A 110,466-nucleotide genomic window follows, 5' to 3' on the forward strand; every position below is an offset into this window, starting at 1 on the left:
AACTTTTCCTATTCCATTTTTTATGTCAACATTTTGCTTACACTTTTGTTTTGTTTATTAAGCTACAAACTATCTCAACATCAAGAGCTTGCTAGATTTGACTTGCCATATAGTTGTAGACATGATTAAATGCAAAACTCTATAGGAGATTCGCAAAACATTCAACATAATGTAACTTTATTTTTTGTTTTTACCAACTTTGGACATGTGTCTACTTAAACTTGCTTTGTAAAGTGTATGATGGTTATTGACTACTTGTGTTTAGAACTATACTTTCAACTATGATGTTTATGCAAGGGAGATTCACAAACAATATTTATGTACTATTTATTTAGTACTTTATATTAGCTACTATTAATTATAATGGTATTAATATAGATTAAACATGTTATGTTTATGATGGTATTATTATAAATTATGTTTAGCTATTACTTTCACACAAGGGAGGCATTATTAATGTCGTGTGCATCAGCAGATATAAGTGAAATATCATGTTTCACGTTTTAGATAATTATAATTTATTTATTTTTTATTGAATATGAAATACTGAAAATGAATATTTTTGTTAGGTTCAAACCGTAGATCAAATTGCACAAAATCGTAGTTTTCCAATTTAGTTTGGTTTATAATTTAAAATGGTTTGGTTTTGTTTGAAAATTTTTTAAACATTTTTTCAAATTTGGTATGAAAAATATTTTAAATTATATCAAATTGAACCATACACACTTCTATTGGTGAGAAAAAGTTTAGATTAAACTATAATTCAACATTAATATAAAAGGTTTAGGATTAATCAAAGTAGAGTAAAAATATAAATGAAAATGAAATCGAAGTTGAATATAGTATAGAATTTTGTAGGGAAAACAACACTTTTATATTGAAGTCAAAACAAAATCATTTTGGATTTTTAGAAAATATCATCACTTTGGATCTAACTTATAAGTCATATCGAGTTGCACTACTCTCACCTCGTTAAATAAAGGAGTCAAACTCTTTTAACAAGTTTAAATCAAGTTTGATCTATTCAAGCACAATCAAAGTAGATTCAAATTGAGTTAGGAAGCAAACTCAAATAGTTTAACTTGAATCAAACCCTATTGAGAAATACATGTAAGTCACTAAATCTGTTCATATTATAGAGTCAAATGGAAAATTAGTGTTTCTAGGTTTTACATTGAAAAATGAATGTGTGGCAATAATTTATTTTATAAGGAAATCAGGTTCAAACGGAGCTAAGCCATGTCTCCATTGTGGGTTCAACAGCAGGACTGTGTAGAGATTCCTAAAGGGCATTTGAGGTCTCGTCGCTTTCTATGATCTCACTAAGAAATCAACCTTAGCATCATTGGCTGAATTACTGGTATGTTTTGTGCGCTCTCTCTCTCTCTCTCTTATATAATCAATCCTTTGCAATTGACAAAATAAATAAAAAAAGAAAAAAAATCTATTGATAACATTGGTGACATTTGACACACACGTCCTCACTCATTTGACGTAATGACTAATGGAACGGAACCGATAAATCTTGGCTTGAATCTCGTCTCCACTGCTCAAGGTATGAATGATCTATGTGGCAAGAAACGGTCCCCTCACACTTGGAGGAAATTATCTAAATTATCGTACGACTAGACATTTTTGAAAAAAATGAAACATCGAATTATTTTTGTTCCACCGTCAACAATCATCACGTAAAGCAATATATATTTATATATTCTTATCAAAATTATTATCACAAGCTTTTAGGTTGCCTCATAAAACAGTTAAACCTGATCTAAATATAGATTTTAAATGGTTAAAAGGACTATTTTTGACCCACGTTTCATCAGGAAATATAAATGTATATTTATAAAATTTAAAAATTTGGAAAATTTATATTTAATGTAATATTTTTTAAAAATAAAAATAAAATTATTATTTTACTATTAAATCTTAAAACTCTAATAATTTATATCATTTTCTTTTTAAATTTAGAAAAATTAATAATTTTTTTCAAAGTTAAATTAAAAAAAAATAACTTTTCTTAAAGTTTCAAAATCCTTCTTCCATTTTTTGGTGACTTGCTCTAGTTGAGTCATCTCCCTTCTCCATCATCAATAATAGACTATAACACCTTACCAATGCAATTCACAAATTACAAAAATAGCTAGGACGATGAATGTTTTGTTGTCCAAACGAAGCCTTTGTCATTAGTGGATTGCATTGATAAGGTATTGTCCAAGCAAATATCGAAAAATGAAAAGATGGGTTTAAAACCCTAGGAGAGAAAAGTAATTTTTTCAAAATTTAATCTAAGAAAAAATTGTTAGTTTTCTAAAGTAAAAAAAAAAAATTATATAAATTATTAGAATTTTAAAATTTAGTAATTAAATAATTATTTTATCTTTACCCCTAATATAAAATTTCATCTTAGGTAGCTTTGAGTTTCTTAAACTTTGTAAGTACATATTTATTTTAACAATAAAATTTAAGTAAAAAATAATCCTTTGGCGATTTAAATTTTATAATAAGTGTTGTAAGGTAAATAAACAATAATAAATTACTTTAAATGCGAAATAATGGGTTAAAAAGCAGCTGCAGTAGGGAAGTGAAACTATTTAATATGCATGGATGAGACTGCTGCAAGCAAAGTGGAACTCGGGGTGTTTTGGGATTTTAGAGTTTTAGAGTTTGTGGTTTACGACTGCACCAGTCGCATCAAGCCGTGTCTTCCGAGAATGTATAACATTTTTCCAAAATACAGGGCAGGTTACATGTTCAAATGACTAAACTATCCCTTCACAGCCAGTTGCACCTGCCGCTTCATTAATACCCCGTCTGAATCAACAGCCCCTTTGGTTCTGTCCAAGATTTTGCCTTCACGAGAAGAAGAGAGATTATCTTTGGGCCTTTTCTCTTACAAATCAACATCAGCTAAATTCTCTGTCTCTAATAAATGAAGACGATGACCAAAGATGTATATATCATTTCTTTATTTCACGAACACGTATTTTAGTTGGCCAATACATAGCTAATCTTCATAACTCTTGATCTTAGATATGGTCCACTAAATTTTGAATTCATTTACTAATTAAATCCGTCTCATTCAAAGCTAGCCTAATTATGTTGAACAAGTAACACTAAACCGGCATTTAATTATTATCTAACTGAACTAAGCTGTTCAGATCTGATTAATTTCCTTTCACATCATAAGACAAAGTGTTAAAGTTAAGGAGAAGAAATTTAAAAATTAATAAAATTAATAGAGTATTAGAATTTTTATAATGAAGATATAGATTTGAGATTTTATCACGTTTATAAAATTTTAATTTATTTGATAAAATAGTTATAAATTTGACTACTATATCTTGAATTTATTAATTTAATAAATATAGATAAATATCTTTTTATTAAAAAAAAATTTGAAGTGATTATTTCTTTTATAACATTCAAAGTTTCGTAATAAATTATTGGCTCAACATTTCCTGAATTATGAAATTGTAGAGAGTAAAAGGGCCAAAAAGTAAATTAAATAAATTAAAATTTTAATTTTAATATATTAATATAAAAAATTTAAATTTATATTCTTTTATATATAAAATTTTATTTTATCGTATACACTAATTTTAGATGGTACTAAACCACGAGTTTGATCTTTCCACAAACAATAGTCACAATTTTCAATAAAGAGATTCTTGAATCGTGAATCATAGTCAGTATATAGTCTGATGGCTATTCTACAAGGAATAGGTGCATGTGTGATTTAATGTCACGTTAGATATTGAATTTCAAATTATAATATACATGCAGTACCCAATTGAAGTTTGAAGTACAACCTCTTTCTATCTTCTCACCAAGAAGGAGATAAAAATTAAGAGAAAGGGTAAAAATTCAAACTAAAGAGTGAATTCAGTAATGTACTGTATCTAATTTGCGATAGACTTGTTAGACTTACCATCCCTGTTAAATGTTAATTGGAATGGCTAGGCTTTCTAGTCCCAACAAGAGGAAAAAACAAACAACAGGCTACTTCAAACCTAAAAAAAAAAAAAGGACTGGATTATGAGAAACAGTATTTTGATTGAAAGAAATTACAGCGGTAGAGGTAGCTACTGAAGTGAAGTATCAATGGAAGATGAGCAGTGATTGTCGTACTGTGCTGAAAACATTGTACCTCGATTGTAAAAATTATACTTTAGTAATTATTTTTTAGTAAGGTGAAAGTTAAAAGCATGGTTCTTTCACTATTCAGGTTTTCGAATTTACAGCTGGCTAGCTATAACACCTAGATATTCAATGCCCAAAGCGCCATAATCTCTACAATCATCTTCTTGTAAAGTCTGAGATAGGTTTGCTTCATATATACATGTATATCAATTAATTTAGGCTTGAATTTTACCTGTATTTAGAATTTTTACAGTGTCCCCAGAAGAAAGCAAAAAGCTGTTTACCCTCTTGGTCTATGGAGAAGACATTTCATGCATACTTCATTGCAGAAGGCTTCGATCCCCAACCAACAGTGTCTTCTCCATTTACAAGGACAGCCCTATTTATTATAGTTAGTTTGCATCTTCAGTTTAATGAAATTACTACGGTTTACTCTTAGTTTCCCCTTACTTTTTTGCCAAGCTGCATATGGTTTTGTTTGTTAACTGCAATGGCATTGAACAAGGGGCTTTATTATGATTTTTTTTCCTATTTTTGTAAAATTTAGCTTCATAATTATCTTCATTGTGATTAATCAACAAATCGAGTCAGTTGGATGCAGTTGAAGGAATCCAAAGAGAAAGAAGACCAACTGACCAAGGATATCAAAATGTTTGTCGTCTTAAATTTGTTGATCCTTCTTGCTAGGGTTTTGTATAAAATGAAACGAAATTCAATACGTCTTGATGTTAGATTATGCCATCTTTGCTTAATAATTGTGCAACAAATTTGTTGTTATAATTCTGATATGGGTTGAAGGGCAATTTATTTTACACACGTATATAAACATGAATCTCCTATAACCACTTGTGAATACAGAGTTTATTTTATTTGAAAGGAAGTATGAAGCTTACTTTTCAACTTTGTTCTCACAAGCTTAAGATGAATATGGTTTTACAATCTGAGAAAGCAATTTTAGCTTTAAAATTTTTTAAACCAACGACCAGGAGAAGAGTGAGGGCTCTAGCTTTATTAGAAGTTGAAGTGTAGAAAGTAAATCCTTCGGGAGTAACATCATATCCATGATAACATTCTTAAAAATTGTGGTTCATAATTGAAGAATTGCTGCTCACTTAAAGTTTTCAGAACAATGGAATGGGTATTTCATATGAGAAAACTTCAAAATGAGGTCAATCCAAGCTAGAAATGGTTGTTTCGGGTTTTGTAACACATCAAAACGAGTTGTAATGACAAAATTTTCATGGGGTGTACCATAAGGTATGTAGCCATTTTTCAGCGGTTTAGGTCGTGCCATACATGTTTGTAGCATCTGATTTGCAAGAAGCAGAACGGGGAAGTGGAATGAGTTTGTTCCACATAGAACAACCAAGTCTCAAGAACCAGAATAGGCATTCCACCAAGGGGAATGACCATCTCATTGGATGGGCAAAAGAATTTTAGTTGGGGCATTATTGTAATTTGAGTTACCCAGGTCATCAACTATATGAGCGTAACCTTGATATGTATAATGTGCAGTTTTTCACAAATTTTCTTTGTGTTAATAATAAGAATGGCGGCTTCGTGGACGTATAGACATATTGTTGAATCACGTAAATGTTGTCAGTCTTGAATATATTTCTTTTCTTTCTTTGAATTTCTCATTAGTTAATATGCAACTTCAATTTCAATATCTTGTAATATTTACAACAATTAGTATCAAAATATGCAAAATGAATGGATTGATTGCGCACACAAAGTTCAACAAGTTTGAAGATAAGGGAAATTTCAATTTATGACAATGGAGAGTTTTAAACTTGTTAACACAAAAAAAAAAAAAAACACAAGACATTAAGAAGAATGAAGTAAACTAACATAAAAGATGAAAAATGCTAGAACATGAAAGTTATCACTTTTAGTATGATCCAAATGTGTCTGATAGATTTGATAATCTATAATGTAGTCAATGAAAAATAGTAAAAGGTTTTTGGTTAAAATTTGAGAATTTGTTCATGTTTAAGAACATTACCAACTAACTATTTATAAAGGGCAATCCATTCTTGTTTAAAATCAAAGGGGACATAAGAAAATAAATAACGTAGTTCAACCAAAGAGTCAATGATTTGTTGCATGTTGATGTTAAATTAGAGGACTAAGAGAAGACAATTATGCTTATCTCGTTTTTACTATACAATAATCTTCTCTCGAATTACTACCATGTTGAGAGAATTACTATTTTCTCTTGACCATTGATGATGATAAGGGAAATTTAACACTGATAATACCATAAATACCCTTCTATGTTAAACAAAAACAGGGAAATAACCCAATGTGGTAAACCCTCATATGAATAATACGCAATTTTTTACTAATTTTCTTTATATTACTAATAAGAATGATGACTCCATAAACATGGACATATTTTTTAACAATGTAAATTTCATATGTTGTATAAATTACCTTTAAGATACATTTGGTTTAGATAATTTTTTATTACTAAAAATAGAATATTATCACATAGGTTAGAAAATTACTAGGGTTATTATTATATTTGACAAAAATTTGTAAGTATAAATAATAATTGTGTTTGATTGAATGTAATAAAATAATATTAAAATATTATTTTACTTAAATATTTTTTAATGTACTAAAATAATCTTCATATTATTTAATTTAAAAAATTAATAAGTATAAAATTATAATAAAATTAAGAATAGATTAGTAATCTTTTTAATACTTATAAAGAATATAATATATTATTTATTATATCATTTTTGATGGTAAAATAATATTAAAATATTTTATTATTAATAAATAAAATAAAATAATATTAATAATAAAAAGATAAATTATATTACCTTATTAAAAAAATTGTTATTTTAAATTTTTTAATCGAAAATCCATGAGCATAAATGAATAATAAAATACCATTAATGTATAAAAATTGATGAATTAATATTGTTTTATAAGTCATTTTGTGAAAACGACTCATGTTATTAACGTTGTATAAAACAAACCCAAATCTCTTATCGTAGACTAACATGTTTAATATGTGAATTGATGATAAATTAAAAAAAAAAAATACCAAGTGGTAAACAGTGGTGAAGATTTGGAGTAACGTGGGCAGGTGATGGAAGGGATGTCTGTGTACTGTGGATAAGCTGCAGAGCAGTAGTTGAGGGTTATCTGCCACGCGATTTAAGGAAGGCAAGTAAAGGGAGAATTTAGCTTCGTCTGCTGTCTGCTATCATCAAATTAATATGATATTGATATGTGCGACTCCCAATATTTTGTTTCTTTTTTTATCTCTTTCTTCTGTCTGCCTGATTCTGATCAATTCTCGAGCCTTGTGTATGTTCCCATGGTTGACTACCTTACAAACAAATTTACAGTCTCCTCCACCCCCCTCATCATTATTTTCTTCTGCCGTTTAACAGTAAAATAGACATGCATGTGGTTAATGCAACATTCTGGGGCCAATTTTCATGACCAGAGTATAATTAGGGGAAATTACTACGCTTTCCAGTACCCACAAATCCCCAAGTTAACTGAATACCAAACGCTAATGCCCATTGAGTCCCTGCTACCATGCTAATTTATTATTTATTACTTTCCCTTCACGGCAAAAAGCATGCCTACCTATTTATATTGACTATCAAAATACACTTGTTTATGCCACATGAGTAGTTTGAGAAGCAGTAAAAAAGTGAAATTTTAAATATAAGTGAGAAAATTTATGATATTTTAAGATAAAATTTTTAGCTTGTATAATAATTATAGATATAATTATTAAATCTGAACTTGAGATTTCATTTTCATAATATTATTAGTTAATCCCAAAAGATTTACTTATTAGAAAAAATTATTTGTTTATATAGTAATAGTATAATTATAATATATAAATGTGATCATAATCGCCTAGGTTGAAAGTAAAGAAAGAGGGAGGTTGAAGTGAGTGTGAAGCAATTAGTGGTGGGATTTATTGTGATGATATTCATATGATATGATAGGCAAATAAAAAATATGCACAAAAGATTTGGTTGCTTCTTTCCATCCAAACCCCAATATCTTAAATTTTTTTTTAGTATAGATATTATTCATTGCCTGTTCTTCAATTCCTCTATTCTGGGTTATTTGGAATTGGATTCTCTGCATCTATTGATTTACACATCCATGATCTGGGAACTCGATTCTCGATCTCCATATCACATGCACTGCTCTTTAGGTCCCACCATTATTGGGGTTTTTTCATCTTTTATATAAATTTCTGTGGGTCCTTCTTTCGATTAGGGTTTGTACCCATTCTCAATTTAACTAGCTACATCTTTCTCACTACATCACAATTCCATTATTTGATCATTTCCTGTACATTATATTTATAAATTCAGCTGACAGTCTTTATAATTTATCACAAAAAAAAAAAATTAATGGGTTTTTTTAATGTGTAAAATAAGAGTTGTGTATTTTTAAGAAGAGAAAATCAATTGCATGTTTTAATCTCTGTCCATAGATCATTGTGTAATTTGATATGGAAATACCCACCAACATTGGCCATGTTCATCACATTATACAAATGTTGGAACCAGCTTAATTTATATAGAATATCATTTGAAGATATAAATTATTCTAACAACAGATAATAGGACAACTATAAGAGACACTTGTGATGTTCTTCTGAGGAAAAAAAAAAAAAAACACTTTTCAATGTACAACTAATTTTCCTTCTAATTCCTCTGCATGGTTTTGTTTGTTCTTATTGATGAACCCTTAATGCTATTATTGTCATCCCAAACCAAAGCATGGACGATTTTACTTAAAAAAACTTTGAGAAAGATTAATCATTCCCATCAAATAAAAGATGCCATTAAATAAGAATAACGGGGTTAGCTAATCTTGGGTTAATTTTATTTCTAAGGATTTTGGAATTGGATATACTTTTTGAACATCTTCCTGTACATGATAATCATATCCCATCTTGTCGTTTACTTCAAGCTAGATCTCCACTCCACCAAATAACTCACTTCAAGCTACTTGATGAATATCCCAAGAAACACCATTTCGTTGACAAATAAATTGTAGCAATTAAGTCACCATAATTTATGACATTTTGAACATATTTGTTGTTCCCTGTTGCTCTTAAATTAACAAACATGTCAAGTTAGCTTTTGATGAATCCCCACTCTACTCTAATCTCAAGCTCAAAGCTGCATTATACTTGTAATCTAGGACAACTTTTTTTTCGCTTTTCTTCCTGCCTAATTTACTTAATGCAGCTCTATTGGGTCTATATGGAAGATACACAATACATATGGAAATTTGTGAGTTTCCAAATACAAAAATTACCTGGTTTATAACCCTACATCTTCTCCTTAACCATTCATTGTTTAGAAGTAGCAGATTATTATCTCTGCATGTCAATTTTATACAAATGTGCCCGTGACATTTGGGTACTATTTTAGAATGATGCTTGTTGGGTCATTTTCTTCTAGGAAATACGTGCAATTGTCAATTCAATAGTTAATATTTTGCATTACTTTTTCTTCTTCTTCTTCTTCAATCTTTCGGTTGATTGAAACACAAGGCGGTGATTGTATTAAATAATGACGACTTAACATGCTAACCACCTAACCGCTAATCAAGTTCTGGCCAAACAAAACCGGCGCAATTTGAAGACAAGTGACAGGTATGGCCTGTATTATTATAAAATTCAAACTGTCAACCAAATGCTGTTTTATGCCATCTTAACTCAGAGAGGCTGTCTATTTCATTTCATCAACTCTACAAATTAAACCTAAATAATGGAATAGGTTCATTGACTTGCCTAATTTTAATTACAAGAGCCATAATGGAGAAATATCAATATTAATGTTGACAAGTACGTACGAACTTGGAGTTAAATGGAGATGAAAAGGATCTGTATTGTAATGAGTCCCACTTTTCTATTAAATGCATTTCACTTAAGCAACTCAAAAGCAAAATGGCAAAAAAAAAGTAGTAGTTAAGTATTCAGTAAGTCGGTACAAGATCTGGATTTTGTCAGGTGCACAAATTCAACTAACTCATTGCCAATTTACTCCATACTAGTAATTATCTGGGGCTATTAAGTCCCAGCCGTATTACTAATTGAATTGGTTAAAATTCCTTATACATATATATTTTTTATACATACATATTTTTATATATAATTTAGATACTTAAATGATATATTATCATGTAATTAGATAATTTTAAATAAAAAATAAAATAATATTCGATCATATAATAATACATCATCTATGTATTTAAATTATATATAAAAAATATATTACATATATATATATATAATAATATTGCTCATTCTAGTATAGTATATGAGCTTCCTTAACTCTATGTTTGAATGTTTCATTCTCGTAAAAATGGAATAATTGAAGTAAAATAAATCGTAAAGCAGAGTTTTGTATGAATGCATGAGGAAAGTAAGGCACCGCCCAAAATAGTAATATGGCAACATTAGGCTTCCTTTACATTATTTTATGAATAAATTCATATAAAGCCCCTATCAAAACCCACTATGTTGGCGCAAATGGCGTTCATTCCATTATTTTATATGCACTCACTGATCACTCATGTTAACTCACATTATCCAACTTCATTTTTATCCATTATGTCAATAGTTTTGTGCCAGGAGAGAGGGAGATGATTTATTATAACCATATTACCCAGAAGTCAATTTCCACTATGGAACATATCCCACTAGAGTGGCAGAGACCCGGATATAATAAAAACAAAGCTGTCTGTCACTAAGTGGCCATGAGATGCTTGCTTGGTTATCTTGGTGTCGATACCAGAGGAATGGAGAAGAATGGGCCCAGTTGAGGTGCAAATGGCTTCTGACAAATATGCATATATCATAGACTTAGACTGGCCATTTTGTTACAAGGACGGGCCACCTCTCTGTAAAGCCCAACCAAGCGTGGGAAAGGTACACTCTATCCATCCTCATGTTTCATCCAATTATCTTTTGGGTTTAGAGGACAGCATGCATTTTCCACTTTTGTTTTGTCCGCTGTTCTATTTGCATTTATTAAACTAAAACATTTTGGTATTAATATCAAAAAACATGAGAAGTTTAATCTCACTCTTGTTCTTGTAATATCTTTTTCACAATATCTACACGGAATCTTTTCCTTCCTATTTGAGTATACAAAAATAAATTCGTCTCAATCTTTAAACATCTTTTTCGTTTAGAACATAATAATTTATCCAAACTTGTAGTATTGAACACTCTTTAATAAAAATCAAATGAATAAACTCATTTAATCACGGATTGATTTTAAAATGAATGAAATAAATAAAACAATTGAGAAAACATTGAAAAAAATAAAAACAAATTAATTGAAAAGTTGAAAATTGAATGAGTTGAAAACTTCAGAATTAACATCAAAGATTGAGAAATTTTAAAAAATAGTGAGTAGATTGTAATGTGATATTGTGAATTTAGGTTGGGCATTGGGGTAGCATATATAGTAAATGAGAAATTAAAAAAAATTAACAAAGCAACGAGTGGTAGCCATTGGGTTGGCTACTAGTTGTTGGCTGGGCAGGGGCCTGTTAGGCAGGGGCTACCTAACCTTTTTGTTTTTTCGGTTAAATTTATGTCCACAAGCCAGTCGTGCCAGATCAACTAGCTAGCCTGGTTTTAAGGCTCAGTCCCAGTCCGTTCAGTCCACAAGCCTAGCATTAGCCGTGATTTCACGGTCGTGTCTCTCGCAGACCGTGTCATTTCAGGGGCCTGGCCAAGCCGTGGGCCAGCCCAGCCCCCCTCCATCTCTATCTCAAAATAAGCAAGATTTGACATAGTGTATGCCGTTCAGCGGCTTTTTTGGATTTCTTATAATGCTACCTTCACACCTTGCTTATATGTTGCGATATTCTAACCGAGAGATACCATTTTAGTATAGAACTACTGTTTTTACTGCAGAACAGAAGGAACACGGGGCTTCCCTTTCACAGAGTTCAAGTGCTGAGTAATGAAGATTATTCTCATCACAACTGTAAGGCATCCAACCAGCGTGCTGAAGAAGAGGGCACCTGGCTGCCTGGTCTGTACAAACCCGTACACCCTTAGAGGTCATGAGAGTAAGATCAGTCAGTCCATTTGAGAAGTCCTCACAAACAAGTGCATGGGTTGGTGCTGCAGGAAGATCAACGGATTGTTAATGTACTTCCTCCAGCCGATAACACTATGGCCTCTTGTTCTCCTGCTCCAAGGATCATCTGTTGGTTGTCACGCATACGCAATGAGAATGCCTTCAAAGTGGGAATCGCAATGCCAGCTTCCATCATCCCTGATGGTGAAGGTAGATTCAACCATGTCGCATCTGTCAGGAGCTTCCACTGCCTAACAGCATCATGTCCATGTGAAGCCAGGGACTGTGCTGTTACCTGAAATAAATGACATATTGAGTAATCTAACTTTAATAAAAAGAAAGTGGCAAACATACGCCTGCAGGAAATTTATATTCCAAATTAAAAAAAAAAAAAAAAAACAAATCAGTTATGCAGGGAAAAGCGCCCCAATATGTGCCTTTAGATGAGATGCATAAACATAATGAAGAAATTCCTTCTCTTCCAAATATATACTATTAATCCTTTATCTATACACCAATCACATGTGTACCTCTCCTTGGTTTATTAAGAAGATAACATCGCCATAACTCCCTGTACAATGCCCATGGTCATCACTCCTTGGAATGAGAATGAGTGTTGCCACCTCTAAAGATGCTGGAACTGGATTTTCGACCAAAACCTCTGGAGAACTCTCCATGCTGGAATAAGTTAAAATGGGAATGATGACAGATAGAAGCATTGAAGAGCTGCTCACAAACAGGTACACCAGAGGTTGCAACAGCCCAACAAGGCCGAAGCACTTCCATAGACCCACTAACAACAGTCTGTTCTGCACCATATCCTCCAACAGCCTAAGGAAAGGAAAATATTTCTATTTGTACAAATTCTAATAAATAATGCCAAAAATTTCAACCTTTTGCCTTTTCCGTTTCCTTTTCTCTTTGAGGTCCAAACAATTGTTTCAAGCTTAGAGTTAACAGTAGAAATCTGCAATTAGGTGACATATGAAAATATCAAAGACAGTAAGACATTTCAATGTTTCTGGAGATTATTATAGTCACACCAATTAACAGCATATGTTATCATTACTCCAATCAATATCAACCCTGTAAATACTTGATTAACCTAAACCAAAGAAAAGAAACATGACGTATAGTGGCATTTTATAATAAAAGGTGCTATACATCCAAAAAAAAATCAAGTATTTGATAAACAAAATGAAAATCAAATATCAATAGATGACATCTTTCAAGAGACGTTAAGTCCCAGCTTCCACTAATAATCAGTTCACTTTCCTGTCGTATCACAAAAAACTGGAACGGAGTTTAGCAAGAACCTGAAGATACAAAGGTAAAAGAACATGTACCTGAACATGATCTAGGACTGCATCTCCATTGAAATCAGCATGAAGACCGCCTTCTTGAAGGTGAAGCTAATAAAATTTAAAATCAAACTTGTTAAATGAGGCATAACAATAACCAAACTGCAGATACAAATATCTAATGTGCACTCTTGAGACTAAGAGGCACTCTGTTATGTACTGGGTTAGCTAATCTAAAAACTAAAGGGCTCCAATAGTGATATCTGCAGCATGTAAAACTAGCACATGATAAGTTCAACCTCAGATCAATATTTACCTTGCAGAGAGTCTGACCAGATGCCAAATGAATGACTTCTATCCCTCCCTTCTGATGAACCACAATAACATTAGGAAGCCTCCAAAGCTGAGTGTAGTTTGTTATGGTTGGGATATAGTTTATTGCCTACAAAAATAAAGTAAAATGGGTTAAAATGAAGCATTTAACAGGACCTTCGCTGAAGAATAATTTTGTCATTGATGAATAAACCTACAAACGCTTTCACCAATTCAACATAAATTCAAGCAACCAAATCTAAACTGAAGGCAAAAGATTGAGAGATAATGCTATCATACTCACTAAATCTTTCATATGTAATGTTAAAGAATTCTCAATTGGGATACACTAATGAAATTTTTAAAATCTGATGTTAATAGTATTTTCACAGCCTCAAGAGGTATGTTTTAACGCTATTAAATATGGTTGGCAAAACCTACATTCTTATGTTTTGCTGAGCCAGCATATTTAGCGGCTTTTCCAATTATGTTTGAATTTTCCTTTTTGTTGAGTACTTTCCAGGGCGATGGTTTTCTTTGGGTTTGTGAAACAGGTAGCTTGTAGTCCTTCCAGATACTTTTTGCAATGTTTTCCTTTTGTGCCACCTGATGTGTGCCACCTGCACAAAGTATCTTCTCTACTATCCTGATAAAAATGCGCATCATCATCCTTACAATTTAAGGAAAAACAAATACAGAAAGAATTGTTTTAATTAACAAGAAAATAGCTACCCAATGATGGGGCATGACGCCAAGGATTGATTCTCTGAATTCCCTGAATTCCAACTTCAGCTTAAATGTCTCAGGGAGCTTATCTTTAGGAAATATTTAGTAATCTTAAAGAAGTAGCAATTCCAAGAAATATATATATATATATATATATATATATATATATATATATATATATATATATATATATATATATATATATATGTATATATATATATGTATGTATGTATGTATGTATGTATGTATGTAGTTATAGATACATAGATAGATATAGATATAGATATATTACACAGCATGCAAATGCCAAAAAACAATCTCTACATCACTGCAATGTCAGTAATCTTTCAATTAGAAACTAGATACAATTTAAATTCTAAGCAGCATCAGGGTATGTGTGCCTAAAATTTCATGAAAGCTTATAGTGGTGATTGACACTGTGTAAAGATAATATGAAAAATGAAGCTAGATTAGAAAACAGCAGAAAATCACCAACCGTTTTTCTCATTTTCTATTAGGAGAAAACCACCTTCTTATGCTTCATCCAACTCGTAGCCACCAAAAATCATTGACGAAAATATCACAAATTTTTAATAATAAGAAAATGCAGAATAAATCAGCATATATTATCACAATACAGAAAAATAATAACTGTAAACAACTTGAACTCATACTTGTACAGGATGATGGCTATTCAGTGCTTGCTCATCGAGCTTATAGTTATGTTTTGGAATCAACTGTGATGCATCTGAAGACTGAGCTTCAATATTCTACACATACAAAATCATGATAAAATTAGTTACAGTTTATTAAAAACATATTAGCATATTAGAAAACATATGAGAACAGTCAACTAATTGTTTCTAATCCACCGAAGCGCACCATTTTGACTAGCAAATGCATAAAATGCAAAATGGCGTAAATTCACATTTGCAGAGTTCTCAGAAGCCTACATATGTGCAGTCTGAGATGCTGTACAGACATTCCAATTTAAGAAAAGAACCAAAATAGTAACAAAACTCATCATAGTTAAACCAATCGATACTAATCAGTCTATCAATATTTTGAGGCATACATCGCAGATACCCATCTGCATCAGACAGGCAACCATTAAAGATTCATTGTTGAAAAAGGAAAGAAGAAAAAAAAGTGTCATGTGATGTAAATAATAAGGTCAAATCAAAAGCCAACAACTTGGGAATTTTCGAAACCAAGATACAAGTTATAGCATCTCTAAGCATGCCAAGATGATTGTTTGAGTCAAAAAAATAAACCAACCCCATGACTGGTTCTCATAAAAAATAAACATACATATTATACCAAAACATCTCTATACCTCCTCAGCACTGCTTATATGCTGCTCAGCATTTTTCTCTGCAATCCCAAAGCCTGCGAATCTAACAACAATTATTTCAAGTATGTCAAAGAAATCATAAAAAGAATCTATGGTTCATGAATCACTGGAGAACTTTTGTGCAACTTAATTTCTTGTGTGAAGAACATAATTAAACTAAATCAATGACTGGTTTCCATCAGCCAAGATATAGGATCTCAAAAAAATTGGAGTGAAGAAACAAGAATCCATAATCAGATTAGCACAGTATGCATTTCATACATAATACAGGAACTTAAATACGACAATGATGAAGCGATAATTAGAGTCTGAACTATCAATCATGCCGTTAAGGAACTAAAGGTTTCCAACATTAATAGTCCAAAAGCGGAATTTTCAGAAGATGCAGCACAAACAGAACTTTAAAATCCCAAACTTCTCTATGACTGCTCGAACTCAAGTTTTCTCTCTAAAAGTTTTAATGTTCTACGAGTTTTATTAACTCCTTATGTGTACTTTATTTCAATATCATCACCCCATGGTTTGCTTTCATAATTTCAACTTGTCCGTTATATTCAAGGTTGTGGATTTATTGAATTCAAGCTGGAATTTTTATTATCTCAGGTAACAAATGAATTTATAAATTCAATATAAACAACAAGCTATGAAATTGTCACACTCACAATGAAACAACCAAAGAAAAAGAAATCATAAATGCAGCTGCATTTCCATCCTTCCTCCAACAATTACCAACCCTGTATCCCCATGCCTCAGAGTGTGATTGGAAATTGAAACAGCAATCTCCCTATAATGAGCATTAGGTGGAAATCCTGCATTAAGGTGTCGTTTTATCAGAAGTTGGGTTGAGTTGATGACCGTCTTCATCGTCGCTACTGCCGACTTCAACTACAATTTCCGGTTTTTCCATTTTCGGCGGCATTTTGAAGACGTTGTATGAGAACGAGAGGGGTTTCTGTATACAGACATAGGAAAATAAATTATATAAAAAAAATTAATAATATTTTGGATATATTTGTACATTTTCCCAAACTCAAATGAGTAAAGAGTTTGTTAATTTGAACTTGTGATATCAGTCATGAAAGCATCATGACAGATGAGTTTGGGTGAAGAAATTAGGTACTTGATCAACTAAAGATACATAAGCAATATGATGGTGTCGTTGACCAAATAATGGTGAATAAAGTGATAATCAATCTTAACGTGTTTAGTGTTTTGATAAAAAATATCATGTGAATAATTTGAATAATACTTTGATTATCAAAATAGATAGTTGTAATTTTGGATTGAGGGACTTTTATATTTTGTAACAACTATTGAAGTCAGATAAGCTCAAAAACAATGTCTTCAAGTGTTTAATGCTCTGCTTTTATGCTTGAATGAAAAATGATTGTTTACTTTTCATTTTGCCAAAAGATGAGAAAATCTCATATAAATAAGCAATAATTAGTGGTGAAACATTTATCTATAGGATCTTACATCTAATTAGCCTCAAAATATGCATTTAATATAAGTGAGTGTACAAAAAAATGAAGACCAATGAATAAGATGATTTTGATATATCAAAAATGCGAAACATTGTCGCAAAGTGAGTAATACGGAGAGTTGTCATAAATTAACTAACAATATGAACAATATATATTATATTTGATCGAGTGGTAGTTAGGTAGATACAACTTTCAATTAGTTGTTTATTAAAAGTAAAATCATCTAAAATAACTCCTTTTGTAAAAAAAGAACTTGACATTGGTTTCAGATAGAGTGTTGCCAGTTTTATTATCTAATAAAAAACCATAAGATTAAAGATCAATAGTATATTTTGTTTATGATAAATAATAAACACATCATCATAACATATTTCTAACCCACTGAAATAATTCAAGTGACCAAAATCTTTCATTTCAAATTGTGAGTTGAAAAACTATTTTAACTGTATAGTACCCTACATATAATCTCTAGTAATGATCATATCATCGACATATAACAATGACATATTACATCCCTCTTAGTTTTTCAGATGAAGAAAACATGATTATAAGAGCTAGAAGGGAACCCAAATTAGCAATGGTAAAAACTAAATTTGATAAACTAAGTTCTTGGAGCCTCTTCAAATACATATAAGACTTTGCGAAGATGAAAAACTTTGCTAGGTGGATGATTATTGTAATACCCTCAGGTATGTTTCAGGGGCAATTATATCTTTTGACCCTGTTTGGAGATATTTCCAATTGTATGTGTGTGTTTTTAGATATATATATAAGAAGAAAAAAAAAACAAAAACAAAAAACAAATATAATAATAATATATTGAAAAGCATGGAGGAGAAAAGTCAATAAAGGAAAAAGATTTTGCTTTCCTTTTATTTTCCAGAAGTCTTTCGTCTCTTCCAGCTTTTTCCATCCTTCTCTCATCTCTTCCAAAAGAAGGCAGTGTTCTTCATTTCTTTGCTGTATTTTAAGAACAGTGAGTGATTTTGAGGGGATTTTGGAAGATAAATAAGGAAAGAAAAAGAAAAGGAAGCACTTGGAAGCTTTGGTAACCAAATATCTCCTTCTTTTCTCTTTTATCTATGTTTATATGCATGTTATGTGAATATGTTAGTGTGTTTTGGTATTGATTTAAAATGGTCTTGGTGATAAAGGAAGCAAAACAAAGAGAAGGAAGTCAATTTGCAAAGATTTGGCTTGAAACAAGGTAAGGGGAATCATTATTGATATGTTACATGTTTTAAGCTTTTGATTCCTCGGATCTATGTTATAAATGGTGATTTTGAAGTTGAGGAATGTTGTTTTGCCATCTGGGATGTCTATGTGTGTGATTTGGTTTAAGGCAGAAAGTTGCATGATATTTACAGTTTTTACCACTGAGTTCGTCCCATGTTTTGGCTGCCTTATCTATTGAATTATGAGTGCTATTATAGCTCGTTGGAAAGATCTTTGAATCCTCTTTTCAGCGATATATAGCTTGTATGAATTAGAAACCGTTTGGGATGTTAAATTGTATGAAAAGGAGGTTGCCCTGCTAAATGACTGTTCTGTGAACAGTGTTTCTTAATTCTGGGCAAGAAAGAAAGAAAGAAAGAAAGAGAGAGAGAAAAGGAAGAAGAAAGGAAAGAAAGGAAAGGAAAGGAAAGGAAAGGAAAGGAAAGAAAAGAAAAGAAGAAAAGAAAAAGAAAGAAAAGCAAGAAAAAGAATTTGGGGCTCAAGATTTAGGGGTCGTCCCAAGAGTAATGTCTGGTGAGTTATGAATAAATTTAAATGGAAGCAAAATTAGTAAGATATAATACCTGTATGCATGCTATAAACTATGAGGGGGCACTTTACACTACACCGCCCACAGTAGGGCATGTCCGCAGTAGGACACGTCCGTAGTAGGACATAGACCCCTAGTAGGGTCCGCTCGCAGTAGAGCATGCTCGCAGTAGAGCTCAATTCAGATTCAGAAATAGTGTAGTGAAAGAAAAAGAGCTTGAGCTTAGAAAAGTGCCAAATCCCTATAGTTAGCTTCCAGAAAGTATTAAATAGACACCAGATGGGACAAAGTATGACCCAAATAGTAAAGAGTGAATTAAATTATCCCCTCAATCTCTTGTAGAGGTTAAGATGTGAGGTTGAGTCCCAAAAGTGAGATAGAACAGGAAAAAAAAAAAGGATAGTTTACTTGATTCTTTTCCCTTACTGAGTGTTCTTATCACTCACTCCCTTTTCTTTCCTAATTGCAGGTACAGGTGATCGAGGTAGCTGCGAGGCAGGGTCAGGTCAGCGTAGGTAGATCCGATTGGAGCAGGTTATCTCTGGTTTATATTACATGCATACAGTGGCATGTTTTTATCGACTTTTGACTTTTTGAGATTATGATACAGTTACATATGATTACTCCCTGTTTTCAGATACTTTCAGATGAGTCTTCATATGAGTATATACATCTTTTGTTCGCTTCCAGATTTTTAGTTTTCTTGGAATACTTCCTAAACACTTTTAATGATGCGTTTATTGTAAAGTATTTTTAAAAAGAAAAAAAAAATAGACGCTACGAATATTAATTCGTAACATTTCTCCTTCGGTGGGTAGTACTACTAGGGAGGGATGTTACAATTATACTCAGTTGGAGGTTTCATATAGACCTCCTCAGAAAGCTCCTTATCCAAAAAGGCATTTCAATATTCATTTGGAAAAGTTGCCACCTTTTAACTGTTGCAACAGTTATAAGATTGCGAACACAAGTGAAACAAGCCACTAAAGCAAATGTCTCCTTATAATCAATAGCATAATCTTGAGTAAAGTCTTTTCCCACCAAATGAGTTCTATAGCATTCTATTACTAAGCCATTAGTATAGGTTTTAATTTTGTAAACTTATTCATATCCCACAATAGATTTATCAAGCAATAACTTAAGTCCCAAGTATAAGTCTTTGTTAGGACATGTAATTTTTCTTGCATTGCTTACTGCTAAAGAGGGTTCACATTAGCTTTTGCGTAAGAGGAAGGTTTATACAAAAAAATAATAACAGAATAACAATGATAATTACGTAGATAAGATAGTGGTTGACTTACTTTAATGGGTCCTATAGTGGAGGCTTAGAACTTGCAGATGAGTTAAATGCTTCAAGACCAATGGTAGTGTGATCATTTGTATGTCTGGCATTAAAGAGGTTAGAGAAATGTGCATGCACGCTTGATAGATTGAGCTAATACTTGTTTTATAGTATCAAAGTTCAACTGACTAAGAAACTTGTCGATGGAAAAGTGACTAAAAGATAAACCCTTAATGATAGCAACAAATTTGTTGTAAGTAGAACCATCACCAAACTTAGACTTGGTTTGATTGTATTGTCCAGTGCATTGCTTGGATTGCAACTTGAAACATTTAAAAATGGTATATTTTAGTTTGTGATAGTACCGACATGTCAAAAAACAAGAGTAGTTTGAACAATATCAATAAATATAATAAATTAATGAGATTTTAGAGTGACAAGTTAAGTCACTTCAACACTTCAACACATAACTCTATAATAATCGACCAAGATTAGGAAATGTATCTCTATGTAGTAGAGAAAATCAAATTGATTTAAACTCATTATTTAACATTATAGTAAATTGATAAACTCAAAATTCGTCTCATTTGTTTGCATAAAGTGTGACAACATGAGGATAATGTCATCTAGGTTTATACTACGATGATTGATCCCATAAAGTAGACATATTTGAGAGATTCATTAATACATTGATCAAGTTTTTGATGCATGTGATTAAAATTATCATAAAGCTAAAACCGATGAGTGGCATTGATAGTGGAGTAGCACTTAGCAAATAAATCACATATTTTTTTAGAAGTCTTGAGATGTGTAAATTGAAGTTTGATGAATGGAACACAAATATTACAAAACTAACTAATAATTTAATAATTTTTGTTATTTTATTTTTCAAGCATTGTAGTATAATTAGATGTCTTTACGTTACCTTATAGAATAGTACCAATGAGGGTGTGAGATTTCTATCTTTTTCATTAAGTAAACAAGTCCAAAAAATGTCAAGTCCAACACAATCCAACAATCCAATATTCAACAATAAATCCAATAGCAAGCCAAGATCATCCAATACAACCTAATAATTCAATAGCAAACCCAAAATAATCCAACATGACCTAATAGCATACCCGAAATAACTCAACAGTTCAACCAAATAAAAAATAACCAATATCCGATAGCATGCCCAAATTAATTCAATAGTTCAATCAAATAAATAATATCCATAATTACAACCAACATTTCAAGAAACCATATTCGCTAAATAAAAACACGAAGGTTTCAGCCAAACATTTTGAAGGCAAAACCAAATAGAACCGAAACAACTCACTGTATATTCAAAGAGTCGGACGGGTCGAATATAATCGTTAATAGTCAAAAAGAGATAAATTGTGAAAGAGAGCTCCAAAACTTGCCTATCAAAAATATAATTCATCTGCTAGAAAATGATATTCGTTTGAAAGAGAATTGAAAGTAGTCTATTGTTGGAATGAGATCACTTGCGAGAAGGAAACCAATAATGCACCCGTCAGTCAAAACTAAAGCATAAAATTAATGTTTACTTCAAGAGACACTCAATATACATAAACTGATATTTATATTAACGATCAAATAATATTAGATTTAATAATAATTTAATTTTATTGTGATTATATATTAATGTTCATTGATGTTTAAAAAAACAACAAACCATGTAAAAAGACTTATTTGGATTGACATGAAATCACTGTGGAATTTCATTATTTTTAAGTGAATTTTTATTATCTTATTTTCGTAATATTAGGATGAGGATACAATGGGTATTATCTTATTTTCGTGACTAAATGTATATAATCAATTACGCTAAATATTTTTATTACCATTTATCAACACTAGAATATATTTGATGGCATATTAGTAGTTAAACCCACTTCAAGGGGCGTTAAAGTTATAGTAATAACCATTTTGCATATTTAGTGGAGAGGGGGGCTCACAAAAAAGCGGACGTAAACCGAAAAGAAGCCTTTGATTCAGTTGGGAGATAAAGAGGATCTGTTTGGCCGGAGTTCATATCGAAGAAAATGGCAGCAGAAGAAGGTCAGGTCATCGGTTGCCACACTGTTGAAGCATGGAACGACCAGCTCAAGAAGAGCAACGAAACTAAGCAGTTGGTATTCATCCGTTTCTTTTAAATACTGTTTGGTTCATAATATTTTCTTTTTTTTTTTAATTTCTTAGTTTTTGTTGCGATGATAATAAGCAGTAGATCTGATTAAATTTAGATTTTTCTTGAACGTGATTAGTTAGTGTGGATGAGAATCATATGTTGCTGCTTGCTAGTGTTGATCTGTTGCTGGTTTATGTTCCGATGAGCGCTTGATATAATGGATATTTTACATGATTTTGTGAAGTCTTTGTGTGATTTCAATTTGTTTCCAGGAAAATGCATGCTTGCCTACCAGAGAAATAATTATGTTCTTTTGGGAGAATTTATTTATTTTTCATAAAATAATTTCTGAACTCTTGATGATTATGTTGTCATATAAATGATTTCGTGCAGATCAAAATTAAATTCATAGAGCAATATTAATTTTCAGATATTTAGGCGAATTGTGAAATAATCTTTGATAAGGGAACAAATATCTCTTAGGATAGGATTTTTTTGAGGGAGCCAAGACCTCAAAAATCAATGATGACCCAAATTTTAATTGTGATAATCCCATTTACATTCCCTAAAAAGACAAATAATATCCCTAGAAATTATGATGAAACCACCCACAAAATAAAATGTCCTATAATTTAGTGTAGTGGCTACATGATAGAAAAAACTATTTTTAATCACTTTGACTTATTCAGTAAAATGATAAATGAAACTTAGAATCATAAATTATTTATTTAAATAAAATTAAGATTGTAAGTCCTAACAATGACAATGTTTAAAAATGAATCATGAATTATATTATCGGTTTGGCATAGATGGGATGGAATGTGCTTTCTCTAAGATGATGTGGTTGGTTTTGATATAGGTGGTTGTTGATTTCACTGCCTCGTGGTGTGGACCATGTCGTTTCATTACACCTTTCCTGGTGGAGCTGGCTAAGAAACTGCCTCAAGTTTTGTTTCTGAAGGTTGATGTTGATGAACTCAAGGTGACATACAAATCAAATTAGTTGGGTGCAAAATCGAAGAAACTCAGTGATTTGATAACTAATCTGTTTTTTTTTTTTTTTTCCAGTCAGTTGCCACTGATTGGGCTGTTGAGGCAATGCCGACGTTTATGATCTTGAAAGAAGGAAAGATTTTGGACAAAGTGGTTGGAGCAAAGAAGGAGGAGCTGCAGCAAACCATTAACAAGCACTTGGGCTCTGCTTCTGCCTAATTATGAGACTGCATTCTTCGTTTAGCTTTAGAGGATATAAACCTCAGTATATGCTATTGGTGTGGACATATTTAAATATTTATACATTGAAGCAGACTTGGTTATGTTTTTGGTGAATTCTAACTTGATAATATTCCCTTCTATAAAGTTCCTCTCATGGTCATTTCCAATATTTCCTCATTGTTTCATATAATAGTAATTGTGATTTAAGATGCTAGGATCGATGCAGCTTTTGTTAGGTCTACTCATACAAATGAAGAGATACCGCTCACATATAGTTGCTTCTGTCATGAATATCTTCTATCCATGCTTTTTATGAATAATCCTCAATAGTGGATGAGAAAGTAGCTGGCTGAAGGATTTTAAATTAGTTTGAAATATTGAGTGCATCATGTATTCAATGTGATTGCAAGTTGTTTTCTGTTCTTGATAACATCCAATTATCTAGAGAGGAATTAGAGGAAAATGAGGGATTAGGGGCCTACTTTGTTACTATTTCTTTGCAAAAGCAACATTACATATATACACTTTTCAATGCATAACTGAATAGATAGTCGATATATCATGTAATTGACTATTATTTTATTTTTAATTTAAAATCACCAAATCATATGATGATACATCAGATATATATTTAATTATATACTCAAAAATGTGTATAAATAATTTTATTATTTCAAAATAAAATATTCAACCATCTAAAGTGGGCAATAGGTGGAAGACATTGGAATACAAATCAATGCACTTGACAAAACGCCTTGAGGTCTCATTAGGAACTACATATTTAACAGAGAAAACATGTACATACTAGGATCAGCTCCCAACAAAAACCTAAAATAGGGGTTTCATCTCTCCCCTTTGATAATAACAGAATAAAAGTCACACCACTGTAATTCATGACTTTCCAATGCCCATATCCAGTAAAAAAGCCAGGGATTGGGTTTATATTAACCTTTGGAAACCCCAATGAATGAGACTGGGCATTGCAAACTCAGCCTATCTAACTAATAACCAACAAACTTGACTCATTTACCTAAGTCCATTTACCTTACTTAAATATACACCTAATTCCTTATCATCAAACTTTCATGGCCACAACTCCCAATTCAAAAGGCTATGGCACCCTACTTAACTAAGATAACTCCTCCCTTGTACTCTACCTTTTATTCTTTCTTCCTTGCTTCACTTAATTAAAGTGTATAGTTAATGCAGTAAATGCAACATAAAATTAACCTTTGGTTGAAATTGAAGGAGAACAAACAACTTCAACAGATAATCGCTTCAAGACATTAAGGCATTGGTCTTGGCCAAAGTTACTGGTGGATATGGAGACTATGCATCTCTGTTGTCCCATACATGTCTGTAAAATTTGAGAGTCAAAATGGTTAAGAAACTATGCACTTTATAATATTGTTTCATGTGCACACAGGAGAGTGACAGTATTTACCATCTGTAAGATGTCATACGATGTAAAAGCATGGTAAGGTCCTTGCTGGTAAGTCCACAAATTCCCAAAGGAGTTCCAGAGCTTGAAAATTTAATTGATGAAATGGTGTGGCCTGGACTACACTACATGTGAGCTTTCGGTCTGTGGAACTCTTCTGGTTTTCCATAGCTTTCAACGTGCCAGTTATTGATAGTTGGATGATACTCAAAAACCTTAGCACAAACACTGGTTACTGATCTCTTCACAAGAGAAATTCTTGAAGGATCCCCTTCAAGTTCTTCAAAAAGGACAAACAAATTTTGGGTTGGCTTCAACCAAGACTATGACACATGGTACTTGGACATCAAAATTTGTTAAGGACTAGAATTCAATGAAAATTTTTTTCTTTGAGGTTATGAAGAATTGTATTGTTGTACCATATAAAACAAAATTTTGTTTGGTAATTCTATCTTAAAGGTACATACCATCTTTGGATTGATTGACCATAACCAAGCTGACAATTTGGAGGTTTGTATGTCCTAGCATAATTGCAGCCAGTGCAGCTTTTGTTAGCATATGCAGTCCAATATCTACCAATACTCTACCTATTTATTCATATTTGACCCTTTCCCATATCCTCCATATCCAACGCCAAAGGCTCATCTCTTTCAGATGCGTTGAAATATACTTATGAAGTTTTGAGAGAACAAGTTCAAATCTCTTAACACAACGACCAACTACAACATAAGCTAAAACCTTTTATGTATATAACTTATGCCATGTTAAGGGTTGAGGCCTTTGTGCAGCCAATGATCCCTGCATCCACTTAATAGAGGATATGGCATTTGGGGAAACAAGATTCATTGCTTCTCCTTTCAGACCAACCTATTCGAAAGAGCCATTTTAAGAAAAAAATGTACATAATAATAAACATGAGAAATACTAAGGTAAGAATTAGCAACCCGATAGGTCTACTTCTACCAAGATAAGTCCCATTTTCCCTATCAAGTCCATGCGACACAATTGGACCAAGGATTCCTATCTTCCAAGTCTCAAAATGTCCACCCATATTCTTCATAACAAAAAAACAATACTTTTAGTTTTAATGGATCAAATGAAATAAGAGAAAAAACTGTCTTTTATCTTTCTCATTTCTTTTTTTTTTTCAAATCTTTCTACTCAAACTGATCATGTTTCTCATAAAAGTTCATTTGAGTTGTCCATTTTTCCATCATTTATATCTCAAGATATAGACAATAAAAATAACATATGAGAGGAAGAATTGACAAGCAATCTAACAGCAACACTTAGCAGCGCAATTCTGTTTGTTCCAACATACAGATTCACCTTTCCAGTGTATATGAATCTCCTATACTGTCTTATTCCAAAGGTAAAACCTATGAACAATACATGTAAAAATTGTTTTTTTTAAACAAACAAAAAGACAGTCCATAGGATAAAATTTCGACATAAACAGAATACCTGACAAATGACCATTAATAAAAACATTCACGGCATCACCTGTTGATTGAACAATCAGAGTGGGGAGTTCCCCTCCATGGAGGAAGGACTTTGAAGAACCGATATCAACACTGTAGTCACATTGGAAAGAAAAATTAAACATGTAAACTATCAGCCAATGTTATTTTATTTATATCTAACAGATTTGTCAAGACATTTCAGTGCAAGTTAAGTCTTTTATTACAAATCAAAGAGCATTCATGCATTTGGAATGACTTATTTCCCCAGTACTCAAATGTTATGATATACTATATTGCAGCTTACTGGAAGGTATAGATGACAATGGCAAGAAATAGGGCATCAATGAACTCCTTGTCAATGGAAAAACAAAAGAAAAGCAAACTAATAATTATGATGAATGAAATGAATTTAATTCACAAAACATATGTAATGATGAAGAATTGAAAACAATGGAAAATGCATTAGAGGCATATAAACCCTTGTGATAAATAATCACTTAGGATCAATCTCACCTAGTAATGTACCATAAATAACCACTAGCATCCTTAGTGACATTTATTTGCTCCAATAGACCTTGAGTGGTGAACGTTAAGCTATCATCTATTGAAGAAATATCCTCATTATAACTTTTCCATGAAAACATCCCAACATTAGTTAGCAACATTTCCATTTGTGATGTCTGAACTCCAACCTGCAACAAAGGATCAACTAATTTCCAAATGTAATTCATAAAATACATGAACATAAAAACTTTCATGAAAAGAAAGAAAGGTGTTATGTCTCACATTTTGACCTTGCGTACTGTGTTCCCACTGAATAAGTTATAAAATTGCACTAGGTCTTACAAATTCATACCTTTGCAGTATTAAATACCATACTTCTACAGTTTAGGAGGATACTGATGGACCAAGGGGGCAAGTTATAGCCCATGTTATTGAACATCACCCTTATACCAGACTTTGTATCATAGTTTGAGAGAAAAGCAGCATAATCTTAAAATTCTGAAGAAAATACATAAGCCTAAAGAATATTGATAAAGTTCAGTAAACTATTGGACTACAACTTTCAAAAGTAGAATGGTTCAAGGTACAAGGGAAAACCTGTTGAAAGCTCTCTAATGAAGTAACTATTGGATCAACAAAAACTAAAGCTTGCTCACACATTTTAATAGACCTGTGAAGCTCTTTCAGATGACCATACTTTGGTTACTTGATCAGACCTATCAATAGTTTAGTAATAGTGTAATGAAATATAACCAACTTTCCTATAAACTTGACAAACTGTTTTAGGTTTTGAAAAACCTCTACCTCTACCTTGGATCGATAAATAGATTAGACCTAAACAGTTTTGGTTATCGTCAAAGCCATCATGTTTTACATTTTTTTTCTCTATCTATTTAATGGCATGTCATAGCTATCAACACTACCATAGTAAGCACTCCAACCTGAGTTGCCATGTTTACTAGACTACCCTGAACATCTATCAAGAACGTTGAATTTTTAACAAATCTATGCTTATACTTTTGCAATGCATACTTAGCTTTTACCAAAGTTATGCTTTCATTAGGATAATCTAATTTTGTTGCTATAGACACCACTATAGGATCATATTCAAGTCCTACACCATCAATTATATAACTAATTAGTTCATCTTCCATTAGTATTTGACCATTAGAGATTAGAGCATCACCTACCATTTCCATCCCTTTTAAATACTCACTAATTGACGTCATTCCTTTCTTAAGAGTTTGTAAAGTAGTTTTTAATTGCCCTTCCCTGATTTTAGACTCAATTATGAAATGATTTTGCAAGGTTATCCAAACTTTAGTGGAAATCTCACATTTATATATATTACTAAACATGGACTCTAATATTGATGATAATAACCAATTCATTAGAAACTTATGTATTCTTTTCAAGTGTATATAATGCTGGTTAGTTTTGCAACTATTTTTAATTAGTAGAAAAAAAATTAGTTGAAATTTGTATTTTTTTTGTAGTGAACCCTCCAAACTATGTTATATTGTTTATGCATATATGGATATAATGTTACATTCTAGTGATACATGCATAACAAAGAAAAACACCAAATAAAATAAAAGAAAAGCAACATTAGTATATAATACTTATCAGTAAATGACTATTTGTCATCAATGGCTCAAACCCTAGATCAAAGAGTAAGGGAGACAAATAGTATGTGAGGAAGGAAAAAATGTAATTCCCACAAGTAAGCTCAAAGGCATTTTGGTCTTTTTTGTCTAAACTTGATTGTTAATTAATAAACAATTGTCAGTGGGGTGCACGCCCCATGTATGTTAGGATACATAACTATGCATCGTCAAGAGAATTAAAATTTGAGGATAAGATAAGGCTTGTGGCAAAATTGAAAATTGCCTTAGTTGGACAACACCATACATGCTTGTGTATAGTAAGTATATGTCAGTGTATCGTGTTTGGTAGGTAAAATAAAAAAAACGTGTAACTTAATGTTTGGATTATTTTCGCCTATAGCTATAGGAAACATAAGAAAGGAGAGAAAGTAAGACTTTTTGGATACCAGAGGGAGGTCGTTGATCGTCAAAAAGCCATAGCCATGTGACGAACAGTTTGATCTTCGGAGGACAAGTAAGTATGGTGTCCTCTTATAGCATAAAGTTTAATGGATTATGCTTGGATGATATGTTCTCTAGAATTTATGCCTTGTTATGAACCTTTTTGTAACTTTAGTGATTGTATCAAATAGTTTTGTTATTTAAAAATGTTGAGATATGAAAAATTATGTGATTATGTTGTAATATAGCCAATACAGGGACCAATGTTAGTACGTAATGATCATGATATGTGAATTTTGAGTATGTTTTGTTGTTGTTTAATGTATATATTTTGATATTAGAGCATTTAAAGACTGTGGTATATGAGTTAGGTGATTGGATTGCCAAAGATTGGTTGGAAAGCATAGAAATCAGTAGGGTGTGAGTTCTAGATCGTGATACATGGTTGTGTAGGGTAACCCATATACCATATATCTTTTGCATGAAAAAGGAAACTAAGCTAGCAATGTTTTCATCCTAAGGAGAAGCACACATGATCGTGTGATATGGGACACACGTCTGTATTGAGAAATTAACACACCTATCTAGAAGTATTATTAAGAACACAGGGGTGCATGAAGTGTAACACACTTTTTTGTGTGTATGTGTAACTAGAGGGACACGAGGCTAGAAGATAGAGACACACCCGTGTATACACTAAGAAAATGAAAAAACTATTTTACCTCCGAGCTATGTGCAAGGAGGGAAAGAGAAAATGAAGGAATAGAAAAGCTTTAACAAGGCAAGATAAGATAGTTAGTTATTGAAAAAGTGTTCAACTATGTGTAAGATGACACAAACCCCGGTTGAGTCGAATCTGGATCAAAAATCAGCAAAGGTAAGTAAAGTGGTGTACATTAAGATAACCACCAATTATGTGCATAAGTGGCAAGATACAAGAAAACGATGCATCATACACTTAGTGACAAGACACATTAGCCACATAGTTTAGTTCAGTTCAGGTGTGCCTAATAAGGGATAGTGACACTTTAGTTAGTTCCTCACGTGGTCAATGAGATACATCATATACGTACCCATGGTAGGAGTCATCTGAGGATGGTTTTTATAGTAGCAATCCTATAGCTATGCATGTGGTAAAGAAGATATTACGTCCAGTTTTCCCGTGTGACCAAGGTACCATAATTATCCTAATAGTCTGGTCGATATATGCATAAGACATAATAGTTAGTAGACACGTAAAGTGTCAATTACTTTCACTAGGGCATTAGATATGTTGAGATTAGCTTAAGTCTTAGTAGCCTTTGTGAATGGTTTATGTTTAGAGCATAAGGGTACCAAGTTATGACCATATTGAGAGTCACAAGTGGAGAGCCAAGTTTAGTCCTATGATTTGTGTATAGTGCCAAGAGGTTACTTACTTACTGAGTGACTTTTCATTCACATATTCATTTTATGTGGTTTTGCAGGTAAAAGTGAGTAGCAAGGGAGCCAATGATCCAGCCAATGCAGTTGCATAAAGGTAAGAGACAAAACAATCATCTTTCAAGTTATTTGATATTTATGTGATGTTATTCCTATTAATCTGCATGGATATTTTATGCACTATATTTATAAGGATTGTGTTTCCAGACACTTTGGTTATGGTTTAATAAATTGAGGTATTTAAGTTATTTTTGGTAACATCCTTTTGCATGCAATTAAGTTTAAGCTTTAATTGTCATATTATATTTCTGTTGTATGAGTTTAGAAAATAAGTTGTACATATCTCTTTGGCATATATTCAATGTAAGGGTATGTATCTAGACAAGGTATCATAAGAAATATTTTGAATAATAAAACTATATATAAACACTTTTAAGTACACAAATAAGTGTATATATTATCATATAATTGAATAATTTTGAATTAAAAATAAAATAACATTAAATTATATATTAACATATCATCTATATATTCAATTGTATGTACATATTATATTGCTTTACTTGGAATCCTTGCTATTACATTTTCCATTTGTTTCTCCAGAACGCAGCATTTTATTAAAAATGTGAAGTAACGGCTGTAATTTCCTCCAATCTCCGTTAGCTTACATTCTCACGTTGGAAAGCCGGGGTCTGGGCCTTGTGGCCTTGTCTAGTTGACGTCTCCAGGTACGGGAGCTATCTCTCAGCATTTGAGCATCCATGAAGCCCAATACTTTGAAAGAAGCTCGTCTCAAATCCATCAACATTGCTGTGCACTGAGATCGCGGCCATTGACACTTACAGGAATTCTCAGTTGCAGTAGCACGAAGCTGAGAGATATAAGAAATGGGATTTGGAGTTCTAAGAAGCATCATTGGATCCCTATCAAGGACCCTAACATCACGCACCGCCGCCACTTCCTCTACGTTGCCGTTATTCTCCTCCTCTTTGTTCTTGAAACCCGACTTACGATGTGTTTCGAGTGGCCAATTTCCATGGTTCCTAACTTTCACAGCTTAACCGACAAGCGATATCCAAAGCGAAGATCCATTGACAAGCCTCGTCGCAAAACAGCCAGTTTGTGTCCCCCAGGTCTTGACCTATTTCGGTTAACGGATGTTTTAATGTATAGTATCTCAGAGTATTTAATTCAAATTATGTTTTCGTTAAATAATTTGCAGGACCGTATGCTTGGGTACTGTATCCTCCAGGCCAGCCGATCAGTCCCAACAATCCTAATGAAGGGAGTGTCAAGAGACGAAATGAGAAAAAGCGCATGTGGCAGCGACGTGGTTTCATTTTGGTCAGTTTAGTTTTCAAAATCATTTCTAGTTCTTTTTTTTTTTTTTCAATTTCTTTATTGATCAATAGCAAATCCAGTGAATGATATATGTTGATTACATAGTAAAAGTTGTTAATGAATAATTGGAAGCCATATGGATTCGGAATACAAACAGAGTTAGCTCTGTAATATAATTGGCGAAATGCTTGAATCCAGACAGGTAGGCGGGCATCAGTAGGAGAAAAGCTATTAATAAATTAAAGTTGGACTGGTGGTTGCTTGATAAAATTTTGTAGTGACTCGTGAAGTTTCAATTGTGTTTATCATTGCTTGACTGACATTTATAACTTAATCAATTCTAACTTGGCTTTTTTTTTTCTCATATGTTTTTGGTTGTTTTGATTCTTATATATGGCCCTTATTAGGTATTGTTGAAATAGTTTTAAATTTCTGGATAACTCCTGTTGCATACACCAATATGGAGTTTATGTATCTGTCATTTTATGTAGTTAGTGATATCTTCTCTCAATAATTGGAAAATTAGGCAATTGGGTATTAATATCTTTAAAGCCTATTATGTATTTACTGCCTATCCTAATTTCTGTCACAGGGTCACATCTCAAGTCCTTTCTGAGTTTGAATGTTGTATCATCACTTTACAATTTTGCTTATTGGTAGAGTCCTTAGAACCACTTTTGTCTTTGAACTTGCTAGCCATGAGTTTTCATTTGTGGATTTGTCAGTGCTGAATTATTAGTGTATTTCTCTAAATTGTTTGTGTTGTTTGAGACGGTCCTGATATCAATGTTTGTTATGTTCCTCTGCAATAATTTCCATCTGTATCAAATCTGGATGATCTCAAGAGAAGAGAGATTGTTGGGATTGCTTGAATCTCTGGAGATCACTATCACTGCTATTATACTACTAAAAATGGCTCTTGCAGAGTTATCTTGAACTCTTGCATAAACTTCTACTTGTTTGGCCTCTTGCTTTATGCTTTCTCTAAATGTTTCATGACTTATAGCATAAGTTCGATGGAATTCTACAAGGCCTATACCCATGCCTTTCGAATTGACTGTGAAGAAAGCTTTGTTCTCAGCCTTTGTTTACCTTTTTGATATCCTTTTTTTGTATAGTTTGAAATTAAGAAATTATTACCTACCAAAAAAAACAGAAATTAAGAAATTATTGATGCTATACCTTCAATTCGCTTGCTATATGGTTGGATTAGGATGTCTAACAAATTGCTCTTTTATTTTTCCAAAGTCTTGTTTTCTTTAAAAATAATTTCAACTGTTTTTCAGCATATACAGCCAGAGGCAAAGAAGCGGAAAGCACAGTTACAAGAGGCTAACTGGAAAAAGAGTATCAAGAGGGTAGAGCATAAGATGGTTTCTGTGGCAAGGGAAAGAGCATGGGCTGAAAGACTGGCTGAGCTGCAGCGTCTTGAGGAAGAGAAGAAAAAATGCTCAATTTCAACTTGAGATGTGACCCCATGTCTTACTTCTTCCTTTTTATTACTTATTAGGCATAATTGAACCTGTTTCTTTAAGATCTCATAGGTAGTTCCGATCTGTTAATTGGGCAGCTATGTTCTTATCTTTAAGATGTTTGGCTCTGATCATACGATAGGCTGTATTTCTTTACACAATGTTCAATTCTAAGCTGAAACCTTGTATTTTGGCAGGCAGGTTTAGAAAAATATCAAGACATTGATGAGTACCTGACTTTTGGTGTGTACAGGTCCTGCTTTCGGCTTCTACAGTTGCTAGTTTCACACTCCAGCTACTCCCAATCAGGCCTGCCAAGATGGTAGAATGATTTGTATATATTGTATGCAATGTACAGGTTGATGATAATGCACAAATGTAATAATATTCACCTTATTGATTAAGGAATGATTACAGCCCTCTGTCTGTACTCTTATTCTAAGTATTGCTTACTAATACAATAGATAATTGATAACGCGATACCAAAGGATAATGGCCAAACTTAGCCTATCTCTTCCCTAGGCCTATGCCCCCGAGACCCCCTAGAAGATATGCTTTTCTCGATGCTTTTCCTCTCTGCCTGCTGCCTTGTTATAAAGTTGCATTTCCTTGATCATAGCCTTCTTGTTTGGTGATTGAATTTCCTTGATCACAGCCTCCTTAGCTGGTGATTGAATCATGCTAGGCTGGATATACAGCTGAGGATGAATTGTTTGTCTTATCTCTAATGTTGATGAGGTTGCATCCTTATCCTGCTGACTCATGGATGCTAGCCGTAGGTTTCCTTTCTTGCTCCTTCTGTGATAAATTTTGATAGGGGATCTATCAGACATTCTCCATGTTTGTTGAGCGAGTTCTCCAAAACCTCCTTTGCTACCTGGCCCCCTCTATTCAAGATTACCTAATGTTTCAAACAACTTCTCTTGTAGATATCTTAGAACATGTGTAAGGTGTTTTCTGCAAAAGTAGCTTAAGCTTAATCAAGAAGTTTTGTATCGGAATGCTTGGCCCCCAAAAAATGGAAACGGAGCTTCTTAAAATTCATTTTGTTGCCAAATGTAATCTGTCATGAATAAATTGTGGTGTGAAGGCAAATATGGTGCGGTATGTACAAAATCAGGAAGTTCAGTAATTTAGGTTGATGTTTGAACTAAGAAATATTGCTGATATTGTGAAGTTCCTGAAGCCGATTATTTCCACTGATTCCAGGCGTTAACATCCAAAAGAACTGTCGAGGAAATCACGGTTCTGGGTTTTTAAGCTTCAAGCTTGCCTGAGTTGACTATGCCTATGAAGTATTGGAGTTTTGGTTCATTCATTGCAAGACTCTGGTTTAAAACAATAAAACTGTGTGCACAAATTTTGAGTTCACAACAGTACGTTATCATTATGCTAGTCGACATGGTAGTGTAATGACAATTGAGTACACAGAAAATGAGTTGGAACACGTGGCTTCTCAGTAAGTACCATCATTTTCTGTTAATGTATTTAGCAATTAGCTAGTCGACATGGTAGAGAAGGAAACTGAAACTGCCAAAATGATTTTGGACACACTACTGTAATCACCTCCACCAACTCAATATTATTGAAGAGGGTATGGTGTTGCGTGTGTCGTTGTGTATGATCAAATTATCATGTCCCTTGCTATCATTCATACCCATCATTAAGTGTTACTATCATCAGGCAAAACATTTTAATGGATGACTACCACAGTTAAATTCAGAGATCCCACTTGCATGTATTCCATCTCAAAGGACTGCAAAAATTAGAAGGGCCCAAAGACCCCTCCTGCTGTGTAAAAGAGATGGTGACAGCAGAACTAACAAGATATAAACAGTCCCGGCCATATATAAAAAGAGTCTTACAGATATAGCTTTTACATGAATGAGCATCTTTTTGAACCTTTTTGGTGCAAAACGCAAATACCGCCAAATGGATCTGTCTGGTGAGATTTAGATACATTATGCACGTTTTCTAGGTGGGCCAATCTAATATGGTGGTTGCAGCCATCAATGATGAATTCAAAGCTTACGTCCTTATGGGGGTTACAGTGATTGGCAGATTCTTCTTCATTTTGACGGTTGGAAAGTAAATAATATCATCCTTTTCAGCAATCCATCTGCAAATATACCACCCACCAGAATTGTCAATTTAATTGCCTAACTTACACTGTTTACAACAGACTCGACTTTGGCTTCAGGTAATATTTCTTTTGAAAGTTAGATTATTACCCATAAGTAGTGACAAGACGATGAAGAAAGATGGAGATTTCAAGGCGAGATAATTCTAAACCAGGACAAAGCCTCTGACCCCCACCAAATGGTGTAAAATTATTGTTGTTAACAGCAGCAGCTCCTGTTTTCTGTCAACAAAGTAAGAAAACATGTTATGGAATCTTTCTATATATAGCTCAACAGGATATATGCTCACTTTAATTATTGGCAATTGGTTTTGTCCAAAATAATTTTGAATGTTCATGTGACTGATCATCTTAAAAGACTGACAAATATTATAGCTAACTAACCTCCCATCTCCATGGATCAAAGTGATATGGGTTCTCATAGTTTTCTTCATCCATGTGAACAGATATAAATGATGCTAACACACACCATCCTTCTGGTATCAAATGACCTGCACATGCATGGAACTATATGAATAACTCACAGCAACTAAAATTGTTAATGAACAAAGTTACCTTTGATTTCCACATCTTTGAGAGCTTTCCTCCAAACTCCATTAATGATATTTGCCATTCTAAGAGTTTCACTGATCACCTACAGTGTGGTTAATGCATATTAATTAAGTTTGAGAAAAATGTTTGTCAGGTTTCAATCTTGTCTTTCGCCATTCTGCACTCACATTTTGAGTAAATGGCAAGGACATGTAGTCAGTCCAACTAAATTCTTCACATGACTCGGTCCTCTGCCTCTTCAGTTCCATGTTCTCCTCCTTCACAATGAGAAATAAAATCAGCATATATGTATATACCAAAAGCTTTCAAAAGAAAATCTACAAGAAAATTGTCAAATATTAATGCAATAAGGCAAGCTATAACTCAAGTAAAGGAAGACCTGAAGACTCTCAACATGAAACATTTGTTACGTGAATATGGCAAGCTGATAAAAATTAGACAATCACCCACTTTTCCTCTCATGTCAAGAAACGTTCCAAATGCTACAGGGATCGATGGTCAAGGTTTTACTAAGCTTATTGTGTGACTGAAACTGAGACTGAGACAAAATTACTCTTTAGTTCAAAGTTGAATCGAGCTTAAATTAGAAAGAAAATTTGATTTTGAAGTAAAATCAAACTAGAGTTAAAAGAAGTTTGACTCATTCGGTTATATAATTTTGATTTATAATTTAAATTCACGACTTATTAATAAAATGATGTTGTTTTATCTATTATTAAATAAATATTTTCATTCATAAAACTTGAATTACGAATTCAAATCACAAATTTGAATAATGGATTCAAATTATGAACTTGAGTTATATCGAACTAAACTCAAATTACTCTTAATTTTGACTCAAAACAAACTTGTATTGAACAAATTTTCATTTTAGCCAAATTTGAATCCTTTAAATTTGGTTTGATTCGAATCTATCATGTCGGTAATATAGGTGTTAATTTACAAAATTGGGCAGCTGTTGTTCCAACCTTTGCATGGTAATTGAATCATGTAGAAGCAAGTCGTCTTCTACTTTTATGCATGAGGGATACCGTCCTGGTTAAGTCACACGTCACCTTCCACTCACCACCAAATATTGCCATCACAATTTTGTGGGAAAATTCGTTTTTAGATGCAAAAGAATCAAACAAAAGTCACCCAAATTAACGCTCCTGATTGAAACTCTAACCATCTACCTGGTTTGGTCAATTATCAGCGATTGTCAATTAAGAAAATTAGAAAAAAAAAAAAAAAAACGCTGACTAAATGCATGACTTGACAGCCATTGGTCTCAACTGGCCTAGACAAAAAGTTAAAAGGTGGCCCTCACATAACAGCCGTTCAATCTTAATCGTACGGCTGTAAATTTCTATGACATTGTTCACACAATGTGGGTCCTCACACGAACTCTCCATCATCCATTCGTGCGTTTCATGAAAATGACTTGTCAACGCAAGTCAATCACCTGGGTGAACATCTTAGGACCAAGGAAATGAAAATAATCCTAACCGTTGGATCAAAAAAGTTGTCTCAGTCTAAACCCCATGTAAATTACGTTAACGTACCGTAAGTTGCTTGAGAGCGACAGGGCTGTCACTGAGGAATTTGACAGCTAGCGTCATTGCAGTGGGCACAGTTTCTTCCCCTGGGATCATCATCTCTATGATATTACCACTGATGACATCTGACGGTAAATATTGCTTCTCGTTTAACAGCACGTCCACTACATCTTTTGCTACACCTTTTTCATCTGATTTCTCCATAGCCAGTTTTCTCTCTTCTACGATCCTCTTCACTATCTTTATCAACTTCTTCTTCGCCTGCACGTACAGCACAGATAAACCGTCATTATATAACATCCCTAATTATGATTTTAAATTTTCATTAACTACCTTTAAAGATTTATATAGTCTTGTTCCAGGAAGTTTGATTGGCAAACAAATTAAGCCCTTGATGAATTCTTCGAATTCTCTCTTGAGAAAGCATAAATCTTCACCAGGAACATTGCTCATCAATATTTTCACCAGAACTTCAAACGTTATCTGAGACACCCACAAGCAAAAGTTCCGTTAATGTTGAATATGAGGTTATATATATTCTACAAAAAATGTTATCACCTTTTTGATTTCATCTTGAACGTAGATAATGTTCATGTCTTTCCAAGTAGCCAATGTCAGCTTGACAGAGTTTTCAATGTCTTTTGTGATTCTGGCTTTGAGTTGTGGTGATCTCAGAAATCCACCGATCTGTGCATGCATTTTCTTTTGAAGATTACCATTCATTTGAAGAATGGAGAATTCTCCAAGTAAATCTCTTATTGATTTGGGATAAGCAGACACAAAGATGTTGCCATGGTTTTGCAAAACTACTTTGTTAACTTCAGCATCTGTTGAAACTATTATGGGTGTACCCAATATGTGTGTTTTAAACACCTTCCCATACCTGTAAAGAGAAAAAGGAATGAAAATGTTCATTGGAATTAAGACTGAATATAATTTGGACAATAAGCTGTGGTTACTGCCTGCACAAGCAACAAGCAACAGGGAGTTTTGTTCAATTCGGCGCGGGGGGGGGGGGGGGGGGGGGGGTGGTGGGGCGGTGTTGTGATGGCGCGGCTGGGGGGCTACTATTCGCTAATAGATTTGTCATTAATGCCATCATGTGTGCTGAAGATTGGAAGGCAATAAGAGTAGATTTCTGTCATAAAGGAGGCATGCCCAATTGAAGTAATTCATAGCACAATCTTCCTTGATAATGCTGAACCTTCATCACTTTCGTTTACTTCTTGTTGGTGCACATCAAAGTAAGCATAAAAGAAAATCTGCTCTTCCATTATATGTTCTTTTTTACTCCTTTTTCTCCTTTGATGAACAGGGAAAGATGATTCTAAGTTTCATCAATATGTTAGATGATTTCCATGCGAGAGAAATATAATTTTACCCAAAGAAAGATAAGAAAATCAATGCAACCGGTAAATAATATGTTTCCAAATAATAACGACATGCACCATCACTCATCATCATCATCATTCGTCATATTAGAATAATTAATAAGAAAGAGATTTCAACCATGAGGGGCAGAGGACAGGGAGAAGTTGGGTGATTGCAAGAGAAGATCACACACATATATATAGAAGGCAGTAAATCTTACAAAGATTTGCGCTTATCCATGAAGCTGACAGGTTGAGAAGTGTAACCACAAGCAATGAAGTCAAGAGTTTCTCCTATGAAAGGCCAACCCAAGTTCCCTTTCGGAACTCCACTCTTCTTTTTTATTTTGTTCTGCTTCTTACACCACAGCAGCCATGCAACAGTTATAATACTTATCAAAACCCAACATTCCTTAGCGAATACCATTTTCACCAAAACCTTTTCTCCACTTTCTTCGCCAACGACCAGCTGATCAAAACCTGATACTAAGCCTGCAACATCTTTTAAAGCTTAATCAATATCTCCGGGGAAAACTTCTGAGCCTGAGAGTCCATGCAGGTTTACTATACTACCATGTGTGGGAGGGCGCACAGAGAGAAATAAAATGGTTAGAGGTTTGAATGGAAAAAACTTGTGTTTCTCCTTGAGAGGGAATTGAATGAGAGGGGTACAGATACTAAACACTACTGATATATAGAGAGGGAGATTCGGAAGATATAGGACTTTGGCAAGATCAACCATACCATTTAGATAGGTTTACATACCATACAAAAATATGGATAGATGGTATGGACCAGCTGCCAGCGTGCAAATTTAAGAATAAAAATAGAATGTTGAGTTGTAATTAGTAACTGTCTAAATGGGAAGAGGACTGTGATTGGGTAATTACAAAGAGCAATTAATAGGAATAAATGTTTGATTGTGTTATCACAAGAGATGCATGAATTACAAATTGATTGAGAATGTTTCTTACTATAGACAGTCCCTGCATATCATCAAATCTTCACAGAAGCAGATAACCATATATTTCCTAATTGATATCTGCAACAAAACCTGCTGGCTCATAAATCTCACCAAGCAGGTGTTTGAAAAAGGCCATGGGCCGGTGGAGGAGGGCGCCGATATTGTCAGGCCCTTTTCTCCCATCAACTTTTTTTTTTCACCTTCGGAACAAATCAAACACCATCGTCTTGTCTTCATCGTTCTTCACGGTTGCCCACATTCACCAACACCACCATCTTTCTTTCTCTTTCACCAGCTTCGGTTTATGCACGCCATCTTTTTAGGTCACTGTGGTGACTAATGACCAATAACCATTTTAACTCTGCCATATTTTCACAATGGTCGCACCACAATTGCACGCAAGTTGTCCGATTCCTGCATATGAACCATGTGGGGAATCAACATTTTGTTTTTACTGCATCAGTCAAATTTAAATCTTTGAAATGTTTGATTTGAGAAATTAATTGTACTAACACCAGAAACACCACTCAATACCGCATTATCGTGCACAGATGAGAAAATGCAAATTACTTTCAAGCTAAGTAATACAGCGCAATGTCAAAAGTGGTGAGGTAGGGCTTGGGAATCAATTCCTACTTTGTACCAACCGACAATGTCAAAGAGAAGAACAACTGAAGAAGAGAGAAATATTTATCTTTCCTATAATTTTTCAAAGAAGATTTCTCAACCAGAGACTAAAATACAAAAATTTTGCCCATGAAAGCAATTAAAGTTATAACTGCTGGACAGTGACCTTACAAAGCTTTGCTCTTAATGCATTTCCTCCAAATCCTTTCACGGTACGGCCAAGATATCGCATGATTACATCAAACTTCGTTTTGAAATTGGAACAAGGTTCTTGATACGCCCTGCAAGAAGCTGCTCCAACATTGCAAAATATAAATAATTACTAATCTTGAACTAATTATATCAAATGTAAAATAGTAGGTACATCCAAAGGCAATGACATTTCAACTTCTACTTGCATCAGCAATGGCTTCTTCAAACAAATTGTTGTAAAATGAGCTTAATTTAGTTATAGCAAGTGCCTCTCCAAGGAGTGATGCTCGTGAAGATTTCAATATTCTAACTTCCACAAAGTCACCAACAACAGGGTTTCGCTTCTCATTGTGACTATCATCTCTATCTGGCAATGGCAGATTAGTAAATGAAACTTTATGGCCTCTATCACTCTTGCCAATAAGCTCTGTATCAGGAGATTTCTTGTTAGGTCCTTCAACCAACACAAGTTGTGTGGTTCCAACCTTTGAGTCATAAAACTGGCCTGTACTCTCCTGAAATGCTTCAATAAGTTCTTTTAGCCTCCTCTGCTTAACTTCCTCAGGAACATCATCGACATATTTCCTATGGGCATGGGTTCTCTCTCGCATACTGTATGCAAACATATATGCCATATCATAACCAACAGCTTTCATTAGGCTCAGTGTGTCTGCATGTTCTTCCTCTGTTTCCCCGCAGAAACCTGTAAAAGGAATTCCAAAAAATAAATTGGAAACTCAATAATTAACGACTAACTATTTACAGAAAGAAATTGAAGAAAAAGTGGCCATAAGTCAGTTAGGCGTGGCTGTTCTCCCAGGAATATATCTGTCGCTTATCTAACACCTAATATTAACTAGTAAATGTGGCACATTCTTAAATATGGATAAGGATAATAAGAGATCACTGAAAGTACTTGTCTACCACTCTTCAAGCACAGATACATTCATGGGAAGAACATATATGACAAAATAAAAGTATGTTCAGAGCCTGACATGTTAACGCAACACGTAGTTTGTAAAACCAACAATAAAAAGCCACAAGCTTCTGTAAGGAAATGTGTACAAGTATATAATTAGCTGGGCATAACTAGAACTTTAGTACAAGATTCTTAAAAGGAATGAAGTGATAAGAGCCTTTTGAATTTGTTGTTGAAAGGAGTCAAACAAAAAAAAAGTATGATTATGCTTATTCATCTAACAAATATACTACAAATCGCAAAAGTTATCCCAAAGTTCTCAGCCCAAAAAATATGTAACCCAGTGTGGTGTCGAGATGTATATGAAGCGATGATTTAGTGGATGACATGACAATGCCAAATAAGATGACACATCATTTGGGAAGTGAATTTGGGATATATTTTTGGGATTTGTATTGTTACTCCTCATCTAATTAGCACTCCTTAGAGCAAAAATATACAAACTCCATGTGACTTAAGACCACTTTCATGAACACTACTCAAGATGAGACTCAGCTCAAAGCATCCTTAAAGCATACTGTATCTACAAAATATATCTTCAAAAGTTCTGAATGCATAGAACAAATGACACAACAAATTTCATACCATGCCAACTGCTCATATTAACAACATAAGGAAAATTAGAAGATTTCAACAACCTGAAAATTACTTACCACAAATAAAATCACTACTTAGTCCCACATCTGGAATAACTCTTCGTATCTTTTGCACCAGATCTAAGTAAGCCTCTCTGGAATATCCACGACGCATTCTTTCAAGTACTGTGCTACTCCCCGTTTGGGCAGGCAAATGAATATAGTTGCAAACATTGTGCCTGTCTCGCATTATATGTAATAAGTCATCTGGAAAATCTTTAGGGTGAGGGGATGTGTATCTAAATCTCATCTCAGGAAACTCCATGGAAAGTCTATCCAAGAGATCAGCAAAACGTAAACCCATCTTTTTCACCTTACTTATACTAGAAAAACCTTCACTAAATCTCCAATTAGCTCCCAGTTCAACTTCTTTTTCAAATCCAGATGTATCATTGTAGCTGTTTACATTCTGCCCAAGAAGTGTTACCTCCTTCACGCCTTCTTTCCAAAGCCCTGCTACCTCCTTCACAATTGATTCCACTGGACGTGACCGCTCTCTACCTCTAGTAAAAGGAACAATGCAAAAAGAGCACATATTATTGCAACCCCTCATCACCGATATGAAAGCAGAAACTGAATTTTTTGAGATTCGAACGGGACTGATATCAGCATAAGTCTCCTCAAGTGAAAGAAGAGTATTGATCCCTCTTTGTCCATAGTCTACCTCTTCTAATAATCGTGGCAGGTCCCTGTAAGCATCAGGACCGCACACCACATCAACCATCTTATTCGAATCCAGTATTTTTTCCTTTAGTCTCTCAGCCATACATCCCAATACAACTATTTTTGGAGGGTGCAGAGACTTTGATCTGCCTGTAGCAACATTTCTCTTCCATTCCCTTTTTAAAAACCAAAAATAATTAAGCCTCTCCCATACTTTATGTTCAGCATAGTCTCTTATAGCGCAAGTGTTGATAAAAATGACCTCAGCACTCTCGGGAACATTGACAACTCCATCATATCCAGCATTTTTCATAATTGAAAGGACAATCTCCATATCATTGACATTCATTTGACAACCATATGTCTCCTGATATATACGACCTCTGGTAGGGATGTCAGAATCAGGCACTGAAGGAACTTCAGAAGCTGGCACAAGACTGTACAGAAATGAAAAACAAAAAAAAGAATATAAAATTTAAGCATTGAGTTTGATGACACAAACCATCCACCCATCTAAGACAGAACCATCAGTAAATCAAATTTTAAAGACATAAAACTTTCGATCATTACTATTAACAAAATTTTACTGGTTCGTAGGTACACTGCATATATACAGCTAATGCATCCTAATTATGAACAATCAGTAATCAAATATTCAAGGCATAACACTTCCGAGCATTACTGATAAGAAAACTTTACCGGCTCCTAGGTACACTCTATACATACATATATTCCAAACACATCCTATTAGCTTTGCAGGAACGCAAAACCGTGTACAGGCCCAATTTCATGCCGCATTACATATTGGAAATGTTTCTGCCTTATGCATATTTAACAGATTTTCCATTGTCCTTCATTCTTATATCGAAAGTATCGGGAATCCAAAGCCATCAACGAGAATAACCAAAAACAGAAAAAATTACTAAGAATTCAAAGAAAATTCTGTGAATTTCTATTAAATTCACATTACAATGGCAAGACAAGCAATAAAATAATATAAAGGATGTAAGAACTTAAAAAATGAAGATTAGCTAGATAACGATAATTCGTAACTATAATAAGAAGAATCAGTTGCGAACTCCCAACTAAACTAGTGCAATTGTAGACATAAATTTCCATGTACGTAGGTGAAAAAGAGGAAGCTTACTCTGGCAGGGGCTGGGAGGCAGTGAGAGAAGCTTGGGCAATGAAGTGGTTAAGTGAGGGACCATCAGCAAGACTGGATGAGTGGGAGAAATTTCTGGCGAGATTGAGACGGGAGCTTTGCTTGAGTTGACGAGTCACAAGACGGCTACAGCAACGTGAATTGAAAGAAGGCCGCGGCGTTGAAGAGAGAATTTTGAGGCTGAAACAGTACCGATTTTGAAATCTGATGCAAAGAAGAGCGCATTGTGGTTGGTTTAAAATCGACGAGAAAGAAGAGGCCATTGGAAGGCAGCGACACCCTGTTATCGCCCAGCAAGTGGGTGTTGTATAGGGCTTTGGAGGAGCCACGCTCAGCCAAAACGCACCGTTTTATGATTGTACCTAAAATGCAGCGTTTTAGTGAGTTATCCCCAACACAGTCCGCACAAGCAGCAGGTAATCTTCTGGTCATTGGAAGTGGAACTTACTAGGACGCGCAAAAAATGAATTTAAACCGTAAAACCAAACCAATTATTTAAAAATTATAATTTAGTTTAATTTATAGAGTAATTTGATTTAGGTTAAAAATTTTAGAATGGCTTATGATTTGGTTTGTGGTTTAAATTCACCCAAAATGTAAATATAATTTTAACTAAATCATAAACTTCTTTAATCTTCAGAATTTTTCTTTAATTTCTCATAGATTATATTGTTATTGTCGGAGAGAGAGAGAGAGCAACCATCATTCGTTGGATTGGGTGGTTAGATTAGTTTTCCCAATCCGAAGGGGAAAATAGTAACTTTTTAAAACTTAATTCGGAGAGAAAATTATTAGTTTTCTAAACTTAAAGAAGAAAATGATATAAATTTTTAAGGTTTAATAGTAAAATAATTATTTTATCTCTTATAACTAATAATTTTGATTAAATTTAATTATTTATTAATAAATATTTGAGTTTTTAAAATCTTACATATATATGTATTTAAAAATGTGTTAAGTCTTAGATGAGAGTAAGTCTTTTGACGAATAAAATATTATAACCGTCTATTGAAAAATATTATTTATCTTAAGTATTATTTTGTATATTAAAATCTTATTAATAGATATGAACTTACCGGACATATCATGTCTATCAACGAGATTTTGATAATTTTTTAGCTAAATATATTATTTTTTTGTCAAAGAACATAAGCTACTTTCCTAAATCAATTTTTTTGGTTAATAGTGAACCAATTTCAATTGAAAAACACAATGTTTGCATTAAAAAATCCTAAAACTCAACCAAAAATGGAGAGTATAAACCCTTTGTGAGTATTAGCTAATTTTGTTTACACCCCACTAAGCATATCATTAATTATCCAAAATGATGTATGAAAACCAACCATTTTCAACAAGATTGAGGCCATTTGAAAGCTCAAAACAAAATAAGTGGAAAACGACGCCGTTAAAATGGACAAGAAGAGGGATGTCCAATGGATAAAAATATAATAAGGATATGGTGGGGAACAAGAACCCATAAGGGCTTGGTAGTCTATTTTTCTTTGTCTCTTTCGTCAAATCAATTTTCATTTTACAAAGTTAGAACTCAGAATCAGAACCCTCTCAGTTCTCTGATTTTATTATAAAAATTATTTTCCTTTATTTATTTTATTTTATTTTATTTTCAGATAGAAACCATGTCCAGCACCTCCTCGGCCGCTCGCAAGGTAACGCCTTAACCAACTTCATTTAGTTATATGTTTATCTTCGTTATCTATTCAATTTTCCAATTTTCGTTTATTGTTTTCGTTTTTGAGTGTTTTAGGCACTGAGTAAGATTGCTTGCAATCGACTTCAGAAGGAACTTGTCGAATGGCAGGTCAATCCTCCTTCTGGTTTCAAGCACAAAGTCACGGATAATCTGCAGAGGTAGTTTTCTTAATCTTCCAACCCATTTCTTATTTTTTGTATAATTTTTTTAAGAAATCATTGGGGAGATATATTTTATATCTTTTTAACTTTTTTTTTTTTGGTTGCTTTGAAGACTTGGATTTTTTATCACATGTTTCATATTCCTTTGTTCCTCTTTGTCAGAAATGAATGGATTGATTATCTGGATTCGAAAATTGAAAAATTTAGCTTAAGAATGAAATTTGATTTTATTACACACCTTTTTATTTTTAGGGTTTTAAAGAAAAATTATTTGTGGTTTGAGCTAAAATTAGTTTGTTGACAGTAGTGATTTTTTATTCCTGTAAGGTGGGTTATTGAAGTGAATGGAGCTCAAGGTACTCTTTATGCAAATGAAACTTACCAACTTCAGGTCGATTTTCCTGAGCATTACCCTATGGAAGCCCCTCAGGTCCAACCTAAGTTGTAATTCTTTTTATAATCTTTTTTATTGATTACTTTTTGTTATTACCTTTTTTTCAACTGATGTTGTTACCAGGTTATATTTCTTCATCCAGCTCCACTACATCCTCATATTTACAGCAATGGTCATATTTGCTTAGGTAATTTCTGTGTGTTTAACATTAGGCTTTTTGTCTTCCTAATGTAAAAACATCTCTCTTATCCTATGAAATTACTTTGGCTGTGAACTTTGACCTTGTTGGTTGAGATAATGGACCCAATGGCTTGTAGGTTTTGCTCTATCATATCTATGTTGACTCTTCTGCATTCACATGTTTATTGATAGTGTTGGCATTGTAACCAAATGCTGACATATATTGATTATTGGCCCTGTTCATCTTTTATTTTGTTGTAAAAGATTTCTCTATTTTACATTTGGTGTTTGGTATATAATTTTTTTGCCTTGAACCTGAGGGAAAAGCATAATCAAATAATGAATTTATGCTTATTCTTCATGTGTTTTTTCCTTCACAGTGTTTCTTTGGAGATATTGCTTCAGTGTTGATGCAAATTGTTTTTATGAAGATATTTAGACTTTCAAAAATTGTAAATGGCTATGATTGGCTGAAGAAGTTGTGTCTTTCTGGTTGGTAAAGTTTGAAATCAATTTGAAGATAACATTTCTATTTACTTGGTAAAACTATGCGAGTTTGTTTGCTCATATGCCATGGATATCGATGCAGATTGTTTATTTTCATGTTTAAAGAGATTTGTACATCGTGATCATTAATTTTATAGCATAGCAGATCTCGTCTCTGACATCAACAAACAGATTCTAACAGTCAATGAGACTTTGTTTCTTATTTCCTGATATGTGTTAACTTTATCTATGTATGTCTACAAACAGTTTCATTTCTTTTGTTAAGCATTTTACCCATTTCTAAGTTCTTTGGTGTAAGGCTGTACTTGGATGTCTTTACAGCAATAATGACATTTAATATGCAAATTTTATGTTGTAATTTGTAGATATCCTTTATGATTCATGGTCTCCAGCCATGACTGTTAGCTCAATTTGTGTCAGCATTCTCTCTATGCTATCAAGCTCAACTGTAAAGGTATGAATGTTTTTTCAATTAGACTTTTTGGGTACCCTGATCCCCTTCCTTCCATAATCAATGACTCTTCTGTGAACCTTCACTTTGATTGTAGCAATGCCCTGAAGATAATGACCGCTATGTTAAGAATTGTAGAAATGGCCGATCTCCTAAGGAGACCAGATGGTGGTTCCATGATGACAAAGTGTAATCAGCTAGCATCCTTCTTGCACCATTAGTGCTATAAGCAGGGTAGGTGGGTTCCATTTTGAAAGGAAAATGATAGTGAGAAACAAGAAGCACTCTGAGAATGCTATTAGGACTATATGCTAAATAACTCCTGTAAATGGCAGTGGGTAGTATTTGTAAAGGAACAGTAACTATTTTGTGTTTTTAGAAATGTTTAAGGTGCAAACTTGCTCAAAAGTATTTGTGGAAACCTGGGCCAGAGCTGTTTGGTGCATTCTGAGACTTTTTGGCAGCACAATTGACGGATGATTTCTAATCTTAGTAGTATTTATGCAATCAATTCATGCATTTTTTAGAAATAAATAAAATACTAAAAATAATTTGCCCGTTATTGTTTCTGCATATTGATTGGTGATTGACACTAAATTCGAAAGTTTTGTTCCTCTTCTTTGACTTGGACTCACCTTTCTTTTTCATCAATCAATCTGTAAGACAATCTAAAACTTCGCAATCACCACTGTTGACTGGCATACCTTGTATTGATTTCTTTGAGCATGATTGAGTAAAGTCACCAGAGGATCAGAACTGACGGGATATGGATGTGTGTAGCAGAGCGAAGGAGTGGTCCTCTTGTACTGCTTCATGGTTTTCCAGAATTTTGGTATTCATGCCCCCGCCAGATCACCCACTTGGCCTTTGTTGTTGGACATGACGGGTGCTGCTGCTGGTTGGTATCCTAGCCTTTTCAAGCCTGAAAGATTGAAGGGTTTGCTAGCTTTTGTGCTCTTTTCTTTCAAAGAGATCAATATACAAGATTTCGTGAATCCTATACAAAATTATTTGGAGATGGATTCTGCTTCTGTCAATTCCAGATAAGCTCGTCCCTCCTCATACGTGTACAAGTGTATAACAAAGACTGATAATCTGGTAGCTCCTCCGGGGATGGCGATTCTTGATTATCTGGAGAGACCAGCTAACATACCACTGTGGATAACTGATGAGGAACTCCAGCTCCTTCCTGACAAGTTTCAAGAATCTGGCTTTACCCGCGGATTAAACTACGACCGTGCTATGGACCTGTCAGCTGAACATAGCTGGTGACATTTTTTTTCCCTGACACAAAAAGCCATCGCTGAATTAACTGAGGTTTTAGATATGCAATTGTGACCCAATTTGGGATTTTTTAAAATTAAACTGAAAAAAACAGCATAGCAAAATCTTAAATCAAACCAAATTCAACAGTAAAATTACAGTTTAATTGGATTGAATTACAGTCTAGGCCTATAAAATACGAAATACAATTTACATTCCATTTTTATTTCTACCAGCATCTGATGAAAAAGAAACAAGGCATCTCCTGCAGTGCCCCACAATACATTACTCGAGAAAAAAAACAAATATAAAAATAAAATTAAAAGATCCTGACTCAAGCAAACATAAGACAGTAAACAGTTTGACAAGCAATGAAGGAAAAAGAAACTAACAAACAAATACAAGAACCTGTCAATCTTAATTTCAATACAAGAATCACTGAGCTTATTATGAATTAAATGACTCCAAGTACAGAAATCAAGTCACACAATCATGACAAAGAAAAACTGAATAAAAGCTAACTAGATTCACCAACTCAAAATAGTATTATTTTCATGAAGCTGATTGACACAGGAACTGAGGTTTCAACCTGGGTCAGAGGATATGAATCTGCATTAATCTATCATTTAGTATATAAGATTTCAAGAAAAAAAAAAAAAAGTATAACCTTGTCTTGCAAAGCAAAAGCTTTCTTGGAAGCACTTTCATTCTTCATTGTGCTATTAATGCTATTGATGCCACTCCCCAACTTGTCCTTGAGAAATGTTGTTCATCCTGAGGTTCTCATCATGAGAAACAAATAATGAAGGAGAAGAAATCTTTATGGTTTCTGTAGCAGCCTGTGATTCTGCGATCAAAATATTGTTGAATTATATAGAGAATGGAGAAAGAAACAAGAAGTGTTCAACAATAGTGTTTGAACCTTGGAACTTGCAAACACTTTCCTTAGTGATATTTGCTACTTATTTGCAGTTTTGAGATAGTGTAAATACACTTTCATCATACAACAAAGTTTTAGAAATTTATAATCATTTAACGCTAAAGACTTCTTAAAAAAATTATGTACAAAATAAGATATTAGGTGAGGGAAGTAATAGGATATTAAGTGAGGGAAGTAATATAGAAGTATCAAAGTGTGAGCAATATTTCAAATATAACAGGAGCGTTGGGTTCAGAGTAATATTTAATTATATTTTTTATTAGTAACATTGACTTCACATATAAAATACTAATATTACTGATGGCGAATTCTATATGTTTGTGTTGTTGTTATTGGTATCATAGCAGACCATCCTAGAAGTTTCAAGTGCAGTGATTTTACCTGCTTCTTTTTTTTCTTTTTGAAAGGATTTGTGTGAGGGAGTGAGCAGATTTGTTATTCCACATATTAATGTGTGGAAATTATCTTTGCATGCTTAGTTGACAAGTTTTTTTGCTTAGGTGTTTAAATGTTTATTTATTGTAAATGTTGATGTGAGAGGTGGAATCTTGATCCAACCAGCCTAATAAAATAAAAAAATTGAATTAGGTATAGAGGTAGATTTGATACAAGTTGACTTATACTCAACTTGTAACTCAAAACTCAAATATATCAAATCCACTTTGAGAATGATTTATGGGTTGACTTTGTTTTTATAGATGAGTAGAGTTTATATTAGGTCTTGCTTAATTTAAATCAACTTACAAGTTTGTTCATACTTCTTAATATCTAATCAACTAGCAAGTTTGTTCATACTTCTTAATATCTTATTTGCACTACTTCTAAACTCAATCTTTTTTGTCCATAACCGAAGTCTAAAGAAAAAGATATGCAGAAGAGTAGATTTGATCCAATTTGCTTAAACTTAACTCACAACTCTGATAGAAAATGCTTGGATTCAAGTTAAATGGAGTATATTCAAGCAATTTTCTATTTGAGTATAATTGAGCTCGAACATACCCTTATTCAACGTAATTCCCTCATAATTTCAGTTATCATTTTGGGGTTTAGAATCGTGTGAGATTGTAATTGCGGAGCTGCGAGTCACAGTTCATCACTCTTCATAAAATGAACCTGTCATCAGAATTCAATCCTACAACAGGTGTTTTGATTCTTCTGAAGCATAAAAAAAATTATGAATACAGCTGGTTTGAGAAAATGAAAATCTAACTTCAGCTCAGATCTGCTTCTTCTAACTCAGAAAAACAAGTGAATCAGCATTTATCAAAGAATGTTCTGCATTACGGCAAAATCTACATTGATCTTCATGACTTGCAAAGCTATCTCATTTTAACAGGCCCCTGGAGCACCAAAGTCATGAGCCTAGCATTCCCGGTCTTCCCATTTTGAAGTAGGCTGAAAATGAAAAAAGAAAAAAAAGTTGTAGGCAAGGAAAATGCAAACCATTACTTCACAGGTATTAAAACCAATATCACCAATGATCACATGAGTCACTAAAATTTATAGGCTAGACATAATTACTGCATTCCAAAAAAAGTGGTACTGTTTCACCAAATTATTAACCCACTTCCCCAACATACATACAAGTAAATAACCACGAAAAATGACAGAAACTTCAGTCTCTAACTATCTTATGGATATCACACTCAACTTATTGTTTCAACTCCAGCACTGATGGAACACTTAACACTCTAGTTGGGCATAGACTGTAATCTGTGGAATATTCAATACTTCCAGAATCATACGCCTACTATCCACAACCTTCCTCTTCTGGTTTCCTACCATGCTCTCTATTCAGCAATAACTAAAGCATATGACTGAAAGAAATTACTTCCTTTGACTTCATGATACTTTCTTAAATTTTGGCCATTAAATAAAACGATATGGTACAAATATTGGGTTTAAAATAGTGGAATGTGCAACCCCTAGAATCCATTCCCTTCCTGTCTTTCCTCCATTGCCTGAAATAGATTAGTATGCAACACCGCCAAAATTGCAATTGTTAATTTTGGTTACAATACTTTTGATTCTCTGCCACTATCATTATGCAAAAAGAGCAACTTACAACATAAACAGCTACATTGGTCCTCATTGATTCTCTTGCTTGCTCTTGCTTGAGATTCCAAACTAAGGAATAGTTACCAGGAACTTCAAGTTAGTTGCCTTAAATTATAGGATTGTTGCTTTTCCTCTTCCACGCAGTCTGATTAATTCTTGTATTAAAAGGTTCCCTTCCCATCTTTTAGCCAATCAGGAACATGGTTGGAGCTGTTTAAAAACTATATTCTCTATAAACATTGGGGAATGCTATTAAATATTATTATCTAATAGCAAAAATGTACTTTCTTAGAAACAGCTCTCAAACATTACCACATTACAGAGCTTTAAACCCTCTTCAAGCTTACATACTCTAGCCATCCAACAATCATTGTCAAATCTTAGTTATGAATACAGCAAAATCAAAATCTTAATATAGCCTGGATAATCTCAACCTTTAGGATTCTAAAGGCTAAAATCATATCCAAAGCAACTATCATACACAACATACATTGAAGACTAACACAAAATGTATTTGACAAGCAGCTACATTCCAATGTGTTACCATTAAATAACAAGGCATCTTTAGATCATTAAAAAAAAAAAGTTCCAGAACTCATATTTGAAACACGATTTCATAAATTTTCAAGCATAGAACGACATTCATTCATTTGCAGAACTACACAAACGTATAAAACAAACATGTTAAAGTAAAGAGCACAACCTACCTCACTCCAAGGAGACTTTGGCGCCAACCTCCTTCAATTTAGCAATAATCTTGTCCGCCTCTTCTTTCGTGACGCCTTTCTTCAATAAGGTTGGAGCTTTCTCCACTAAATCCTTAGCCTCTTTCAGCCCCAAATCTGTAAAACCCCTCACTTCTTTAATCACCTTAATCTTGGCAGCCGCATCAAAACCTTCAAGCTTCACATCAAAAACAGTTTTCTCCGCTTTCTCCTCAGCCTTCCCGGGGCCGCCGCCGCCGCCTCCTTTTGCAGCGTCCCTCAGGGAGAATCCCATACCCGGCATCATCACGAACATGTTCGGCATCTCCTTGATTCCCATTTTTTGCCGAAGGACCTCGGACAGGTCCGAGACTTCCAGGAGCGTAAGGTCGGATAGTTCGTCCACTATTGCGGACACTTTTTCGGATGGTTGTTGGGTGGGAGCACAGTACTTGCGAGCAAAAATGGGAGTGATTTGGAGATTATCATTGGCGGTGCAACTTCGAGGATTCTGAGGAATGGATTTGAAATTTCGGGTCAGATGTGAGGAAACGAAGCGTAAGTACCTCATGTTAAGAATTGAATTCCAAAATGAAGACTTCTTTTACATTAATATCGGATTAGAAGGAAGCGAAATAAGTGCATTCATACTGTTAAAGGTTTGCAGAATTGCTGAGAGTCGCATAAACCCTTTGGCTACAGAGAAGAGAATTAATTAGTCTTTTACGTTTATGCCCTTGAGTTCCGTCGGGCCTAGCCTGGTCCTCCTCGTTGGGCTTTTGACGGCAAACAAAAACATGTCAATTCGACCGCCCAAACAATCGTAAAGGCGACGGTTGACATCATACAATTTTTACAAACAAATATCTAAAAGTTGAAAATGAGTTGAAGTTTAATTTTATTAATTTTTCTTGCCAGACTATGATTTGCTGAAATTTAATTAAGGGAAATTAACTCTTTTTTTTTTTTTACCAGTATTTATTGGTATTTGTTGGATAAATAAATCAAAACTTTATAAATATAATAGAGGCTCAAACTCAAACCTTTATTTTAAAAGTTTCAATACTCTAACAGTTTTGTTAATCTTTTGGGTTAACTTTGTTTTCTATAACCATAGTTTAATTATCACATTTTTTTTACATTTTAAATAACAATAGGGTTAACATAATTTTGATAATTAGTATTTCTTATTATTGGCAAATGTGATTTTGTATGCTTACTAATTTGTCTATCAAGCTACTAGTGTTTAAATTGCAACTCGAATCAAATAAGTCAAGTTCAAACTCAAATTAAAAATTGAATTTGTTTCCTTAAACGAGCTAAATTCAAGTTGATTTAAACACTCGGATTTGGTTTGAATGGGTCTAAAGTCAAATTACTTACAAATCAATTTCAAGTTTGATTTATTCAATTCGTCCATACTGAATTGACTCTTGCTTGAATTTTACCTAAATTGAATCCTACTTGACCTTGTGAACAAGCAAGTTTAAGCAAAAGCTAATTTGTGTAACTGGGAAGCGAATTAATGCTCGAATACCTTTTTATCCTGTCTTAGCTATGTCTTTACTTTAGAGCGAGCTAGTTCAATTTAGATAATTGTGAGATTTATTAAGTTCCTTTGAGTAGACTCGGTTATGTCGCATTGCAGGGGCTTCATATGAAGTAAACGCTTATGTTCGGATTTCAGTAGTTAAAAGAACAGCAACATAAATTTCTCAAAATCAACTGAATTCATTACAAGTTCAATGCTAGGGACTGAAAGAGCATAAAACAGACAATAGGGGATAATAGATTCACTTAACTTGATTTTCTTTCTCGGTATTATTTGGCCAAGTTATTTATTTGTTAATCTTCCTGCAGTGCTTTCTGATCTCTCCCTTTGAACCCGTGAGTGGAGAGATGTTACCCATTTTAATCATGGACTTGGCAAACTGCTCAAAGAAAAGTTTATTGTTCTTTGCATATTTCTTCACCAACTCCATGGATGCTTCATTCTTAGTTAAGAGAACTTGATCAGAGCTCAATAAGCCCTTTGAAGCCAATATATTTTTGTAGTAGATGTTATCAAACTTTGTTGGACTAACAAAATCCAGGAAGAAAAGGTTCTGATCACCACCGGATCTTGGGCATCGACGTCGCAATTGAGCAGCATATGATTGGTCGAGAGTGTAATCAGGTTGCCCGTTTCCGGATTGGTTGTACAGTCTCTGCCGGAAGCTTGTGCAACGGGAATTTCCGATCGTATGACTCCCTGCATAAAAAAATTTAGAGACTACTCAAAAAGCTGCCTGGTTTCTAGAAACAGTAAGAAGTGTTGACTGCAGTTAGTTTACCCGACAATGCTACAAGATCAACAACATCAAGTCCTTGCAGCTTGAACTTGGTGAGAATAGTTTGGAATGTGTTGTTTGGAGCAGGAATGTTGTTGTTAGAGCCACTCAGGCTCGCACCTCTGGAGTCTCTTCTTCCTAATGGAACTTCCCAGCTTGGTCCACCAGTCTGGAGATGCAAAAATTGGTCAGATTTGGCCAAATTGCAAAGCAAGTTTGGTGAAGTAACGAGGCACAAATATTAAGTCTTACCAAGACAGTGGAATCTCTGGCAGCTAGAGCCAAAATATCAGCACATGATACGGTCTGAGGACATTCCTTCTCTAGAGCAGATTTGATCTCATCGAGGACTTCAAATCCCCTAGCTGAATTCCGGTTCGGATTGGACCTTTTCTCGCTAATTATGGAGCCACTGCTATCCAACAATATTGATGCATCACACCCCTGTAAGAATTTGACGACACAGTGTTAATTGAGTTATAATTCATACATGGGAAATGAAGTTGAGAAAATGAAAAGAGAGTTTTGCCGTAGTAGCAGACCTTAACAAAACAGTCATGGAAATGGAGCCTTAGCAAAGAAGCAGCCATGCGGGTTTCCTTTGCAACAGCTTTAGCCACAATGGACATCACTATCTTTTGAGCTTTGGGACATGAGTGGTCATAAAACTGCGGGTAGAGGTAACAATTTCTAGCCTTATTGCCACAGAAGCAAACAGGGGCAAAGGTCAAGATAGAAAAAGCAATGAGGAAGCTCATGAAGTGAGCCATTTTTGTGTCGTCTCTCACTTTCGAGACACACAAGATTATATTTAAAAAAACTTGAACGACGAGAAGATTTAAGCACTTTAAAATGATGAGACCAAAGTTGGGTCACGAGTACTTAATTTATAGAGAAGGAACTGTAGAGGTTTTAAAAAAAAACAAAAAAAGAGGGAAACAAACAGTTGGAGTTGGTAAGTTAGTACCGTTGTCGGCTGACTAATTCACCACCGCAAACAGTTGGCAAGCCTGTCATTTTAGCCGATAACGGTGAAGTAAGACAAAACAACAATTGTTCTTGTTTGGAATGGGGTACATTGTTTTTCTTGATATTGCATTTACTTTGAAAACTTATGATCTAAGCTCAAACCATTTTCAGGATTTTGCCATATATTTTTATGCCAGGCTCCAAGGCTTTCATTATAATTGAACTGTATTCTGCTGATTCACGTGAAGACAGGGGCAGATCAACCTCGCGTGGCATCTTCACAACTTTTTCTTAGCTTGAAGGAGTTAGTTTTGGTCAAACTTGTACTGTTTTCATTTGCTGAGCCTTTCGGATGAGGACAAGCGTGGGGGCCGATGTTGGAGTAGCCTCACCTGCTCCGTGGAAAAACTGACCACCCCAGTTAATTAAGTGAAAGGTATCATAATGCTGCCTAGATTCTGCACATGGCTTTTTGAAAATTTTCACTGAAAGCTTCAACACCACCAGTTTAATTTTGCAGAATGTTTGTAATACTTGAATATCATAATCCCTTAGTTACCGTTGTCTCGTTTTGAACACAATCAATTGGCGTATTATTTTTTTGCACAGAGGTGTCTCTATTTGACTAGAAGATTACTCAGGTAGCTTTTTAACCCAAAGCAAGCTGTGAGAATATTAGGCTAATCTCATGGTAAAGAAAATAAACTTATAGCTGGAGTTGGACAACCACTCCCTGAAGTTTCCAAAATCCAATCCTTCAATGGCAATCGCATATGCTCTTTTTGTGGCTGTTAACACAGCAACACAAACTGACAATAGTATGGACATTGTATTATATTATATGGCACCAACAGATTTAGCCATCTTTCTTTTTGAACAAATAAAGCCGACCGTACACGCGGCTATCCATGACTTCTTTTGTCAGATTCATCCGAACGTAACATGACTTGATTGCCAATCTCTATCTTTAACAACGGCCCAACAACTAAAATTATTATTTTATTATTAAATTTTATAATTTTGAAGTGCCATTTAGCTACTAAATAGTAAAAATTATTGTAAAAATTTATATTTCATTCTATATATCATTTTGTTTAATTTATTAGTTATAATAATATTTTATTATTAATAGTGATATAATATATAATATAAATAATAATTTGATTATTATTTTTTTAAAAGATTATCAAAGTAGTATTAATTTTATTATAATCATATTCTTATTTATTAATTTTTTTATGATTAAAATAATCTTATTTTTTATTAATATAATAAGTAATACAAAAAATATTTTATAATAATTATATGTAAGAGTATTTAAGTAAAATAATTTACTAGTCTTTTTTAATTATCTCTAATCAAACACAATAATTATTTATACTTATCAAATTTTATCTAATATAATGATAATTTATATCTAGTAATCATTTAAATACTTTATTTTTAAGATAATTTTTCAATTTTAGTTATAAAACATCTCTAGGCAGTACTAATCAATTGTTAGTAATAGAACACTCATAGATATTTTAACAAATACTTGGTGAGCACAAAAACAAAGAACAAAGATGAATGAAACTCTGTTATTTTTATTTCTTTCATACTATTGCATATATATAGCCAAACAAAGTAAGACCCACCAGATAAATAGTCGACAATATCAATAGTTGTTGAAGATTAGGAAACCATTTAACAAACCACTACTAGCAAAATTAGTAGTTGCTTGAAAATAGAAAACCACTAACGAACTAATTTTGACTCATTCAGCAAAATAAATAAACACCATCATTCCTCGTTAAACTGAAAGCTATCACATTCAATTTAAGAGAAAACATAATATAACAATCCCTCCTTCAAATTGGATTCTCCAAGTTGCACACACCAAGAAGCCTCAAAGTTTCACAAATGTTACCAACTTAAGGGGTTTTGTAAATATATCAACAACTTGATCTTCGCTCCTGCAGTAGACAAGATCAATTGTTCCATCTTCCACAAGATCACGTAAGAAATGATATCTCATATCTATGTGTTTACTTCTCCCATGTAAAACTAGATTTTTTGAGAGTTTGATTATTGAACTGTTGTCATAATAAACTCAAGTGGCTCCTTGTTGCTTGAACTGAAGCCTTTCAAGAACTTTCCTCAACCAAATAGCTTGGCATGCGCATGAAGTAACAACCACAAACTCAGCTTCAGTAGTAGATAAAGTAACAATTAGCTGCTTTTTTTATGACTATGAAACAACACTCAAACCCATCATAAAAACATACCTAGAAGTGTTTTTTCTATCATTCATATCTCCAACATAATCACTGTCAGTGAATCCAAACAAATTTGATTTGTCTCCTTTTTTTATAAAACAACCCAAAATTAGAAGTACCATTTAAACATCTCAAGATTCTTTTAGCTGCCAGCAAATGCAATTCCTTTGGATGTTCCATAAACCTACTGATGAGATTAACAACATGCATAATATTTGGTTGAGTTGCTGTTAAATATATTAGACTTCCTACAAGCTGCTTGTAAAGTGTGTTATTAACCTTCCTCCCTCCAGGATCTTTCACAAGCTTGAAGCTCTTGCCAATAGGAGTCGTAATAAAATTGCAGTTTTACATTTCAAACCTGTCCAACACTTCTTGCACATATTTCTTTTAACAAAGAAAAGTTCCAATAGCAGATTACATTACCTTAACACCCAAAAAATAATGCAACATTCCAAGGTCACTTATGTCAAATTCAAGTATCATAGACTGTTTGAACTTTTTCAACATGCCATCATCATTTTCAGTATAAATTAAATCATCCACATATAAGCACACTATAAGCATTTTACCTTCAACTTCAGTTTTTATGTAAAGAGAATGCTCATAAAGACACCTTTGAAACCCTTCCTGTAAAAAATAAGCATTTATACGACTATACCAAGCTCTAGGTGCTTGTTTTAGTCCATATAAAGTTTTTTTTAGTTTATATACTTCATGCTCTCTACCAACTTTCACATAACCAAAGGGTTGTTCAATAAATACCTGCTCTTGTAAGTCTCCTCATAAGAAAGCTTATTTCAATCCAATTGGAGAATGGGTCATAAGTTTTGCAATGCTAAAGAAATCACCAATATGATTATGTCTTGCTTTGCAATTGGAGCAAAAACTTCTGTGTAATCCATAACATATTCTTGCTTGTAGCCTTTAGCAATAAGACATGTCTTGTATTTGTCAACTTCTCAATTTCCTTTCAACTTCGTCTTGTAAATCCACTTAACACCAATTGCCTTATACCCCTTTGGAAGTTCTATCAATTCCAAGTGTTATTCTTCTCAATGGTAGCAATTTCTTCATCCATGGCTTTCTGCTACTTTGATTATTTAATAACAATATCAAATGTTGTAAGATCAAAGTCTACAAAAAGAGCAAATTGAGTGTGTAGATCTTGAGATTCTTCAATTTCATACTCAGACATCCATGTTGGCTTTCTTCTAATATGATGAGGACGAGATCTAGCTTTAATTTCTATTTCTGCTAAAGCCTTTGTGATTGCTAGAGTTGGCTCACTCTCCCTTTATTGTTATTTTTCCTTTTCTGCATTATCAAGATTTGCTAGAATTTGTTATGCACTACTCTTTTCTGCCCATGGACAGGTGTTTTCTTCATAAAAACAACATCATGGCTAACAACAATTTTCTTAGTGGTAGGATTGTACGATTTATAAGTTTTAGGTTGATCACTAACACCAAGACAAAATGCATGTTTCACCTTTGTCATCTAATTTGCTTTGCTACTGGTCTAATACGTGAGCATATACAATACATTCAAAAATCCTAAAGTGGTCAATAACAGGTTTATGACCACTCCAAGCTTCTTCTGGGGTCATGTTTTGTACCACAAATGTTAGACTTCTATTCAAAACATGAATGCTCTATTTGATTGCTTTAGGCCAAAATTCTTTAGGAATACCACTCTTTGATAAGAGACTTCGTACCATATTCAAGATAATGCAATTTTTCCTCTCACTCACATCATTTTGTTGAGATTTGTAAGTTGTTGTCAATTACTTTTGAATGCCATAGTTCTCATAGAAAGCCACAAATTCTTGTGAGTTGTATTCTCCACAATGGTCACTACGAAGAACTTTGATGAAACTCTCAGCTATTTTTTCAGTTTGCACTTTGTATTTCTTAAAAGTTGATGAGGCTTCAGATTTATGTTGCAAGAAGTAAACCCATGTTTTGCGACTATAATCATTAATAAAGGTAATGAAATACCTTTTACCTCCGTTAGATGTCAGATTTATTAGTCCGCAAATATCTAAATGTACTAGCTCCACCACCTTCCCAGTTCTCCAAGACTTTCCTTTTAGAAAACTATCATGATGTTGCTTACTGATAACACAATCCTTACAAACTTCTGAAGGAGCATCAAATTTTGGAAGACTCATAACCATTTCTTTTTACTAAAAGGTTCTCAACCCACCAAAGTTAAGGTATTCATACCAGAAATGCCAAAGCCAAAATGCATCTTTCATGAGTGTAAAAAAAACAAGAATAATTGGTGTTTTGAAGTTGTAAGAGGAACATCCTATTTGTTGTTATATTGATTTTTGTAATCAGGCCATGCTTTGAATCTCGAACTAGACAAACACCATCTTTAATCATAATCTCATCTTCTTGAATTTGACTCACACTAAGCAAGTTCGTTTTCAACTTTGGAATAAAGAGAACATAAAAAATAGTTTGAATGAAATCTGCTTTTGTTTGGAATGTTACCTTTCCTTCTCTTTTTACATAAATAGTAGAATTATCTCTAAACTTAACGATGGTATGGAAAGATTTATCCAATTCTGAGAAAGCAGATCTATCACGACACATATGATTATTGCAGCCTATATCTAAATACCATGTTTTCTTGTGGGTATCCTCTTGAATATGGCAAACCATTAATAAAGAGACTTATTCTTCTTTTTTCTCTTTTTCTCCAAAGTTAAACCTCTCACCACGATCCTTATTCAGATTAGTACGACATTCTGAACGATAATGACCATATCTATGACATCCATAACATTCCACATTAGACTTGCCTATTGACTTTGAGTGCTGGCCATCACATCCTTCTAACATCCCTCCCCAGAAGTACTAACCACTGAATGAGAAATGTTACAAATTAATATCCGGAGCATCTATTTTGTTTATTTTAAAATACTTTAAAATGACCACATCACTAAAAGTGTTTAGAAATTATTCTAAAAAAACTGAAAATTTGAAAGTGAACGAAAGATGTATATATCCCATATGAAAACTCATCTGAAACATTTAAGATCATGGAGTAATCATATACGTACCCCTAGATACAACTATACAACTATCTGAATAGGGCCAAAAATCAACAGTATCATATGCATATAATAGAAACCATAGGTGACCAACCTCAGCCTGGGTCTATCTTCGCTGACATGACTCTACCTCGCAGCTACCTCGATCACCCGTACTTGCAATCATGAAAGAAAAGGAAGTGAGAGATAAGAATACTCAGTAAGGGGAAAGAATTAAGTAAACTATCTCTTTTCCTGTTCTAACTCACTCTTAGAACTCAATCCCACATCATAACCTCTATAAGAAATCGAAGGGATAATCTAATTCATTTTTTACTATTTAGGTAATACTTTGTCCCATCTAATGTTTATTTGATACTTTCTGGAAGCTGACTATAGAGATTTGACACTTTTCTAAGCTTGAGCTCTCTTCATTTCTCTTACTACACCATTTTTGAATTTGAATTGTGCTCTACTGCGAGCGAACCCCATTATGGGTCTATGTCCTACTACAGACGTGCCCTACTGCGAGCGGTGTAGTGTAAAGTGCCCTTTCATAGTTCATTGCATGCATGTGTGCATTATATCTTACTAATCTTGCTTTCATCTAAACTATCTATAACTCACCAGATTATACTCTTGGGATGACCCTTGAATCTTAAGTCCTAAATTCCTTTTCTTGTTTTTATTTCTTTTTTTCTTCTTATTTTATTTTTCTCTCATTTCTTTCCTTTCTTTCTTTCTTTCTTTCTTCCTTTCCTTTTTCTCCTCATTTTCTTTCTTTCTTTCCAAAAACTGTGAAATACTGTTCACGGGACTGTTTATTTAGTAGGACAGTTTTTTTGTTCATACAATTTAATAGTCCAAATGGTCTCTAATTCATACATGTTATAAATTGTTGAAAAGAGGATTCAAAGAGTTTTCCATCAAGCTATAATAGGCCTCACGATTCATGCGATAAGGCAGTCAAAACATGGGATGAATTCAGTGGCAAAAACCTATATTTCCTGTTTATTTAGGTAAAACAGTCTTTTTGGTTCATATAATATTTAATAGTCCAAACGGTTTTCAATTCATACAAGTTATATATCATTGAAAAGAGGATTCAAAGATCTTTCCAAAAAGTTATAATAGCACTCATGATTCATCAGATAAGGCAGTCAAAACATGGGATGAAATCAGTGGCAAAAAACTGTCTTCACTATTTATTTGATAAGACAGTTTTTTTGTTCATGCTATTTAATTGTCCAAACAACCTCTAATTCATACAAGCTATATATCATTGAAAAAAGGATTTAAAGAGATTTCCAACAAGCTATAATAGTACTCATGATTCATCATATAAGACAGTCAAACATGAGACGAAATCAGTGGTAAAACTATAAATATTATCCAACTCTCTGCCATTAACAAAATCATACACATAAATACCCCAAATGGCAAAACAACATTTCTCAACTTCAAAACCATCATTTATAACATAGATCCAAGGAACCAAAGGCATAAAACATGAAACATATCAATGATAATACCTTTTATCTTATTTCAAGCCAATCTTTGCTAAATTGACTCTCTCATTTTTGTCTTCCTTCTTTGATCCCCAAACCCACCTTAAATCAACACCAAAACACACTAACATCTTTCTATAGTATGCATCCAATATATATAAACATAGGAAAAGGGAAAAAGAAAAAGATCTTTTGGTTACCAAAGCTCCAAAAGTGTTTTCTCTTCTTTTCTTTCAAAACCTTCAAAACTTCCACTTTCCTTCTAAAAACAAAGAAAACAAGCATGAAGGAGGCTGTTTTTCTGGAAGAGGCGGAGAAGATAATGGAAAAAAGGTAGAATTGCCTTTTTTTGACTTTTCTCTTTTTATATATACATATTTATCTTTTTATCTTTATCTCTTTTTTTTTTTGTATTTCTTTATATGTATGTATATTTAAAATTGGAAATAACTCAAAACAGGGTCAAAAGATATAAATGCCTCTGGAACATACTTGAAGGTATTACAGTCCTCTTCCTCTTCCTTGAAATTGATTCTCTTGGTGTTGTTGATGTTTGTTCCCACGATTAGTGCCTTTTCTCCCTCGACCTCATCCTCGATTAGATCATTTAGATGTAAAACTATTTTCTGATACAACTTTCAATGTTTGTTCCTCCGTCTCTTGCTAGTTAAGTTTTTGCTCATGAACCAACAAAGAACTTTGCAATTCATCAATTGAAAGTTAGTCAATAACATTAGATTCTTTGATGGAACAAACAACAAAATTAAATTTTGGTGTCATAGACCAAATAATCTTTTCTACTATGATCATGTCCTTTGTCTTGTCACCATAGATCTACATCTTATTAACAATTATCATAGTTCTTTAGAAATAATCTGAAACAGATCCCCCTATTTTCATTTGAAGCATTTTGAACTTTAAGCAAAGTGTTTGAAGCTGCTACCTCTTAGCCTTTGCTAAACCTCGGTACTTTTTCTTCATGGAATTCTAAATATGTTTGGAGGTGTTCTTACAAAGAATAGTTTCCAAGATTGAGTAATCAATCTCTTGGAAAAGATAATTCTTTGCCTTAAGATCTTTCAGTTGCTGCACATCTAACTCTATCTTTTATGCATTCGTCAATTTCGTGCTAGCTGTTGGTTCCATAATCCCATCTAAGACAACTTGCCAAAACTCTTTGGATCTTAAAAAATTCTCTATTAACATGCTACAGTGGTCATAGTAACCATCAAAGCAAGGAATAACTAGTTGGACAAAGTTGTCAGTGACCATCTTTCACTGCTATTAAGTGAACTGAGAATGGTTGTTGCTGATACTCTCTCTTCTAGAACCACTCACAACTTTTGACTTTGGTACAAGATGTTAGTAACAAAACACTCTCATAGATATTTTAACAAATATTTGGTGAGTACAAAAATAGAGAACAAAGAAGAATGAAATTTTATTATTTTTATTCCTTTCATATTATTGTATATATATAGCCAAGCAAAGTAAGACCCACCAGACAAATAGTAACAACATCAATAGTTGCTAAAGATTAGGAAACCATTAACAAACCACTACTAACAAAATCAATAGTTATTTGAAAATGGAAAACCACTAACGGACTAATTTTAACTCATTCAGTAAAATAAATAAATACCATAATCAACCAGATTTTATTAATCGAGTAATGAATTTAGTATTATAAAATCAAATTTATTAAAAATCAATCATTTTATTTAGGTTTTATTTTGTAAATGAATAAGAAATGAAATTAGTTTATTTTATGTAATATTTGGTTTTTTTTTTTAAATTTATTTACGATGATTATTATGCCTAGCTTGGGTGTTACTTTCTTCTCGACGCCAACCTGTGAAAGTATTATGGTTTGATTTTCATTTTGATCCAAAAACATTAGTAAGTTACGTTGCAACCATAAAAAGGAAATTGAAACCCATTGCAACAGCTACACCACCTTGCACAAACCTTTTCTTAACAAGTGTCAAAGCTCACAAACCCAAATGTATGCAATTCGCTATTACACCCAAAACAACCTAATCCAAACCCTAAAATGTCGATTCTACTGAAGACAAACTTTTCTAATTCAACTCCAGCTCCTACTGTAACCGGAACAACAAGAAGAAGACGACATGGCAAAGCACTCGGTTGGGTGGTAGGTCTTGCTACAAAAACGATGGCTTCTAGCTTTGCTAATCATGCTCTCTATCTCAACAGTGATTACCTTCTTTATCAGAGTTGCCTTTGATCCCTACGATCACCTTCTTGAACTTGCTGAGAAACTAGTTAACTCAGTTCCAAAAATCTCTACCAAACCTAGCCCCCTTAGTTTCATGAAGTCCAAGCTCATTCTCTTGGTTTCTCCTAAGCTATCACTTTCGGGTAGCCTTTCTTATCTAATGATCGTTCAGTTCACTATTACTTTCATTTCTTAATGATTATTTTCTAATTATGTAGTTTATCAAATAACTAACTGTTTAATCAATATATAGTAATTTTCATTTATAAGATTTACATTGTTTTTTATAGTCACAGCTCTATATAACACACCTGTTTGGCATGTTGGTTCTGTTTTTTTGTAAAAATTTTAGGTGAAGAATCATAGACCATTTTTACCCATGACTTTTGTCAGTTTTGTGTAGTTTCTTAAATGGAGTGGAGTATTGATATAGTTTATTGGAGCTAACAAAATGTCATGCATATATTTGTGACTTGAATTGTGTTGTTTCATCCATGCAAGGACATTAGAACTATAGTTAGTTAAATTTAAGTGATTATGTTTTCAAGGAATATGCATTGGTTATCCATCGAGAAATATGAATTTATGTATTAGCTCATCCACTTAAAATTGTTTGCATGAAACAAGTGAATTCATATCTTATGAAACTGGAGAAACACATGCCATTACATTAATAGTCCTCCTCTTATATTGAGTTTCATGGTAAAACTAACTTGCATGATTTAAGATCATTCCATCTTATCACTCTATGAAATTCCAGTAATTCTAGTTTTGAGATGTTGGGAGGTAATTCAAAGATTATGAACTAGTGCATTGCATTTATTCCTTCTTATTTAGACAAATAAAATTTGGGTCCATGTTGTTATCATGCGTGTCCAAATGTGATGTTTAGGAAGCTTACTAGGGTTGGTTGTCTGTATTACTGTATATAGGCTGTATACGTTATTCACCAAATATAGGTCCTCAAAACCATAGTTCTGGGATGTGGGATAAATTGATCCTTCCAGAACATCGACAGTCTTAGTTAATGCTCTATGTTTATACCAAAAATTGACTAACTAAAGTTACTATATTTTGTCGTATTCAAGAAGAATCTTTCTTAGAATGTTTCTGTTGTAGCATGTGCCATTTAAAGAATGTCAAAAGCTTGTTGCTTCTTTCCATGAAGTTTTTATATGTTTGAACAACATTATAACAAACATTTGTTTGTAGCAATGTGATATTAGGGAATGGTACGTTTCATGTGGATATTTTATCCTCTTTTGCCAGCTATTGGATGGCCTTTTCAAAAAAGTAATTGGAGTCATCCAATGGTTGAGAAGGTGGGGTAATAGTACACCCTTTACCTATTAAGCCTTTGGCATAATATCTTAGTTCTTGAGAAATTTTGGCTATTCATAATAAATGCATATGTGGCTGAATATATATTTCCATATTAAAAGTATTTCATGTGAAAATCTTTCCCTTTGTTTTATTTTCCCTTAAACGTCCTTTTTGGTATACATCCTATGTTTTTTGTAATATTTTTTCAGGCGGTCCATTGTTGCTGATGGAACTAGCATTTTTATTAAGAGATGTTGGTTCTGAGGTTTATTGGATGACAATTCAGAAGCGGTCTAAAGATGATGAGGTGATATACAGTTTGGAACATAAGATGTTGAACCGAGGGGTACAGGTTAGAATTTATATATCTTAATCATACACATTTGTACTTTGTTTAATTGTTTTTTATGGTTTTTTATTATTTTTAATTCTTTAATTTGCTTCCATTATTTAAGTTGGTTCTTGATGATATATTTTAAAAATTACATTTAACTCTCAAATCTCATGCCTATGTTATGGTAGAAAGAGGATAATCTCTATTATAAATTCTTTTTTTTTTTTTTTTGTGAATGATGTTGCTATACTATCTCATTAAAAATTTTTAATTATGTGAACAACTCGAAAACATTTTATGATTGAAGTAAAATGTTGAAGTGGTTTACAAATTGAAATTTTCTCTATTCCTCTTCAAGAAGGATATTATTTTTTGTGGGAAGTTTAAGGGGCTAGCACTTGGGAGAGGAAAGGAAGCTCAATGCATCCTTACTTTTCACTTTTGTGGGCTCAATAGATGAACTGTTTACTAACAAATTATTATACCACTATATCAATTCCATGTAGATCAACTGAGTAGATCTATACCACCACCATTGTTTTAGGTTAACTAACAATGGACATTTTAGTATAGATATAGTCAAGCAAAACTATTCCTAGTTGGCTCCAAAGGTTAGTAAAATTGGTGGAGTATTAAAACTTTTTAGGGAAAGGCCTAGGTTCGAGTCTTTGTCACACTTGTGAAACCTTTACTTACCTGTGTAGTGGTTGTGGATTCAGTTACTATATGAAGGATCAAATGGCCTAAGGAGAGGGGTGAATTAGACAATTTTAAAACTATCTTTACCAAATTTGAGAATTAAAACAATTTATTCAAATCAAATAATGTTGCCTATTTTTAATCCAATTTATGAGAATAACTAAAATATTTCAAATAATCAATACACTCAAAATAACATAGCATAAAGTATAAGTTTAAGGGAAGAGAAAATCAAACACGTGATGTATAGTGGTTCGGCTCAACCCGGCCTACATCCACTCCTCCAAGCTTTCTCTCTTGGAGTATTCCACTAATCTTTGGTTGGCTAAAACCTCAACCAAGCTTTTCTTCACAACCAAAATAGCTTCCAAGGTGCTATTAACCTTTACAAATGTTAAAGCTCAATTTCTCTCACTAGAAATTTGCTAATCTCTCCAAGAGTGAAACTCACTCTTTTATAGCACGAATTTTAGTACGAAATTGAAATATGATCTCTCTTAAGAGTGTATATGAAAGTTAAAGCTTAGTACAACCCAATGCAAATGAAATTACAAAGTGTATGAGCAAGAGTTTTGATTAGAGAGAAGAATTTGCAAGTGAATTGCTCAAAACTAATTTGCTCTCAAATATGTGAAAATTCTTGGTGGCAAAAGTTCTTTTCGAACGAATTTTATTAGGTTTATATAAGGGGAAATAAGGAAAGTTACCGTTATGCACAAAGATAGCCGTTTTAATTTTTCCGAAAATGCATAATTCGGTCGATCGGATCTAATTCGGTCAACCGGATGTGACGTGGCACTTCCGTGGAGCTTACGTGGCACTAGCCGTTGGAAAAGAGCAATACTATGTGTACCCACTTTGGGTACACAAATATATACACACTCATATGTGTCATCATATGATTGGTTATTATTTTATTTTTAATTCAAAATCATCCAATCACATGATGACACATATAAATGTATACACATTTGTGTACTCTAAGTGGGTACACGTAGTTTTATTGGTTGGAAAATTCAAACCAAAATTCGGTCGATCGAATTTAATTCGGTTGACCGAATTTCTGGAAGCCAAAATACATGGCTTTTGGACAATTTGGAAGCTGATTCGGTCAGTCAAATTCAGTCGATCAAATTTTATTACATTTTACCCCCTTAATTTTCAAAAATATTTTGACCCCTAAAACTTTGAAAAGTGACAATTTAACCCATTTTTTAAAATTCTTTCAAAACCAACATTAAGATATGAAAATGTAGTTCACAAAACTTCATCATTTTAAATGAATTAATAAACTTTAGTGAAAAAGTTGGCTTAACCCAATAAGTTTGAAAAATGACATTTTAACCCAAAATGTAAAAGATATGAAAGTGAGTTTTCAAAATGAGCTATCCCATGTAAATAAGAATTCTAATCAAAACAAATGCTCCAAATTACAAACATGTCTACCTAAACTTGAGTTTTACTTCAAATCTTCAAGAATTCTTCACTTGAGCTTTGTCTTCATTTTTATCTTGAAACTCCTTCAAGTGTATTAGATAAATTCTTGCAATCTAAACACACACTCAAGTAAAATCATTAGTTAATATGCTAAGGGACATATTAGTTTGTTATCATCAAAATAAGAGCATAATGACTCCTTGAGTCAACAATCGCCACTTTTTTGATAATGACAAACACATATGCACTTCAAGGAATTTAGTAAAATATATCAATGGATGTATTTTCTTGAAGTTAAGAAACGCTTGATTCTAAAAAAATTTTGCAAGAGTTCGCCTTAAAAAATCAAGTTTCCTCCCTCTGAATATATGCAAATAATAATATATTCAACATTAATCTCATCAATCACATATATCCTTATCAAAATATTCACAACATATATCTTTATCAAGATATCCACAATATCCACAATATCAATGAAATGAAAGTATCAATCATCAATCAAACTTTTCTCTCCCTTTGTCATTATAAAAAGAATAAGGCAATGGATAAAATGAGATGAGCAAAGAGATAAAATAAGGGAAAAGCAAATGATCACCAAAATGGTCCAAAAATAATCATCAAGACAATGTCAAAATATATCGATACTCATCCAGAACCATAGCAATGCATAAAGACAATGTCTAAACTAGCAAATAAGAGTATATAATGAAAGTCCATACATAACAAAAAGATAATGAAAAATATAGATAAACTAAGAAGGTGGAGGAAAACGACGAAGAAGCTCAGCGATGCCTCCTCGAAGATCGACAATGCTGGCACGAACATCAATAAAATCAAAGCGAACCTCAGCACAAAAATCAACAAAATCCGAGCGAACCTCAGCAAGCTCCGCAGATAAAAGAGATATAGGATCAGCAGCTGAGACGGTGGTCGGCTCAGCAGATGAACTCGCTCCAGTAGCCATCCGAGATCTCTTGCCACAAGAACGCGCTTGGAACTCAAAAGAGTCTCGGTCCTCATCTGCCTCATCGTTAGTGTCATCAATATCAGCTGAAGCATCAGATGCCTGGGGCTCAGCATCTATATCAGCGCCTAGATTAGCGGCAGCCTCTCCTCTACCAGGTATTAGCTCAGAAATATGACGCCAGACATCATTGTGCTGGATCAGCCTCTCCTATAGCACAGAGGTTTGAAGCAGTATATGGATCAACAGCTGGCTCGATATCTGGCTCTTCAAGGAAGAAAACGCCTACCTCCGAAAGAATCAATGTGATAATAGGGGCATAAGGGAGATGATGGGTGTGATGAGATAGTGTGGAGACCATCAAATCAAATATGACATGACAAAGGTCTATAGGAGACCCCTAGAGGAGATGTGAGAGCAGATAGAAGTCAATCGTGCTGACTTCATTGAAATGGCCAGATTTTGGTGCAAAAGTATAGCTAATAATGTTATGAAGTAAACGGGTTGATAGCGTGAGATGTCTATGGGGTAGACGAGAGACTGTATCAAGGTCAGGATTGCCCGTCATAGCTCGAAGGGCATTAAGATATAATAGGTCAGTAAAATGCCACCCTCGGAGGGGAAGAAGAGGACCACGGACAACTGGAAGACCTAAGGTGACAGAAGGCTAGTATGAGAGAGATGAATCTCATAGCCTCAGATGAAAGAGGTGGCTTCGCTATGAAGCTGATCAAACACCATGTTCGCATAAAATTCACGAACAAGGGTAGGATAGACAAAACCACCTAAGGTGACAAAACGAGTCCATCTAAATCTATCAAAAAGAGGCCGGAGGTGGAACTGTGCTAGCAAGTTAAAATTAACTTGTCGAGTTTTACACAAACCACGACAACTATAGCATTCAACAAAAGTCACGGCAACTTGAGCGGAACAAAAACGAGTCTCATCAAAGGGAGCCTCGAAAGGCTCGCCTTGAGCAATAGGTGCTAAAGAGCTAGTTTTAATATTTCTAGATGGCCTAGGGGAACGCCTAGCACTACTACGACGAGTGGTAACCATGATTGCAAAATACGAGGATATACACAATAACTACAAAATCTAACTACTTATGCAAACAGACTACAAATTGAAAATTTTTAAAGGATAAAACAGAGAGCAAGAAAGGAAATACCACACAAAACACGATGAAATGTGACAAAAAGGAATGCTATGTCAAATGTATGTATAAGGGTAGAATCGTAATTTCATACAAACGAACCCGAATTGGAAAACTAACTACACACCTCAGTTGGAGAGGATGGGAGGATGACAGTGGTATATTCGAAAGTAAAAAGGGTCGACTAGAAGGGGTAGTTTTGGAGACAAATCTGAAAATGGGTATAGAATTTGGGGGTTTTTTATGGAAGGCTAATATGTAGGAATTGATGCTTGGAGCTTGGAAGAATGATGCTAGGAGTGATGATTTTGTAGCAAAAAGGTTGAGAGAATCAGAAGAGGGCTAGAGTTTTTGTGAGAAAAGAATGAAGGAAAATTGCCCTTTTACGCTAGAATTCGGCCAATTCGGTCTACCAAATTTTGCAATTCAGTAGCCGAATTTGCAAAATTTTGGTCAACTTGTTTTACGCATTTTGTGTTCTCAATTTGAACATATATGAGTCCAAATGATTCAACTATGTATTGTTTATTCAATCATGCATGAAATGCAATGTAATTCTATGCAAAAATATGATGAAAATTTAAATCAAGCATATTAAAAACAATGCAATAATAATTGATACAAAAAGAAACATCAAATATGATCAAACATTAAAATGAAGTATAAAACATATATTGACATTTTTAATTCAAGCAAAAACACCATAACCACAATGATATGTAAGTGCAAATGCTAATATGTTGATTCCATGATCCCAAGTTCACCTCTAATTTTGCAAAAACGTTCTTCCCCAAGCGGTTTTGTAAAGATATCCACAAGTTGATTTTCGGTGGATACAAAGTCAAGACAAATATCACCCTTTTGAACATGATCTCGAATAAAATGATATCTAATTTCTATATGTTTGGTTCGAGAGTGTTGAATGAGATATTTGGATAAGCTAATAGCACTTGTGTTGTCACACAAGATTGGAGTTTTAGATAGGCTAACTCCATAATCCCTAAGAGTTTGTTGCATCCACAAGGCTTGAGCACAATAACTACCGGCGGTAATATATTCCGCTTCCGCGGTTGATAAAGCTACGGAGTTTTGTTTCCTTGAAAACCATTAAACTAATGCATGACCTAGAAAATGACAAGTACCATTAGTACTTTTTCTATCGATTTGGCTTCCGGCAAAGTCGGCATCCGAATAGCTCACTAGGTGAAAAGACGTTTCTCTAGGATACCACAACCCTAAAAATCTAGTGCCATGTAAATATTTGAAGATTCTTTTAAGGGCTTTTAAATGAGATTCCTTGGGACATGATTGGAATCGAGCACACAAGCACACACTAAACATAATATCGGGTCTACTAGCGGTTAAATATAAAAGAGAGCCAATCATACCTCTATACATTTTAACATCAATATTTGGCCCACTTTCATCTTTGGTGAGCTTGATAGTTGAACTCATTGGTGTGCTTGAAGCTTTTAATCCTTTCATGCCAAACTTCTTTAATAAGTCCTTGATGTATGAAGATTGGTTGATGAAGATATCCTCTTTGCTTTGCTTAATATTAAGTCCGAGAAAATACTTGAGTTCTCCCATCATGCTCATTTCAAATTCTTTGCTCATGAGGTTAGAAAATTCTTCACACAAAGAGACATTAGTAGATCCAAAAATGATATCATCAACATAAATTTGAACCAAAAGAATATCATTTTCTTTTCTCTTAATAAACAATGTAGTATCTACTTTTCCAATACAAAAGTCTTTTTCAAGCAAGAATTTACTCAAACGTTCATACCATGCTCGGAGTGCTTGTTTTAAACCATAAAGAGCTTTTTGAAGTTTAAAAACATGGTTTGGGAAATCATGACTTTCAAACCCGGGAGGTTGTTCAACATAAACTTTTTCCATGATAAATCCATTTAAGAAAGCACTTTTGACATCCATTTGATATAAAATAAAATTTTTAGAACATGCAAATGTTAAAAGCATCCTAATGGATTCTAGTCTAGCTACCGGTGCAAAAGTTTCTTTAAAATCTATTCCCTCTTCTTGGTTGTAGCCTTGAGCCACTAATCTAGCTTTATTTCTAACAACCACTCCGGACTCATCCATTTTGTTTCTAAAAACCCATTTTGTGCCAATAACGGATTGATGATCCGGACGAGGGACTAGTTCCCAAACATTATTTCTTTCGAATTGATTTAGTTCCCCTTGCATGGCTAAAATCCAAAATTCATCATTTAATGCATCATGAAATGTTTTTGGTTCAAATTGTGAAAGAAATGCTAAATTATTACAAAGATTAAAGGTTGATCTAGTTTTAACACCTTGATTTTCCTCACCAATAATTAATTCTTTAGGATGAGCATTTGCATACCTCAAAGCCTTAGGAAGATCTTTATCTTTATCTTCTTCATGTTTTAGCTCTTGATTTGCTTCATCCTTATCATCATTTGGTGAATCATGAAATTCCATTTGGTCACCATTTTTAACTTGATCATCATCAATATCAACTTGCACACTAGTTGAAGGATTAGATTCATCAAAAATAACATGCATGGATTCCTCAACTACTAGTGTCCTTTTGTTAAACACTCTATATGCTTTGCTAGATGATGAATAACTAAGAAAAATGCCAATGTCCAATTTTGAATCAAATTTTCCTAAGTTTTCTTTTGTGTTCAAAATAAAGCATTTGCATCCAAAAACTTTAAAATAACCAATATTTGGTTTTTTGTTTTTCCAAAGTTCATATGGAGTTTTATCTAAAGATGGTCTTATTAAAACACGATTTAAAACATGGCATGCGGTGTTTACGGCTTCCGCCCAAAAATATTGAGGTAAAGTTTTTTCATTTAACATGGTTCTAGCCGTCTCTTGAATTGTCTTATTCTTTCTTTCAACAACACCATTTTGTTAGGAAGTTCTAGGACAAGAGAATTGATGTTCAATACCATGCTCATCACAAAAGTTTTCGAATAAATGATTTTTAAATTCTCCCCCATGATCACTTCTAATGCAAGAAATATGCATTTCTTTTTCTTTTTGTATTTTCTTGACAAATTTTGAAAATGCATGGAGGGCTTCATCTTTTGATGCAAGAAAAAGTACCCAAGTGAATCTTGAAAAATCATCAACAATAACAAAAGCATAATGTTTTCCACTTAGGCTTGCGGTTCTTGAAGGACCAAAAAGATCAATATGAAGAAGTTGTAAAGGTCTAGATGTAGAAATATAAGTTTTACTTTTAAAAGAATTTTTTGTTTATTTACCAAATTGACATGCATCACAAATTTTATCTTTAATAAAATCTATTTCTGGAAGACCTTTTACAAGCTCCTTCTTGGAGATTTTTGAAATTAAGTCTATGTTAGCATGACCTAATCTTCTATGCCACAATCAACTATTTTCATGCAATGCGGAGAAACATAGATTTTCATGAGATGCATTTTCTACATCTATGGTGTAAACATTTCCATCTCTATTTCCTACACAACTTGTTTTTCCATCATTCATATTTTCTATAGTGCAACTATTTGGCTCAAAAATGACTTTAAATCCTTTATCACATAGTTGACTAATGCTAAGGAGATTATGCTTAAGACTATCTACTAAAAGAACATTTTCAATGATAATATGAGAGTTGTTACCAATATCTCCAATGCCAATAATTTTACCCTTCGCATTGTCTCCAAAGGTGACATGTCCTCCATCTTTCTTACTTATTGTCGAGAAAAGTGAAATATCTCCAGTCATGTGTCTTGAGCAAGCACTATCGAGGAACCATTTGCTTTTCTTCCTTTTATTTTTCGGTTCCTAAACACAATAGGAGATTCAAGAATTTGTCTTAGGTACCCAAATCATGTTGGGTCCTTGGTGGTTAGTTTTTGTTCCCTTAGGAACCCATACTTTCTTAGTGCCCGTATGATGTTTCTTTTGAATTGGGCAAGATGATGAGATATGACCTTTATTTCTACAATAATTGTAAGTTATATTTGATTCACTTGAAGTTGAGGCTTTAACAAAATAATTTTTTAAATATTTTGTCTTGATAAAAGGTTTATAACCAAGTCCTCTTTTGTTTAAGACTCCGCTTTGTACACCAAGCATTTTATCAAGAATATCTTTTCCATTTTTAAATTTTAAAACTATTTCACTTAAATCCTTTGCTCCCCTTTTTAAAACTTCAATTTCATTTTCTATAATTTTTTTTTCCCTTTTAGCTATGCAAATATCATTTTCAAACTTTTGTTTTTCTTTTTAAAAAATGGAACATTTGTTTTCTTCATTTTCTTTTCCTTTAAGCTTAAGGATTTTTTGTTTAAGATTTTCATTTTCTTTCTTTAAGGACTCATTTTCCTTTTCCAAATTAAAATTTTTCTTTTTAAGGGTTGCATTTTTAGACATGCAAAGAGCAAGTTTTTCATTCATCTCTTCAAGTGTATCATATAACTCTTCATATGAAGGGTTTTCATCTATCTCATCATCTAGGTCATCTAAATCATCACAAGTATTAGATGAGTTAGAGTTAGTTATCTCATTATTTGTAATTGCCATGAAACACATGTTGGCCACTTCATTATCCTCCTTTTTGGATTCACTTTCATCGCTATCATCCCACATAGCCTTCATTGCTTTCTTTTTCAATCTACCAATTTTGAGGAGAGGGCAATCATATTTGATGTGTCCTGGCTTCTTGCATTCGTAGCACACAACTTGTTCTCTCCTTTGTCTTTCTCCCCTTTCACTTTTAGAAGCATCATTTTTTATGAAGTTTTCATTTTTTCTTAGCTTTCTATTTCTTAGAAGCTTTCCAATCTTTCTACTCAAGAGTGCGATGTCTTCATCTTCATCATTTGATGTCTCATTTTCCTCTTCTAGGAACTTTTCATTCTCTTTGATGGATGATTTGAAGGCGATACTCTTTTTCTTCTTCTCCACTTCTTTAATTTGTCGTTGCTTCATAGTAAGCTCATGAGTGAGAAGTGAACCTAAAAGCTCTTTAAGAGGTAGAGTCTTAACATCTTTTGCTTCTTCGATTGCCGTCACTTTGGGATACCAAGAGGGAGGCAAACATTTAAGAAGTTTCTTTACATTTTCTTGGTTAGTATAAACTTTACCAAGATTTTTCAATTCATTCATAATAGTAATAAATCTATCAAACATGTCACTAATAGTTTCATTTTCATTCATCTTAAACAACTCGTATGAGTGTGTGAGCATGCTAATTTTAGTCTCTTTGACTTGTGAAGTCCCCTCATTTGACACTATCAATAATTCCCAAATTTCTTTAGCCGAGGTACAAGCTTGTACCTTGTTAAAGTTATGTTCATTTAATGCACAATATAACACATTCATAGCTCTAGCATTAATGGCAATATTCTTCTTATCTTGAGGGGTCATTTCTTCCCTAGTTTTGGGCACTTGTTTTCCATATACTTCTTTCATAGGAACAAAAGGCCCATCTTGCACCACATCCCACAATTCATAATCACTTTGAAGGAAAATCGACATACGATTTTTCCAATGGGCATATCTGGTGTCATCAAACAATGGCGGTCTATTAGGGGCAAGCCCTTCACTAACGGTATGGGATTTTCCTAGGTTCATGGCCATTGCTCTAAACGGTTAAGTTTATGAGAATGAGCAACCAAGCTCTGATACCAATTGAAGGATCGAATGGCCTAAGAGAGGGGGTGAATTAGGCAATTTTAAAACTATCTTTACCAAATTTGAGAATTAAAACAATTTATTCAAATCAAATAATGTTTCCTATTTTTAATCCAATTTATGAGAATAACTAAAATATTTCAAATAATCAATACACTCAAATAACATAGCATAAAGTATAAGTTTAAGGGAAGAGAAAATCAAACACGTGATGTATAGTGGTTCGGCTCACCCCGGCTTACGTCCATTCCTCCAAGCTTTCTCCCTTGGAGTATTCCACTAATCCTTGGTTGGCTAAAACCTCAACCAAGCTTTTCTTCACAACCAAAATAGCTTCCAAGGTGCTATTAACCTTCACAAATGTTAAAACTCAATTTCTCTCACTAGAAATTTGCTAATCTCTCCAAGAGTGAAACTCACTCTTTTATAGCACGAATTTTAGTACGAAATTGAAATATGATCTCTCTCAAGAGTGTATATGAAAGTTAAAGCTTAGTACAACCCAATGCAAATGAAATTACAAAGTGTATGAGCAAGAGTTTTGATTAGAGAGAAGAATTTGCAAGTGAATTGCTCAAAACTAATTTGCTCTCAAATATGTGAAAATTCTTGGTGGCAAAAGTTCTTTTCGAACGAATTTCATTAGGTTTATATAGGGGGAAATAAGGAAAGTTACCGTTGTGCACAAAGATAGCCGTTTTAATTTTCCTGAAAATGCACAATTCGGTCGACTGGATCTAATTCGGTCAACAGGATGTGACGTGGCACTTCCGTGGAGCTTAGGTGGCACTAGCCGTTGGAAAATTCAAACCAAAATTCGGTCGACCGAATTTCTGGAAGCCAAAATACATGGCTTCTGGACAATTCAGAAGCTGATTCGATCGGTCAAATTCAGTCGATCGAATTTTATTACATTTTACCCCCTTAATTTTTAAAAATATATTTGACCGCTAAAACTTTGAAAAGTGACAATTTAACCCATTTTTTAAAATTCTTTCAAAACCAACTTTAATATATGAAAATGTAGTTCACAAAACTTCATCATTTTAAATGAATTAATAAACTTTAGTGAAAAAGTTGGCTTAACCCAATAAGTTTGAAAAATGACATTTTAACCCAAAATGTAAAAGATATGAAAGTGAGTTTTCAAAGTGAGCTATCCCATGCAAATAAGAATTCTAATCAAAACAAATGCTCCAAATTACAAACATGTCTACCTAAACTTGAGTTTTACTTCAAATCTTCAAGAATTCTTCACTTGAGCTTTGTCTTCATTTTTATCTTGAAATTCCTTCAAGTGTATTAGATAAATTCTTGCAATCTAAACACACACTCAAGTAAAATCATTAGTTAATATGCTAAGGGACATATTAGTTTGTTATCATCAAAATAAGAGCATAATGACTCCTTGAGTCAACACTATATTTCGGGTTTACCCATCCAATCAATATAGGTGGAGTCCTCAGTTACAAAAAAAGAAAAAAACTATTCCTAGTTGGAACATAACTTACCATTCTTTTGGTACTTAATTTGGCAAGTTCAAAATATCTTGTTATGTTTAAGCTTTTCACCCTGATATCTTTTAATTATACCTGAAATGGAAAGAATAAATTTTATGCTAAGAAGTGGAAATATGGTTTGAGCTTGTACATTATTTTCTCATATATCTGATTTTTGGACAAGTAGGTACCTCTCGTTGTGTGGTCATATTTTATTATGAGTCAACAACTTCAACATCATGTGGAAGTGGAAGTCTAAGCTTAATGATTCTAAGCATCTCATTTTTTTCTACCTTCCTGATGTGGATACTAATCTTACACACGACCTCACTTCTATCTATATTAAGAGCAATGCTATGTGTACCCATTTTTTGTACACAATTCATATACACAGTGATGTGACATAATGTAATTAGGTGATTTTAAAACATGTGTCATCATATGATAAAAAAACATCAAATCACATGATAACACATCATCTGTGTACATAAATTGTGTACCAAAAATGGGTGCACATAGTTTTATTGCTATATTAAACGTGGTTATTTTAATCCACAATATTAAATGCTGCCAATGCTCTTCTATTCTTTCTCTTTCTCTCTCTATATCTTTGTGTGTCTTTCCTTCAATCCTTTGAGCAGTCTTTTGGTTTTGCATGCTTAGAGTTTGCATCATATGTCTAGGTTATAATTGATTTTATTATTATTTTATGATTTTTATTTTGCCCCATTTATTATAACTCAGGATACTGTCTCTTGTTCATGATTGTTCTAAATGATTTAAAATTTTTTCCTAGTTTCTAATTATTCCTTGTAAGTATTGCTAGATTGTCTCTGCAAAAGGTCAAGAAGTTGTAAGTATGGCTCTTAAAACAGATTTGATTGTTTTGAACACTGCTATTGCTGGGAAATGGTTGGATGTTGTTGTCAAGGAGGCTGTTCCTCATGTTCTTCCAAAGGTATTGTGGTGGATCCATGAAATGAGAGGGCATTACTTCAAACCGGATTATGTCAAGCACCTTTCTTTTGTTGCTGGTGCAATGATTGATTCGCATGTTACAGTAGAATACTGGAAGACTAAGACTCAGGAGTAGTTGAGGTAAACTTTTAGGGGGCGTTTGGTTTGAGTAATGTTTTATTACCAAAATAGAAAGATTATCTTAAAGATATATTACTTAGAAGATTACTAGGTATAAATAATTACTATGTTTGATAAAATTTGGTTGGTATAAATAATTATTATGTTTGGTTAAAGGTAATAAAAGATTACTAGTAAATTATTTTACTTAAATGTCTTTGAATATAATTATTTTTAAATATTTTTATATTATTTGTCATATTAATTAAAAATAAATTTATTTTTGTCTCAAAAAATTAATAAATAATAATATAATTATAATAAAATCAAGATTACCTTGGTAATTTTTAAATACCTAACGTGAAGGTGGTAATCAAATTACCATATATATTACCTGTCACATCAGCATTGGTAATAAAAGATTACTATAATATTTTATTACTGGTAAACCAAACAAGGGAATAAAAGATAGATTACTAAGGTAATCTTTAAATACAGAAACCAAACGCCCCCTTAAGATTTTACAGTTTACTATCTTGTTGCATTTACAAATTACCCCTCATGACTTATGTTCTTAGTAGGTTTAGAATGTCATTTCATTTTTGTTTTCATTTGAAGCCATTTTCGAAGTCTAGACTTATAGTATTTCTAGGGTGTGAGGCTCAAATGCAACAAATCTCTTAATTTGAAATTTTAAGATGGGCATGACATCATAGATACCATGGTCATGCACTGTATTTTTTAATTTGCACTGCAATTCTTAGCATATTGTTATCAAGATTTTTCATTTGTGTCACTTCGGAACCTTCATATACAACCCGTTCCAGAGTATCATCAATATGGGGCCAATTGGTTAAAAACAATTAAAAAAATACTATAAGTCCTAAAACTAACAAAATAAGGCCTTGAACTGAAAAAGGTAAAGTTAACAGTAAATTAGGACATTATTGTATCTTTGTAACTGTAAAGTAACTAAGCAAACTAATGCCCCTTGATGCTCAATCAATAAGTCAAAATTTAAATCTGCAGTGATCTGATTTCCAATTGCTTCCACTTCAACCTTAAACTTTTTCTCAGTTGTCCTCTACCATAAAACAAAAAGCCTCTTCAAACTTTAAGAATACTACATGCAATACTAAAAACCTGTAATGCAACTAACATTAGAAATGATCCATTTAATTTATACCTGTTGTTAAGTGAATTTTTGTTCAACAATCTTGATGTTATTCGCTAAGAAAACTACATATCCACATCCTTTACTTAGAAGGATACAATCATTTACATCTTTTATTTACCCACTGGTGTTAGCTTGGTTATGGTCATATATTGAATTATCATTCTGTTCGTCATGATGGAATTAGCACCCAATTCAATTGAAAACAGAATGAAATAATATGAGTTCCTGGTGACATCCGAAATTCCTAACTATAATCAAAAGTTAAATGTAACCTCACCTGTGTGACCCACTGCTCAGTTCATAAATTTCATGATTATTTGCTCCCTGCTAAAGCAAAAAGCCCACGCTACCATTACTATGGGAGAAGAAGAAAACTACTGAACTAAGAAAAAGATTTACATTAATGAATCTGAGATCTGAAGATGCGTAAATACACGATACCGTAATGAATCATCAGTGCTGATAATAAATCTATAACCAAAGCAATGCTTTGGATCGAGCGATAAAACCAAGGGCAAACATATCCTAGACGATGATGATATTATAAAAAATCTAGTAGTGGTTAAAGCCATTCTGATTAGACTAGTAGAGTTTGTCACACCACTGCAACTCTTTCAATTGAACACATTATCCCTGCCACGAGTTTGTGGCATCTGCCCAATTGAAGAAAATCCTAAAATTAGTTCTCAGTTCACTTTTTAGTTCTGATTTTCCTTTTTTTGTTGTACGTCATGCATTCTCACTGAATACATTTACCACCTTACTCATCATTCCCCTCAAATCTTAAAGATCCTGTTCCAAGGCTATTTGGTTAAAATTTATACTGTTATTGTAATATTATATGTTTAACATATCGAAAGATGAAAGAGAGTTACGTTTATATCAAACAGTACTGAAGTACTTTTAATCCCAGGTGTTTCACGTGGAAAAGGACAGGATCTATTTCTTCGTTCCTTTTATGAGAGCTTGGAATTGATTAAAGGAAAGAAGTTACAGGTGCCATCAATGCATGCAGTGATAGTAGGAAGTGACATGAATTCACAGACCAAGTTTGAGTCAGAATTAAGGAACCTTGTAGTACAGAAGAAAATTCAAGATAGAGTTCATTTTGTGACCAAAACTTTGACAGTGGCACCTTATCTTGCTGCTATTGATGTTCTCGTTCAGAATTCCCAGGTAGCTTTTTTTGTGTCTGTGTTACTCTTTATTTCATTGTTAAATCTGCCCCCAAAAATAATGTTAGCTAATTACTAGCTTCCTTTTGCTTCGATATTGGTTTTAAACTGTGTTTTTCCTTTTTAGTCTGCCATTTGATGGTTTAATCGTTTTTAAGAACCTATAAACTATGAATTATATAGATAAAAGGTGATTTTATGTGTACTCTCATTCAGTATACATAGAGGTACATCAGGTAACAGGTAAATGGCAAACCTTAATTGCTTAACCTATTTTTGGTGTGTTGGTAGTAGGATTTTTTGGTTTGTTACTTGATAAAGTCTCTAGTGTATGACTTGTATTCAGATTTCCAACATGATAGAAATTTTATGGCATCGCAGCAATTTTGAAATTATATGACAAAAAAATAATTCAAAATTCATCAACATTCAAAAAACAGGATTGTGCATCTGAGTAGCATGACTTTTGGGCAGGAAATTTTACAGGGTTGTTTGCTTCAGTAAGTTTAAACATTTAACAAAACAATTCCAAGTTTCCTGTGTGAACCAGTTCCATGTCCTCCGAATAGGTAATAACCATACAGATGAAGGCTTCTTTCTTATTTGTAGTCAGTGGCTTATCAATTTTGTGTCTCTCCTATTTCAGCTGCACCATTATATGTTTATCTTAACTTTTCATTTAATTGGCTTCTATTCTGGTTAGTCAGTTAATAATTTTATTTGGGACATTCTTATTTCTCTATAATGTATTTTTGATAAATGACTCGTACTTTTATGACTTTCTCCTCACCTTTACTTTATGTAGGCACGAGGAGAATGCTTTGGGAGGATAACCACTGAAGCCATGGCATTTCAGTTACCAGTACTGGTATGTAGTGAACTTTCTTTCGGTGCATCTATATAGTGTTCTGGTGAGATTGTATTACTTGTTTATGATCTTACAAATATCACTTGTCAACAATACCTGTATAAATCAGGGAACAGCAGCAGGCGGCACCACAGAGATTGTAGTGAATGAAACGACTGGTTTGTTGTATTCTGCTGTAAAAGAAGGGGTCACTCCTCTTGCTAAAAACATTGTGAAACTTGCAACTCATGTGGAGAGGAGACTTACAATGGGGAAGAGAGGGTATGAGAGGGTCAAAGAAATGTTTTTAGAACAGCACATGGCAGAGAGAATAGCTGCAGTACTGAGAGAAGTCTTACAGAAGTCAAAGAGTCGCTCACGATAGATGCATTTTAAGGTCTTTTAACCATCAGGCAGAGCCAATCTCAACCAGGACTCTCGTGTTGAACATTGCATCCAAAATTATATGGACTCGAATGAGAGTTAAATTTTCTGGTATGAGATGTAGGTTCTATTTTGTGCTCCCGCCCTTCACATAAAGCATTGTAAATTATGTATATATATAATATAAGGCCATCTTGTTAGACTAATTTAGAAGTAGTTTATAGATGACAGTTTCATTGTCATTTACTTTCTTGGCAACTTAAGATATTTAGATGGTATACAGTGTTATGGGTCAATTTATTGAACTCATACAAACAGCTAAAGCTCATATACACTGACCCGTATACAAATCACTACCCCCTATACAAACACCGCTATCTTTCTCTTTGTATGCCTAAAAGAATTTATTGAACTCATACAAACAGCCTAAGCATACATTTTCTTCTTCCATAGAAAAGAAACTCTTAGAAAAGCAATTTGATATTCACTTTTGATGGCAGCTATAATCTTATATCTATGTACTTGCCAACCTTGTTCACATGTCCCCAGATTTGATGTTCTCATGGATTCCTTTCATCGTCTTAGTTATTTACAGGTGAACTATCGAAACTACTTTCTTTGGGCGGCTCTCATTGTAGTTATTCTTACAAGGACGCTTGAAAGAGTCGATTTGGTTTTCTCAGTTTTATGGTTCATTGAGAGAAGGGATTGAGCCTGTTTCTTCTATGCTTTCTGCTCTTTTTAAGGGCTGTAGCGAAGTTTGATTTGAGTTTGGGCTGGCAATTACATGCTCAGACAGTTTTGGTTTGTGGTTTTGTGTCCGCTCTTCCTAGTTGGGTCACATAGTAGACCAGTCATTTGAACGGCGCTAGTTACTCTGGAAAAATTAATTATATGTGCATATATGTGTTCTCGTATCATTATTCTCATTTTTTTATATACAAGATGGAGGGTGAGAAAAAAAAAATCACTAGATTTATAATTTTTTCTACACCTCTTAAACTGGTTCAGCCTGTCCGATATCATCACAAAAAATTGTAGTATCTACTATTCCCCAACCAGGGAAGAATACAATTTGCTTTACACTAAAAGCTTCAAATCCCATTCCCATTTATCAAACTGGGAGACCGTAGAGGGTCATAGCTAATCCAACAGATTATCATTACCTCAACATTGATGACAATGGTAGACCCTGTATGGAAGAACATGAAGGAGGAAGAACATCCTTTACAGACGCAAGAACTTCAATTAACTCCTCTATTTGGCGTCTGAACATGAAAACTTCTTCAGCTAGTTTCTTTGTTAGCCATTCTTCTAATATCCTGCACACAACTCAATTTCTTAGCTTGAACTTCATTAATAGAAAAGCAGACGAATACTAAAAGAAATAATAATAGAGGCATGTTTTTGTTTGCCCATCTAACAAAGATGAGTCTTTATCATGCTTTCACTGTTCCAAAGATAAACAAAATATTGAACAATATTACTATAATTGTCACAATGATTGAATTCAGCAAATATGTAACCAGCATTAACCTTTACAAGTAAATTCCAAGCAGAACTTGAATTTCGAAGAATAGACATGATAATTATCAGATAAATACACTAGTAAAGTTTATTGACAGACTTATTTACAATTGTAAATAGAAAGTGTCAAATGCTCTGGTATCTAAGAGGGGTCATTATATAAATGCAATCTGTACCCCAGATGGAGAGAGGAAGATCACTTTGCTAATCAATTCCAGAGAACAAAGAATTCAGTTCAATTACTAGAAAAATATGAAGTTCACACAATAAGGCAATGAAAACTAACCTCGATTGAAATTCAGAATTACTGGTGCAATCAGAAAACAGAACCTTAATAATTGGGTGCAGATCTAACTTGAGCACTGGTTCCATTGAGCAGTCCTCGCCCAAACAATAACCAGTACAGTACCACGAACTGGGATTTATGAGAACAATTTGTAGCCAGGTGGATTTGGTGTTAAAATCCCTTACGACTGTCCGAAATGATAATTCGTCTTGAGCACTTTCAAGAAGCTGATTTGTGAACATTCTTTCCAAGGTATAATTCCTGTTGACGTAGAGAAAGATCATTTACATGCCAGAAACAAAAAGAAAAACTTTTATTCTTCCTTATTTGTTCACATACGAGATCACAGGCATCAGTCACTATGTAAATCAACGATTGCTTACCGAAACATGTCACCTGATCCACTGACTGGCAAACAAGTGGAAAGGTAACACTTGAAGAGTCGAACACCATCATCTATAGGAGCATCACCACTACTACAAGGGTAGGCTCCAAGAAGAGATGAACACTGCGGACATAGAAACTCAAGCCAGTTAATATTCTTTGAGAGATTGTAAGATTTAGCCATGAAAATATTTCCGAGAAAGCCATTGAGAAAAGATCTCTGATCTGCCATTAGTTCAGGCACAGTAGGTCCGCAATTTTTGGGAATTTCACATGTATTAACACAACATCCAGGTGAACAAGTGTCAGATAAATCAGATGCTGGTAATGTACCAAATAGGCTGTTTCCATTAGTTTCTCCCTCATTGACTTCACATTTAAGGTCTGTACTAACATTTCCATTCTTAAGAGACATGAGACTTAATTTTCCATTAAGGTCATGCATTTTATTGCTTTGACAATCGCAGCCCTCAAGTGTTGCTTGATTAAATTCAGAAGTTTGTGTTGATTCAATAGGACAATCTTCAACAGTACAATCCAGTACTGGCTGGTGCTTTGGGCCCTCATCACAATCAGAAAATTTAAATCCCTCAAGATCACCCTTGAAAAGGGTAATGGTTGTGTGTGTTAACAGGCACACATCTGTTACACATATGTAGGAATTTGCATAACTGGTTACCAACTTCTCACTTATCCCACCAAATGAACAACAGCAAGCTCCAAACCAGTTGTCAGCCACCTCTTGCCAGTTAACTGACGGCATTTCCACAAAATGTCTACATTTAAGGATAGAAATAGCAAAATGAAGAGGATATATTAATGTTGTTAAAAGCCAGAATTTAGCCTCTCTTTTGCCAACATTTAAGAAAAAGAAACCAAGTTTACTAAATTACATGATTACTGTCACATTCTGGTACTCAATCAGTAATAGTGGAGTTTCAACAAGATGAACAATATTAACATTACAGGACAATCTACACAGACAAATGATGACAAAAAACAGATCTTTAAGACACTTGTCTCCAGCTGGAAGAAAACGGGAGCAATATCTAAACACATGTTACTATGATACACTGAACTCCCTTAGTGATAATTTCTTGGATTATAAAAAAACACACTTTTTTAGTTGGAGAAGACATAATAATATTGATTGCATGATGCATGCAACAGCCAGATCTTTACCATGCCAAGAAAATTACTGAAATACATCTAAGAATTAATTTCATGATTAGTAATAACTCAACTAATCATGAGATTTCCACATATATATATATAAATACAAAACACTTTTTTCTAATAAATGCAGTACATGCAATCCGTAGTGAAAAATAAGGTAGTCGATCATACATAACACTGCAGCCCTGTAGAGAAGCGGAGGACCCTCGGAAGAACCATAAAAGCAGGTAGAGGTGGCACTACTATAGAAGTTCAATTTACACACATATAACTTTGAAATATTACTGTCGCTAAATTCACCATAACATGAAAAAAAAAAAACACATTGAAATCGATTGACCAGTAAAATGCAAGGCCTGTAAGTTGATGAAACTGAGGGTGAGTGAATTCTTACCTAATAGGTTTTCTAGTCAATCTAGTTGAGCAACTTCTGCAGTAAAAATGTACTCCCTCCTCCTTTGCTGACAGTGTTTTTAAATCTAAACCAAAAAATTTCGGCAGGCGAACAAAGAAATAACTTTGTAAACAAACAGAGAGGAATACAAAACATAAACAAAACACAGAAACTTGGAATTTTCACATACCAGAATCCATGACGAGTGGCGTGGGCATGCCAGATTCTGTAATTCGAGCATCTTCAGTTAAATTAAGTACAGAATCAATGCTGGAAACAATAGGGTGATCAACAGGAAGAAGCAGCAGGAGCTTGACTTCAATGTGATCACTCAATGCTCGGTAGCTAATCGGAGAGTCGCAGTCGATGAGAACTTTTGGTATGGGAACCAAAAGCGAGACTTGATTTTCCGTGTCTTTTTGACAAAACCAGGTAATGGAAACGTGAGATTGCGAGAGATTGAGGGTGACTTTGAGGTCTAGACAATGAACCGATGGATTTGTTTGGGAATCGAAGAGGAATAATCTGAGAGTTGGAGAGTGAGATTGGGCTTCCCATGTGAACCGCCATTTCCTAGGGTTCATGATTGCCATTTTTTTGGGTTCCGCTGTGTGTGTTACCCGCTCAAATCAAAACGATTAAGCACTCTTTTAATTTACAAAAATATCCCTCTAGCTTTGGGCCTGGACTGAAAGCATATGGAGTAAAACCTACCAAAAGCTATTTGAGCCCAGTAGATAATTTTGAACTTCTTCATAATTTCCATATAAATTTGCCTTAAAAAAAAAGCTACCAAAGTTACATATTATTACATGTTAAGTATAACAAACTGCATGAAGGCAAAGATACAGTTTCATGAAATTGGTTTGATAAAGGAATCTGGTAAGCTATTTGACTATTTTCAATATAAACTTTGATGAAACAACAATTTTTCAGTTGTTATTCACTTTTATTAGTCAATTTGTTCTATGGAAAGATAAGAAAATTATTTTGTATTAATATTTCTATTTTCTTTCGCTATTTTGTTCTTTTCATTTTCTCTTTTTCTCTTATTTTTTTTCTTTCCTCCCTTGTTTCTATTTTCACTTCCCTCATTCTTGGTCCCTTATTGTCATATGTTTCTCTTTTAAATCTAACTTTAATTAATAACTTAAAAGTTAGATATAGCTTCTGATAATACCAAAATCTCTCTTGTTATCATAGATAATTGTGTTTCATCTCTCTTTTTTTATCATATCTCAATTATTTGAGTTTTATAATTATAATGTTTGTATCTTGTCTTACTCTTTTTGTCATGATCATATCTCTTTCATCTTTATCGATGACAATCTCTCTCTTACTCTTAGCCAATTTGATCTTTTTTTTTTTTAATCAATGATTGAAAATATTTTTAAAGATCAAATCATAAAATGTTAAATTCATTAGAGTTTTGATATTTTGTAAAAATTTAAGTGATAAATTTTTGAATAGATAAAAATATATTATTAATTTGATATTTATATTAATGTTAAAGATAATTTTATAATTTCAACAAAAAAGGCACAACAACTATTTTTTAAAATACCAAACGGAACCTGAAAGATTGTTACTTTATCCAAGTTTGGGTGGGAAATAGTCTTTTAGCCCATGTGGAGGTTAATAGTGTCAGATGATCAAGGCATGGTGGGTTGATCAATGATGCTAAGAGAAGTGGACAGGTCTCCAAAGCAGCCCTCAATCAACATCTGATTATCAAGATCTTCAAAATGAGGGGCACGATCAAAACTTTGGGTGGTGGTTGGGCTGATAAACTCTTCATTTTTTATGCCGATAAGAAAGTTGACTGCGTTGGTTAGCTCAGCCACTAGAGCCCTGAGAATCTTGTTTTCATGCTGAGCATCCAAGTGAAGTTGAGTAAAGAAGTTGATATCGTTGAGAAACTGCCTTTTTTCGTGCTTCAGACGGTACAGCTGAGCCATTAGATGATCCAGTTCCTTCTGTTTTCGCATACGGGGACGGCTTGCAGATTCCCCATTAGACATCATTCTCTGATATTTCTTGTACTCTCTAACGACTTCCTGATTATCCATCATTTTCTTCTGCTTTCGCTTACGGCATTGGCGGGTACATTCCTCATTGGACAGCTTTCTTGTTCTGGAATTTACATGGACTGACTGTTCTTCGGAGCTTGAGATTTTCAGCTTTCTGAGGGCTGCAGTTACAGAAGAAATTCCTGTAGAAACAACCATAATATGCTGATAAACAAGGATAGTTACTGTATCAACAACAACACAACAATTGGACACAAGTGATTGGTAAAAAGAGGACTTATATATACTGAAACAAAATGAGACGCACTGATGTAATTTATATGCAATGTAGCACTGTACACAATTGGAATAATGAAGTGAAGTGGCAATTTGGTGCTTTGGTTTCAGAATTTGCTATCTTCGTTGTTCAAGTATAATGTTATGGTTTGGAATAGTAAGTAGTAAGACAACTAAAGTTAGAGATCAAGCATATGGATCTGTAGAGTCTAAAGAGTATCTTCTTTTTTCATGTTTCTGACTGTATAACTTCTATATTTGGATTGAAAAAGGAAAATGTGCCCACAACCTTGAGTCTCATAAGATGAGCTTGTTGGGACAAAAATGAACTCATAAACTTAATGCCATATAATTTGAAGTGACCCCTCACAGATTGATGGCTTGTAGTCTGACACTCACGTTTCAAGATTTTCAATGTGTCTGACTCTGTATTTTTTTTGTCAAATTTAAACCTTAAAAATATTTTACTTGAAGATTCTGAGATCAATAAAAAGATGAACTGTTGATGGTTTGTTCAGTGCTGATGGAGGATGAAAGATGGTGAATGCAGATGAGTTTGTGGGCAGACGTGGCCCATTCAACCTGGACGTTATCGCAAAATGAAGATGGTGTGGTGCATTGTACAAGGAAAAAAAAATTTGGGTTTTGCCGTAATCTTGATAATGACCATGTAGATTTTTCTTATCTCCAATTTCTGTCGAATCTTTTCTGCGATTGCCTTTTGTTTTCCAAGTCAGTTTTGGCCTCCTAATAAACTATGTCAGCATCAACTGATCCACATCTAAAGCCTAGGGAAAAGAAAATAAACAACCCCCTCTTGTGACACCTTTTGGGTTCTCACGGCTTTACTTGGGTCTACAAAGGTGATGGATGCATTTAAAAATGATGTTATGATTCATGATTTAAACAAAGATTGAACTTATTTTTATAAACGAATCAAGTTTAAACTGATTTGAATATTTGAATTTAAACTTTACTTTAATTAAGTCCAACGTCAAATTATATTAATTTAAACTTAAACTCAATTTTACAAATCGAATTGAGCTTGTTAATCTTATGTTAACCTTTCTATATTTGATTTATTTTCAAGCTGGCCTTTGGTTCATATTAAATCCAATCCTAGTTAGAGCCCCCCAATGCTAGAGTAGTAACATTGGACTTTCTATATTTTAGACAAAGACTTTTGGTTTGATGTCAGACTTAGGGGTCGTTTGATTTTAAGATTTAAAAATTACCTTAATAATTTATTTTTTATTATTTTGTTTGATTTGTCAGTAATAAAATATTACGATAATTTTTTATTACCAACGCTGACATGACAAATAATATAAATGGTAATCTGATTATAAATTTCATCTTAAGTATTAAAAAATTATCAAGATAATTTTGATTTTTTAAAATTATATTATTATTTATTAATTTTTTTAGACAAAAATAAATTTATATTTAATTAATATAACAAATAATATAAAAATATTTAAAATAATTACATTCAAGGACATTTAAATAAAATAATTTATTAGTATTCTTTTATTACTTTTATCTAAACACAATAATTATTTATACCTATCAAATTTCATCAAACATTATAATCATTGATACTCATTAATCTTTTAAACAATCTATTTTCAAGATAATCTTTCTATTTTAATAATAAAATATTACCCAAACTAAACACCTTTTTAGAGTTCGAGGTATGTGGTCATTCTGTGTGGTTCACCGATTGTCGCTGATTTCTTGAAACTTCACCTAATAAACACACTGATTCAATTGATTCAGAGAATAGGCTGAAATCTTTTTTCTAGAGGTATAAAGATCTCAAACACACATCATAACAATCCGATATTTTTAAACTACAGCAGTAGCATCTTACATGTTTACAAAATTCAAGAAGCATGTCCTTCGAAAGGAACTCAAACTAATAAAAGAGTTGCTAAACTAAAATCTTAGCAGAATTACTTCAACAACACAGTTACACTATAATTCTTCTGATATATATTAATTAATAAAGAAGCAACATAACCGTAGGATTCCACAAGGGCATTGCCTATGCATTGACTAATGCAGCTTCAGGATGGTAATGAAGCATCTCATTCCACATCATCTCCCTAATCACTTGTTCCCCACCATTCTCATCAATGTCAAGATTGATTGGGACTTGGGCTGGTGGGTTACAACGGGGATCATAGAGCCCTGACATGTAAGGGTGTTGGAGTGCTTCTGTGACTGTAATTCTCTTTGATGGTTCAAAAATAAGCATTTTTTGCAACAAGTCTAATGCTAAAGAGTCAGCCTGGGGATAAATTTGGGAAAAGTGTGTACCCTTGGAGTAGGCGAGTGACTTAATGAACCTCCTAGCTTTTGGATTGTCAATGAATTCAAGATCAGCGTCTAGTTGGCTTCCAAGGACATTGATTATTAGTTTTAGCTGGTTAAGGCACTCAGTTCCAGGGAAAATAGGTTTCCTACCAAGAATTTCAGCAAAGATGCATCCTACAGACCAAACGTCAATTGAGGTTCCATAATTGTCACAGCAGAGTAGTAGCTCAGGAGCACGGTACCAGCGTGTGACAACATACTCAGTCATGAACTGTTCATTGCCTCTGCTGGTTCGTGCCAGTCCAAAATCACAAATCTTCAGGTCACAGTTAGCATTGACAAGGAGGTTCCCAGGCTTCAAGTCACGGTGAAGGATGTTTGCTGAGTGAAGATACTTCAGTCCTCGTAGCAACTAAAACATCAAATAGAATTGGTTACCAAAATTAATAAAAGAAAAAAAGAAAGAAAAGAAACAGCTCAATCTCTGGATAACACCGTGCTTTCAGAAGCGTAAAACCACATAAAGAAGGCTTTTATAGAAAATTTATAAGTTTTGTTGCCGAGAACACGGTCATGGGATTCTTGGACCTGGTAGGTAGTCCTAATAACCATCAAGTATTCAACCATACAATGTTTTCCTAGATAAAAAGCTCATCTTTAAAAGTAATAACAGGCGACAAAGGGAAACATATCACTAGCAAGGATAGCAATATAAGTGAATCAAAATCCCTAAATGGTGGAGTAGAAATAGATTTTACAATGGCAATAGGACTGAACAGGGACTTTCAGCTATGCATACATAAATCGGTCCAGAATGCTCCCTTACTATCAGAGTCCTGAGGTAGTAAGAATTCATGGATTGATTTATACATTATAGCCCAGATCATCCAGAGGACTGAAAATGTTCAACCCCTTTCAGCAAAATTACATATAAGAAGGGCTTAGGTGAGCATCAAAGAAATCAATGCCCATTAAACTTTTTTTTTTTTTCAAAAAAAGCTACAAATAGATGATAAGCAAAACAACCAATCAGCATTAAATTTACAAGCAAATCCATTTGGAGATACATGTAGTTTCAGTATAAGTTGGTAGTAAGGAAAAAAGTACCAAACATAACAATCATTACAAGGACAAGTGTAAGTTAGTAATTTCACCTGCTTCAGTGCCCCTTTTATATTCAGAAGCAATATCACAGTACCACTTACTATTCTCCATTAAATGAAGTCAAATCATGAGCCATCTGCTCCATTTCTACTCTTATTCTAATGTTCATATAAACAGATAGTCTATATTTATATTGCAGCAAGCAAATATCATTCCGTAAATGAAGGATTCAAATATCTAACTGTTAAGCTGATGCCTGACCAAGAATAACTTTTAATCCCAGATAAGAATGCAGATTATAAAAGAGTGTGATCATATAACAGTTCAAATCCAAGAAAATATCTCAGCATAGAAATAAAGAGACAATTTGATACCTGAAAGAGAAAATATTTGCAATGGTCATTGGACAGTGGTTGTGGGGATTTGATAATCTGATGCAAGTCTGTATCCATGAGCTCATAAACCAAATAAACATCCTTGAAACTCAACCTATGAGTTGGCATCATAATATCCTTTAAAGCAATCACGTTTTCATGCTGAATATGTCTAAGTAGCTTTAACTCTCTCAAAGTTCTCAGGGCATCAATTCGATTCTCAAATACATTATTGATCTTTTTGATAGCAACCTTCTCATTTGTTTCTCTATTGATAGAAGAACACACAACTCCGTATGCTCCTCTACCGATGGGTTTGATTGGTACATACTTTGTGTCAATTTCAAACAACGTTTGCCACATTGAGTAGTAATGCTTCCCTCTATGTCTGACCCCATTTGGAGGCTCAACTAGTGTTGCCATTTCCCTGCAAATCACCATAATTTACCATAATTTACTCTACTTTCTAGCAATTGTGGTTATGCTTAACTAAGATGAGCTCGATTAAACATATAAAACACAAATCAGTTCGAATTAACTTACCGTTATCACTGAAAGCTATCAAATTTGAATCTTAAGCGCAGACATTAAATGAATTTTAAGCTAAAAAGAGATATTTATAAAGTTCTAAAAAGGAAGGCTTTAGAATCGATACTTACTTGCAGCTTATAGTTGTTTGCTTGGATCCTTGGCGATGGTTTATTCTCTTTGCCTTTTGAAAGTATAAAACTAGAATTTTAGCTCACACACAACAGATTCCTCAACTTTGGCCGCTATTTCCCTCTTAACTCTCGAAAAGTTGCTCCAATTGTCCCTACTTGAAGCTACGTATCGCCCAAACAGTTCACCGAATTAAAGAGGAAGAAGAAGTCATCTCCAAATTCCTTCACATTGGATCTGATCTGATCTGATCTGATCTATCAGGCTTAAACAGTTGGATTCACAGGTGAAATAGAGCGAAAATCTACAAGAAGACGACGTGAAGCCAACACGGCAAATTTGGATACGCAGGCGATAGCTACGTGTTTCTTTGGTTTCTAGCAAATATGTATGTGGCTTCTCCACGCCATCGGCCCGACTTTAGCTCCGCTCACTCTTCGTGTTTTTCCCATATTGTCCTCGCCAATTTAGTATGAAAAAAGGGGGAAAAAGATATTTAGAAAAATGTTGGGCCGGTCCGGTCCGGTCTTGAATTGGTAAAACGTGGCAGACGTGCTTTCATTCGTATGAAGGCAAATTAGCCTTTGCTTTCCCTTCAATCCATTCATCTCCTTCTTATGCAAACACTCCCGCATCAAAGCAAACATTGCTGGGAATCTCTGCTCCCCGTTACAACCGTTGGCTTCCATGGCTTAGAAATATCACATTTCAATGTTTCTGTTTTCGCGTTTCCATTTTCATGTCACTCGAATAATTTTACAAGTCTATATTTAATATGCTTCTGTGTAGAGGGAAGTGAATTTTATTAAAAAATAATGATCAATCATGTACAAGGATAATATTTCTATATTGTCTCTTGATTTTGAAGTCATTTGATATTCAGCTGGTCACCGGTGAAGCGCCCACTGATGAACTCAAATTCCCCATATAATAATTGTTTAATCCTTGTATACATGCATGAAATTTTTGGGTTGGCAAAGATGAGAGCTGCCCATTTCTGAATGACAAAGGCAGCGGAGATTATATTAAAATTATGTGTATAAATAATATTATATTATCATATAATTTAGTATTATTTTATTTTTAATTTTTAACTATCTAATCACATAATAATATATTATTACTTATGCATAAGAGTTATATACATAATAGTACTCTAGAAATTAATATTTGTAGGATAAAAATAATCTTATTTTTAATTAATATAATAAGTAATATAAAAATATTTTACAATAATTATATCTAAAGATATTTAAGTAAAATAATATATTAATATATTTTTATTTTTTTAATTAAATATAATAATTATTTATATCAACATATTTTTATCAAGTATAATAATAATAATTTATATATAATAATTTATTTTTAAGATAATTTTTTAATTTTAATAATAAAAATTATCTAAACTAAATTCTCACTAAACATATTAAATATTTAAGCAGTATAGTGCATACAACAAAAGGCGTCAATAGACCATGCCGGAAACGCTTTGAATAAAGTAGGCCATGCTAGAGTCTCGTGGGAAGACTTGCGGACCGGCACAAAATGGCCTGCAAAATTAAAAAAATAAATATTTATATTTAGCAGACATACCGACAAATAAAAACACGATTTGTTGCGCCTGTAGGCTTTAAGATTTGGTACGTTGACAAACCGGCCAAGGCCCACTGAGCCTTGTCGTTTTCGGCCCAACACAGCAAAATCCAGCTCACTGCCCCACTACACACATGGATTCCAATGGGGAACCTTTTGTATCACGGAAGATGGATAATCAAATTAAGCGACATAAATGTCCGCCAGATGGATCAACAGTGGTAGTGCCGTGATTGTGAATTCATTAGCTATTCCATCGCTTTTAGTGGTCTGTAGCCGAACTCAGAAGAACCAAATTGGTCAACACTTTCCAGTTACGAAATTAATAATTAGGTAGATGATGCTGTGGGCAGCCTGGAGGCCCCGATTTGTCGGTCAGTCATCAGTAGCCCATGAACATCCCGCGTTATATTTGGTAGATCTTCAATAAATGTCTCTCTTCTTTTAAAAGATCTGTTGATCATGCTCAATCCATATACAGGGAAAGAACAAAATAGGCTGCGGTACTCAATTTCTTGCCACAGCTCGTTCTTTATGATGGGTGCTAGTTAAAAGGAAGTAAAAACAAGACACTTTTTGGCAAATTATTAGCCAAATTATGAATGTTCGTCTTAGTAAGAGACTCTTTTGTTGATCTTATTTTATTTTTTTACTTTTATTGTTTTTTCTAGTTTAATTTTATCTTATAGTTTCATTTCGTGGTACACAGAATCTTTACAGATGGAGCAACCACTTCAAATTATACATTGCTTTAAAGTTGAGTTTTTTTTTTTTTTTTATAACACAATTTAAAATTAAATTAGATAATGGTAGGATTAATACAAAAATAACCGAACTACTTAAATATTAAAATAAATATTATTTTAATAGAATTTGTTAAAAATAATTATAAAAATGATGAAAGATAATATCAATAATAGTTATACTTTTTATAAATTATATATAATTGTATAGTTGTAATTATTTATATTATTTTTTATTTTTATTTCAATATTTAATTTTATTTTTCAATAATAAGAATGTGATTTAATTAATAACATTATTTATATGTTTTAAAGATTTTGGTAAGCAGTTTTTAGAATATTTATAAATAAGGTGAAATATTATATTATATAGTTTATTAATAATATATTAGAGTAATTTTGTGAAAAAATTTAAAATACTAAAAATATTTAAGAAAATAAAAATAATTAATAATTTTGAATCAATATATATTGTACTCGGCCAATTTAAATATTAAAAAATTATATTAGAGTTAAAAATTTTTCAAAACACAAATTTAAATTCATATTTTCTTTATTTCCATTAGGGCTGGATTCGAGCCGAGCCGAGCTCGGCTCGCAGACAGCTCGAGCTCGGCTCGGTTTATATATGGGTGGCTCGAGTTTGGCTCGAGCTCGACTTGAGTTTAGTTCGTTTTCGGTTCGGCTCGAATCGGTTCAATTCGGTTCGTTTTTCATTATCAAAACGACATCGTTTTTAATATATATTGATCAAAACGACGTCGTTTTGTATAAAAAAATTTTAAAAAAAATCTACCGAGCCAATCCGAGCTCAATTCGAGTTTGATCGAGCCGAGCTCTGCTCGGCTCGTTTTGGGCTCAAACCGAGCTGAGCCGAGCTCGAGCTGACTCGGTTCGAGTCCAGCCCTAATTTCCATTCAGGTAACTTCGATTGTTCACCAATGATATATCACTTCAATTGCCATTTCTATTGGACGAAACAAATTCTCTCTGGACACTAGACTATAGCATTGCAAAAAGCCTTTAAGATCGACATCCCAAGAAAACAATCTAAATTCATCTTGACCGTTAAAACGAGGATCAAGGATAACAGAAAAGCAAAACTACACAAAGATCATCTTAACCTAAAAGAAAGGCAAGCTAGCAAGATGACTAAGCTAAGCTAACGAGAAAAAGAGATCGACCAAAACCGAAAGCAAAATGCACTATAGGACTAGAGCTGTTAACTTTTAATATGATTTATTAATCTAAGGCAGTACAATATAATTAAAAAAAATAGATTAGAGTTAAGTTTTTAGACATAAAATTTATTTTAAATTAATTGCGATACAACTCAAAATTAAATTGAATAGTATTAAGATTTATACGAAAATAATCTGATACTATCCGAATGTTTTGTAGAATTTTTTTTTAATATAATTTGTTATAAATAAATTATAAAAATGTTGAAAAACAATATTAACAACGATTGAAATCCTTACATGGAGTTGTATTTTTATATAGTTGTAATTAATTATATTATTTTTTATTTTATTGTTGAATAGTAAAAATGTGATGTGATTAGTTAGATTATTGACGTATTTTAAAGTTCTTAGTATATAATTTTTAGACAATTTGTAAATAAGATAAAATATTATATTGTATATTTTGTTAATAATAAGTTGAAGTAATTTAGTGAAAAAATTAAAATAATAAAAATATTTTGAAAAGTGAAAATAATAGATAATTTCGGATTAATTTGAGTCAACTCAAATATTTAAAGGTTAAGTTAAGACTAAAAAATTTTGATATGATTTTATTTTGGTAAAGTTAGAATTAAAAGTTTTTGATATAAAATCTAAACATATACGATATGAATATGATCTGATGATACAAACTATCAAATCTATATAAAATAATTCCCTAGGTTATGAGCAAAAAGAAAATAATTTAAAACCAGATTTTCTTGAAAATTTATGGAAGTTCTTAGAATGAGAAAATTCAAGAGGAGCCGTACAATCTAAGATTACAAAACCAATTCCAACGAGACAAAACCTATTAGAGATATGCCCCATAATACAATCCTCTTCTGACATAATATTATTATAATATTTATAGAATTATTATAATAATTATTTTATGATATAACATTATTTTAATATGATATTATTTTGATTTATTGGAAATTGACCATATCCCATATTTGATATTATTTTTATTTATATTTATTAGATATTGACCTGATTTAATTATAAAAAAAAGGGACAATTATGCTATTTCTCTTTGGACATTTGTGTTGATCATACATACAACCTTCTTTCATTTTAGTTAGTATCTAATTTTTTTTTTTTTTTTTTGTTTTTGTTTTTTATATACTCAAAATTTCCTATATTTTTGTAAATAAGTTCTTCTTTATTTCGCAGCTTAGTACTGCATCTTGTTAGTATGTTTTTCTTTTGAAGTTTTTTAATAGCTGGTTTACCTTTTTATACAAATTGTTGAATGTGTTTTTGGTCTAAGGATTGAAGGGATTTCAATTTCAGAGAGTTGAAGGGATTTCAACGTAAAAAATTTAAAAGGATCTCAAATTATATTGTAAGTGAGACTCTCAAGAGAGTTTAAGATTTAATTAAGTTTGATTATTTGAGCTAAATTACTTCTTGTACTTAACGTTTAGTTGAACTTAGTAGTGAATTTGAATACTAATTAGATTACATCTCTTGGATGTAAATTATGTTTATAGTTAAACCACATAAAATTTTTATTAAATTCGTTTATACGTTGATCGTGCACATGCATTATGTTTACGACCAACTGTGTTAGGTTTGATCGCAAAAGGTGATGAGCCATCGCAGATGGTTTGGTGAATCTATAAGATAGATTCCTAAAGCAGCTGCCAATTAATTGTTGACCCATCGATCTAGGGAATGTCAAATCTTAAATTAAAAGATAATTATGTAGTCTGCAGATCTTCTTCTTCTGCATCAGCTCCAACAATAAGTTAAATCCATATTTCTCTTTGTTGGAAACCAGGTTGCCCAGTAAAGTTCCAAGAACTCATGACCGGAACTTTACCTCTACTCTTTAAGTAAATCTGCTTCCATCATAGAATGCATATGGTGATAAATAAGGTTTTATCTAAGAAGAACAAAACTACCCTTTCCGTGTGTGTGCGTGTATGTGACATCCCTAGATGAATCCTATATCAACAAAACACGCATATGCATGTAGTATACATCGCTTAAGAATAAGAAAATTAAACTAATTAAATAACCTATGCATTTTGGGTTGTGGAACCTAATTTCAAAACTATGATAGATTGTGTATTCAAAGTGAATAATATTTTAACAATGAACTAGACTATTGGATCAGGGTGGTAATAGAGTACAGATAATGAATTGTATGTTTAAAGTGAACAATATCTTGACAATGAGTCAAATTCTAGTATTATTTTCTAGCTTTTATTCATTAAAAAGTAGATGGAATTGTGTACATGATCAAGAGATGCTAAGAGAAGATGCCATAGGAGTTAGTATTCTCTTAACAGCAACTGGATTTATGTATGTCTTTTATTTTTATATTTCTAACACTAGATATAAATGTAAACTAAAGTTTGCCCCTATTATCCCTCATATTTTATTAGTTAAATGGCAGCATGGAGACAATTAGACCCTAATTATCAAAGTATCAGGGAGACACCTGGGAGCTTCTGTTTATGAGCACTTTTGAGCTTAAGCTTTAATTTGCGGCCTTTTATCTTTCAATAAATTTCATCGAGTCAAAGTAGTTTCACTGTACTGTATTGAAACCATCAACCATAATTGCCTCTATCCAATTTTTTGTCAACATTAGCTATAAGTAAAGGCATATAAACAAAATGTCAAAATTAATTGTGAAAGCCAAATTTTATTGAAAATATATGAGTGAAAAGAATAGCTTTACATCCGAAACTTTTCAATTCTATTTTACAAATCGAGCATCAAACTAGTGCATTAGGGTGGCCTTGGAAAGGAAAACACCACGCTGCTCCAGTTTCCTGATAATCTCTCTCAATTCCAGTTGAACTGCATTGCAAGTTAAACAATTATAATAAGAATGATAAAGATCCAAATTTGATTGAGCAAAATTATTTAAGCAAGGTTGATTAGATTACATACCAACTTCTTCTTCTTCTTCTTCTTTTTCTTCTCTAAATAAGCTCGTAGTTCCTCCTGTTGAGCTCGTGTTTCCTCCAAAGACTGGACAGACAAGTGCAATCAATGGTTATCTAGAAATTAATTTATGTTATGAATTTAACAAGTTTATAAAGAGTTGACAACTATATATACCTTCCTGGTTGCCATTAGCTCCTGCTCCAACACATCAACCCTACTTAATGCAGCATTCAACATTTCCTCCTTCGCAGCCAACATGGCTGCAGGTTTCGTGCTCATAATCTTTACAGTGTCTTCCAATGCAGCCATGCGTTTCATCATAGCCACATAATCTGCACCATATATACTAGGTGTTTTTGTCTTCGTATCATCAACACAGTAGCCAGGATTTGAATAGATAGTGGCATCAGTGAGCTTTTTAGGCAAATTGCGTGTCACTCTGAGCACTGCGGCAATGCCCATAACAAGAGCCATCATTCCACTGAAAATTGAAGAGTTATTCTCTTCAGTAGCCTTGTGAGCAACATGCATATTCGGACAGTCCCCTGCGGCAAGCCATATAAAATACAATTTACAAAATTCTTCGGTGCCACTAGAATCTAAACCACCCTAATTTAGATTGAAGAAATATGTATGCAGCTCAACAAATTACCTTTCTTAAAGGAAAATATTTCATTCTCAATTCTTTTCTGCCGAGCTGCATCAGGTTTATCAACCATTGGAACTAATTGCTCGACATTGAAAGATTTCTGAAAACTTTGCCTATTTCCAGCCTGCGGGGTTTAGTTTCCAGAGAAAAATAAAACAAAATAAGTAGCAGAAATGAAGCTAGCGGAGTTGAATAATCATCTAGTTGACATAATTTAATACTAATTAAACAAGCTGCCAATACATGAATATCAAAGTTTTAGCTGCTTATTACATTGCATAAAGAAAAACTTGCACAATTACCTCTTCTTGAACTGAAGAAAGCCGTTGATGATGGTCCTTTGGTGTATCTTGATTGCCAGAGTCATTTCTCTGGGCAAATTGGATAGAAATTAAGATGATCAGCTCAAAAATCGCAAGAGGTTTTTAAAGCTATATAAAAAACAGAAAGGCTTCATGATTTCGTGTGTTTATGCTATCATTTTCAGACTTGTTTTTCATTTGACAAGTTCATTAACAAAGAGGGTGAAAAAAACAAATTTTGTATTATCTATGAAAAATCAGATTCTAAAATAATTAAATTAGCTCTTTAAAATTTATATATGATAGATAGAAGAACAAGTGAAACCTTGGAGTATACCATGTCGTCCTCAGAAATTTTCTCATCAGTCGTTCGAGGTTCAGAATTCTTTGTACATTTATGGTCACCATTTTGAACCATCTGCATTACATGGATCAATTAAGTTAAGAAAATGAATTAACTGGTAGAACAAATATCAGGTTTGCTAAAAAAGAAAACATTAAAAGGGTAATTTAGTAGAGTCACCTTCATAATCTCTGGGTCCTTCCATGGGCCCTTATCAGAACGCATGCAGCCTCCTTGATCAGCACAAGTACAAGTGCCTCCTAAGAACTCTGGCAATTCACTGTTTGCCAAACCACAAAAAAATGAAAAAACAATAACAACAACAGCAACAACAGTTGAAATTAAGTGGAATTATAAACTTGCCTAGCATCAATTATTTCCAGCAACTTGCTCTGATACTTGTTACCAAGAACCTGGGCAATAATAACTTGTTTTAGTTATTATATTCCTTTTACAAACATTAGATTCTTACTTGAAAAATTATGAGTATTCTTACATTTATCTTTGCTGTGGTCTTAGGATCAAGGAAGGACTTAATTGTGTTCCATAACATTCTAAATCCTGAGCCAGCATTTATGATATACATACGACACAAGGTCTGAAAAGAAGCCAACAACATTTACATAATGTTAAATGTTGCAGATTCAACAGAAAGAGATAAACTAACATTGAGATATGTCAGAACCTCTGGATAATTGTCACCATCAATCTTTTGAAGGGCAGTTATAAGTTCCCTTGCAGCTTTGTTAAAATTTTTAAGGCCCTATAACATTAAATATAAAATCAATTAGCATTTATCGTTTGGAGTGACTGAACAGATGGGATGATTAATAAATGAATGATTCTGACGTACCACTCCTTGCACATCTAAAATGGTTGTGCTTTGATCGATGTGCTTCTTTGCGGCAATTGAGCAAGCAGCAAACTTAACATGGAATGTTCTTTCAAACTCTCGTACATGGTATTTCACATAACGTTCCATTGTGGTGATCTGCATGAGCTTATTGTGGTCTACTTGTCCTAGTCTCTCAATATACACTGGTCGTCCTTCCTTATCTACACCGTGGTGCCCATGAGGATAACATTGCAAGACTTCATTTAGTTCATTAAATTCAAAGTCCTTGAACGAAAAAACAAAGTTCCATAGGATGAATCAGGTCCAAAAATTATAGATTAAAAAAATAAACTTACATAATATTTCTTCAATTAATACCTGTGTAATTGTGTCAGCACCAAATTCCCTTCTCCATTTAAGCATATCAGACCACATTTGTTTTGTTTTCTCAATATCAAATTTCCTGGCCTTCAAGAATCTGTAGAATCCAAAAGAAAGCTTAGAGCTGTGATATGTGACATATTAAGATTATGATTGCAAATTGCAAATTGCAAATTTTAATTATGCTATGTTATAGTGATGGCAACCTGAGCATGATGTGATAATCATCGTGTTTTGAGGGCAACAATTCCTCCAATATAAGGCGTTGACGAAGTGCGTCGACGGCCTTTGCTTCTTCGGCGTCGTGCACATCCTCAATCTCAACCGACGCGACTTTACTACTTCGCTTTCCCTTTTTCAGAGAAATCCTGAACTTGTTTGAAGCGTTAATTGCTACCTTCTTTAACGAACCCATCCTCCTGGGCTTCTTTTCATCCTCAAAGATTTCAGCTTCTGATACAATTACAATCACAAACCCAAATGCTTCAAAATACGATGTTGAATTAAAATGACCGACGAGATTCATGAGAATGAGATGATATATGTACCTTGCTGGGGAGATAAAGGTCCAGCTGTGGCCATTATAACGCTCGTTCAAATTTAAGGCACGGTTGGTGATGCAGCCAACGGCAGAAAACCTACGCACTCATATCACCATGCCAGAAGATAAATAAATTATTTGCACCAAATGACCTGGGCATATGTTAATATCAGAAACCAAATACGAAAGAAATAGAGAGAAAAAAGAAAGTGGTACAGAAATTACCCTCTGCCGAGCTGTGAAGAAACCGGGGAGGGAGATTTAGGGTATTAAACACCGAATGACGCTCACCTCTCTCAACTCAGCATCCGTAGAATTTGGCGGTGAGTTTATTGAGTGATGTTGTTTAGTTAGTTTTTTGGTTGGCAACGTAAAAATTTGACTGGGTTATTTTTAACTTTTCTCCGCCTATTTCTATGGCCGAGACGCAAGGCTTCTCCGTCAAAATCTTAGACACAGACCAACTTCTTTTCCCTCCAAAATTTATGGGCTTAGCCAAGGGTAAATTAGAATTTTCACTTCTCAAATAGTACCTAACAACCCGAAGCCAAATCCCAAATGTTTGCCCGTAAAAGTATTTCACATAATGGAAATTTCAGAAATCTCAAAAGCTACGTGGTTACTAGTTTTTGTTTTTCCCTAAATTGTGAGAAAAAAGGGTTACATATGAACATCTCAAATTTGACATCCGAGGCCATCGTCATCACTTGGAGATTTTGACTACTTTCTTTCATCAGTAGGATCAACAATATATAGCACCAATTACCATTAGATGATCCCGGGGAGCATGAGCTGTATAATGAATGAGCTCTTTCTGGTGTTAAAACAAGTGGAAAATTTATGGATCAAGTGAGACACAGAATTTATCACATCTATTCAATTTAACAGTTATAGACCTGGATTAGGTATTGACCCAAGGGATGGGTCTAGGTCAATGGATAGTTTAATTAGTTCACTAGTGGTTCAATTGAATTATTATTTATTATTTTTTTTGGTAATTAAGTTTGTATATTAAAAGAAAAACCAACAAGACTTCAACGGATGATCCGAATAACAAGTTTACCTACTTAATCATTAAATACAAAATATAAATTACATTTAATTAAAATTTAATTTGGTCTAGTGGTACATGTACATGGGTAAGGTGCTAAATTGAAGTCTTAATTACGATATTTTAGGTGATTCAACTATGTCTGGGTCAAAGTCAACTAATCATAGAATCATAAATTGGTCTTACTCAAATCAAGTAAAGACACAAGTTCTGGTTGAACAAGTTGAACTGGTTGCTCCAATTAAGGTTTCAAAACCATGGTTCAATTTGATGTTTGCAAAGCTTTAAAAAATTTTCTTACAAGTTAGAGAACTTTATTCTTTTAAACAATTTTACCTAATCAAATAAGGGAACATGTTAACATTTGATTGCTTGAGTGAATGATTTGTCTAATTTCCCAATATTGACAAGAGGTAAGAGATCTTATAAAACCACTTAAATCAAATCTAAACATTATAAAAAGTCGCAAACAAGATTATTTCTCTCCTGCTAGCTGTTGCCACCCTTGCATTGTCGCTAACTAACCTCTTAACTTTCCAGAACTATATGACTAGGTCTTACCACTATTGTTGTATTTTCAACTTCAAGCATAACTTATAAACATTGTCGCTCTTACTCACTAGCAATTTAATCTGAATTCATCAAATCTCACTTAAATCTATTGCTTCTCACCAAATCGAGTTTTATTTTGGTTGGATCTTATCGTTTTACCAATTCTAAGATGTCTTGTCACCTACACAAACCTCAAGTATGTCTAAATCTATCGACTCTACCTAAATTAACACAAGAAGTAACTTATCTACTTGCTTTATATATGATAACTCATATTTTTGCCCTCTATTTGTGTACATATTATCACCTACACGTACACCTCTCTAAATTTAGAAATAAAGAAGAAATTATTGCATAGAAAATTTCATACATACAATTTAAAGGAAATATATCATCTGAAATACATCAATAAGTCACTCCAATAACTAATAGTTAATCATCTTTCACACCTAATGATTCATGTTGCCATCTTTCACTCTTGATGATGATCCTTGTTGAATCAATTTAAGCTTTGATTTGTGAATAGTTTCTTTCTTCTTGATGTTGATAAATTCAAAAGGCCATTGAGTATAATATCAGGGTTATCATGCCTTATCAGTTGCTCGGCCACTTCAGTTGGGGTTGCTTGTGTTGTTTCCCTTAATTTGTTAATCTCACTAAACAAAACATGATCTTCAATTCCAAGATAATTACTAGCGAGTACCCTAAACTAATGTGGCCTCATATATGTCATGTTTATATGAAGGTCCATATGTCCAGGGTATAACAACATTGTGTCGAGCATCTTTGGGCTGTTTGTAGTGAAGATGATTATCCTTTGGTCTCCAAGGCAACAACAAAGTCCATCAATGAAATTTAACAAACCAGATAGAGTTACCTACACAAAAAACATAATCATAATCTGCTAAAAAATGTCCTAATGTAGAATAACATTAATCATATCAGTTTACGTATAATCAATTAAGATAAGTCTGTTATACTCTACATATTTGGTTGGACGGTAAAATGTGAACCTTTAAGTTATTAGATCTTTGATGGGAGAAATAATTTTTCTTATAAATTGATTAGGTTCCCACTTCGAAACCCCATCCTTATAACTTTTGCCATTAAAAGTTGTAATACCCTCAGGTATGTTTTAGGGGTATTTATGTTTTTTGACCCTGTTTTGAGATATTTCCCATTTTAAATATATATATTCACATGTATGTGTGTGTGTGTGTGTGTGTGTGTGTATAGAAATACAAAAAAAAAAAAGAAAAAGAGATAAAGAGAAATAGATAAAGATGTATATAAAGAGGAAAGAAAAGACAAAACAAAGAAACTTCAAGATTTTTTCCTCATCTTTCCGTCCATCCCAACAACCACCATTCTCCATGCTAATTGCTTTTGTTTTGTGAAGATAAAGGAAGAACTTGAGAGGATTTTGGAAGACAAAATAAGAAAAGAAAACAAAGAAGCACTTTGGAAGCTTGGTAACCAAAAGATCTCTTTCTTTTTCCCTTTTTCTATGTTTATATATATTGGATGCATGTTATATGAATATGTTAGTATGTTTTGGTGTTGATTTAAGGTGATTTTGGTGAGAAAGGAAACAAAACAAAGAGGAGTGAGCCAACTTGCAAAGATTGACTTAAAATAAAGTAAGGGGTATCATCCTTGATATGTTGCATGTTTTAGGCTTTTGATTCCTTGGAACTATGTTATAAATGATGATTTTGAAGTTGAGAAATATTGTTTTCCTATTTGGGGTGTCTATATGTGTGATTTTGTTCATGGCAGAAAGTTACATAATATTTACAGTTTTACCACTGATTTCGTCTCACGTTTTGGGTACCTTATCTGATGAATCATTAGTGCTATTATAGCTTGTTGGAAAGATATTTGAATCCTATTTCCAATGATATATAGCTTGTATGAATTAAAGATCATTTGGATTGATAAATATTATATAAACTACAATGATTGTTTTACCAAATAAACAGAGGAGACAGTTTTTGCCACTGATTTCATCTCACGTTTTGACTATCTTATATAATGATTTATAAGTATTATTATATCTTGTTGGAAAGCTCTTTGAATTCTCTTTTCAGTGATATATAGCTTGTATGAATTGGGGATAATTTGGATTGTTAAATATTGTATGAACCACAAGGACTATTTTACCAAATAAACAGAAGAGGAAGTTTTTGCCACTAACTTCATCTCACATTTTGACTATCTTATCTAATGAATTATAAGGGCTATTATAGCTTTTTGAAAATCTCTTTGAATCCTGTTTTCAACGATATATAGCTTGTATGAATTAGAAATCATTTGGACTATGAAATTGTATGAAAAAAAAGGCTACCCTATCAAATGAATAGGGTTGTGAACAATATTTCACAGTTTTGAAAAAGAAAAGAAAGAAAAGAAAGGAAAGGAAAGGAAAGAAATGAGAGAAAAAGAAAAGCAAAAAAAGGAATTTAAGGCTCAAGATTCAGGGGTCGTCCTAAGAGTATAATCGGTGAGTTATGAATAGATTTAGATGGAAGCAAAATTAGAAAGATATAAGGCCCGCATGCATGCTATGAACTATGAGGGGGCACTTTATATTACATCGCCTGTAATAGGGTACGTCTGTAGTAGGATAAACCCTTAATAGGGTCCACTCGTAGTAGAGTCCACTCGTAGTAGAGCTCAATTCAGATTCAAAAATGGTGTAGTGAGAGAAAGAAAGAGAGTTTGAGCTTAGAAAAGTGTCAAATCTCTATAGTTAGCTTCCAAAAAGTATCAAATAGACATCAGATGAGATAAAATATGACCCAAATAGTAAAAAATGAACTAGATTACCCCTTCAATCTCTCATAGAGGTTATGATGTGAGGTTAAGTCCCGAGAGTGAGTTAGAACAGGAAAGGAGATAGTTTACTTGATTTTTTCCCCTTACTGAGTGTTCTTATCTCTCACTTCCTTTTCTTTCATAATTACAGGTACAGGTGATCGAGGTAGCTACGAGGCAGGGTCAGGTTAGCGTAGGTAGATCCGACTGGAGTAGGTTATCTCTAGTTTATATTACATGCATATAGTGACATGTTCTTGTTGATTTTTGACTTTTTTGAGATGATGGTATAGTTGTATATGATTACTCTACGTTTTCAGATGCTTTCAGATGAGTTTTCATATGAGTATATACATCTTTTGTTCGCTTTCAGATTTTTAGTTTTCTTAAAATAATTTCTAAATATTTTTAGTGATGCGTTCATGTTAAAGTATTTTAAAAGATTAAAAAAAATAGACGTTTCGGATATTAATTCGTAACATTTCTCCTTTGGTGATAGTATTTCTAGGGAAGGATGTTACGAAAGCTGTCATAAGAAAGGTTTCAGGAAGATTAGTCATAATATCTTCAATTCTCATGTGATTCTCAAAAGTTCCATGGATTCAAATTGTATGATATCCTAAGTATTCTTGCAATTCTAAGGAATTTAATTTAATTTTTATACCCGACAAGTAAATCCTGTGGATTAGGATTACATGATTTTATTTAGTTTATCCTAAATAAATCTTACCTAATCCATCTAACAAATTAAAATATTGACTTTGAGAGAAAAAGTAAACACAAAATATATTACAGTCAAACTATGTTATTTATTTTTAGTACACAAATGAGTATACATTTGATCTGTGTCTTTAGATGATTTTAAATTAAAAATAAAATAATACATAATCATATAATAATACAAGGTGCACTCAAAGGTAGTTTCCAGTACATGTAGGCTTTCTGAAAATTATGAAGCGATCTAACAGTCCATAAAGCCATGAATTTACCATCGTCCATCCCATAAACTTTATTGAAATGTGCAAACAATCTAACATTCTGCAAACCCATGACTTTAACATTGCCCATGAAATACCCAAATATTTGGTTATGGGTGAACTTAAGGGGGTTATGTGAAATTTTATGCAAGTATGGGGCTTAAATGGAAAATTTTCCTTTATTTAATAATAAAGCCTTTAGACTTTTATTCTTCAATGGGAAGAAACCAGAAGCGTAGACGAGGGAAAAAGAGAGAAAAAAAAGAAAGAAGAGAAGAGAAAATTATAGAAAAAAGAGACAGGGTATTCAATTTTTTTCAAATAATTTTAGTGTTTGATTGTACTGTTCAATTTGGAATTTTCAAAATTCCAATCATGTTGTTTCAAAATTTGGTTTGAAAAGGTGGAGAAGACAAAAAATTAGTAGGAGATTTTAATATCGACTTGGGGACTATCCAAATCAATGAATAGGAAAAAAACCTTTCCCTATAGTCTTCTATACAAATTTTATAGTATTTATTTTGAATCCTTGAAAATAGTAACATAGATTTTGGGTGGAAATCTCTCACAAACAAAGGAAATGATAGTTTCTTTATGCAAATGATGGATTTTTATTATGGGTGACTGTAAAGTAAAGGTTACATTATCACATGAATTCAGAATGCTTAATTAAATTATGTTGTGTGTAACTAAGAACTGTAGTGGATTAAAATTTTGTTTAATGAACAATTGAAATTGTGGAAATTGATTTAATTGATGTTTTGTGTTGTAGTTGAGTTGTGTGTGTTTAATTAATTCTTATATATAATTAGAATTTGTTTAATATGAGTTAATGGGCATTGTGTGTGGTCGTAGAGCCAAAGGGAAATCTAAGTTCAATGTAAATTATGAGCATGTTGCTACTTTTGCTTAGTGAATATTATAGTTGACTGCAGAGTTGTACATAAATTAATTTAGTATGATGGTTATGGCAGTTGTTGATGATTCTTGTCCTAAAATTTACAATATTCGATCATGTTATTCTCTATATGGTGATAAGAAATGTTATCATTCAAATGTTCTTAATTATTACCTATTATGCAATTGGTGCTCTGCTTGTACAATATTTCATGCTAGGTACAATAGATTTAAGTGCTCTGTCTATACAGTAATTCATGTCAGGTATGACAGATTTAAGTGCTCTGCCAATGTGAGAGTACAATATACTGAGTATGACAGTTTTTCCTTTTACTCTGCCTATGTGGGGCATATGCAGGTATGACAGATTTTCCTTTATATGATATTTTTCCAATATATATATATTGTGACCGTGTAAGGTCTACTGTAATTATTTTAGAATTTCGGCATGTATGGAAACTTGTAAATTGATTTGTTTCATATCACAATAGTTATTGAGTTGAATGTGCAAATTCATGATTGATTTGTAATGTCAATGTAAGATAAAGTTCATATTATTAAACTTTCATTAATAGTGACAATGTGATTATGTAAGAGTTCTTGTCTAGTTTAACCATAAAAGGATTTAATATTTTTAAGAGGTTATTCTTTTCTCCTTGTAAATGTTGAACGTGAACAAGGGAATTGTGTTATAAGCATTTCCAAGTTTATGTGCATGATGAGCGTGTAGTTTAAGCATATTAATTTGTGTTGGATTAAGTATTATATGTCACAGTTTGAATGCTTCGAATTTTCCTTTAGAATGTACCATTTGCATGTAGTTGATATATTATAACATTTTATTTATTCTTTGACATGCATTCAATATTCTCAAGGATTTAAATTGCCCACTCATTGAGTCTTTCAGCTCATCCTTATAAATATTTTTCATCTAGGACATCCTCTAGATCGTGTTAAGTAGTGTATCATTAGGTTGTGCCATGATGTAGCATCTTTAGTAGGTGTCCCATTTTTGCATACATTTAGGGGATTATTTTTGAGAAAATTCTGAAATGTGGAAAGGCCGAAGGCCTAATTAAGCTATTTCCATGATTTTGAATTGAATCAAGATGTGAGAATTTTTCTTATGTATATGATAAGGCATGAGGCCTGATTAAAAGCTTATTTTATGATTTCTGACTTTAAATTAGGATTTTTTTTGGCATGTAATCATGATAAAGCTGAAGGCTTATAGATGATGTTATATTAAGGGCTATTATATACGGTAAAAGTTTTCAATAGTAATACAGAATACATTTCGCCCTTCTAAGCCCATAAAGGTGTT

General features: G+C 33.3%; 9 protein-coding genes, 1 long non-coding RNA gene and 5 pseudogenes across 14 annotated transcripts; 5 read left to right on the top strand and 10 right to left on the bottom strand.

Annotated features, from left to right (window-relative positions):
* Positions 1-12,019: 12,019 nt before the first annotated feature.
* LOC123214391 lies at positions 12,020-17,054 on the bottom strand (annotated as a pseudogene).
* Positions 17,055-22,421: 5,367 nt separating this feature from the next.
* On the top strand, positions 22,422-23,993 carry LOC123214380 (thioredoxin H-type-like). Its single transcript, XM_044634121.1, has 3 exons — positions 22,422-22,613; positions 23,469-23,591; positions 23,678-23,993. Exons 1-3 carry the CDS (start codon positions 22,524-22,526, stop codon positions 23,819-23,821), a joined length of 357 nt encoding a protein of 118 aa, XP_044490056.1. The 5' UTR covers positions 22,422-22,523; the 3' UTR covers positions 23,822-23,993.
* Positions 23,994-25,049: 1,056 nt separating this feature from the next.
* LOC123228286 lies at positions 25,050-28,425 on the bottom strand (annotated as a pseudogene).
* Positions 28,426-31,341: 2,916 nt separating this feature from the next.
* LOC123208642 lies at positions 31,342-33,951 on the top strand (annotated as a pseudogene).
* On the bottom strand, positions 33,537-34,798 carry LOC123208738. The gene is made up of 2 exons (XR_006500806.1): positions 33,908-34,798; positions 33,537-33,826 (listed from the first exon to the last, which is right to left on the bottom strand). It is a non-coding gene; the product is annotated as an uncharacterized LOC123208738 (long non-coding RNA).
* Positions 34,799-35,335: 537 nt separating this feature from the next.
* Positions 35,336-40,091, bottom strand: LOC123219819 (3-epi-6-deoxocathasterone 23-monooxygenase CYP90C1-like). The gene is made up of 9 exons (XM_044641817.1): positions 39,337-40,091; positions 38,304-38,628; positions 38,079-38,228; positions 37,752-38,006; positions 36,375-36,464; positions 36,211-36,289; positions 36,040-36,146; positions 35,747-35,877; positions 35,336-35,634 (listed from the first exon to the last, which is right to left on the bottom strand). Exons 1-9 carry the CDS (start codon positions 39,540-39,542, stop codon positions 35,544-35,546), a joined length of 1,434 nt encoding a protein of 477 aa, XP_044497752.1. The 5' UTR covers positions 39,543-40,091; the 3' UTR covers positions 35,336-35,543.
* Positions 40,092-41,016: 925 nt separating this feature from the next.
* On the bottom strand, positions 41,017-44,694 carry LOC123219813 (CDK5RAP1-like protein). The gene is made up of 3 exons (XM_044641807.1): positions 44,323-44,694; positions 42,531-43,612; positions 41,017-41,601 (listed from the first exon to the last, which is right to left on the bottom strand). Exons 1-3 carry the CDS (start codon positions 44,601-44,603, stop codon positions 41,090-41,092), a joined length of 1,875 nt encoding a protein of 624 aa, XP_044497742.1. The 5' UTR covers positions 44,604-44,694; the 3' UTR covers positions 41,017-41,089.
* Positions 44,695-45,752: 1,058 nt separating this feature from the next.
* LOC123219830 (probable ubiquitin-conjugating enzyme E2 16) lies at positions 45,753-48,306 on the top strand. 2 transcript variants are annotated; one of them, XM_044641827.1, is made up of 7 exons: positions 45,753-45,827; positions 45,969-46,007; positions 46,106-46,209; positions 46,540-46,642; positions 46,730-46,793; positions 47,659-47,747; positions 47,842-48,306. In XM_044641827.1, exons 1-7 carry the CDS (start codon positions 45,774-45,776, stop codon positions 47,935-47,937), a joined length of 549 nt encoding a protein of 182 aa, XP_044497762.1. In that variant the 5' UTR covers positions 45,753-45,773; the 3' UTR covers positions 47,938-48,306. The 2 variants fall into 2 exon arrangements, with proteins under 2 accessions (XP_044497762.1, XP_044497761.1); XM_044641826.1 differs by having other exon boundaries at positions 45,759-45,878.
* Positions 48,126-49,079, top strand: LOC123228346 (annotated as a pseudogene).
* Positions 49,080-51,004: 1,925 nt separating this feature from the next.
* Positions 51,005-53,413, bottom strand: LOC123212911 (50S ribosomal protein L7/L12-like). Of its 2 annotated transcripts, none has more exons than XM_044632161.1 (2): positions 52,709-53,413; positions 51,005-51,342 (listed from the first exon to the last, which is right to left on the bottom strand). In XM_044632161.1, the coding sequence occupies exon 1, from the start codon at positions 53,278-53,280 to the stop codon at positions 52,714-52,716; it is 567 nt and encodes a 188-aa protein (XP_044488096.1). In that variant the 5' UTR covers positions 53,281-53,413; the 3' UTR covers positions 51,005-51,342; positions 52,709-52,713. The 2 variants fall into 2 exon arrangements, with proteins under 2 accessions (XP_044488096.1, XP_044488087.1); XM_044632152.1 differs by having other exon boundaries at positions 52,713-53,405.
* A 986-nt stretch (positions 53,414-54,399) lies between these two features.
* Positions 54,400-55,901, bottom strand: LOC123214042 (peroxidase 72-like). The gene is made up of 4 exons (XM_044633738.1): positions 55,582-55,901; positions 55,292-55,483; positions 55,043-55,208; positions 54,400-54,960 (listed from the first exon to the last, which is right to left on the bottom strand). Exons 1-4 carry the CDS (start codon positions 55,807-55,809, stop codon positions 54,548-54,550), a joined length of 999 nt encoding a protein of 332 aa, XP_044489673.1. The 5' UTR covers positions 55,810-55,901; the 3' UTR covers positions 54,400-54,547.
* A 9,048-nt stretch (positions 55,902-64,949) lies between these two features.
* LOC123228364 lies at positions 64,950-83,053 on the top strand (annotated as a pseudogene).
* A 695-nt stretch (positions 83,054-83,748) lies between these two features.
* Positions 83,749-87,177, bottom strand: LOC123209292. The gene is made up of 5 exons (XM_044627270.1): positions 86,753-87,177; positions 86,563-86,647; positions 84,992-85,768; positions 84,609-84,869; positions 83,749-84,117 (listed from the first exon to the last, which is right to left on the bottom strand). Exons 1-5 carry the CDS (start codon positions 87,153-87,155, stop codon positions 83,958-83,960), a joined length of 1,686 nt encoding a protein of 561 aa, XP_044483205.1. The 5' UTR covers positions 87,156-87,177; the 3' UTR covers positions 83,749-83,957.
* A 3,505-nt stretch (positions 87,178-90,682) lies between these two features.
* Positions 90,683-93,783, bottom strand: LOC123226762 (mitogen-activated protein kinase 7). Its single transcript, XM_044651292.1, has 3 exons — positions 93,325-93,783; positions 92,666-93,092; positions 90,683-91,599 (listed from the first exon to the last, which is right to left on the bottom strand). Exons 2-3 carry the CDS (start codon positions 93,086-93,088, stop codon positions 90,916-90,918), a joined length of 1,107 nt encoding a protein of 368 aa, XP_044507227.1. The 5' UTR covers positions 93,089-93,092; positions 93,325-93,783; the 3' UTR covers positions 90,683-90,915.
* A 5,746-nt stretch (positions 93,784-99,529) lies between these two features.
* LOC123212784 (phosphatidylinositol/phosphatidylcholine transfer protein SFH12-like) lies at positions 99,530-103,286 on the bottom strand. 3 transcript variants are annotated; one of them, XM_044631986.1, is made up of 15 exons: positions 103,074-103,286; positions 102,856-102,945; positions 102,514-102,760; positions 102,305-102,404; positions 101,945-102,211; positions 101,777-101,854; positions 101,588-101,689; positions 101,455-101,504; positions 101,272-101,371; positions 101,074-101,166; positions 100,749-100,817; positions 100,450-100,570; positions 99,972-100,342; positions 99,801-99,881; positions 99,530-99,707 (listed from the first exon to the last, which is right to left on the bottom strand). In XM_044631986.1, exons 2-15 carry the CDS (start codon positions 102,887-102,889, stop codon positions 99,693-99,695), a joined length of 1,728 nt encoding a protein of 575 aa, XP_044487921.1. In that variant the 5' UTR covers positions 102,890-102,945; positions 103,074-103,286; the 3' UTR covers positions 99,530-99,692. The 3 variants fall into 3 exon arrangements, with proteins under 3 accessions (XP_044487921.1, XP_044487914.1, XP_044487926.1); XM_044631979.1 differs by having other exon boundaries at positions 102,856-103,000; XM_044631991.1 differs by having other exon boundaries at positions 101,086-101,166; positions 102,856-103,000; positions 103,074-103,285.
* Between the last annotated feature and the right edge of the window lie 7,180 nt (positions 103,287-110,466).

This window comes from Mangifera indica, chromosome 1 (genome assembly GCF_011075055.1).
Source record: "Mangifera indica cultivar Alphonso chromosome 1, CATAS_Mindica_2.1, whole genome shotgun sequence".
Lineage (NCBI taxonomy): Eukaryota > Viridiplantae > Streptophyta > Magnoliopsida > Sapindales > Anacardiaceae > Mangifera > Mangifera indica.

What these genes read in the sequence shown, in the direction of transcription:
- LOC123209292 (XM_044627270.1), bottom strand. Translation starts at nt 87,155, where the DNA reads ATGGCAATCATGAACCCTAGGAAATGGCGGTTCACATGGGAAGCCCAA. An exon ending in GCCACTCGTCATGGATTCTG is followed by an intron (nt 86,648 to 86,752) that starts GTATGTGAAAAT and finishes TTTTTGGTTTAG; the next exon opens with ATTTAAAAACACTGTCAGCA. An exon ending in TTGACTAGAAAACCTATTAG is followed by an intron (nt 85,769 to 86,562) that starts GTAAGAATTCAC and finishes CCTTAAATGTAG; the next exon opens with ACATTTTGTGGAAATGCCGT.
- LOC123219813 (XM_044641807.1), bottom strand. Translation starts at nt 44,603, where the DNA reads ATGGCCTCTTCTTTCTCGTCGATTTTAAACCAACCACAATGCGCTCTT. An exon ending in GCCTCCCAGCCCCTGCCAGA is followed by an intron (nt 43,613 to 44,322) that starts GTAAGCTTCCTC and finishes ATTTCTGTACAG; the next exon opens with TCTTGTGCCAGCTTCTGAAG. An exon ending in AAGTAGTGATTTTATTTGTG is followed by an intron (nt 41,602 to 42,530) that starts GTAAGTAATTTT and finishes TTCCTTTTACAG; the next exon opens with GTTTCTGCGGGGAAACAGAG.
- LOC123219830 (XM_044641826.1), top strand. Translation starts at nt 45,774, where the DNA reads ATGGATAAAAATATAATAAGGATATGGTGGGGAACAAGAACCCATAAG. An exon ending in CCTCCTCGGCCGCTCGCAAG is followed by an intron (nt 46,008 to 46,105) that starts GTAACGCCTTAA and finishes TGAGTGTTTTAG; the next exon opens with GCACTGAGTAAGATTGCTTG. An exon ending in CAATGGTCATATTTGCTTAG is followed by an intron (nt 46,794 to 47,658) that starts GTAATTTCTGTG and finishes TGTAATTTGTAG; the next exon opens with ATATCCTTTATGATTCATGG.
- LOC123214380 (XM_044634121.1), top strand. Translation starts at nt 22,524, where the DNA reads ATGGCAGCAGAAGAAGGTCAGGTCATCGGTTGCCACACTGTTGAAGCA. An exon ending in GCAACGAAACTAAGCAGTTG is followed by an intron (nt 22,614 to 23,468) that starts GTATTCATCCGT and finishes GTTTTGATATAG; the next exon opens with GTGGTTGTTGATTTCACTGC. An exon ending in TTGATGTTGATGAACTCAAG is followed by an intron (nt 23,592 to 23,677) that starts GTGACATACAAA and finishes TTTTTTTTCCAG; the next exon opens with TCAGTTGCCACTGATTGGGC.
- LOC123212784 (XM_044631986.1), bottom strand. Translation starts at nt 102,889, where the DNA reads ATGGCCACAGCTGGACCTTTATCTCCCCAGCAAG. An exon ending in GTGCTGACACAATTACACAG is followed by an intron (nt 102,212 to 102,304) that starts GTATTAATTGAA and finishes TTTTCGTTCAAG; the next exon opens with GACTTTGAATTTAATGAACT. An exon ending in CTGGAAATAATTGATGCTAG is followed by an intron (nt 101,372 to 101,454) that starts GCAAGTTTATAA and finishes TTTGGCAAACAG; the next exon opens with TGAATTGCCAGAGTTCTTAG.
- LOC123214042 (XM_044633738.1), bottom strand. Translation starts at nt 55,809, where the DNA reads ATGGCTCACTTCATGAGCTTCCTCATTGCTTTTTCTATCTTGACCTTT. An exon ending in TCCATGACTGTTTTGTTAAG is followed by an intron (nt 55,484 to 55,581) that starts GTCTGCTACTAC and finishes AAATTCTTACAG; the next exon opens with GGGTGTGATGCATCAATATT. An exon ending in CCAGAGATTCCACTGTCTTG is followed by an intron (nt 55,209 to 55,291) that starts GTAAGACTTAAT and finishes TTGCATCTCCAG; the next exon opens with ACTGGTGGACCAAGCTGGGA.
- LOC123219819 (XM_044641817.1), bottom strand. Translation starts at nt 39,542, where the DNA reads ATGGTATTCGCTAAGGAATGTTGGGTTTTGATAAGTATTATAACTGTT. An exon ending in TCGCTCTCAAGCAACTTACG is followed by an intron (nt 36,465 to 37,751) that starts GTACGTTAACGT and finishes CTCATTGTGAAG; the next exon opens with GAGGAGAACATGGAACTGAA. An exon ending in CAAAGATGTGGAAATCAAAG is followed by an intron (nt 36,147 to 36,210) that starts GTAACTTTGTTC and finishes ATGCATGTGCAG; the next exon opens with GTCATTTGATACCAGAAGGA.
- LOC123226762 (XM_044651292.1), bottom strand. Translation starts at nt 93,088, where the DNA reads ATGGCAACACTAGTTGAGCCTCCAAATGGGGTCAGACATAGAGGGAAG. An exon ending in GCAAATATTTTCTCTTTCAG is followed by an intron (nt 91,600 to 92,665) that starts GTATCAAATTGT and finishes TTGATGTTTTAG; the next exon opens with TTGCTACGAGGACTGAAGTA.
- LOC123212911 (XM_044632161.1), bottom strand. Translation starts at nt 53,280, where the DNA reads ATGAGGTACTTACGCTTCGTTTCCTCACATCTGACCCGAAATTTCAAA.